Source organism: Amaranthus tricolor, chromosome 3, assembly GCF_026212465.1.
Source record: "Amaranthus tricolor cultivar Red isolate AtriRed21 chromosome 3, ASM2621246v1, whole genome shotgun sequence".
NCBI lineage: Eukaryota > Viridiplantae > Streptophyta > Magnoliopsida > Caryophyllales > Amaranthaceae > Amaranthus > Amaranthus tricolor.
Window position 1 is genome coordinate 24,234,708 of NC_080049.1, and position 134,022 is coordinate 24,368,729.

At 30.3% G+C, this 134,022-nt stretch overlaps 9 protein-coding genes across 18 annotated transcripts in view; 8 read left to right on the plus strand and 1 right to left on the minus strand.

The window, feature by feature from the left end:
• Window positions 1–7,655: 7,655 nt before the first annotated feature.
• On the plus strand, window positions 7,656–15,538 carry LOC130807897 (auxilin-like protein 1). 3 transcript variants are annotated; one of them, XM_057673291.1, is made up of 8 exons: window positions 7,656–8,205; window positions 9,990–13,707; window positions 13,923–14,012; window positions 14,090–14,155; window positions 14,246–14,335; window positions 14,873–15,049; window positions 15,325–15,397; window positions 15,498–15,538. In XM_057673291.1, the coding sequence occupies exons 1-7, from the start codon at window positions 7,778–7,780 to the stop codon at window positions 15,358–15,360; spliced, it is 4,605 nt and encodes a 1,534-aa protein (XP_057529274.1). In that variant the 5' UTR covers window positions 7,656–7,777; the 3' UTR covers window positions 15,361–15,397; window positions 15,498–15,538. The 3 variants fall into 3 exon arrangements, 2 of the variants coding, with proteins under 2 accessions (XP_057529274.1, XP_057529273.1); XR_009040678.1 differs by having other exon boundaries at window positions 7,659–8,205; window positions 15,325–15,423; XM_057673290.1 differs by having other exon boundaries at window positions 15,325–15,538.
• Window positions 15,539–19,379: 3,841 nt separating this feature from the next.
• On the plus strand, window positions 19,380–20,361 carry LOC130808926 (uncharacterized). The gene has a single exon (XM_057674488.1). It carries the CDS (start codon window positions 19,534–19,536, stop codon window positions 19,939–19,941), a length of 408 nt encoding a protein of 135 aa, XP_057530471.1. The 5' UTR covers window positions 19,380–19,533; the 3' UTR covers window positions 19,942–20,361.
• Window positions 20,362–30,126: 9,765 nt separating this feature from the next.
• Window positions 30,127–37,141, plus strand: LOC130808650 (uncharacterized). The gene is made up of 4 exons (XM_057674104.1): window positions 30,127–30,431; window positions 30,556–31,272; window positions 35,475–35,915; window positions 36,587–37,141. Exons 2-4 carry the CDS (start codon window positions 30,579–30,581, stop codon window positions 36,763–36,765), a joined length of 1,314 nt encoding a protein of 437 aa, XP_057530087.1. The 5' UTR covers window positions 30,127–30,431; window positions 30,556–30,578; the 3' UTR covers window positions 36,766–37,141.
• A 4,918-nt stretch (window positions 37,142–42,059) lies between these two features.
• LOC130808787 (mannan endo-1,4-beta-mannosidase 7) lies at window positions 42,060–46,664 on the plus strand. Its single transcript, XM_057674277.1, has 5 exons — window positions 42,060–42,739; window positions 42,835–43,029; window positions 43,133–43,255; window positions 45,648–45,850; window positions 45,945–46,664. Exons 1-5 carry the CDS (start codon window positions 42,401–42,403, stop codon window positions 46,378–46,380), a joined length of 1,296 nt encoding a protein of 431 aa, XP_057530260.1. The 5' UTR covers window positions 42,060–42,400; the 3' UTR covers window positions 46,381–46,664.
• A 1,049-nt stretch (window positions 46,665–47,713) lies between these two features.
• LOC130808179 (lipid phosphate phosphatase epsilon 2, chloroplastic) lies at window positions 47,714–54,663 on the plus strand. Of its 3 annotated transcripts, XR_009040704.1 has the most exons (6): window positions 47,743–48,276; window positions 49,076–49,301; window positions 53,831–53,886; window positions 53,987–54,058; window positions 54,191–54,264; window positions 54,362–54,426. XR_009040704.1 is itself a non-coding variant. In XM_057673647.1 (5 exons), exons 1-5 carry the CDS (start codon window positions 47,932–47,934, stop codon window positions 54,587–54,589), a joined length of 945 nt encoding a protein of 314 aa, XP_057529630.1. In that variant the 5' UTR covers window positions 47,714–47,931; the 3' UTR covers window positions 54,590–54,663. The 3 variants fall into 3 exon arrangements, 2 of the variants coding, with proteins under 2 accessions (XP_057529630.1, XP_057529631.1); XM_057673647.1 differs by lacking the exon at window positions 53,831–53,886 and having other exon boundaries at window positions 47,714–48,276; window positions 54,362–54,663; XM_057673648.1 differs by lacking the exons at window positions 53,831–53,886; window positions 53,987–54,058 and having other exon boundaries at window positions 47,714–48,276; window positions 54,362–54,663.
• A 24,100-nt stretch (window positions 54,664–78,763) lies between these two features.
• Window positions 78,764–79,951, plus strand: LOC130808164 (uncharacterized). Its single transcript, XM_057673623.1, has one exon. The coding sequence runs from the start codon at window positions 79,185–79,187 to the stop codon at window positions 79,887–79,889; it is 705 nt and encodes a 234-aa protein (XP_057529606.1). The 5' UTR covers window positions 78,764–79,184; the 3' UTR covers window positions 79,890–79,951.
• A 2,717-nt stretch (window positions 79,952–82,668) lies between these two features.
• LOC130808915 (polygalacturonase At1g48100-like) lies at window positions 82,669–86,317 on the plus strand. Of its 6 annotated transcripts, XM_057674476.1 has the most exons (6): window positions 82,683–82,860; window positions 83,804–83,916; window positions 84,176–84,261; window positions 84,361–84,768; window positions 85,565–85,648; window positions 86,083–86,317. In XM_057674476.1, exons 4-6 carry the CDS (start codon window positions 84,556–84,558, stop codon window positions 86,104–86,106), a joined length of 321 nt encoding a protein of 106 aa, XP_057530459.1. In that variant the 5' UTR covers window positions 82,683–82,860; window positions 83,804–83,916; window positions 84,176–84,261; window positions 84,361–84,555; the 3' UTR covers window positions 86,107–86,317. The 6 variants fall into 6 exon arrangements, with proteins under 6 accessions (XP_057530460.1, XP_057530461.1, XP_057530459.1 ...); XM_057674477.1 differs by lacking the exon at window positions 84,176–84,261 and having other exon boundaries at window positions 82,669–82,860; window positions 84,426–84,768; XM_057674474.1 differs by having other exon boundaries at window positions 84,082–84,768.
• Window positions 86,318–96,467: 10,150 nt separating this feature from the next.
• Window positions 96,468–103,720, minus strand: LOC130808854 (probable methyltransferase TCM_000336). The gene is made up of 4 exons (XM_057674371.1): window positions 103,470–103,720; window positions 102,449–102,883; window positions 98,384–98,656; window positions 96,468–97,048 (listed from the first exon to the last, which is right to left on the minus strand). The coding sequence occupies exons 1-4, from the start codon at window positions 103,542–103,544 to the stop codon at window positions 96,713–96,715; spliced, it is 1,119 nt and encodes a 372-aa protein (XP_057530354.1). The 5' UTR covers window positions 103,545–103,720; the 3' UTR covers window positions 96,468–96,712.
• Window positions 103,721–130,477: 26,757 nt separating this feature from the next.
• The window catches only part of LOC130809248 (toMV susceptible protein tm-1(GCR26)), a 27,817-nt gene continuing 24,272 nt past the window's right edge, over window positions 130,478–134,022 (plus strand). The window contains 3 exon segments of the mRNA XM_057674936.1: window positions 130,478–130,624; window positions 133,065–133,341; window positions 133,400–133,403. Coding sequence (XP_057530919.1) covers window positions 130,540–130,624; window positions 133,065–133,341; window positions 133,400–133,403 — 366 coding nt within the window. The 5' untranslated portion in view covers window positions 130,478–130,539.

Genomic DNA, 134,022 nt, shown 5'->3' on the forward strand with positions numbered 1-134,022 from the left:
TGGAGCTTGATCTTATCACTTCTTAAGCCAATAATCATCAACTTTTAAAAAGTCAAGTATTATCTTTTGGAGCTTGGATATCATTTTCTTTTGGGTAATTGAAGATCTACTTCTTTGAAGCTTGGAACCTTGAAGACTTTCTCTTTTGGAGCTTATTTCCTTAAGTTCTTATTTTCCTATTATTATTCTCTTACTTGGTTTAGCACCACCTTTGGAGGAAAATGGTACATATTTTCTTAACTCTCTCGTTATGTGATATTTATTTATGGTTACTCGATAATATAAAAGCATGATCAACATAACTTTATTTTAGACATTTAAACTTTACATGGTAATATTAAAGTCATATCCAGTTTAGTGATATTTTCGTCAAAACAATAATACTTTTGGGACACTCGAAAAAAAAGTCATACATATGGAAATTTTTGATTAATATGATAATATAAATATATATGAATTTTACTAGTTAAATAAACTTATGTGTTTAAAATGATTCCATATCATCTTGGTGTTTTGATAAATTTTTAATTGGTTTATTGGTAAAATAGTCAAACAAATTTGTTAAAATGCTTAGCGTTGTTTTTCTCGAAAACTCATTTCATTTAGATTTTGGACCCTTAATAACTTGTCGGATTATGTTTTTTTATAGTTATGATAGATTCGTTTTACTATTTTATTGATTATTTGATAAAATACGTTATTAATATTACTCTTGACTTTTGTGATTATTTATGACATAATAATGACTTAGTTTAGCATCAGGAATCTTAGTATAGCAACGAAAATTTTTTATTTAATTAATATTAATTTATTAGATACTAGTAATTTGTTTCTATTAAAAGGGTAGAATTGTCATAATTTTGACTAGTGCAAGTTTGACTTATAAGAATATAAACTATTTCGGTTTAGAGTCTTGTTTGATATTGCATGATATTGATTGTATGACTCCGATAGTAAGGTAACGTCGAACCATGGACCGGCATGTAAAATCCCGGCGTCCGTGTTAGCCGGCACGTAAAATGCGGTGTCAGACAGGGGGTCCGAGAAAAACCCATCCTGTGAAGTCTCGAGCATAACAGTATTGAGAGGAGTGACGACTCCCACCACAGTTAGGGTTTAGGACTACGGTCCTCACCTAACCAGACCCTTACATATATCAGTTGTCATTATTGTTGTGATCTTGTGATGTGCTATGATGGTAAAGCTATGAGGCTTAATTGAACTTGATTAAATAAGCATTAAGGTTACCAAGTATTTAGTAGCAGTAATGAACTTCTGCAAGTATTGAGAATGTAACTTAATGGCTTAGTAAAGGTCAATAATGAGTAATAACCTTCTATATTGTGCTTGATGATTATTTTGTAAGCATGATTTAACTATCGCATCATAAGCTTATTGAGAAAATTGTACTCGGCTTTATCGCTGACCGATTTAATCGGCTGTCATCCGTATTATGGATGACAGTATTTTGCAGGAAAAAAAATTAGCTCAGGTTTCGATCCAGGCCGCAACTTTAATTATTCTATCGAGGACTTAGCTTCAATGATTTTACTTGATGACTATATTGTACTTATGTTTTTTTTTATCGTATTTAAGTAAACCTTATTTTATATTTTCTCAGTTGTAAGATTTTTTTTATTTATGTTTTGACCGATTTTTAGTTCAAATGGTTTTTAGCAGTTCGGCGTTTTACACTTCCGCATTATTTATGTTAAGTATAATTATTAATGTTAATTATTTATCGAGAGTGTCGCTTCTGCTACAGGATGTATGACGATAAGTGCACTTCGATGCGGGAGGCTTTACCTCAACCGAACTCGATGACATCTAGTTTTTACGATACAAAGAAGCAAATAGCGAGGATTGGGTTGCCATTAGAGAGGATTGATTGTTGCATTAATGGATGTATGATCTACTGGGGTCGTACTACTAACGCAAGACGTTGTCGTACGTGTTCGACAACAAGGTGGGTTAGAGACGATTTTGGAAATAGACGAATTCCAAGGAAACAATTTATATATCTTCCGATAGGTCCACGCTTACAACAATTGTATGCATCTCGAGTTACGGCCTGTGAAATGAGATGGCACGTTGAGCAACACATCGAAGAGGAGAAAATGTGTCACCTGTCAAACTCAGAGGCCTGGCAACATTTTAACGCAACACATCCAGAATTTGCTGAGATTAGAAATGTTAGTCTTGGTTTGTGTACAGACAGATTCAACCCTTTTGGAAGCTCAAGAAGGTAGTATTCATCGTGACCAGTGATTCTGACACCTTACAATCTCCCTTTGTGGATGTGCATGAAGACACTATACATGTTCTTGATAGTCATTGCGCCAGGGCCTAATAATCCTTAGCAGAACATCGATATTTACCTGCAGCCTTTGATTAACGAGCTTAAGATGTTGTAGAAAGACGACATCTTGATCTATGATGTGTACACTGGTCAAAACTTTTGTCTTAGAGCGGCATTGATGGAAAGTCGGTGACTTTCCAACATATTCAATGTTATCTGGATGAAGTACTCACGGTAAAAATGCATGTCCTCATTGCATGTCTGATTCAAAGGCTTTTTATCTGAGACATAGTAGGAAGATGTGTTGGTTTGACTGTCATCGTATGTTTTTGCCTGACCGTCATCCATTCAGAAGGGACAGGGTTAATTTCATGGCAAGGGTTCAAGAGGAGGGTCACGCCCCACATATACGCACCGGTGTTGAGTTACTTGCGGAGCTTAACATGTATGGGATGAAGAAAGTATATGAGGATGGTACACGCGAATATAACAACAATTATGGTTCGTGGACTTGGGGTGGAAAAAAAAAGTGTGTTTTGGGACTTACCGTACTCGGAAACTAATATGATCAGACACTGTCTTGATGTGATGCACATTAAAAAGAACATTTTTTGATAATATATTTAATACAGTGATGCGTGTTGAAAAGGAAACCAAGGATCATATTGGTGCACGTAGAGACTTGCAAGACCTCAGCATTAGAAGTGTGTTGCATCCAGTGGGGAACGAAATCCCAATGACATCGTATACTTTGGATGATAGACGTATTTATGCTTTGCTTGAGTGGCTGAAGACGTTAAGGTTTTTCAGATGGTGATAGAGCTTTACTTTTATATTATTTTATTATCTTTATTTCCTTTTATTATAGTTATTAGTAGCTAAATATTACTAACTTCTACCTTTATTATTATATACGTAAATATTATTATTAGTATAATTAATTATTATTATTATTCCTAATATTATTATTATTATTATTATTATTATTGTTGTTGTTGTTGTTGTTGTTGTTGTTGTTGTTGTTGTTGTTGTAAATTATTAGCTTTATTATTATTATTAGTATTAGAAACAAGAAAGAGGGAAAGAATTGAAGCATAAAGCAAATTAGCAGCAACTCACGGCTTGCGACCTGAGCGCCTCAGCTTTTTAAAACTTGTCGCTTTCACATTTTACTTTTGAAGCTGATTGGATGCAAATGGCAGCAAGGTTGACGAAGAAGATGGCTCGCATCAGAGTAATGATGTCTTCTCTTCTCCTCTGAATTAAGTAAATTTTTGCAAACTAGTATTTAAGGGATGGATTGTAATAGTTTTAGGAGAGAGTTTAAAAAAAAAACTTTTGATGAAATTGTATTAGGGTTGTAATTTGGAAAAATCTTTAAACTCATTCTTCCTCATGCTTTTGATAGAGATGGCCATTGTTGGCTAAGGTTTTCATCTTGAGGAAAATTAGTATCCTCTTTTGCCACAAAATTGTAAGTCTTCCCTTTTTATTATTACAATCACCTTTGATAATCTCTTTGCTTTTGAATATGAATTGAATTGGTTTAATTGGAATGCTTAGTTGGAAATAGGTTTTCTAATTGCTTATTCACATGCTATTGAATTGAATTGCTTTATCTAATTTAAGTATGGTAGCAACTTGAATAATTTATAAAACTTACTTTAATTAATAAGTTGTTTGAGAAGGATTATCATTTTGGTTAATTGTAATCTTGCTTTAGTTTACAATTCCATAAGTTTGTTGACTTGTTATGATGTATACTTGATGCTTTTCACTTATACATTTATAAATCAAGATTAAGGATGTCTTTCCTTTCATTAGATTGGTTGATTGTGTTGATTTGGGAAGATTGAAAATTAATGTGTGAAGTTGGAATACTAACAAGTATTCAAGAATTGCTTTTATCTGTTTATAACCTCATAATCTTTATTAGTTGTTTTTAGTCAATTAAAACAAGTTTTCTCATCACTACATTTAACCCCCCTTATATTAGTGTTCATATCTAAGAAAATACACCTAAATCAATTGAAGGTCCTATTTTTTTTATTTTTTCCTGTGGATCAAACCTCTGCTTACTATTATATTACTTAGTTGTATTATATTTTGAAGTAGTTGTAAATTACTTTGGCAAGCATAAACGCCTGTAAAAAGAGCTCTGTCAGATGGTTATGTGTCCAACTTGGCTAGGAACAATGACATGACCAAACATTTTATATTTGGGATGAAAAGCCACGATTATCACGTTTTCATGCGACGCTTAATTTCAATTGCTTTTCGTGAGTTGCTGTGCAAATTGGAGAAGATCTCCTCCCATCATTCTGAGTTAAGCTTGTTTTTCAAAATGATAACTTCTCCAAAACTCAAAACGTCAGACATGATAAAATTAGAGTTTGAAATATCAGTTACACTGTGCAAATTGGAGAAGATTTTTCCCCATCTTTCTTTGATTGTATGGAGTATTTACTCCTCTACTTACCATACAAGGCAAGAACAGCTGAACCCGTTCAATATAGGTGGATGTACCCATGCAAAAGGTATATGCACGTCATCCAATTAATATTAATGTTTTTTCATTTATTTGATATGTCTTGTCTAATTAATATTTACATGTAGGTACTTATACGGCATCTGAAACTCAATGTTGGAAACAAAACCCATATTGAAGCGTCAATGTGCAATCAATATCTTACTGAAGAAGCTTCACATTTTGTATATCATTACTTCGAGCCAGAGGTACGATGTAGATATAGAAGAATTAGCTCACTCAATATTTATTGCAAGTCCAAAACCCACCGTTTTATAAATATGTAATCTTATCTCACATGTGAAGTATTTCCAACAACTCGTATATAGAGTGTCTTTGAATAATTCTGCCCTAGCAACATTGGTTAAAATATCTGTAGGTTGATAATATACTTGTACTTTTCAAATAACCTCATTTAGAAACTCATTTTGTTTGAATCATATCTTTTGAACTTGTTCAATCCACTAATATTTCGATTCTATTTATTATTGTGAGTCTAAAATAATAAGATATCCTCATAGTTAATTGATCTAACTAATGAAAAATGCATAAACTGTCATTATCCAAGTACTTTGTCCAGGTAACTGTATGATGGCCTCAATCCACCTAATTCCATCCCAGTTCCCACCACCAAATTCCTACTACTTTATTATAAGGGAAATAAAGCCTTTCATCAATAAAAAATAAGCTAAAACCTTATATCATTATTATTAATTAAGCAATGATAATCATTTCTTAACTGTTTAATTTCAGATGTTGACTCATTATCTACGTATTTTGGACCTAATCTTTGTTATGGGATGGTTATTTGTCATTTATCATCTCTCTCTTTTGACATTCATCTCATAATGATATTTTTTTTCATAAACTTAGTAAGTAAAATGAAACGGAAAAGATATTTTATTTTTTAGGGCTTATAATTTATAATTAGTTACGGATTTTTAAAATTTTAGGGCCGACCCTAGAAGGAACAAGGTCCATCCAAATATTTTAGAAAAATGTTTTAATGGTTAATAACTAGGGACCCAAAAAATATATTTAATAGTTTAGGGCTCATAATCAATATTTTACCACAAGCCTCTTAAATCTCAGAGTCGACTTTGAGAGGAACCAAAAAAGTAATATTGAGGAAGTACTACAAGATTTCATTAATAGTAAATAGTATATATAGACATACGAGATATAGATTCATAACTCATAATAACATTCATTTAAAGTTTTTATTTTTAACAATACTTTTAAGATTAAAATAACCACATTAATTAAATTCACTTTTTATACTTCCAAAATTTAAAAAGTTTTAAAAGCGTATGTGATATTAATGCTATACATTTTTAATAATAATAATAATAATAATAATAATAATGTCATAATTTTAATCTAAAAAGAATAGATCAGCTATATGAGCCAATAATATCAATAGTCATTCACATTTAATTTTGTGTTACTTGGCCCTTTTTTAATTTTTCAAAATTAAATAAAAATTAAATAAATTAATATTAATCGATTGATTTTAGATTTGTCAATAATGTGCTTACTTTGACTTAAGCAAAATTATATACTTTTTTATTTTTTATAATTGAATCGAAATTAAATCGATCAACATTTCATATTTTTGTCTAAATTGCGCTGAATTTTAATTAATATTTTATTAATTTAAGTAATTTAAAAGAAATAAATCGATCAACAATTTAGATTTTTGTCTTCATTACGTTTTCATTAATTAAAATTAATCAAAACTGAAATTCATATGTTGCATTATACTCCTATTAGATAAGTGTTTATTTGTGAAATTTAAGATAGTTTTTTAAGAGATAGAGGTGAAATTAAAAACTCAGTGAAAAAAAGTAAATGTCGACAAATACTAATCCTTATTAGCATTAAAAAAGGAAAAATTGTTGTGAATAATCCAACCTATTTTTAATTACCTGCTAATAATTTCACATTTTGAAATTTTTTTAATAATTCAACATTTTCTTTCAGTTTGTTGCCGATGAACTCTTCAAAAAAATGACCTGCTATATCAGGTTACCTCTCATCTTCTTTCATCTTTATAATAATTCGATCTATTTTCCATTACCTGTCAATAATCCCACCTTTAAAATTTTGTTCAATAATCCAACCTTTACTTTTTGTTTGTTGCCAATAGACCAATCAAGAAACTAAATGAAATTGCTATTATTTCCCTAGCTTGTGAAGTTAATCATTGCATAAATAGTAAGTGTCTTTATATACATATCCCATCAATTAGGGGTGTTCAAAAATCTGACCTGCTTGACTCGACCTTCTGACTCATATCCTAAATGGCGGGTTATTTTTTTAAAAAAATAATATAATTCGGGTCAGGTACCCGACCCGCCTTAATCAAGTTGGTTTATAGGCCACAAAATACATTGAGTCGGGTACCCGCCAACCTGTTATATATTATTTACAACAAGTTGAAATTTACACTTTAAAATTTTATAATCAATATAATTATAAAAAATTAATAATAGTAGTACGTTTTTCACTTCCCTTCAAAGTAAAATACCCTTTTAATCAGTGACAAAAAGAAATTGAGTATTTTAAAAAGTTCATTAACAACAAACTGAAAGCAAACATTACATAAAATTATTATAAATTAAATTATTCACAAAAATTTTTTTAAAAAAAACCTCATCATAAAATGGTGAAACAAAATTACAATCATCGAAAACAGAAAAGATACAAATTCAAAAAAGAAGAGCATTTGGATGGTGGTATTTCCCATGATACCCCTCACCTCACCATTCACCAGTCTCCTTCCAGTCCCCACCATATCCACACTCCCTGACCCTGTAGTTTGCCCAGAACCAAAAAGAAACAAGAAAGAGAAAACAATAAATGAACCACTTTAATTATAACGACTACTCATTTTCACATATTACAGCCAAAACCCTAACCCCCTCTCTCTCTCATTCTCACTTTCTGCCATGGAAAGACCTTACTCTCACTCTAAATCTCCTGCATTCTCCAACAAAAAACCTCCACCATTTTCATCTTCTTCCTCTTCTTTCAACAACAATGCCGGATTCTTCAACTCCACTTCTTACGATGATGTTTTTGGCGGTCCTCCTAAATTCGCTTCTTCTTCCTCTTTAGCTCCTCGACCTGAAGATTACTCTGAAATTTTTGGAGGTTTCAGGTTATCATCTTTTCCATCACGTTCTTCTTCCTCCATTCCTGTCCTTGATCTTCCTGCTGTTCCTGATGACATTCACTCTGCCGCTGCATTCTTCGATTATTCTGAAGTTTTTGGTGGTTTTAATGCTATCAATTTTGCTGTTCCTTTTGATGAACTCTTTCGTCCTTGTAATGGTTCTTTTTGTGACGATGATGGTGGCTCCTCTGATGAAGCCTGGTATATTTTCTTCTTTCTTTTGTTCCAATTGCCTTTTTTTTTTCTTGTTTTGGCACCTAATTGACTTTTATCCATCTTTGGTGACTTTTGAATTTATTTATTTATTTTTTATTTTAAATTTCAAATTTAAAATGCTTCTTTTTCCCTTTTTCATTTCATTTTTAGTGATTAATTAAATTTTCTTTTGTTTAATTGTTACGCATATTTTGATTTGATATAATTTTACACTTTTGCTTTTGGTTGAGCTGAAATTCAATTTTAAAATTTGAACTTTCTCTGTTTTAATCTTTATTTTGGAAAAATAAAAACTACTTTAGGCTGTTCCTTACACTTTAGTTGTTTTTGTTTTTATTATCTTTTATTTTATGTTCTTATTTGGTTAGATTGTTGTTTCTATTATGTTCATTTATTTCCTGTAATCTTCATACATTGATAATTTGGGATAACCCCATTTGGTGGGGGATAGAAGAAATGGTTGAGAGGTGTTGAGGCCAATTAGAGACATTCTGTTGCTTTGTTACATGATTTGATTTGTAAACAGGTCGATTTTGGTGTCTTTTCAATGTCATGCCTAATTGCGAATTGGTGACTGTGATATAAAGAATCAATAGCGTAAGATTGTGTCAAAAGGAATGGTGGAGGAATTTTGATGATGTATGCGTTTGGAAGTTTGTTTTGTAATTTGTTGATTTTGCTTTTGGTTCTTTGTGTTTTGGCTGTCTCTAATGTATGAAGTATATTAGTATGGACTAGACATGTTTGGTGATGGATAATGAGTTATACAGCCTGTCTAAATGCTGGTTTGTGCTTGTTTATAATCATTCTGTCCCTAAATAATAGGCTACATTTCTACATTTGATGCCCCAAAATCGTAGGATACTTGGGTCTTATCTTCCCAAATCATTTTCTTTTGACTTACCCGTCACTTTCATTTTCAAAATTTCAATACTCAATGATGCTCAATTTAACTCCAAGCAGATGTCCACAGTTTGCTTAAAATTGGTTCTCCATATCCTTGAAGAATAAGGATACACTAGGCCATGTTTTAGAATCACATATAGATGATATGATAAAGATGTAAAAATTGAAATAAGGAAGGAAAATATCTGTGAAATTTAACTAAAATCTCATAAATGATCTTTGATTGAAGGCGCCAATCATCCAGGAAGAAAGGGAGTACTTGTTTCTTTGGTTTATATATAAAGGATCTACCTTGCTACTGCTTAGTTTTGATACTTCAAAAAAGAAAATATTTAAAAACAAATCAAGTTTTAACTACTGTTCATGATCATGGCTTAGTAGCTAAGGAGGATCAAGAAAAGGGACTTGTAGAAAATGCAAAGTCGCCTAGATCAGTTGATTGTGAAAGGGTCTTTGATGTCCGATGCTAGCTTTTCATGGTTTGAACCGTGAGTACTGAGTAAGGGTTAAATGAGTTGAATTCCATATTTGGACGTGTTCATGATGTCTGAAATCTGAATGACATATGAATGGATTTCACTCAGTGTTTGTTTTATGCCCTACTTGCAAGTTAGAAAGGAAAACTTCGATATCTAGATTGTGTAGAAGTTATAAATTGAAGAATGAACCGCCTTATCTAGTTTCGTAGCTTTCGTATATTTTGGTAATGCTATTCCATATAGCAGTCTATAGATTGGTAGTATCTCTTTGCTTGCTCTTTAATTCCATTTTCATTTTCTTTTTTGTCCAATCTCATGTTTTGTTACTTGTCATATAAATACTGATATCACAATGAGTCATCTGGTTTTCCTTTTCATGGACAGGACCCCAGCTGGTTCAGATTCTCACTCTGATGATTCAGATATGTTTGCTTTTTCCGAAAAGAATGAAAGCTTGTCAAATGAAAATACTCATCAACCATCAGAAAACAAACAGTTTAATGTTTCTTACCACAAAATCAATCCAGAAACCAGCGCACATATGACAAACACTACACATGCAACTCAACTTAATGATGTGCCTGGATATACTTGTGTAGTTGATGAAGCCATAAATAGAAAAAGTTCCTCACCAGTACTTGATGACAGTTTTTTTAGCACGGGTTCTACTTCTCAGCTCACACAGAAACAAACAAAAAAAACCCGATCTAATGCTTCATATAATGATACTGGTTCGAAAACATATGATAGTGACCAGAGATCTGGAGAAGCATGTGGTGCTAGTACATCTCATATAAATATTACATGTGCATCAATGTCTGACATCAACCTTCAAACAGAACCATCTCATTTGCCACCATCATCAAGACCTCCATCTATAATGGAAGACAGGAGCAGAGATTTTGGTGAAAACAGCTCTAGTCCTGTAGCTTCTGAAAGAAATGGATTGGAGGCAAGTAATGATGGTAGTTCACCACTGTTCTTTGATATGGAGGTGGATGCAAGTTCTTCTGCTGCAGTTTCTGCTGCTGCTATGAAGGATGCAATGGTGAAAGCTCAAGCAAAACTTGAAGCTGCAAAAGAGCGGAGGGACAGAAAGGATAGAATTCAGAATTGCGGTAAGCTACACTTGGAAACTGGTGTAAATGGTCGGGAGAACACTCAAGGGATACACGATGAAGCTTTTTATGGAGAGGTTGTAGTGCACACAACCAGCGATAGTGGTCCCACTAAGATTAAAATTTTTTCTAAATCTAGACATTCTAAAAATGTCTCTCAGAATTTCACTGATATTCTAGCTGCTGAACAGTCCATTGGTGTATCTGGGGTACGTGCTGAAACAAAGCAAGGGAAGAAATGTAGCTTGTCCATGGATACTGAGTTTATTGATGCAGCTGGTGAATGGAAGGAGGCAACACAATATTTTGAATTTGTAAATAGTGATTACGTTCGGTTAGATCCTCATCGACATAGTAGTAGTGGTGTTGAAAATATAACAATCAAGCAACAGGGTGATGATGATCACAATTCAGATTCTGCTGGAGAGGCTTGTGCTACAGTGGAAAATAGGCGAAGGCTAAAAGCAACAAAAGTAGTATCCAGACAGGAATACTATGAGAAAATGGTCAAGGTTGCTCAAGAAGTTCATGACACTGTGACCTGTGGGCATGTGGAACCCGACAAGAAAGTGAATCATATGTCTCGTGGAAATACAAAACAGCTGAAACCTGAGTTAGCCTATGAACCGGAGAAGCTTGAAATTCCACTTTGCAAAGCTCAAAAAATGGAAGAAAACCCGGTGGCGGCTTTCAGATCGAATATTGTGCTTGAGGAAGACGAGTGTAAGCAGGAAAGTGAATCTTGTCACAGCGGACAGTTGAACAGAAATGCGGAAGGGCTTCTTGAGAGCATGGTTGATGAGGCGTCTATTGTCAGGCAAGGAGAATTGAGAATATCATGCGAAAGTAAATGGAACGAGGGTGGCTATGATGTGCAAGAAACTACGAGAAATTTACACGAGCAGAGAGCAGAAGAGTCTTTCGAAAGACAAAGAACCGAGAGTCAAGTGACAGAGTCTCTTACGCAGAAAATAAACAAACAGACAAGGGAGTTGATGGACAAGAGTTCAAAGGAATCTTGTAAAGGTGTGTTAATGGGAGACAAGATGCAAACCGCTTGTGAAAGTGAAGAAAAAGATCACACAAAAGATTTACAGAGAACGAACGCTGCTGATAAGAGAGTAAAGGAAACTTTTGAGAATGTATCGGGCAGGAATAGACTACAAGAAAACATAGATAAGAACAATCTGGGAAACTTGCAGCATGGAGAGGAATTTGTCAATCATCTTGAGGAAGCTGCTAATGGGAAAGGATTTAAGAAAAAGTTCGAAAAGTTTGTTGAGCTTGAGGAGTCCCAGAAAAGTAAAGAAGTTCCCAAGCAAGCAATAGAAATTCAGCGGATCTCCGAGGATCACAATCTGAAAATTGAAAACAAAAACTCACAAACGGGTAGAAAAGAAGATAAAAAAGAGAAGCTTGTGAAGACTGCTGAACTGGAGCATGTGGAGCAAAAGTCTCTGCAGGCATGTGAGCTAGAAAAAGTGTATTGCGGTCTTGAGGAAGCAGTTGATGAGCTAGGATCTAAGACTAACCTTGAAAAGTGTTTTAAGTTGAAGAAAAGCGAGAAAAGCCAAGAAGTTCCAAAGCAACCTATAAGGTTGCAGAGGCTTGATGATTCTAGTAATTTGATAGTTGAGGATGAGAAATCAGAAGATGTCAATAAACAAGATGAAAGGAAGAAGTATGAGAAGGCTATTGAGCCAGAGCAAAACTCTTTGCGTACATATGAGCTGGAAAAAACCAGGAAAACAAATAATAATACTGATGACCAGGAAGATTGGAAGGGTGTAGATGGACATGACATGAACATCAAGTGGGACGAGGACGTGGGGCTAAATAGCTCCTCTGATATTGAGCTGCCTATACAGGGAAATACACTGAAGTCATCTAATGGGACTGATCCTCATAGGGATGCTGCACTGGATATGTCCTGTAAACTCAGTAAGCCGTTAAAGGATGATGACTCCGAGGAAGGGACCTCTCAAAATGAAAATGGTGAGATTCACGTTACATCATCAGATGGAAGAAGCAAGTTGGACGCGGCTGTTATGTCAAATGTGGTGATTGATGAAAAGAAAATAGAACCAGAAGCTGCTCTGGTGGGTCCTGAAGACAATGAGCTTGAGGGAGGAACCTTTCATGCCTCAAACAAAGTTGACTTGGATGAAAATAACATCAAGACGTGTAATTCTACTGGGGATGAACAAAATCTGAAAGAGAAAAAGAAAGTTCAATCAACCCCAGATCCTTGTTTGGCAAAGGATCTCAATGATGAAGTTGGAGGAAAAAGAAATCTATCAGGGGAAAATTACATTCTTTTGGACAAGGAAGAGAAGGTTAGATCTACTCGTGCAGAAGGAATCAATGGGTTCCATGAGAATACAAGTAGGGAAAAAGTAACTCATACAGTACTTCCTGTGGGTAAAGCAAGATTCCAGAAACCATCTCACCCGCCTAAATGTGGCCAAAGTATTGATAGAAAAGACAAGATTATTCATAATTGCTCAACAGAAGAGAAAGATGTAGACAAAGAGATAAACTTGGAGAAGGAACGTCTTAGGAAGTTCGAGGAAGAAAAGGAGAGATTGAGAGAAAGGGAAAAAGATAGAATGGCAGTTGAGTATGCTGTACGTGAAGCCCGTGATAGGGCATATGCTGATGCTCGTGACAGGGCAGAAAGGGTTGCTCTTGAAAGAGCAACAGATGAAGCTCGACTAAGAGCAATGGCAGAGGCCCGGGAGAGATTAGAGAAGGCCTGTGCAGAGGCTAGGGAGAGGTCATTAGCTGACAAGGCATCAGAGTCCAGGTTAAAGGCAGAGCGTGCTGCAGTAGAGCGCGCAACTGCTGAGGCTCGTCCGCGTGCCATGGAGAAAGCAAAGGCTGAGAGATCTACTTTTGATACAAGAGACCGAATGCAAAGATCTGTTTCTGAAAAGCATTTTTCAGAAAGAGAGGTGATGATGAGGCAGAGCTCTATCCCCACGGTGAGTATGTTGGTTTGACAGTTTGAATCAAAAACTTATATGTGACAGGATAGAGTACAGACGCCCCGACTAGTGATAAAGGTTTAGGCGTCTGCCGCATACAGTTTGAGTCAGAAATTTATCTTGGAACACATTTTGGTTTTGGAATATGATCTATGATTTTTGATTTCTTTTTTTAAATTCCTTTTTAACTCACTATTTAACTGGATTTGCAGATTAGTGAGAGGTTGGAAGAATCTAATGGTGAACCAGTCCAGAGGTGTAAGGCCAGACTTGAGAGACATCGCCGAACTGTCGAAAGAGTGGTGTGTGTTTCTGCATCTTTTATGATCTATATTCTGGTTTAATAGTTAGCCACATATTTATTGGAACACTGTTTCAGGCTAAAGCGCTTGCAGATAAAAATATGCGTGATCTTCTTGCACAAAGGGAGCAAGCAGAAAGAACTGTAAGCATTTATAGCTCTTAACGGAAATACTCTATTTTGGATTTATGTATTTCAGTATTTTTGAATATCCTTTCTTGTGTTTTTTACCAGAGATTAGCTGAAAATCTTGATGCTGATATCAGAAGATGGTCAAATGGCAAGGAAGGCAACTTGCGAGCTTTGTTATCAACATTGCAATATGTATGTATTATTATTTACAGTCTACCTAAGGTGGGAAGGGGTCTATGCTTTACATTTTCCGATTGATTCTTGATAACGTATATTATCTGCGATGTTACTCTACTACAATATTCTTTTTTTATCTTAAATCTTTCTTTAAGTTCTATGTAGATGACTCTCGCTTGCTGTATCTTGTGGAATGCAATATCTTTATTACAATCTTGTTTCTACTAGACGAGTCATGCTTGCTGTATCTTGTTGATTTCAATATCTTTTTTTTTGTCAATAAACAAATCTTCTACCTGTTTAAATTACTTGACTTGTACTCCCTCCGTTCCCACGAATTTGGTCTATACAGCTCAAAAAGCTCACATGTTTTGGGTGTATGGAGCAATCTCATGAAGACAAAGGAGTATTAGAAAACGTCTAGAGAATTTGTTGTTTTATCCACTTGTTCTTTCCAACTGATCATCCTCTTGCATGTTGTAGTCTGAGAAATATGTGAGACTGATCAAGTTGCTCAAAACAGCTTACTTTAAGTATATTTTGTTCTGGCAGATCCTTGGGCCTGACAGTGGTTGGCAGGCAATTCCACTGACAGAAGTTATAACTGCTGCTGCTGTAAAAAAAGCTTACAGAAAAGCCACTCTCTGCGTGCATCCTGACAAATTGCAACAACGTGGTGCAAGTATCCAACAAAAGTATATTTGTGAAAAGGTTTTTGATCTCTTAAAGGTATGTTTCTACTTTCTAAATGCGTTTTATCTTATCACTAAATCATTCTTATGCTGACATTCTTTTATGTTTACACATCTAGCTATCCAAATGTTACTCTGTCCCTTTTAATGGTTTCTGTTCTCTTGGAGAATAATAAGTAATTAACCGTGTTAGTCATTTTAGGCGACAATTTCAAATTTATTGCTTCTATAACTTATTTAAATGGCTTTGAAAGTAGTGTTCCTAAAATGGTGCATAATTTTCTTTATATCCCTTTTTTCCCTACTGCACAGGATGCTTGGAACAGATTTAACTCAGAGGAGAAATAGTGTAGGCTATTAAAACACGAGGCATGCAATGGATATGGTATTTCATACTTGGAAAAAAACAATGTATATATGTATAGCCATCATTCTTCTGATGTGCTTGGAATGTAGATATATGTTGATCTTGTGCAATTTTACAGAAAGGAAAAAGGCCCAGATTTAAGGGTGCTTCTGCTGCTAATTCTTGTCTGGTTTTGGATCACACAAGTATCAGGTGATTGATATCAATATTTGCGTCTTTATATATTTAACTAATAGAAGTTGTGCCTGTCTCGTGTTTCCGCTCTCCAAATCACCTTACAAAATAGTTCTCTTGATATGTAAAAAGCCAAAAGGTAATGTGAAAATATGTAAGTAATTGTAGTTTTGGCTATATGCTAATGCTGATCTAGCTTAAAACTTGGGAGTATATGATACATGTTCCATTCATCCATTCCCCCACACCCCTAAATTGCCAATGGGTGCTATTGGTGATAGTGCTGAGGGAGTCGATTTCATTGCGAGTTGCAACGATGCCCCTCAACTATCAACATATATTGGTTCTGAATTACATTTCTCTAACATGTATTAATTGCAGGTGCACCCTAAACTCGCACTGTAAGAACAGTAAACATCAACATATAACGGATAATAGATGCTAATGAATTTCCCCTTCTATTATCTAAATGATTGAAGTGAGTCATTTTATATTTTTCTCTAATGTTAACCTGTTTGTGTCTTTAAAATTTCATTAGACCTATTGTGTCGTCTTTTGGCAATGGTTTTAATTTCTTTTGATCTATCTAAAATTTTTCTTGCTGGTCATTTTCTCAACTTATTTTTTCTCCTACTTGTTTTTTGTTTTACTCTCTAATCTGAAAGTTATATTACCAATAATTCAAATTGTGTGATATTCCAACTCAAATTTTCTAAAATTCTAATGAAACGTTATATATTTTTTTCTCTTAAAATCAAAATTCTGATATAATATCGTATTGAATATGTGCTACTTGGTTACCAAAACAAGAAAAATGTGCTACTTGAGATTTGACCTTTGTAGAAGGTTCCTTAACAATGAAATGTCTTGGACCGGGTTAATAATTAATACTTCTATGAAAGGCTTTTTCAGTCTTTGACTCGAGCGTGCTAGTGCCTAGTAGTACTCCTATTTTTTGTTGTTGACAAATCAATAATTATTGTCGTAAACGGAAAAATTATTAGTAAATTGGAAGAAGTTCACATCAGGTGTTAATTTAGTGATGATGACTTTCGAAACGTGTCCATTTAGAATACACCTATTGCTATTACTATTCTATTTTACATTTTTTTTCGTTTGATCATTGAAAGTTTGAACTATTGGCTACTAACGTCACGATCTTTGAATAAATAACTCAAACTGTTTATAAGTGACATCAAATCCATAAATTTTTTTTTGAATTAAATTTATCAAATTTTATTGAGTTAATAAGTTGATGATTAATTATGTTATAAATAATTATAAATTTGTATTATAAGTTTGAACTTTTTAAGGTCATTATTTTAGTTGTATTTAAACAAATATTTTATCAAAAGAAAATTAAATGATTAAGAACTTTAGCCAACAACAATAAAATTCAGGCATATAGTATTTTGTAAAGAACAAATTTATCAAAGGATTATCAAAAAGAAGTAAATTTATTTGAGAAAAAATTGACAATGTACAGATAGAAAATACGACTACAATTAATTCAGAATTCATTATTAATAATGATTAATTACTTGACTTTGGGGGTAATTAGCAAAAAAAAATTTTATTGAGTAATTTTAGTTTATTTTGACACAAATTATTTAATGTCAGTGTTTGTTAGAATAGATGGTGGAGTGATTAAGCCATTTAATGTCAGTGTTTGGTAAATTAGTTAGTTGAAATAGCTAATTGTTATGAATAAGCTATTTTTAAACTTACGTTTCTTTATCGTCTCTAGCCGGGGGATTCTTTTGGTCGCGCTCTCCTTTATAGGTATGAGTTGTCGCCGTTTTTTCCTCCCGAACCCTGTTTATTGTTTTTCTATGAGCGGGATACACTGGGTAGGATGATGATGATGAAGCTATTTTTAAACTAATTGCTCCTAGCTATTTGTTCATAATCAATTAATCAAATTGGTTGATAAAACTAGTTGATTAAATCAATTACTTTAAATAGCTACTAATTATTAGTTATTAGCTATTTGTCAAATATCTCTTTTACGACTCTAATAAGAAAGAAATTCATAGGTTCTTATTAAAACGTTGAAAAATTGCTTTAGATATGCTTAATCTTTTGGCTTTTGAAGTATATTAGCTTCCCTTTATTGGTTTAAACTGTAAACACTAGTTTCATGAAACATGCTATAACCTGCTAGTGTTCAAAACATCAAATTACTTGCTAATGTTTATAAAGCCGAAGGTTTTAACATGGCAGCACACGTGTGTATACGTGACTGTATATTTTTGGAATTTTTATTTTTGAATTTATTTTTCTTAGTGAAGTTTAGGTTTTTTTTTTTTTTTTTTTTTACAATTTATTCTTATTTATTTTTATCTTGAAATATTTTATTTATTTTTATCTTGAAATATTTTATTTATTTTTATATCAAATTTACTTTTGCTATTTACTTTAATACCCACTTCCCTATTTGCTCTTTCCGTTTTCGTCACGTCTCCTGATTCTAACACTAATCTCAACAAAGAAAATGCACTTCTATTACTTTTTCATGATCTAATCAAATATGGATTATTGATTCTAAAGGATGAATCTCTCGCTGTTAATAACTATAACGAAGAAAATCTTGAAAAATCAATTATAATTGTTAATTTCAAAGGATTAAATTTGTGAATTACATTCACTTTGTTTTTATGAATTGAATGAAAAAGTTCTCAATAATTACTTTTAAACTATCGATAAAAAAAAAAAAACTTTATTTTTTTAAAAGTATAAATATAATTATGAAACTAAATTTTCCTATGTTAAAAAGATTAGTGAAAGATTGTGAATAAGAAATTTTAATAATATAGCAAGTCTTGTATGAGACCGTTTCACCATGAGACCGTTTCACCATGAGACGAGTTCATACAAGCAGCCCATTAGCAAAAAAATATTAAAAACAATGAATTTTGAATTCTACAAGGAGCATTTTTGTAAAAGACTTTGGGTGACCTAATTGAGGTCATATATGGTGAGACGATCTCAATAAAAAATTAGTGTTAATAATAATATAAACTAATTTTGTGAATTGAATTATTGAATTGTAGAATTATAAAATCACAATTTTAATATAAATTAGTTATATTTTTCATAAAAAGCTTTCACATGAAATAGATCGAAGAAATATAACTAGTTTTAATATTTTTTGGGTATGAAACATGCTTTGGATGATTGAAAAAATCAGCACACCTCTCAAGTCCCCTTTCACTAATCTTTCAAGAAAAGGCCACTAATTTAGTAAGAATGCCTCTTTTGCCCAACAACTCCACTCCCCACAAGGCAATTTTGTTATTAAGCATCATCTTTCTTCTTTGTCTTATTCTTCTCTCTTTGAAAATTGTTTTTGACATTCTACTAATACTTAAATGCTTACATACTGATGATACCTCTGGTGGGTCATCAAATTTATCATGATTTTTTCATGCTGTCGTACTCACATAAAATAATGTGTTAAATAGTAATCCCTCCTATTCAATTTAATTGTTTCATTTATCTTTTTCACATTTGTTAAGATAATAATTTATCTTTTAATTTCTTTAATTGTGCATGATTAAAAAAATAAAAAATTAATATTAATAATCTTTGCATTGAGACGAATGAAATAAGATCTCACTTGAATATATTTTAACTTATAGTTTAAACATAAAATACAAATTAAGAGTGAAAAGTAAATAGATTAGACAGAAAGAATAGTACGAGTAGTTAGCTTAAGTCAAATATATACAATCCATGGGCCCAACTAACTAAATTAATTTAAAGCCTAGCATACCACAAATGACTAAAACTTTTGCAAATATTTGAATCCTTTTGTTTTTTATAAGTAAACCCCATATATATGTATATGTATCATCCCTTAGTGATCACAAATTTCTTCTTATCTACTTCCTTTTCTTCACTTCTATACCTAACATTTTCATTTTTCGATCATTTTCTCATAAAAATTTGTAACATTATCAAATCAATCATAAACTTTAATGGCTTTGTTTAGAGCTTTAAGTACAAGAAGAAGCCAAAGAGGTGGTGGATATGATAGGTTGTTGGATGAAACTCATGGTATGAGTAATGATTCAGCCTTTTCAGCAGATCATGCAGTACTAAAAAGGGTTACTAGTGTTCCTGCTAGCATTTTATTTGGATCATCTTCCAAAAAGATCGGATTCGGATCAGATTATGTAGGGAAAAACTCTAAGACTAAACAACATCAACAAGAAACAAAGGGTAAAAAGGGTGGAAAGAGTCACCCTGTGTTTAGTTTGTTTGAAGGGAAGTGGAAGAAGAAGAAGCTCACTGCAAATCCAGATTTTTCTAGATATGTTGAGTATTTGAAAGAAGGTGGGATGTGGAATAAGAATACTAATTCACCTATTATCTATTACAAATGAATATGGACCCCTATCGAGAAAATACCCACATGTGATCCCACATCTGTGATTTAACGACGTATATATTGATTAGCGTATAAGCTTGTAGGCGTCTTTTCTTACAATCATATGATTTTGGGAAACAACATTGTTAAGTTTAGGTGCAGTCAACTCTTCATCGATTATAGTCATAGGCTTGTCATTTGTCAACTAATTTATTTCATTGCTTTGTTGTTTTTTCTGTTTGATGGGGAAATTTACTTGGTGGGTATTGTTTTTATTGTTGGTTGATTAAAAGAGCAATCAGCATGGAGCATATATTCAGCTTGTTAAGAGAACCCAGATTTTGTACTGGATTAACTAAGGTTACTAAAGTATAGTATGTATGTATGTATATAAAAAAATATATCTATCGAATTATCGATCCAAACTTTTGTATAATCGTAATCTGGATTTAGCTTTGTTCTATACTTCTATATATTTTTATTGATGAGGTTGAAGTTTTGGAATAATATGCAATAATTGACCAACTTATTAGCAACAATATACTATGCTGTCTTGGCTCTTGGGGTATAATGTTGATTTGGATGTAGGTTGAAGAATCTTTATAGGTAAGGAGACGAGGAATTAATTTTTTTATGTAGGTGGTGAGAATTGAACTTGTGTTACAAAGGTGAGAGAAACAGCTATCATCCACTACATTAACCCATAATTCTCAAATCTATTTTTGAGAGGGGACTCAAATTCGGACCCATAAATCGCAGGTCTAAGTATCCATGGATCCCACAAATCTAAGATTTGGTTCAGTTCAAAAGGAGTTGAGTTTATTTTTTCACATTTCATTTTTTATGATGCATCTCCGGGCGGGCTTCTTATACGTTTCCCTTCCTAGGCCCAATTTCATGAATTAGACTTCAAGAAAGCCAATTTTCGAGGACAGCAGGCAGATTCGAAGGGGCAGTAGCATTAGTTTTTCTTTCCTTTTTCGCCTTTTTACTCTTTATAAACCTTAATTTATTCTCTTAATTTTTCTTGTCTTAATTTTAATTTCTTCAACCAAATTTTATTTTATAGTTTATGTTAGTTTATTACATTTATTTATTAGCTTTTGTTGGTAATTATTTTAAGCTTTCTAGCCATAACCATGGAGATTGAAAATTTATATTTTGCGGGTTTTTATATCTTAATTCTCCGATCAATTATGTCTTTTGTAGGTATCTTCTAATACTTCTCTTTAGTGATTATTGATAGTTTAATCTTGTTTTTAATGTTTATTTGTGGTTTTTACCATTATTGTTTAGTAGCTTTATTATTTGCGTTCTTGTGTTTGTTTAATGTCTGATATGTTAATATATCATCCATAGTGATATCTTTATTTATTAGAATGAGTAGTGAGCAATATTCTAGGATTAGGGTTAACTCAACCCTTGTGATGGCTTGATGCGGTGAAACTCTAGTTGATTTTGGGTTGATTAAAGCCTTAGATAGGAGGTTATTGTACCCATTGGATAAGGATTGTATGATTGCTTCCAATATACCAAAGAGGGTTGAAATATTGAGTAATCTAATCTTTAATCAATAAATGGAATTGGATGTAAGGGATCAATGAGGATTGAACCTTGTATCCATCCTCCCACCTAAGGGCTTTATCCTCCACCCATGAGAGTAGAGAAGGATGAACTAGTAGAGAACGATTTATAGCCCAAGCCCTTCATCTTCACTCACAAGAGTGAGGATGGTGAAGAGCTTAAAGGCAATCCCAAGCCTGATCAAGGATCGAATTGCTCCAGTGCGATTTGCTACCCTTTAATAACCCTTAAGAAGTTAGTGTATAGTCATTGAATAGTCATCATGAATGAGATGACCCTACCACTTTATTTATCACTGTTTCCTTTTGCATACCTTTTTGTTATTGTTTACAACAAAAGTGTCTTTTATGTCCGGCTAATATGCAAAGAAAGTTGCATACCCTTGCTCCTTGTGTTTGACCCGTATGTGCTATAACACCGTGCACTTGTGGTAACTCACATGTTGAGATAAATTTGTGTGAACATCCTGCTTTAGATCTGCCCCTCTTTTTAGGGTGCGAGTCTAATTCTTTGAAATCCAGCGGATTCGAGTTTGATTTCGGGTGTAAAAATAAATTGGTCTAAGGTCTTCAGACTACTCAAACTTGACCGAGACCCTCTTTTTAGGCCCATTTAAGACCCAAGCCCGCTAGACCATTTCTAAACTCCCTAGACACTTTCTGGACCCGCTAGACTTGTATTAATTTCATTCTAAACCTATTTCTATATTTTTTTTTTGGACTTAATTTAGACTTGTATACAACTCAGACTCATTTTAATACTAATAAAATCTTTAAAATGCAAAAATATTAATGAATGATAATTAAAATTAAGACTCATTTAAGACTTGTTTAGTCCTTAAACCCTTAAGACTTGACGGGTTTAAGTCTGGGTCTGAATATTGGTCCACCAAAAATTAATGGGTTTGGTTTCGGGTCCAGACAGACCGTCCAGTTGATTACTTGAGCAGTTGAGCACAACATTGTATATGTAATAATTGGCCACCTAGCCCCTAAGATCAAACTAAGAGTAGGTTCATCATATAAAAGTTTCATGCATTTAATGATTTTCAACTTTCTATCTATGAAAAAAGTGAAAATCTTATCTAACAAGTTTCATTCTCTATATATCTTTAATATTCTTTATTTTAGGTTATGATCATATAAAAATACCATATTACATGAACAATTTGTTATATAAAATAGACTATAACTTAACATTTGAACTAACCTATATTTTAGAATTTGATATATTTTGCGCTATATTATTTTTGTTATTGTTAAGATCTAACTACCCCAATTAGGATTGATGGTTCCTCTTCCTCCTCCTCCTCATCATCATCATCATTTCAATTTAATCTTCCAATTTATTTTCAAAATCCTCTTAACTTTTGATCTTATTATTCGGCATAATTTGGCTCAGCCTCATAGTTACTAATAGATGGTATTGTTGATTCCGTCGGAGTAAAAGTAGTCTTTCTTTTGAAGTTTTATCTATTAATAAATTTGTTACCTTATTAACTTTTTTGCTGCTATTTCAAAAAGGAAGACACATTGGTTTTTGATTATCAAAGAACTAAAAGATTAATTGGAGATATTAAAAGACTAATTGAGTAATTAAGAGAATAATTGCTTAACTAAAGAGAGTAATTAGAAAGAATATGAGAAAGAATATGAGTAGAGAAAGAAGGTAAAGTTGTGAAATGGATCAAAAAATTCATCCACATTTATATAGGAAGCTCCAATTGGTAGTAATTGATTGCACCAACTACTCTGTTTAACTGCTAGTTTGGGTGGTTTCTAAAAATTGTCTAGTTTAAGTCATCTAGTTCGACGGTTCATGCTCCGATTAAGTTAGCGGTCATATTTGATTTTAGAACCACCCATAACCCGCAGTTTGAACCAGCACAGAACCGATTACTTGCCACTTTAATTTTACGTAATCCGCCCATGATCATCTTTAGTTCTATGTATATGGGCTTTATTAAATTTCGTCACCCTTTTCATTTTATCGCCACCCGTTATATATTGAACTTTTAAGATTGCCCCTGATTACTTTTCAAACCTTCAATCTCTAACATCTCTCTAAAAACTCTCTCCGAACACTCATTGAACTAAAACAAGCTAAAACTAAAAAATCGAATTACCATGGCCAGCTAAATTGAGCATCAATATGATTGTGTTAAAATTTAATATATGTTCACTCTTTTGACTATAACTTTAAATAAAAAAAATCATATAATTGCAATGTTTACGGCATTAGAACCTAGACTTCAAGATCTTTCCAATGATATATTATATGCCCAATTCCGATAACTGAGCGAGAAATGACAATCATTTAAAGTTTGTTTGTACTGAAATTTGATACATGTTCAATCTTTTGAGCATAACTTTTCATACAAAAATTGTATTAATGCAAAGTTTGCAGCATTAGAAACTAGACTTCAAGATCTTTCCAACGACATAGTATATGCCCAATTCTGACAATCGAGCGAAAAATGACGACCGTTTAAAATTTGCAGTGATTTTTAACGTTCAGTCGCGTGCGATTGGACCACGGTATGGTCGCGTAAAACGCGCGATCAGACCACGGTATGGTCGCGTAAAACGCGCGACTCCACCGCGATCCAGTCGCGCGTTTTACACGACCATACCGTGGTCCGGTCGCACGTGACTGAATGTTAGAAATCACTGCAAACTTTAAACGGTCGTTATTTCTCGCTCGATTGTCAGAATTTGACATATAATATGTTGTTGGAAAGCTCTTGAAGTCTAGTTTCTAAACTGCAAGCCTTGCGTCAATACGATTTTTCTATAAAACGTTATTGAAAAAAGATTGAACATGTATCAAATTTTAGCACAAACAAACTTTAAACGATCGTCATTTCTCGCTCGGTTATCGGAGTTGGACATATAATATATCATTGGAAAGATCTTGAAGTCTAGGTTCTAATGCCGTAAATATTGCAATAATGTGATTTTCCTATCAAAAGTTTCGGCCAAAAGAGTGATTATGTATCAAATTTCAACACAAAACGTGTGATTAGGTTTATTTTCCGATTTCAAAAAATTATTTTCTTTTTTAAAAATAGTATTTTTTATTTTAATTTAATTATTATTAATAAATTTAGTTTAGTAATAATAATAATTAATTTTATAATTAAAAATATTAAAGATATTTTAGTAATTTTATTAAAAAAGGGATAGTGATATAACAAAAAGGATGGCGAAGTTTAAGGATTGGTATTAAGGTGAATGTTGCCCACTACAACATAGATAAGTGGAGAAAGGTCCAAAGACTCAAAGTTAGGAAATTGTTGTATGATAAGATGTTAGATGTGTGTTTGTGGTGATCTTGCTAGTGGATTTTAATTTTTATGGTTACTTTTTTGCCTTTTACCAAAGATATACTTTTCCCACTGTTTTCTACCATCTTTTAGAATTTGGAGAACAATATATGGAAAACTTGATTATATTATTTGTTGGTTTGTGAGTACAACATATTATAGTACAAGCATCTATCTATAAATGATAATAATCTACTCATTTCTATTCTCTTTAAATATTTTATTTGAGTTTGACACGTATATTAAAAAAGAGAGCGAACCACAACAATTATAAATACTCATGTAGTAGTTGTAGTGTTTTAAGACAAGAGTAGGGACCATAATAATTGTAAAGTTAATAAAGGTACTTGTAATGAAATAAATTATAAGGAAAAATTGGTAAAAAAAAATTACTTCAAATAGATAACAGATAAGGTAAATTTACCGAATAAGAAAATAGAACATTTATAAGAAATAGGAGGGAGTTTAATGAAGAAGCAATTTAATGACTTGTCACATTGTTATTATATTTTTCCAATCCATTTTTACTCTCACGTGGCTAATTAAACAAAAAAATCATATTGGTTGCAAAGATTTTTGAATGATTATGAGGTGCTAAATATATATATATATAATCTAATACGAAGGGTTTAAAAATAAGAAGGATAGGAAGGAATTTCATCCGTCAGATCTTAGATCAATAGTCCATCTTGCACACGGTTTAGAACAAAAAATAAATTGTGATGTAATCTTAATTAATATGTGATAGTTTTTGTATAAACATGTGTTACTTGAAATCGTGATGTTTTCTAAATTAATATGTAATGCTTTTTTCATAAACATGTGTTACTAGATCTTTTGCTAAGACAACTTTTTTAAACCGTTAGATTTTAATTAATCAACGGTAGCTATTCCTTCCGATCCTTCCTATTTTCACACGCCTTCTTATTGGATTTCTACTCTATATATATATATATATATATATATATATATATATATATATATATATATATATATATATTAAAATTAAATTTATAATTTAGTTAATATTGATTGACTACTTAAAATAAGGCAATATATGTACAAATTACCCTCTCTTTTTTCCCTATTTACTTTATTTATAATTTTCAAAACAACTTTCAAGCATCGCTATCTCCAAACACGCATTATGAAAGATTAGAAAACTTGTATGATACTAAATTATACATCACAAATCTAACAAATCTCATATAAATATTATTTTATCTTCTATACTTTTCTCAAAAATGTTATTTTAAATTCTCTTTTCTTAAAATGAAATACTTTAGATTAGAACAACATTAGAGAATGGAGGATATATATATATAGAAAAATTGTAATAATGTTAAGATCTTTTTATATTCATCATCATCATCTTACCCAATGTATTCCGCTCATAAAACCATGATCAACAAGGTCTAGGGAGAGAAGGACGACAACAACTCATACCCATAAAGGAGAGCGCGGCCAATGAGTCCCTTAATTCGAGAAAGATCATGAGTAGTTCCGGCAAAGAATAAGACTGAGTGAAGCTGAAAGTAATAATTTCTCCCTTCCACTATACTTGCAACATTTGACTTTTTACACAATACAATGTGTTATTTTGATTATTAATATCTTAAACTATGTACATCTAAAAATTATAAAAAAGTTAATATTATGAAATTATGCGATTAGCCAGTTCAAACAAGATCTTACTTGACTATATTTTTTCTTAAATATTAGTCGTATATATAAAATAAGCTTAAATGATGAATTGTGTCAATAACCCTAATCTAGCTACTAATTCAGAACAAAGGAAGTATAAAGCTAATATATCATGATAAGAACGAAGTTTATGTCATATCTAATGATGTTACAAGTAATTTGAATGATATCTCGAAGTATTTTTGATTGTAAATTAAGATAATATAAGATTACTTAAACATTTAGGTGAAGATTATGAGATAATAATTAATTATGATTGAATTTTGATATTATTTTAAATAAAAGCATTCAAATTGACCATTGTGAGTGTGATTTTCAAACTAAAATGATTGTATTTATAGTACACTACGATAAATATAGATTATGTTGGGATTTAGAAAACTTACAAAAGATAATATTACTAATATGAATTTAAAAGTTAATAATAAATACAATTGAAGTAACACTGATAAACATTTGGGTTTAGGAATTAATTAGATCTAATCGATTACTAAATTTAATCTTCTAAAAACAATGCTTCATCCATGTTTTATATTGTTATTGACTTTGGAACAATGTTCAAAAACTAAATAAAATTTTGATTAGTATTTCTTGTTTTGAGAGAGTTTTCTTATGAGAAAATTTTAGCCTCATCCGAGAAAGAGACATAGTCTTATACTAGATTTCTAGACCGTCCAAAGATTTAAGTCTTATGTTGTTTTTAGCTCTTAGTTTTCTTCTTACGTTATCTTTTGTTTAAAAATGCTTTTCCTTATTCAGTTAAATCAGACACTTATTTTTTTCTATCTTTTAGATTGCTCACATATAGCTATCAGACAGAAATAAAGGGGTTGTTGAGCTGATTAGATTTCTAGTTAGAGAAGTATTGGTTTTGGTTAGATAATTGTTGTAGAGACCATGTGGTGTATAATATAATTTAGACTTATAATTTTCTATTTATGAATTGGACCTTGATTCTAAATGTTATTATTTCGACTTGATTCTAAATATTATTATTATATTTTGGATTTGTGATTTGCTTTTATGGGACTATTGTTTGGAGATTGGACTCTTTTACTAATAACCTAATTTACTTAGTTAATAGTAAATTGGGTTATTATTGGGTCTAACCCATCATTTTCCCAAAAAAAAGCCCATGATTATTTCTGATAAGTGACAACCCAGTATCCCTATCATCCAATTATGCATTGCTACATCATATCAACTACTTTCCAAAACAAGTACGCATAAAATTATCCCTTGATGTGACAATTTGACCTCTTCTAATGGCTAATAATATTCCCTCCGTCTCCGTCTCTACAAAGAATGCACTTGGTGAAATTTGATTGGTGAATAAGACAAAAAAAATAAGTTGATGATAGGAATGAGTGGTTATAACAAGAAAATAAGTTTATGGATGAGATTTGAAAAAACAAAATGTGGTCATTGCCATAAAAAAAGAAAGGGTGCAAAATAAGTGGACAACCTAAAATGAAAAGAGATGTAAATTGAGAGGGACAGAGGGAGTATATTGTTATAGCTCAACTCTCCCTCTAAAAGCCTTACGTAAAAGTACTATCTAAATCTTAAAATCTTGCCCTTTATCGGAATCATCTTATTTATACATACTTATCATATTTGCTTTTTTGATTGACTATCAGAGGGTTTTTCGAGAAAACAACCATGGACAAGTCTAAACTTTGTGGTTGTAGGTTATTGGTATCATTTCAAATCCTCCAAATCTCATAAGTTTTATATTCTGGTAAGGTATAATTTTATTTTCTCACTTCTTACTTTATTCCTAGTTTCATACCAAAACGGAAGTAATACATCAAACATCCTATATGTATCTTTTTTTTATAGTTATTCTATTTAGTATAATAAACAAAATAGAGGAAATTTTTAGTATACACGACACTTACTTATAAGGATTTAAACTTAGACCAATTTAAAATAAGAATATATACAAAAAAGCAAAAGCGAAAAACTAATAAAATTGTAGCAGTGACGTAGTCTTCACAATGCGTGCTCTTCATCTGGAAAAAAAGAGACAAGTGAATCACAACTATTGAGTTGAGAGAAATAAATTAGGGTCATATTGACATTTACACTTTATGAACAATTCAAATATCATCAAACACCGTTATTCTCAATGTATTCTAAAATTTTGCTTGTTCACCTTAATAAGCTATTTCAATCATATTTTCACTAAATATTTTTAGAGACTATTTAACACATCTAACTAACTAATTTATTTAATAGCTAAATATTCTTCAATCAACTATCATATCATATTTTTACCAAATATTTTTAGAGATTATTTAACCTATCCAACCAACTAATTTATTTAATCAACAAAAAGATTTTCAATTTCCTGAGGAAGAGTCCTGTTGGAAATACTTCACATGTGAGACAAGATCCCACATCGATAAAATAGTGGGTTGTTGACTTGCATATATAGTGGGTGAGCTAATCTTACTACTACCATATGGTTTTGGGAAACAATGAATCTCACCGAGTGTATGTGCAAGTCAACGCTCTTGACTTGTGGATTTGTAGGCTTGAGTCCACGGGTCTCCCGTGTCCACACGAGTGGGCCGCAGTGAAAATCATGTGATGAATTGTCACAACCTAATTTAATAAGTCCAAAGGTCAAAAATAGCATGAGAAGAAATGTTAATGTTAATACTATTCTATCAATAATGGTCAAAGCATGAAAAATATGCCTCCTTTCTTTACAATTTAGGGTACAAAATGCAAATACAAATGTTGGCAACTAATTACATGGACTTGACTTTCTAATTGTTTGTTGAGCATTATTGGGCCCCTCTTACTTTGATTCTCACCTTCCGAACCAATTCTCTCCATATTTCCTTCCATCCCTTTTTTGCTTTTTCTCCAAGATTCTCCTCACCAACTCACCATCTTCTTTACTCACACATATCTTTTAAAAAAAAGATTTTAAGAATTTAGCCTTGAAATAATATACATAGAGTTCTTAAAAATACATTTTCCAAATATTATATCAAGCTCATAGTCGATAGATTAACAAGCACCAGACTATGTGCCCTGGACACATAATATTTCAAAAAAAAACTCATCATGGTCGGTTTTTAAGGCATACGAGGTAGCTGATTGTCTAGGGCCTCCAGAAATAAGATGTCTCATATATTAAATAGTACTACTTAGATCGGTTTCTGAGCAATACTCTTTAAGTGATTTGTTTGTAAATCTTTTTTATATTCGAAGTAATATAATATTGTCTTGAATTATTTTATTAAAGTGGAAAAATTTTTATCTTTTAATATAATAAATTTAAAAGACATCATAAAAATAAATAGGACATTTAATATTTTTACTCCAACCAAAAATTCACATTTATAAATATAAATATACTTTAAAATTAAAATTAACCCAATTCAAATTTCAAAATAGTCCTATGATATTTGATACTCGCCCAAACACCAGAATCAACGCCTTCATTAGATTCCCGCACCGTAACGAAATATCAAACCCAAATACAAAACGACACCGTTTGATTTCCCATCACAATATTCTTGCTGTCTTTTCCGTCAAGTCTCCTTCCTTAATTAATTGCCTCAACACTCTTTACATTTTCCTTCAACAACAACTCTACATTTTTACCCTTCTATCTGAAAAGCCACACTATATAAACATGCCATGTCCGCCTTTTTTTCTCTCTCTCTCCCCTCTCAAATCTTAAAAAGACATCCATTTTAATTTTTTTAAATTTTAAAAATATTTTATCTTTCTCTTCCAGAGGTTAAGGAGAATACCCCTAAATACTCGTCGTTTTCCCCTTCTTCATCTTTACACCGCCTTTCACGCACTTCCTTCCTCTAGGGTTCTCTCCATTGAATTCCTCCATTTCCCTCTCTCTCCTCATTGAGAAGGTACTAATTTCTCTTTAATTTCTGAATTTATCATCAACAAAATTAAATTCAAGCTTCAAATTTTGAATTTTCAATTTTCAAATTTTGATTTGAGATTTTGAATCAATTTTTTTGAAATTTGCAGAGATTGATTAGAGATTTCAGACGATGCCAACGTTATCAGCTATACAATTAGATCGATATCTGGAGTCCAATACGACGTCGTCAAATCTTAACAACAACAATAAGAAGATTCCAGATGTAGTTTCTTCATCTCCGAATCTCGATAGGCGTAATACGGCGTCGTATGATCTTAAATCTTCTTATTCTAGAGGGAAAGACATACCTCCACCACACCCTCAGCTACGTCGAGGGAATTCTACGTCATCATCTTCAGCGAGGGTGCATATTCATCCGGCGCTCTACACCACACCGGAACCTACTCCTATCCCTGATTCACCAACATCTTCGTTTCCTCCTTCTTCTCCTTACCTTATTAACCACAAGCGTAGAGGCCCACGTCTTCTTAAGAGTCTTTCAGACCAGAATGTGGCGGCGGCTGTGGCGGAGAGTGATGGACATAAGAGGAGTTTGTCGGAGGAGAACGTGGCAGGCGAGAGAGGTGAGGAGGTGGTTGATATGAAGTCAAACGACGAGGTTTTGAGGAATGAGATTGAGATTGAGGAAGCTGGTGTTGTTAATGGTGAGGGTATGAGAGAGAATGGTGAGAGTGAGGATTTCTATGATCCACAGGAATCTTTGAGTTTTTCAAGTGCTGTTGACAGCGAGGAATTTGGCGGAGATAAGTCGGCATCTGGGAAAGCAAATACTCCAATGGGAGAGTTTTTTGATGCTTGGGAAGGTATTTTTATTCTATTTTTGATTCAGAGTGAGCTTTTTAATTGTACAAATAGGGCCGAGCTACAAGTGGACGAAGGTCCACCATAGCTCACCCTCAAAACTTGATAAATTTATTATCTATGGGCATTTGGTACATAATAGTTGGTCTTGCAATGGTCAACATATACAAATGCTCTAATACCCTAAACCCTGAGTCTCATACTTAAAAATGCTTTTGAGATGTTAATATGAAAATATTCGCCCCTCATTTTAAGTTTTGGATTTTATAATCATTTATATGTTATAAGATATAAGATATATATGATAGGAAGTGGTGTTAAGATTGTTACATTGGTTAATTTTTTTGGGTATTATGAACATTATTTAAAAGTATCGACTTGATTCAAGAATGAGCTATGTTGTACCGTAGTACAATGTAAATTCAGCTTTATGTATTAGTTGGGCAGTGTCGCAGTGATAACATAATCTGGTCTGAAGTAATGACTTATTGTGAGCAAATCATCAAAATAAGCTCTGTAGCTCTATTTTTCGGGTATTGTGAACATTATTTAAAGCATTGACATAATTTAAGAATGCGCTATATCGTACTGTAGGACATTGTGAATCCAGGAGTACATATTTGTTGGGCAGTGTCACTGTGATAACATAATCTGGTCTGAAGTAATGACTTAGTGTGAGCAAGTCATTAAAAATAAGCTCTGTAATATACTTTTGTACATGGTGAAATGGGGAGTTTACATAGGTAGAGCGTAGAGATTGTAATCTTGTGTTAAGTAGTTATTTTTTATGTGTGTCATCAAACTAAGCTCTAACTCTATTATTTTATGGGTCATAGTATGAAAGGTATCTTTTCGAGCTCTTAGGTATAGTTTTATTTGACTATATTAATGGCCCACATTAAGCTTTATTATCTCAAAATTGGCCATATGTAATGTTACTGTATTTCTCAAGCCTAATATATGGGAGATTCATTATTTGTACGTGACCAGCAAAATATACAAGAAAGGATGAAAAGGGATGATGATGCAATTTGGGTTTTGTGTTTGAAGTGGATTATGGTGTTTGGATTGTTGGAAGGACAAGAAGAGGTTGTTGTGTGAGATTGACTAGAGAGGAAATGAGTTTTTATAAGGGAATGTAACTGCAATCTAATTGATACAGAAATTCACCATAATTAGCTAAGAGTAGCATAGGATGGATGATAGGATAAGACAGATAAATTGGCTACAACAAGAAAATAGAGACTCCTAGATACATACGTCAAGAATGAAGTATAAAGCATTGGGTCTTTCTTTCACTCCATAGTAATCCGAGTATAAGGATTGAGACAAGGGTAAGCAAAAATGCTTGAAGTTTCTTTATTATTTAATCTAAATTTTACAAGTGTAAGTACATGGGTATTTGTGAGAATAAACAATAAACAATAAATCTAAACTGTTGGATTGTAATCGATGTTGGCCATTGGATGGGAAGTACTCTCTTTGATGCTCATGCTGCACATGTCCAATTAGTTGCTTTTCTAAATTTATGTGGCTCCTCTTTTCCCGCCAATTGAGAAATAAAAACTACCATCATGAAATAACTTCCTATGTTTTGTTACAATTCAAGTAACTACTTTTCAAGGAGGGAATTTATATTCGTGAATTCTGATCTTTTTGGGGGTAAATTTAGGAAGTAGAAATTCCCTTGGATGTGCAAAATCCTATAAAATGTAGGAATTGAATGATCAAATGGGAGGGTTGGTGAATCTAAATTTTTGTATCAATTGTAATTTCCTTGTGTTTAATCAAACAAGATAAAATAATTCCTTGGTATTTTGGAATAGGAATTAACTTTGAAGGAAATAAAATACTGTAGAGAATTTAATTCATGTCTCAAGCAAACAAGCTCATAGCTTAATATTAAAAGGCGTGCCTCGCTCTACGCCCTGTGCGTCTCGAGTTCAGGTAGAAGCACACTTTGGAGGTGTGCACCTTGATGTGCTTTGCGCCTGGTGCCCTCGATGCGGGTAATTACTTAAAAGCTTGTTTTTGAAAGATAAATAGGACTTAAAACCCAAATTCACTTGCATTTGAAGTTCGAGAAACTATTGCTTAAAAAAGCAAAGAAGAGAAGCAAGTTAAGAGAAAATAACTGAATATTCTTCATATTCTCATTATATAGTCTTGTGCTAAATTAGTGTTTTACCACTATGATAATGAATGTTTTCAAGCTTGTTAATATTGTAATATGATTGTCATGGTGTTTTATGTATAATATACTCCTTTCATTTCTTAAAATTGTTCTCATTTGTCATTTTTGGTTGTTTTGTTTGATGTTCTCAAAAAGAATCTTTCTATTTGTATTACAAATTTTAGATGAAATTAACCTTGTCCATCCTCATTTTAATATTTTAACAATGTTTATGGTCTCCACATATCTTCCACTAATTTCATTTTAACATTTTTATATTACTTATGGACCCCACATATTTTCCACTAACTTTATAGTAATACTTCCTCCGTTAATGTTTCCCCCTAACTTTATGGTCACCACATATCTTCCACAATATTTTTATAATTGTTGTAGTCCTCATAATTTTTCCACTAACTTTCTTTTAATAGTTCCTCCGTTTTTTTTAGTTGCACCTAAATCATTTTTTACACTATCCATCATTCGGTAGTATTTTACATATTACGGCTGTTATTCGAGAAAAAAAATAGTGAAGTGGGATCTTGTTTTATTTGTCTCCTCGTATATTTTCATAATATCAAATTTTTATAATTTTTATTTTCGTACTATCAAATTTTTATAATTTTTAGTTAAATATTATTCTAGATATAAGCAACCCAAAAACGGAGGAAGTATTTTTTACTGTTTATGGTTCGTAGTTCCTCCATCTAAAGGATTATATTTTTCTTAATTTATGTGAACATTGCTTGTGAAAACTTCTGTAAGAAACGGAGAGAGTACTTAAAAAAAGTATTTTAAATTATTTAGAAAAAAGTGTGCCTCGCCTACAAAAAGTCATGCCGTCGCGATGCGCTTTGCGCCTAGGCTTTAAGGACCTTTTAGTCTAGGTGTGCCTCACGCTTTTTGAATCTTAGGCTCATATTATATAGGACTACTTTTCAACTTCTTGCAACTCCTTTCAAACCCCACTGTTATGCAACTCCTTTTCTTCCTTTCATGTGTGGTGTAGCTTTGTGGACTGCTTCACTTGCTCAATAAACTAAATAACTTTAAGGAAAATTACAACAACTTTTAATCTAGCTAAATCTGTAAAATTTAACACACTAGCTATTAAAATTAAAATCTAAAACAACTAGAACATTACTTAGTTTTGGATTAGCTACGTGACATGAACTTAAGATAGAGCTTAAAAGATATTGGGTTAACCAAGTTGATCACTTGGAGATCTGTGATTGGTGTGCGGAATTTACCAACAATAAATAAACAGACTGAAAAACATTTGAAAGCTTAAGAAGAACCAAATCCAAATGTTGAATAGATTAGCTTTTGCTTGAGACATGGATGTGTTGGATGGACCTACATCAATTTGATCTATTAAATACAATTGTAATTGACGGATCAGTGAGTAATATGGGCTGTAAATTATGGGATAAATGTTTAATTCAATTTTCTAATGCTTGTGAGTTGTGACTGTGGGCTGTGTCCATCTCTCAAATAACAAGTTACAATTTGCAGGAGCATTTTAGATTAGGTTTAGCACGTAGAGAATGCAATGATACATTTAGCACTCATCAGGATGGGAGGATGTATTTGTTTTAAGGAGAGTCAATTTTATTAAAAATTATTGCTCTTTGGACATGTGAGTTCTAATATTTGTCTTTTTGGATTATACAAGACCTAGTGTTCAAAAATGCAAATTTTTTATTTTTTTTTGTTTCTAATAAATTATAGCTAGTATCAGATACTGCCTCCTGTTTTCGATGCAGCTAATTGGTGATAGCATGAATGCTACTGATAATGAGACAATACTAGGTTATGTAAATAATGTTACATGTAATTAATTTTTTATTTATATGATGGCTTCTTTGCCCTTTGTATGATTCCAGCTTGTTACTGTAGCTATTAAATCTGCAGAATTCTTGAGTTTTCTTTTAAGATGGTGTTTTTTATTTTATTGAATGCTTGATCTTTAGATTTTCTTTATTAGCAGTCATGGTATTGAGATTTACCCCTTTTGTTTTTCTGCTTTAGAACTCTCCTCTGATAGTGGCATACAAGCACAGCGCTCTCTCAACGATGCTGAGACTGAGTTACGAGAGATGAGACTGAGCTTGTTAATGGAGATTGAAAAGCGAAAGCAAGCAGAAGAAACTCTACAAAGCATGCAACAACAGTGGCAGATGCTTCGAGAGAAGCTGGGGGCTGTAGGGTTGAGACTTCCTGCTGATTTTACTGCTTTAATTGAGGATAGCCAATCTGATTTTGATCCCGCGGATGACATTTGCCGACAAATCGAACTGACACGTTTTGTGTCAGAATCTATTGGAAGAGGGATAGCCAAAGCTGAAGCTGAGGCGGAGATGGAAGCTCAGCTGGAAGTGAAAAGCTTTGAGATTACGCGTTTGTGTGATCGATTGCATTATTATGAGACTATGAATCAGGAAATGTCTCAGAGGAACCAAGAAACCATTGGTGAGTCTGCTTTCCAATTTTCTCTTATGGTTATTTATTTCAGCTTGACACAGTTGCAACTGACTTATTAATCTTTGTTTCTTGTTTTTCCCTTTTGCTTGCGGCACAATGCTATTATTTATTTCAATGGGTGCTCTTGTTGTATTTTCTTGCCAGCTGCGATCTTAGATAGTAGTATATATGTGGCTCCTCAAAAGCTCTGTTTTTTAATTGTTATTTAACTTTAAATATGATCTTTTTTACTGATATCTCACGCGTGCTGATTTTATGTTGAGTAGTCTCTCCCCAAGGATAATGGCTTTTGTTAATATGACCTTGAGAAAATAGTGGTGGACATGTGTACTCTATTCTGGATGTAATTACAGTGTCTTATCTTTTTTCCTGCCCGGATTCCATATTTTTTACTAATAAAATGATAGTTGGATGCATTTTGTCCATTGTGCTCTCTTAAAAAATTTAAATTCATCTTCTACATGATCATTTGTTTTATTGAATTACATTACGTCATAATTTCATTCCCCTGCTATGATAGTATTGTGGATTTGAGTTTTTGTGTTATGTTGCTTTGGTTAGGAATTTAGGATTTTTGTTTTAATCTTTATATATATGCAGCTTCCTATTCAGCCATGAATTATTGTCTTGATGGAAATTCTCTAATGTTTTATGTGCAGAGATTGCTCGGCGTGAAAGACAGAAGAAGAGGAGAAGACAGAAATGGGTTTGGGGCGCACTTGGCTCTGCAGCCATAGTGCTTGGCACAGCTTTGGCATGGTCTTATCTCCCAAGTGAAAAAGGATCATCTTTGAACAATAATTCCGATGCCTCTAAAACTGTTGGTCATAAAAAATGATCAAGTTTGCAGACAAAACTAGAGTTATACTTTAGGAAAAATAATTTGGTGAAGTCTGATGTTATTGTGCATTGTGCATAACAGCCTTTTATGCTTTCCCGGGATGCATAAGTTTGTGCTATGCAGGATGTACAGTTCTATGAAATAATGTACTGTTGTAGCTCAGCCTCTCTTTTAGGGAAATGCTGCCTCAAATGATAAGTTCGGTTATGATCGGATCACCCTGTTCCAGGAACTGGTATTCTCGTTTGCTTGGTGTTTGGATATTTGTAGAGAACTCCAGGAAGTGATCATATTTTTTGCGCCGCATTGTTAAAAGATGTAAAAGGGGCATAAATTTTGATAACATGAAAGTGTATATTTTAACGTGGATCTATTTTCCAGTCTGCTTTATGCATCATGAAAAAATTTCGGCATTCCAAAAACAACTCTATCAGAAAATACCTGAAAAAATTTGCTAAAAAAAAATTCCTGAAAAAATTAGTTCAAATCTAATTGAAACACAGACCCAGGTGTTTTACTCGTTTTCAGTTTCATATATCATTTTTAGTTATAGGTTATTATTTTTAGTCTCATGTCATTATTTTTAGTTGGAATTTAGTATATTTTAGTCAATTTTTATATTTTGAGTTTATTTTTACTATAGCCTTGAAAAAGCTATATTTGTCTTTTTATAAGAAAACATTTTCTTTAAAAATAAAAATTATATATATATATATATATATATATATATATATATATATATATATATATATATATAAACAAAATTAATAATAAAATTTATATTTCATATGACTTGTTAATTGAGTTGATCTAAATGTGCCACAAATCTAGCAAGATCCAACCTGAAATTAATTCAACCCAAAACTTACCCAAGTCAACCTGACTTGAAACAATATTAATAATAATAATAATAATAATAATAATAATAATAATGGTATGGTGTGATCTGATTAATCTGGTTTTGTATGGTTTGATTTGATATGATATCTTTTGATCTAATTTAATCTAAAACTTTTCGATTTGATTTGATCGGTTTTGGTTTGGATCGACATGATTCCAATAAAAATAAGTAATAAGTTCAAAAATAAGTTAAATATAACATGCTCTTAGTATTTAGCGAAGAACCGAACAATTAATGTTTGGAGTACTTGAATGACAAAAGTGAGCCAAAAAAAAAGTTGGCTCATGGAAGATGGATTGATGAGCAGCATGCATTGCCTAGATCACTAGAAAGCGGATGGTTTAAAGAAATGGCAAGAACCCACAATGAAGGGATGCTTGAACACACGGCGATGCAATGATTTTGGAGGTTTTATTTATTTTTGCAATATCTTTTAAAAAGGGATCATCATCGTATTAAATTTTCACTTTAAGAAAAATAATTAAAGGCAAAATTTAGTGTAACATTTTATTACTTCAAATATAAAAAGCTTTACAAACAACTCATTTAAAGACGGAACCGAACTTGAATAATACTATTTAATATTTGAGATCTCTCATTTCAAGGGCCCTAGGCAATCGACTACTTGGAATACCTCTAGAGCCGGCCATGCTTGAACAAGTAACCAACCTGTTAGCATGAACGTCGCAGATGGCAAAATAAATTTTGCTGCTCGAACAAGCATAAGTCATATTTCATTTTGGCAAATTGCTCGGTTATAACTTTGGGAGCTCTAAGATTTGATAGTTTTACTCCTTGGAACTATAGCAAGGGGCATTGCACAAGCAATCTCATTTTGGTTGTTGGACCAGAGAGAGTAATCTTGTATGTATTGTGAGTAAACTATTTAAATACCGTCAAACATTAGAGAGTGTATAAGCAAAGTAGGCTCTACCGCATGAGCGACAGCTTAGGGTCTCGTTATTATAAGGGCTCAAAAATTAATTAATAATTTTGCTTTTCGAATTAAAAAATAAAAACTAATATTTTTAACAGCACATGTAAATTTTTATATAATCTATGCAAATATTTTTTCATAATTAATGACGACTTATTAGCTTAATAATGACTATTTTTGATAATTATTGATTTTGAGTTTGGGGTGATACTGTTTATTTTATTTTTTTCTTTCACGATCATAGTAGACACTAGACATACTTTTCTACATTCAATTTGTCTTGAAACCTACGATGAAGGCATTTCTTTTTTCTTGCTAATGAATATATATCGCTTTTGATAGCCTATGATGGTATATTGAGGTATACATGAACCTTGCAAATGAGTACATAGAAGATTGGATCTTAGGTAACCTTATTTTTGTTCGTTTTAATAAATGAATGAGCTTGAATAAAGTTTAGCACTCATTTGAATATTTGATTAGGGAGTTCAAACGTAAAGTCGCAAATTATAAATATTTATTAATGTGTGTTAAATTGTACAATAATACTATGTGTAAGTTTCATGTATCTATGATTTCGAATGAGCTTAAACTATTAATAAATTGTTTTTTGTTTGAAAAGCCATATAAGTTGAATAAATAGCTTGATTATTAATCTTAATTAAACATTTGAAGTACTAATTTGAAATTGAGTATATCTAAGTCTTTTTTATCAAAATCCTCTCTGATCTTGTCTTTTTTAGGACGGGATACGAATATAATTGTATGTTTTTTACCTTTGATCCTCTCTAATTTTGCCTTTTTTAGGATGGAGTACGAGTATAATTTATATGTCTACTACTTTTAAACTCAGATTTTATAAGCTGAAGATATGTTATGGTACATAAGTTACAAGTTTTGTGAAGTATGAACTTGAAGGTGATTTCCATTTAGGTCCATTTCACGTAGCTAATGTACACGTTATGGCATGATCGGTAGGTAAGGAAAATCTAGGACCGGGCTTTAATTCAGAGACAAACAAATAAGGAAAATCAGAGTGGGTTCTTAACTACTTATAAATGAAACGTCTTAATTTATAGACCCCAAAGAGATGGGACTCTTAACTCTTACATGCACAAAATCTAAGGGTTTCACATGGAGGTGTAATAAAAACAACAGTAGGGAGAGACCCCACAAATTCATGTTAAAACCTCACTATATGACCCACCCTGTATTAAAGCAAGTGACCCAATACTTTATTAGTTCAATTCTACGCTAATGTAATTGCAAATAAGTGGTAATTATTCTCTAATTGTCCTCCAAATTCACCTATACGTACACATCTTACGTTTAAATTTGCAAGAAACTAATCCAATAATTTAGGAAAACCAGAAAATATTAGTTGTTCATAATCCTGATTTTTAAAAAATAAAAAATAAAAAAATAAACTAATCTTCTAATTGTAATTCAAACTAGATAATTATATAAAATTAATCGTTTTGATTCAAAATTTAAAACCCTTGTCCTTTTGAGCAGACTCAAATTCAATTAAACCGAAAATAAATCTAGTCATAATCCGATCTAAAGCTGACCCGATTTGAAATTAACACAACCTAAAGTTAGACTCAATTCGAACGTAATCTAATTTTTACTTGACCTGAAGTTGATATAACTGTCCCAATCAAAAATAATTTGACTTAAAAAGCAACCAATAGTATTAAAATATATCATATTTGGTGTAGATTTATTATTTATATAATTTTAGACTTACCACGAGCTTGTTTAATGTAAGGTAATTGTGTAGGTAGTTGTTACTTGTTAGCAATTTAATAGTTGTAGTTGTGGTTACTAAGAAGCAATCTAAAATTTGGATCTAGCTGTAGCTATAGTTGTATCTGTATCTGTATAAATGTACTTGTTAGATATTAAGATGTCTAATTAGTTTTGTATATTTATAACATCCGATAAAAAGTAATGGTTTTAACAAGTATTGGAGTATTTGTTGAGAAAAATATAAAAAAATTTAAACTACTTTAATTTTGAAACATTATAAGAAGTAAAAATATGAAAATAACTACATATACAACTATTCGATAGTTAAATTGTAAACTGTTACCTGAGCAGTTCAAAAGTAATATTTAGTCTCATAAAATTATCAATAACTTAAATTAGTACACTGAATAGGCGCTCGGTGGATCGTGGATTAGAAGTTGTAGTTGATATGGAACATCCATTATGACACACAATGTGGGATAGATAGCGTCACGAGAGATGTCCGTATGGAAAGAATGGGGTATAGACCCGCAGATTACGCCATTAACTGCTTCCCATTTTCACTTTAACCTAAAAGAAGGTTGGGAGTTGGGACAATCTTCACTCCTTAGAAAAGAACATGTTCCCTTTTCCTCACTCTCTAATGTGAAGAGTCAGCACCGCATCTACCGCATTGAATGACTCCTTTTTCTTTTATTACCACCACAATTCAACTATTGGATGTTTTTTTTGGAGTAAACTAAATAATTCAAAATAAATTTTGCCATTTTATATTTATTCTACTTAATAATTAAAAAAATACAATTATGTAAATATCAACATCAATATAAGACTAAATTCAAACTGATTTGAAATATTTAATTCGATGTCGACTTGATGATCCAAATCTTAAGTAGGTTGTTAATAATGACAACATCATACGATCCTACCAAGACCAATAATATGGATGATATGATCATAATATAATTCTACAATCCTACAATCTAATGATTTGATCCTACAAGGATAGTCTTAATCATAAAAAAAATTCTTATATATATTCTAGCTTATACTTACATACTTTTATATATATATATATATATATATATATATATATATATATATATATATATATATATATATATATATATATATATATATATATATATATATATATATAAAAGTTAAAAATACATCATTATTACGATAATAAAAATTTACTTACTGACTTAAGTTCATAAATAATTATTAAAAGTATTCATTTAATCAATTAAAAGATAAAGTCAAATAAATATTTATATACAACTCAACACTTTAAAAATGAACTAATATGACTGGTAATCAATTACCCTATAGCATATCAAATCATATATGTATGGTCTTACGAATACGATCCAATTCTACTGATTTTGATCATACCCCTTATTGATTCTATATAGGATCTCTTTACTAACAACCTTGATATTGTTAAGATATTTACCTACTAAAATTACACTAAATTTTCATCACCATTGGCACCATTATATATTGACTATCGAATGGGCCGTTAAGGTAATGACGCATGAGCTCTCTATTGAATTTGAGGTCAAAAACTTCGAATGATAAGAACTATTTCCCGTACAAAGCAGTAAAAATTGTTCATTCAGGTCATAAGGTCGATTTTGGATTAAGTATTTTAAATTGGTTTAAAATCGTATTCACAATAAATTTTATATAATTTTAAATTTATTTTAAAATCGTGCCCTAATTTCGGCTACAAGGTGAGATATTAGATGGTGGGATATATTTTCAACCCCTCCCATTAAAACAAGTAAAGCTTTGGAGTTGGGGATATTAGATCGGCTACCACTTCCTTAACCCAAGGAAACGGAAAATAAAGGTTCAAAACTTGACAACCACAAAAGTTTGGGATCCTACTACACTCTTTATTGTACTAAAAAAGAAAAACCCATCAGACATCAGGTGATTTCCGTTCATAAAAAGGCCTAATTCCCACCTCTCCTTTCCCAAATTTCACACTTCTCATTTCCCTCTCTTACAATTTCTACACCCAAAATTCAAAGATGAAATACCTGAAACTATTTCTTACAATTTTACTAGCAATTCAACAATGCAATTCCTTCCTCAAATGTGAAGCATTCGGAAGAAGATCAGGAGATGGATTCGTAAAAGTAAGAGGAACCCGTTTTGTTTTAAATGGATCACCTTACTATGCAAATGGGTTTAATGCTTATTGGCTCATGTACATGGCTTCTGACCCTTCTCAACGCTACTTAGTCTCTAATGTCTTCCGTCAAGCTTCTTCTCATTCCTTATCTGTTGCCCGAACATGGGCTTTTAACGATGGCGGCGACCGCGCTCTCCAAATCTCCCCTGGATCTTACAACGAGCATGTTTTCCAGGTTTTCACCCAATTTCCTTTTACATGTTTTTTATTATCCCTATTTAAGATGAATTTCTGTTCGATCTTCATGGATTATTGTCTAATTCTTGTTAGGGGCTAGATTTTGTGATAGCCGAAGCGAGGAAGTATGGAATAAAGCTAATCTTAAGCTTTGTAAATAACTATGAAAGCATGGGAGGGAAGAAACAATATGTAAATTGGGGTAGAAGTCATGGACAGTATCTTTCTTCAGATGATGATTTCTTCAAAAACCCAGTTGTTAAGGGTTTTTACAAGAACCATATTACGGTAAACATTGATTAAATTCAAATGAAAATTTTAATTTTACGGAAAATAATTTATATTTTATAAAAGGATATTGAGTATTTGATTTGAAAATGCTCTGTTGCAGACTGTTCTTAACAGACGTAATACTATAAATGGAGTGGTATACAAGAATGACCCAACAATAATGGCGTGGGAACTTATGAATGAACCAAGATGCACTTCAGATCCTTCTGGAAGAACTATTCAGGTTTTGCAATCTTTCTCGTGTTGGCTTTAATTTATTATTGGGAAATATTATGCTGTGAATGGGGTAATGCAATAGGGAAGAAACAATAAACAAACTAATATAAAGAACAACTACAAAACAGAGCACAATAATGGAAGAAGCAAGACACAAGAAATATGAGGTATCTATGGATACCTCCCCTCAAAATAAGTATCTTATCATAAATCTAATCAACATACTCACCTTTCCAAGCTTGAAGAACGGCCTTTCAAAGCAAAGATTGAACCTTTAACTCAATCTCAAACAAACATACATAAATAAGGACGAAGAACTCTTATGGTGTGAACCCTATCTCTCAATCTTGTATATGTCTCTCTCAATCCCCTAATAATGTTCTAAGGCTCCTTATATAGCCTTAAAACATATTAGACAAACCTAGGACAAAAGGCTTAAAAGCCCACAAAAACCCGCGTCTGATTTTGCCTGCTGGTCGCTCGGGTCGAGCTCCACCGCTCGCCTGGTTGAGTGTGAGTCCAGTAGTCACTGGAATGCTGCTGCTTGTTGGCTGATCGAGCCCCATACGCTCGGCTGGTCGAGCGGCCCTCAATGCTTCCCAAACTTCGTGCCTTCCATTATTAAGCACCCCAAATCATTTACCTTGATCACTTTATCAAGTGATCCAAAGCATATACTTCCATCCCCCTTTGCACACACTATCACTCTCCAATGTGCATACTAATGAGTATGCTACGAGGTGATCGAACTCACCTCCATCAAGGTGAGATTTGCAACTTGACTCAACATATTAAATTTGATTGTTAACTTTGAGCTTACAACTTTGTCATGTGGTAGATAAAATGTCAAATTTTTTGTTGAATTAAGTATGTATTTCGACTGGATATCTGGTCCATTAGGGTGATTACGACATTTGCTTTTTTAAATATCATTACGTTGGATAAAAATAGCTTATAAGTTAACAAAAAACCTTCCCTTTTATGTTACACGTGGAAAAGTTGGAAGATCAAAATCACTACGTAAATAAAAAATTTTTGTAAAGCCGATTATAAAGTTGAAGATTCAGAGTCATTAACATAAAATTTTCAATTATTAGTTTTAGAAGAAATATTTGGAAATTATCATTTAAATTCAATTTTTACTTTTACCTGCCGACACAGTATATGAGACTACTTTTATTGGTGGTCCATTTTTTTGGTATATGATCCACAATATCTAGAAAGTTCTTTGACATTGTACTCATTTATAGGAGTAATTAACTGCAGAATTTATGCATATTTTGAATTGGGAACTGAATTTTCATAAATCATACTCCCTCCTATTCACCTTAGGCGTCCTATTTGATTTTTCACGGATTTTAAGGAGAGTTAAAAGTGAGACTTTAAGGATAGGAAATATGGATAATGGAGGGTATAATTGAAAATAGAATAAAACTACTAAGGGCATAAAAGTCAAAAACTCATACCAAAAATAAAAATAGAATAATTAAGGTGACTTAACCATAAAAGGAAATGAGACACGTAAGCTGAATAGGAGAGAGTATGTGTCATAAGTAGAACTTCTATTAATCAATTTTTTAATATTACATTAGCTATACTCTTGTACTTTTATAAATACTTGTCAGAAAATGACGTAGTGCAAAATTTTCCATTTTATGTTGTTTCCATGGTGAAGAATGTTTCATGACAAAAAGAATAGTGAAAATTACGTCTTCATACGACAAGAATTGCATTGTTAATCGTCGCAATTAATTTAAAAAATATAAGCTCATCCCGCTTTTAAGTCCTCATTTATCACACATTTTAAGTCAAAACTTACCCAAGATTGGATATTTGGATTAGAAAATTAAGTATTATCGTTGGAGTTTTGATCATTGTTCGGATCTGGACACTCAAAGGACAGTTTTGACATGATTTCAAAACATTCAGAATGGTAATGAATAATTTGTGTAATTTTGATTTATCTCTTGATGATTATACTTGTTCTCATTCAGTATTTCATTTTATTCGCAAAATTTATTCCAATGCTTTACTATTTAAAGAGATGATCAAGTAGCAATAAAAATTAGTGAAAAAAAGTTTTGTATTATCAAAGTTTATTCACCATGGGAATCATAGAGGTGTTCAAAATAACCCGATGAAACCAAACCCGACTTCAAAATGAATTTAAAATTATGTAAAAATCAATATGGACAGAAGACCCGATTTTGAACCGAACCGAAATTCACCCGATACCTAAATGAACTCCTTTAGGTACATTTTATGAAAATTTACCCTACAAGTCATTCCCATTACCACTTTTTAGTACCAACAACTAAGCGGACAATTTGATCCATGGTAGAGAGACTAGTAATTGGTTAGAGACTTATTAACTGAGCTGTGTTACCTGTTATTTATAGGGCTGGATCAGCGAGATGGCTGCTCATGTCAAATCTATAGACAGAAACCACTTACTTGAAGCTGGTTTGGAAGGGTTCTATGGATCATCCCACCCTGAGAAGTTGCACCTCAATCCAAACTTCAACATCGGCACAGATTTCATTGCCAACAACCAAGTTTCCGGGATTGATTTTGCAACGATCCATGCATATCCCGATCAATGGTAAATCACCGTGAAATCAAAATATGATCATTTACATATTTGTTGTATTACATTCAAAATCGTGCTTTAATTTGGTGTTGTGTATATCAAAAAGGTTGTCCAACAAGAATGCTGAATCTGAACTCAACTTCGTGAACAACTGGCTAACATCCCACATCGAGGATGCTCAAAACATTCTCCGAAAGCCATTACTCTTAGCCGAGTTTGGGAAATCAGACAAAGATTCCGGGTTCAGTACTTACCAGAGAGATCAGCTATTCACAACTGTATACAACAAGATATATGCATCGGCTAAGAGAGGAGGTGCAGCCGGAGGTGCACTGTTTTGGCAACTCATAACTGAAGGTGTAGAAGCTTATGGTGATAGTTATGCCATTGTTCTTAGCAGGAACCCTTCAACTGCCAACGTCATTGCCCAACAATCCCGAAAACTATACTTAATCAGGAAGATTTTTGCGAGGATGAGGAATGTTAGACTATGGAAAAAGGCAAGAGAAATACGAAACAGAATAAATGCTAAGAGAGTGTAATTCCATACTCTTCGAGATGAATTTGGTTCGTCCGAGGGGTTGAAGTTATATTATATAATCATACTACTGAGTGATAAGTAACAGAAAAACTACATATATTACGCGTAGTTTGGATGTTCGTCCTGTGTGTAGTCGCTAGCTCGATGCTAAGGATAAAAAATGAGCTTATATGTTATTAGGCAGTGTTTTCTTTAGATTGCTATAACTTTCCTATGGATGGTATCATTAATCAAGCATGTTGTTTGAATCCAGTTTACATAGAGAGTGATTTCTGAAATAGTCCATATTTTGTGCTTTCCTTTTCTTATTGTTGATTTCATAATGATCATGAGCTAAAGTGTAATGTGTATTTCATCCTCTATATGAATTATCATTCCTCTCTTTTAGAGCTTGGAATGGCTGAACTTTAAAGATATTTATTCCTTGATGTCCTATCAATTTTAATTAATCTATGTCCAAATAAGGTAATTAAGGTGATAACTTATAATGAAGTTTGTAACCTACATCCCTTATTTTGATGGTATGATTTCAGAAACGACTCTCGTAGTTCAACTCAAAGAATGCAATTTACAAGTTTAGCCTATTAGTGTAGGAAGGAGCAAAGTTGAGCCCCAATAAAATAATTTTTCTTTATCTGTACTAACGCGAAGGTGATGGGATCTTTTGTGACTTAATTTATGTCAAACCTACGACATTTTTGTAGTGGAGACTGTAGAGGCATTGATGTCCTATGATCTATTTATATGGAACCTCTTGAAACCCTTAAATAATCTCTTTTATATAGAGGAGTCATTAGTTAGGAAATAAGAAATGATAAAACTATATCCTGTAATTGTGATAAGGGACACCACTAATAACAAATTTTGTTTCTGTCTACATACCCATTTACTATAAACGAAAAAGTTCACTTAAATAGCCTATAAAACTATACTCATTTTTGGACTTTTCCAATTAAATGTGATAAAGATCAAAATGTATTGAATATGACTATAATTGATACTATGTAAACATCAAGTCACCGGCTAACATGATTGTACACATGACTCTCTATAGTGATGTGGACATGTAGTAGGCTAGCAGCATACTTGACAACACATGTGACTTATGAGCGTGTGGCAGACACATCAACAAGTGACTTGATGTTCATGTCACCAATAGATAAAAGCCTATTCGATGAAAACTAATCAATAAACACAACACTTAAAGTTCGACCTGATAAACTATTTTTGGCTAAAGTTCAAAATATTATATCTATTTTCCCAAAATTTTAAAGAAATAACTAACCTAATGGGCCCACATAACTATTCTTTTGGTAGAGAAACACAAGGTCTCCCAACAAGTTTGAGCAAAACACCACCACAGCCACATATGACATACATACATGATTAGGCCTATACATGATACATCATGTCGTGTTTCAACTTTCAAGCTTGCAAGAAATCAACACCGTTTTCAAATGGGTTTCACATCTACCAAGTACCAAGTTCCTTCCTCCATTTCAAACAACAAATTTCATATACAGTTTCTTATTTCTGAAAGAGCTTAAACTCCATGTCAATAACAAACTCGTTAACCCTATTTCCTATTTTAATATTTCCTAACAAGATTAAAGCTTCCACCAATTTCCAATCTGGGTATCTTTTCTTCCACAATACCTGCTTTTCTTACCATCCAAAGTTTGTTCTTTCTTGTGAATTTCTTTCTGGAAAAAACCCAATTTTTAAAAGAAGAAGAAGAAGGTTAATGGGTGAAAGAATCATTAAAATCCCTGCTTTAGAGTCAGAAGCTGGTGAAGAAAATATCAGTGTTCTTGAGCAGGAAACTTTAGTTGATGGGTCTACCAAGATTCATTCCAATTTTGTTTCTTCTGAAATTGAAGCCATTCTTAATCGTTCTGTGAGTCTTATTTATTCATTCTTTTTATAAATCATGATTGTTTCCATACCATATTATTCTGCGTTTGTTTGGATTTAGGTAAATCAAACTTTAGAACGATGCCTTAATTTGTAGCAATTATAACTGTTTACTAAAATGAATTTATTAATCGATTATGATTTTGTGCGGAGAGAAACAAGTAGTGATAGTGCGGAAAACCCCATCCTTCATGGCCAATAGTGGAGTTTAGCGTCAAATTATATTGTTTTGGGTTAAGTCTTGGTTTGTCTTAAACTAATATCAATTGTTAGATAATCATGGGTTGCATGGTGGTTGACGGCTTTCCTTTTCACCCCGTGAATGTGGTTGAGGCATCTCAGCACTAACTGGAAGATCAATTTCCCAATAACACTATGTTTGGAAGCAAATTAGGAGATGAAAGAAAGGAAGGGAAGGGGAAGAGAAGGAAGGGAAAAGAAGGGGAGGATAAGGAGGGCGAATGCAAATTGTTTGCTTAAAAGAGAAGGGAAGTGAAAATGGAGGAAAATTAGGGTTTTCCTTCCAAATCTTTTTACTTTAGGAGAGATTGCATTCTTAATAAAGTTTGCCCATGTTTTTTCTCCAAATCCCTCCCTTCCCTTTTTGTTATCCAAACAATGAATCTGTCATCTTTCCAAATCCTCCTCTATCCAAACACAGTGTTACGAATTCTCCTTATTTTGGAAATTGGAATGCAAAACATAAATCTTCATAGCTAAGTTATAGATTTTTGATTTCTAGGTAGCCTAAGTAATGTCATTATTGTATCACTTGTATGCAGAGCAAGTGGTTCGTGGCGATTTTATTTGGTGCTGTTCTTCTTGGGAGACATGATGCTGAGGCATTGTGGGCTGCCATGGGTTCTGTTCTGAATACTGTGCTTTCTGTTGCTTTGAAAAGAGTATTGAATCAAGAGCGTCCAGTGGCAAATGTGAGATCTGACCCTGGCATGCCATCATCCCATGCACAGTCCATCTTCTTTACTTTCTCGTTTGTCGTCTTGTCAAGTAATTCTCTTTGAACTACCTTATGTCTTAAGTTAACACCGAAGCTTAGTCATTGCTTTTTTTCTGATTGCTGTCCATGTATGTTTCTGGCACATACATATATGCCTATTTTTTTACTTACAATTTACTATCTTATGTTTTTTAGGAAAAATTGTCGGGAATAATCCCATCTATTGACGATCCGCCGTGAATAATCCGTACTATCGATTATTTATGAATAATCCCACATTTCCACTATTTTTGCTCGTGGCACCCCTGAAAAAAAGTGACCACTAATTCAGGTTTCCATGTAGTTGTTGCAGGTATTATCCTCATTCCCTTTTATGTCTTTATCTTGTTCGCCCATCTTCGTCCTTAACCCTAACTTTCTTCATTCTTATTCTTCTTCTCACCTACTTTCTTCATTTTGGTTCTTCTTCTTCACCTACTTCTTCACCTACCTTGTTCACCCATCTTCTTCATTTTTTTTTTATTTCTGAAAATATGAACTCCAATACCAAATACATTGGTTTACTTCGTGGTTTGAAGATGATGGTTTGGAATTTGAAGATGGAAGAGGAATTTGAAGATGATGGTTTGAAAATAGATTTCTATGGAGATAGATGAAATAAAGAGAATAGAAGAAATAAAATCCACATGAAAACCCGCATTAGCCGGTCACTTTTTTCCAGGGGTGCCACGAGCAAAAATAGTGAAAAGGTGGGATTATTCTTAAATAATCGATAATACGGATTATTCACAGCGGATCGTCAATAGATGAGATTATTCCCGACAATTTTTCCTATTTTTTACTGACTAACATATTCGGAGTTTGAGTTTATAAATAGGAAATATGGTCGTATTTAGGTTAAATTGTAGAAATTTCTCAAAAACTTGCTAGAGAACGATCGTTTCTGATTATGGATTGGAAGTTTATAGGGTGTTGCACTGGTGGATAACATTCTCCACTTTGAAAGTTTGAATTGTCTCATGATGTTCCAAAATCTTTGTTTTCATGCATAGTAAGGACTCGTTAAGAGTTAGCATCTTTGTTGTTAACCATGTCATTACTCATTATTCCATGTCAAGGACATGAATGGACTTAGTAGTTGAATGGAACACATTTATAAATCACATGTAAAGAAGAGAAAGTGAAAAAAGGCTTTGGAAAGGGTTATTTGCTTTCTTGGAGCTGAATATTTGGCAGTAATGGTGTGAAGCCCATACTTGTGAATTGGGGTATGCTGGAATCTAGAGCCTTAAAAGGAATAGGCTGACAATTGGACCCAAGGGTTTTGACTTTTCTGGAATTCAATTAGTTGGCCCTTGGCTTGGGATTGGTAAAATAAGCTTAACAACTTGCAAAACAAGAGCTTTAGAGTTGAAACTTTGTGCCAAACAATATTAATAATTGTATATTATTAATAAAGTTGTAAGCTAGGATGTCTAGCCCCTTCAATAAATTGAAGTATTATCATTATCAATAAAGTCACCTAAGGATGGTGAGCTTAATAATCTATTTGATGCATATTCAAGTCCAAATTGCATAGACTATGAGTTGAACTCATCTGTTCTCTATTCGATTCCTCTCCCTTTTTTACGCCAACAATTAGATTCTAAAACTCTATCTTATATTTTTTCTCCTGGCGTTCATTTAAAATACGGATCTTGATTGAAAAAAAAAAATAGTTTGGCTCCCAATCACCTATTAGCTTCTAACATGATTGATCTTGTTCATTAATATATTCATGTCTTGAAGATGGATGCATTTAGTGTATTTTTGATGTGTGCAAAGTTGTGATTTTTTAGGTAAGAATGTTAGACTTGTGTAAGGGATTCGAGCGTTGGACTCGTTGTGTTCTAATTTTGAGGATTCGAGGACTCGTATGAGAAGGATCCAAAATTCATATTTAAGCTCGTCAACAAGCTACAAATCAATTATGTAAAGTTTGACAATGAAGGTAGTTAAAATTTGTTTTAAAATAGTTTTATGGCTATAAATGAAAAGATACTGACATAAGAAATAAGATTTTTTTAGATAAAATAATGATAAATGGTGTAAGGATTTTTTTGAAAAAATTATTAATGAGCTTTTCTCTAACAAGCAACAACTGTGTGATATAAAACATAAATCAGAATTTGAAATTTCATCTTCCTACTCTTCATATAATTCCCTCGCTTATCCCCTTTTCTTTCTTTCTTTCCCTTTCTTTCTTTGTGTAGTTATATTTTCTCTCTCTTTCTCGTTGATGCCACATCATGCTCTTTAAGTCTTCACTTAAGGATCATGTGTTGGATACCTTTGGGTGTTATTTGTGCATATGTGAGTATAAGAATTTTTTAAGGATTTTTAACCTTCCCATACTTTGGTTACATGTTAGTATGTATCTATACAAGTTCAACTTGTATCTCTTGTCCATATCTCATTTGTGTTGTTTGGACATCGATAGGGTAGGGTGGAAGGCGAATCTGAGCATCACACTAAGAATCTCCTTCGGTGAAAATGTTACAAAAGATTATTGGAAGGTTAGGATTTTACACAACTGTCGTTTATTGTAGCTTAGAGAGTTTGGACATCGATAGATGATACAATCAATTATTTAAGTTCATATCTTTGGGGTTGGTTTTATGCAATAATTTTGGTAGTTTTGTTCTTGATTATGTGAGGTCTTTAGTGTGATTTCTATCTTTAATCATTCTCTATCATTTATTGTTTATGAAAACCTCAAAAGTTCCTCTATACTTGAAGTTTTTAACACAAATTTAGCTTATAACTCTACAAAAGTCGTAGGAATCTCATTAGGCGCATATAATAAGTGCTATAAATGGCGACAATATGGACGTCACCAACAAAATTATTCTCTTCAGAACAACCTAACTAAAAATGGCCATATCATACCCATGACTAAAACATTTTGGGCATGTTTATCGTTGAAAACACCTTAGAATGTAGTTTCCTTTCTTATTGGCATCACCTTCATATGATATATGAGTAAATTATGACCTCTTTAAGAAGAGCTATCCAAGTAGAAGTGATTTCAAACAACAATCCATTACCTCGATGCTATTAAATGAATCCCACCTAGGCTTTCACCTTGAAGGGGTTTGGGGTTGGATGTATACATAACTCTTGTTAGAACATACATAATTAAAAGTGCACATAATTTAACGAGTCATTTTCTATTGCCCCTTATAATTTGAAATCAAAAACAATAATTCTCTAGCTCCTTCAAGGAATCAAGATAAAGAGTTAAAGAATCTTGAATTCAACACCAGCCATTACACAAAAAAAGGGGGTTTGATTTGACATGAATAGATTGCAAGGATCATGATTCATGAGTGTTGGCTTGGCACTTTATTAATTTAGTGAAACAAGTGTTTTGTTGGATGTTCATTTAGTGGTTTGTTTATTTTCTTGGAAGTTTATCAACCATTTAGATTTTTTTGTTTTGGTATAAGATGGTAGGAGTATATGTATTAGTTTCACATATGCAAATGGGAGAGACGTGTGTTATTCCCTCTTGGTCTGCCTTCTCTTCTATGTACTTTTCCATATTGGGAATATAGTGTGTATTAATATAGGGTACTATCTTTAGATACTAAAGACAGAGAAGTACGAGCCTATGGAACATATCCTGTTCAAGTAAGGTCGTATAGGGTACTATCTTTGAAGAAGTTGTTCCATTCACATTATTTTTGGGGATTGCATAGGATTTTTTAAGTTTCTTGCTTTTCAACCTTGGATATGTTGCTGCTATTGCTTGTTGGGATTAAGGCTTTGACATTACTAGCATTATTGACACTGTTTTAATGCATGTGGAGTTTGTAGGAACCAAAGTGTGCAATGCTTTCATATCAAGTCAATGAGGTGTGTTTTATGTGAACAGTTAAGGCCTAGGGTATCTTAATAAGCATCGTTGTGATCATAGGCACATTGGGCCTTTAAGAACAACTCAATTTGAAACATAGTGCAAATTAATGCCCGCATAATATCGGGGCCATATTTAAAAGGTTTTTGAGCGTACCGTGACAATAGGCTGAGTCAACGGCAAAACTATCACTGTGACCGCAAAAGCCATTTTATGGCTGTTACATGACTGACCAAAATCATGTCTTTTTCACTATGATTTGGAACTTTAAAGGAATTGGATGAAAGCGCAAGGTATTTGTCATATTTGCTTTTTCAGAAAATGTTGTCTAGATGGAGCTGATGTTGAACTATTATTCTATGTCAGTAGTCTATCTGATGCTTCTGTAAACTTCTGAGTGATTAATTAAGCTCCCTATATGTCCTTTTGTTCCTTTTGGTTGCGTATGATCAAACTTTATCTTTCATGGAGCTATTCAGTGATCAATGCTTCTGCTTAAAAGGTGTATCATTGGAGCATTAACAGACACTACAGCACAATGTCTGGAAAAAGTTTTCATATGCGTATTTAGGACATTTTCGAACAATGTAACTACTATTTCTAATGGGAGGATGATTCTTTATAGTTTGCAACGAGCATCATCATCCGATTATCTGGTTACTTGTTTGTTGATTGTTTAAGGCGATAATTCTGTCAAACTTGAGGCGAAACGCAAAATGAGCATTAAATGCAAACTGGTAATGGCTGCAAGTATAACTACATAATTCAATACATTCAGCTGTTCTGTTTATTGTTTCTGCCTTTTAAATTTTGTTCTTTAATTTCTTCAATTTGCAGAAATCAAAAAGGGCGTTTGCGTAGTGATTTATGAACATTATAATGCTCAAATTATGTATATATCTCAACAACGTAATATGGGTCTTTACTCTGTTTTTGTATCTTATCTCCATTTTTAACCACTCTAGTTTCTTTTATTTTTGAAAAGCTTTCTGTATGAAAAAACGTTCTGTTCTTGATGTACCATTTCCATGCCTGCTGCAGTGGTAGAGTGGTTGGGGTGGAACGAATTCACTGCAATCTTTGCAGCTGTTTCACTGGTATTTGGTTCATATCTTGTAAGTTATCTATCTATCTATCTATCGTGTATTAGTACTTTCGGTCTGGAAAGTGTTGCTTTAATTTTAAGCCTTTTCTTTTCTGGTTTGATTGCAGTCATGGCTACGAGTCACACAGAAGCTGCATACAATCGATCAGATTGTTGTAGGCGCTGTCTTGGGCTCCTGTTTTTCGCTTGCATGGTTTTGGTCGTGGGATGCAGTTGTCTCTCGAGCATTCAATTCCCAGTTGTGGGTTCAAGCTTCTATAGTCTTGGGAGCGGCTATTTGCTCCCTGGGATTTTCTTTATATGTTTTACTTAATTGGTTTAGATATGAACGATGATATATATATATTTTTGGAATTCAAATTTGATGAAATGTGAAAAAAAAAAAAGATAAGATTCATTTTCGTTAAAATCATTAGTAGTTAGTAGAAAGAATACAATTCTATTTTAAACCTTATAAACAGAAAAATACGATCTTAAATTACATATATTCTGGGACGGAAGGATTCGAACCTCCGAATAGCGGGACCAAAACCCGATGCCTTACCACTTGGCTAGGCCCCTAATCGATTTCTATTCAACATTAATAAACCCTAATATTGTTATATATATATATATGTGTGTGTGTGGGGGGGGGGGGGGATGTTACAGGTAGAGGCGTTTATTCGGGTTATTAAGTCGATTTTGAGTTAAGTGATTCAAATCGGTTTAAAATTGAGTTTTGTGTCCACATTAGTTTTTATATAACTATAAATTCATTTTTAAGTTGGGTCAATTGGGTTTCATTATAAAATTAGGTAAAATATTGGGTCGATTTGTTTTAAACACCTCTACGTGAGATTATGGGTTAAACTTATCAAAACAAACTAATATAGAAGATGGGGCTTAATCATAGTTAATGAAGGAGTACATAATTGGGAAGAATTTGCTCCTTTTTCTTATTCCGTTGATGGTTTGCAAAATTGTGATCATTTTTCTATAAAAGCTCCGGATAAAAGGGTATTTTAAGGGATATGAGACAATATAAGAGTCAAGGGATACTAAGAAACTCCTGGCTGTCTTAAGGCCCATTTGTCAGACCATTTATAAGTGTTGAAACATTGTCTTTTTAGGGCCCATTTGGAAGTTACCGTGTTTTGGAACTTGCAGGAACAAAAGTACGGAGAATCAGTCTGAACATATGATTCCAACTTTTCCTTTACTTTAAAGACACGTATTCTATTATGAGTTTTTTTAACCTTATTGGATTGGAGCATTTGGCTACTACCTTTTGGATAAAATAATACCAAAGTTTTGAGCCGATCATTACTCTTATATGAGACAATCTCACCGTAAGATGCTTTTTATACAAGAGCTGATTAATTCAACTAATTCCACTATTAACATCTAAGCTCTTTATTTTGATGTCGTCTTATCGAAAGATAGTTTCTCACTAGAATAGCTCAAATAATTTAGACATTTTCAACTTTATTTGTTTTATTATAGGATAGAATGAAGAAAGAACGCGTTACACAAGAATAGAATTTAGGATGACATGACATATCTAAAAGTATTATACGTAAACCCAATTTTCATGTCAACATTATTTATAAGTTTTATTAAATTCAATCTTAAATTAGGCTGGACTTATTGTGAATGTCAGCACGTTAACGAGAAAAATATTAAATTAGGCTGGATTTATTGTGAATGTCAGCACGTTAACGGGGAAAAACACACTTCATAAATCAAGGAGATATATACCATCCCAAAACCATATGGCTATGAGAAGAAGGACTCCAATAACTTATTGAGTGTGCACATCAATTTCAATTTATCGATGTGAGATAACTCATCCCAACACCCCTCACATGCGAACCCTCGTCAAGTTCGCATGTGGGAGTAATCAATTAGGGAGGAATGCTAAGCTTTTGGTTGAGTTGGTCCTTGGCATGATACCAGAGCCAATGTGACAAGAGGTCACGAGTTCGATTTTCAATTACCCCTCAATTAAAGTGGAATATTCAGCGCCATATATGAGGAGGAGCTGTGTCGCATCCACACTTCTAGCCCAAATGGCTCTTGTGGGAGGGGGCGTGTTAGAGTATATAACATATAAAATTTTAACTATCAGCTTAAACTTTTGATTGAGTTGGTTCCTTGACAATTAATGTAAATCAACTGTTAACTTCTAACGTGATTATGTTCTCTAGGATTTTCATGGGGTTAAGCTTCTTCTATCAATTTCTTTTGACATGGATATGAGTTTACTATAATATGTCTCTATGAATTTATGTCACTTTTTAATGGTGTATGTTTTTACGGTTTGATAAAAAATTTGTAGTCCATCTCCTCTGGCATTATACATCACTTTGATTTATTTTTCATAATTCCTTTGCTGTAAGGAAGTCAATGTATTAATTGACCAACTCTAATTCAATATTTTCGATTATCTAAAATATAACAACTCCATCTTTGTTGGCCCAATGAATGTAATCTTTGGCCGTTTCGAGGAGGAAGATTGACATTAATATGATTATGTCGTTTCCTTCCACTAATTGCTGAATTCATTAATCGGATTCATTCAATGTAATTTTGGTTGTTTAAATTTTCAAAAATATTAATGGAGTAATGTTATCATGAGTTAGTTTGTGGGTGAGTAATTGTTGTAATACTTGCAATCTTTAGTTCTTAGTAATTAAAGTTTCTATTGTAGTGATTTTTTTTGAAAGGATATTATAGTCTTTGAGTTTTTTTAGATGTTATTATTTTAGATCTGATTCAGATCGAATTGGTTTTTAATACCAAGTTAGACTGTGAAAAAAGTTTCTTTGTCATTTTTTTGGGGTTTTCAGTCTTTCATCTACCTTTGAAGAATTTTATTTTATAATAACAAGTTTTAACTAATTTAAAGGATACAATCATAAACTAACCAAAAGAAATCATACAAAATTTTTGAAAATAACTAATTTTAATAAATTTATTTTTATTTTATCTTATTTTCCAACACAACACCATAGATAATATATTGATTTGCTATTACATATGTGTGATCGAATTCTTAGTGTGACCTCGTAATGAGAAAAAATCTAATCTTGATGGCATGTATCAATGGTCTTCTTGACATTATGAAAAGGGAGAATGTCTCGCGGTGAAGTAGCCACGCAAGGATCGAAGACATTTTATCCTTGGAGGAAATGACATGAGTAATATGGTTTTTGGTCTAAGTCTCACATGAAAAAAATTAAAAAAACAATTGATAAATATAAAAGCGATCCTATTTTTAAGACCTTTTGAAAAAGTTTTCAAAAACAAATGAATACAAGCTCGGTCCAAAATGAATAATTTATACTTATGTAGAACATTCACGTCTAACGGCCTTAAAAATAGAAAATAGAACCTCACAATAAATTAAGTTTAAATTAAAAAGTATTACATAAAAGTTAGTTAATGAGCAGTAATTAGTGAATATGTACTCTACAAAACTTAGAACCAATTATTAATGCAAGTGCAAGTGCAAGTGCAAGTAGATTCTTCATCAAATCATCAATTGGGATTTCTGAAGGTGGATGAGACATAATATTCTGAGCATATATTGTTATAAATGATACATGTTATGAATAATGTGACTTGAGTGCATAATTAACGTGTGCATTCATATATGTAAGTGATGGAATGGAATCCTTTGGATTGGAATTTAGTTAGTAACTTAATGGTTGTGGTGTTTAAGTGTGATTTATTTGTTGAAGTAATCATGGGAGTTATTAGTTTTAATGGTGTTTAATGAAGAAGTGCAAAGGATTTTAGAAAATGCTTTGCTCGAGCAGAAACTGATAGAAAGGATACTGAAGGTCACTCGACCAAGCGAGTTCTTGGGTGGGTCGAGCGAACAAATAAAATGTATCCAGAAGCTGCCTGTAGCTCGCTCGACCAAGCCGCCCGACCGAGCGAGCCTCTGTTTTGGTCGAGCGGACTTTCTAACGATTCATAAGTTGCTGTTTTTCGTCCCTTTAACTTCTTGGAGCTGTTTCAAAGTAGTTAATACTCAGAATTAAGGTTGTATTCTCATTGAATGTACTTAGTACTATAAATAGAGAGCTCTCATGCTCAACGTCAAACACATCAATACAACCCCTAAGCCAAACACATAGACTTTTTTTATCTCTTACTCAATTGTAAAACTTCATTAGTAAGAGTATTTTTACTCCATTGAAATAATCAAATAATATAAACAAGCAACTACACACCACGGAGGACGTAGCCATCATTGGGTGAACCTCCTTAAATCATTGTGTTTAACAATTTTATTTTATCAAATGTTTGTTAGTTCATTGAAATTATTATCGTTCATCAAAGTTTTTAACATCGTATCGATCTTGACAAATTTATTTCAAGACATAAATATTTTTATTAGCTTTTTACTTTATTCCATTCGGTTTGGCCTTAAAAGGAGGTTCTTATCAAGTTTGCTTATGGATGTTTATGTTTCGGTCATGGGTGATGTCTGAAGTTGTATAACTTGTATGGTGATGATAATAATATAATAATTTAAGATGTTAAAAGAACCAACTCAATAAAAGCTTAAGCTGATGGTTGAGGTCCCAAGATATGTTATATATTTTAACACATTCTTTCATACGAGAGACCTTTGAACTAGAAGTGTGGATGCAACATAGTTCCTCTTCATACCCGGCGTTACACTTTAAATAAGTGGTGCTTGAGATTCGAACCTATAACCTCTTATCACACTGGCTTCTGATACCATATCAAGACACCAACTCAACCAAAAGCCCCAACTAATGGTTGAAGTCTATAATATATTATATACACTAATATAACAAAATCTTAATTAATAATCTATCTAAAGTGATACTTGGTTTTCAATTAAGATAAGGCTCGACATCTAATTGCTTATTTGTTGATGCGCTTATCTCTAATAGTCTAATTGTATCTCCACATAGGAAATTTGATCACAGCATAAGGTTGTATCTTGTAACTTGTAATAAATTAATAGTAGTAATTAGGAAACTTCACTATTAGAATACTTGATTATCCAAATTAAATGTACAACCACTTATTTTAGAGTGACGTAGATATGAGTTCTGGTATTGCATTTATTTATATTATTTTTATGTTCTTTATGTGATGTTTTAGTGGGTTTTAGGTAGTATTGATAGTATTATTTGATATTTTTATCTCATATGTTAAAGATTGTATTTTATGTAATTTTAAGCAAAAATTGGAGTTTTATTAGGTTCTGGAGGTGATAAGAGGGTGAAGGCTTGGAGAAATGGCCTAAGACCCCTAACAGAAGTGAAGAGATCGAGCCAAACAAGCCCCAAGGGAAAGAAACGAGTCGTAGCTAAGGTGCATCAAAAAGTCACGACCCGTCGCAGAGCTAATGGAGTCCAGAGGCAAAGCGACGAGTCGTCCCCTAGAAGCCACGACTCATTGCATATCTATTGATCTGAACATACTAGTCTAGAGACAAAGCGACGAGTCATCCCAATTTGCCACGACTCGTCGCATACTTACTGATCTATGCATATCCATCCAGAGGCAAAGCGACGACTCGTCCCCAACTTGCCACGACTCATCGCATATTCACTGAAGTCGCAAAATCCAGGCAGAACAAAAGCGACGACTCGTCGCTTCTGATGTCAGGACTCAGGAGTCGTCGCCTTTGCATCAGGTGCTCTTCACGTGTTTTTGACGGTTATTTTTTTGGAGCCACTATAATAGTGGTAGTTATTTTTTTTATCATAAGTCAGTTTTTTCTTAGTTTTAATTACAGTTTTCTCTCTCTTTTTGTTATTTCTTCTTCTTTGAGAGCTTTCATTGTTACATTTAATTTTATTGCAATTTATATTTATGTTTCTCTCCAATAATAAGTGTTCTTGCTTTATTACTTTATTACTTGTCTTTTTGCATTAAATTATTCATCATTTTCATGTGTAGTATTTCAATTAAGGTTTTAGTCATCATTAATTGCATATTTATCATTATGTCTAGTGAGTAGTTTTCCTCTCTAGGGTTAAGGGATAAACCCTAATGATTAAACCCATGCTTTATGTAGCGAGATCTTTTTCAAGTAAATGATTCGAGAGCTTTTTTAAGTAAATAATGTAAAATAAGTGAGACTTTGAGTATTTTACGGTACGAGAGTCTAAGAGTCTATTCCATGCTTTTATCATCATTAATGCATCATCATCAACCCAATATTCCGCTTGAAAATAGGGTTTGGATGAGAAAATATGACGGACAATTCATAATCGTACTCTTTGTAAAGGGAGGACTAGAGGCATGTGGTAAATTTTATCTCGAAAATTAAGAGCCTAAGGGCTAAGAGTCTAACAGCTACACCATGCTTTTATCTTTACATAAAAGTCAAACTTTTTTTTTGCTGTTGATGAAAAAAGTCATATATAGTAAAAAGATAACATTGTATGCCTGATGTGTTTATTAGTTTGTAGAATAACTTCATATAAGAGAAGTTGTTTGCATGTGACTGGCAAAACAAAATGGTGTAGCCTACTTTTGTGATTTAATCCTGAAGTCTTCAGGGTTATGAAAGCTAGTAAGAAATCACCCTTTTCTCTGCAATAATATTTGAAACAAAACAAAAAGGTATCAAGCCCTCATATATCAACCTTTACATTAATGATCCAACCATCACACACCATTAAAGGTGAAAACTTTGTGCTTGAGAGATTGTTCTTACGGTATGTAAGGATTGGATCATTAATAATTTTTGTGTTCTTAGATGTGTGTTTTGTGCTCCCACCCATGGGCGGATATAGTGGGGGTTCAATGATGTCAACTGACATCAGTTAAATTTTGTGAAAAAAATTAGTATTATAAGTTCTGTCGGCTAAGTTGGTAAAAAAAAAAGAAGAAAATTTAACCAAAAGGTTACTAAGTTCAAAACCCTTTTAACACTTAGTTTTTGCTTTTCTGATTTGATAACATGACACCCCACCCGCATTCCCATTCTAATATCCACTGTTTGTGAAAAGCTTAGTTTGAATAAAGGGATTGGATTAAGAACATCTTGTACTCCATGATTTGAGTTCTTTGTATGAACAACAAATACTAATGGAAAGTTTCCTGTAAAACAAAATGGCATTATCTTTCTGACTTTAGGTCTGCATACTAATCAAATGATATGCACATGTTTTGTGAAGTTACTAAAGAGATAATAAATTATTTAAGAAAAAGCAAGATCAATCTTGACCTTGAATTAAGCTGTTATGTTCATCAACATCAATTGCAAAGTATAACAAACATCATCCATGTATATACACAACAAATGCAGGCACATTCGTAAAAGCCCATGCAAGGGACTCTATACTTGCTGTTAGAGTATATAACATATCCTGGGGCCTCAACCATTAGCTTAAGCTTTTGGTTGAGTTGGTTCCTTGACATGGTATCAGAAGCCAACGTGAGAGGTCACGGGTTCGAATCTCAACCACCCCTCATTTAAAGTGGAATATTCAGCACCTATGCGCATCCACACTTCTACCCCAATAGGGTCTCGTGTGAGGGGGCGTGTTAGAGTATATAACATATCCTGGGGCCTCAACCATTAGCATAAACTTTTGGTTGAGTTGGTTCCTTGACACTTGCAACAACATAGACCAACCTACGTTCATGCACAAACAGAACTTGCTGTAATTGGTAAGCCAAGGCTTGGTTACATAACGTTGTTATTAATTGTTAGCATAATTAATACATTTAGTTTGATTGTGATGGATAATGTGATCGATAAATAAAATAAAAGGTCTAATTATCCTCCAAATTTGAAGCACAACAATAGAACATGCATTATCATCGAATACAACTTCTTCAAATAGTAGTGCACAACTTTCTGAAGAAAATGAAATGAATGAAATAGACTAAGTATGACTATTAAACTTGTCAAGTGATTTATCTATCAATATTTCATTGAATTTTCATTACAATTTCAACATTTAATACCAATTATCAAACGGGCTACAATGACTTTTATTTAGTTACTTAGAGTTAGAAACTACGAAAATTATAAAAAAATTCGCTCTGCTACAATTTGTTTTGCCGAGTTCCTATTAGATTTGGTTTGATTGTGCTGTGGTCGAAATAAAAAAATTAAAGGTCGAATAATTATTTACATTAACACTCCTAGTACAAAAGTGCAGGAGTATCATATATATGAATTTGTTTTGGCCTTTTTTGGGAAGGAAATAAGCCAAATTTTATGAGGGATACATGAATGATAAATTGATAATGTATGTATGAGAATTGAATTTTTATCGCATTATTTTACAATCAAAAATTATTTCAGCTAAATGCTTAAACGATACATAATAAGTGGGACATAAGCAAAGATGGAGCAAAAATTGACAAATTTTTTGAAGGCCCTATGCAATTTCATAAATTATGATATTTTTTGTAACAATTTTACATCTTTGAACGGTTAATATATAGTCGAACACGTTGAATGTGCTTAAAACCTCCTCTAAACGTAAGAATAGAACAATGTGCATGAGATGGTTGTGTAGTAGAGAGATGCGATTATACTTCATCCGTTCCAAATTAGTTGCAATATTAGAAAAATAGCACTATTTATTCATCACTTTTAATTTGTGATTAGTTTTTAATCTATATGTTAAATCATAGTTAAGTGAGATCTTATTTGATTCGTCTCATTATAAAGATTATTAATATCAAATTTTTATAATTTTTTATTATATATAATTAAAAATATTAAAAATTAAATTATATTACATTAAATTATGTGAAAAAGCAAACATTGTAAGTAAATTGGATATATTTGCCGGAGGGCCACTAAGTGTTCTCTTTCATCAGTTTGATTTGAATCAGAATGAACCTCTCATCTGGCTCTGCTGCACTACCTCCATGAACTTTACTTGTGTTAGAGACAATACATTATCAAAATCCTTTCGGTTATTAAATGATGGAAATTGTGTCCCCCCACCTCCCACCCACGTCATTATTTATCAACAAATATTCATCATTTTATTTTTAATTTTAAATGCAATTTTTCGGTGTATTCTATTTGATAGACAAAAGGTAAAGTTTTCTTTAAATTTAAGTAGTTATCATCCATCATAACAATTTTTTTCATAGGAATAAACATCTTAATCACCCTTGTGTGACACTTTTTTGAAAATTTGATCAAAATAAGTAATTAATTTAACAAAAAACGTATCTTTTTGTCAATCATATGAAAAAGTTGAAACTTCAAGATCAACAAACGGATTGAAATTTGTTTGTCTACCATACGAAAAATCAAAAATTCAAATTTACCATGTGTAATTAATTTAAAAATTTCAGTTTTTTTCTTTCTTATATATGTATCTCACCTTTTAATCGATAAATAAACTATTTTTATATCAATTATATATCTAAAATGCTTTTTGATCGCTTTTTATTGTATTTCTAAGTTTGTATAGCTTCATTCAAACTACATCTTTTTACTGCATAACGTATCTGTATTAATGGAAATTTACAAGAACTTATATCAATTGCTAAACCAACCAAAAAATAATTGAGATGAATAAATAAAGTAAGCATTTTGAATTATAATCTTCCATAAATTTATGGTACATGTGTCCTTGCAATTAAACAAAACCAAACATTTTCAAGGGTATAAACTAAATTATTTATATTACTTGTGTCTTATCTCAAGGATATAATATGTATTTGTTATACCTTTCTAGACTTTAATTATAACTTTTATAAACCACATAAATAGGATATGATATTGATAATGATTACAATAACTAATTATCTAAAAAATAAAATTTCTTTTATATGTTCATTTTATTTATATATAGTAGTTAATTTGATCTCATATTATTAGGTTTAAGTCTTTTGCTTTAGTGTTATTGTTACCGCATTGTCAAATTTGTTCTCTAAATTTGGAGAAATTAAAGGGAAAGAACAAAAAAGTGACAAAACAAATTTTTTTGGAAATTGTCAATGATGCCCCTGAGTTTTTGCATTTTATTAATGGTACTCTTAAGTTTTTTTATTATTAATGGTATCCTTGTATTATTGAGCGTTTTACAACCGTAATCTTTTTAAACTTTTTTCCGTCCAAATCATTCAAAACTGTTAACTTTCTTTTATGTTTTGAATTGAAAAATAAAAGAAAAAGAAAAAAGTTAACAGTTTTGGACGATTTTGGACAGAAAAAGTTTTAAAAGGTTATGGTTGTAAAACGCTCAATAGTACGAGGGCACCATTGATATTAAAAAAAACTTAGGGGTACCATTGATAAAGTGCCAAAACTCAAGGGTACCATTAATAATTTCCTTTTTTTATACCCAGTTTCTACATATTAAAGCATCTTTTAAATTGTAATAATAGATAAATGGATTATTGAATTAATATAACTCTAACGGTCCGTTTGCTTATTGGTACTAAACGTTTGTTTAAATTTCCATAGATGTACATGTACCATGTCATTCCCATGGTAATAAAACATAAATCATGAAAATATTTTTTTATTCATAATTTTCCATTACCACCTAATACTACATTTTCAAATGGTAAATGTATTGGAACGAATTTTGTAAACACTACAACATAACCTACTTTTAGTGGAATATATTTAGTAAAATTTAATTTAAATGTCAATACTTTAAATTTTTAATGGTATATATAGTGAATTTAACGATATTTATTAGACCTTTTAGCAGCATAATAAAAAATCATACTAAAGCTTTTCACGACATAGAATCTAGTGACATTTCTCATAAATATCAGTATAACATATAGTAACAATTACATATGTCATTAAAGGTCAAATAAAATGTCTCTAAATCACTTTATAGTAGAACCTAAAATAAAAACTAATAATTATCATACTAAAAATATAAATCAGCGATACTATTTTTAATGTCACTTAATCCTATGTTGCAAAAAGTTAATTTTGTTGTAGTGAAAGAAAATAAAATTGTTGGAAAGAACAAGTATAATTATTAAACTTGTCAAAAAATATTCCTATCAAAATTAAACTAACTTCACATTATCATTTCTATCATTTAATATCGACTACCAAACGAACTCTAAAATTCTTATATATTTATATAATTTGAGGTAAGATGAAACACCCTTTCTTAAGAGTTAAGAAAGTAACAATTACTATATTGAATTCGGAATTTAAGCAACTCTTCATATTTATTGTGACATGCATAAAAATGACAAAGCAAACACTTCTATAATTGAAAAGCTAGCCTTCTAAGTAGGCCTCAATAATTGTCGCCCAAAATCCATATATAACAGGCTAGTTACAAATTTTGTTTTGGAATTTTCGACTTTCAATTTTGGGCTTTTTTTTTTGACGTGGTTGTCATATTTTTTTATTTATATAGTGATTGTAAACTTTTAATTTTTCTATTTGATAGGCAAAAATATTAGATTTTTGTAAAATTTATGTCAATCAAGATTGTCAGGGTGGAGATTTGATTTAGGATCGAAATCAACCGGTGAAATCGGATCGTAGGATCGGATGATCCTACAAATTTGCAGGAATAATAAGTTGTATTATGTCTATGTTTATTGTTTGATCATTTGCAATATAAAAATGCACTAAGAACCTATAAATTTTTTAAGATTTTGCTTTAATTTTAGATACATACATATTTTACTTTTCTAATATTCTAATGCCATTTTTTCTCTATGCTTAATGAAATGACAAAATACTATATTTAGAGCGTGTATACACCAAGATATAATAATAAACTATAATAAGCAAAAAAGAACAAAAATACTAGCAAAAAAATTTAAATTAGTACTTTTGAACGATCCAACCAACGATCCTAACGATCCTACCAATAATCCTAGTCGATTCTAAGGATTATTGGTAGGATCGTTAGGATCGTTGGTAGGATCGTTCAGAAGTACTAATTTAAATTTTTTTTGCTAGTATTTTTGTTCTTTTTTGCTTATTATGGTTTATTATTATATCTTTGTGTATACACGCTCTAAATATAGTATGTATAGTGCATATCTTACAATCCGTGAAGGAGGTTGGAATCGAAAATATTGACGCCGTAAGTATTTGTTACGTTCTTAAATTATAATATTATATATTTACTATTGGTAAAATCTAATGTTTATGTATCATTTAATTTAATATTATATTATACGTTTCATACGACATTCCAAGGGAAACACGCCCTTTGAGAGATGGAGAAATGCGCCAATTGAAAGACAAGATTGCTGCGTATCTTGCTAATTTTTGTTCTTGGTAAATAATGTAATTATTTACTTTTAGGACTTTAATTTGTATATGTACATACATATTATTATATATACGATCGAGAGTTTACAAAGAGATTATTGGTGATAATTGGTGATTATCATTGGATTATTGGATTAATCATTGTTTACATTGTACATAATTGAATTATTTATTAGTATTAAATGAAAAAAGCAAATATATATATATATATATATATATATATATATATATATATATATGATGCGGGCCTCCATAAAACAGTAGCATATAGGGCAAAACTATATGCTGCGGTTTTGTGGAGGCCTGCAGCATATAGTCTTGCACTATATGCTGCGGTTTTAGGGGGACCAGCAGCATATGGTTGACTTTTCTGCTGCGGTTTTAAACCGCAGCATTTACAATAGGTCATCTGTTGCTATCACTAATGCTTGGGGCCAAAATCGCAATATATTATGGCCAAAAAACCGCAGCAAATGAGGTTTTTTCCACTAGTGTAACGATCCCACCAATGATCGTACTTGATTTCGATTCCACTAACGATCCTAGTAGTTGGGTCCGATTTCGGTCATAGACTCATATCCTGGAGCCTCAACCATCAGCTTAAGCTTTTGGTTGAGTTGGTTCCTTGACAAGTTAGAATATGTAGAAGAGATTACGATGTGTAGAAGAAATTATGACTAAGAAAAAAGTGAGAAATCTCAACTTGCTCCATCTATATAATTGAAGTTGTCTTTGTAAAAATACTTGAATAAATTAACCTTATTAAAGAAACCAAAATTGAACATAAGAGATAAATTGAAATAAAAGTCAATCCAACTGATGATTGAGTTCGTCTATTTAATCTTCCTCTTAATGAAGAATGAGATTCACGTCCTTGCACTCTCAACTTTCGTGGTCTTTTTCTAGATTAACGAAAATATCCAATAATTATAAAAGGATAACCACATGCCATAGTTTTTGATCCTGGATGTGCTGCTTTATCTAAGTCATGTCATGGACCCTTAAACCTACTGTATCGATGATAGTGTAGATATATACTTATTGTAGAATGATCCTCTGATCCTTTTGCGTATAAGATAGACGAGTAAAAAGAAGATAATTAATAACAGTTATTTCATTCGCTCAAGCATGCAATTTATCTCTCGATTCAAATTGCTTATCCATAATAAATATTTTAGAATAATTTTCTTCGTCACCACAAAATCCTCCAAGATATCATGCACAGATTAAAAAAAAATAAAACTTTAAGAAATTATTAAATAAAAGATTGCAAGTTGACCTAGGTCAAGTTGCACAAGCGTGTGACTAGACTTAAGTCGAGTTTATGTTTTAGTCGCATGTTTTGTGCGACCTGCAATTCATTTTTTTTTTGAAAATATTAAGAAATTTAGCAAAAATCATAAAATCTTTACTTATTACCTCGAGATTTTAGGTGTAATTTGTCATTCATATTGTTTCAATATTAAAATTAAGTTGAAAGACTTTATTTTATAGAAAAGTAAAAGAGAAGACAACGAAAAAAGAAATAGAGACAAATTTGAAAATATAATAAAAAAAAATAGCAATAAAATAAACAAGGTAACGATTATACAATGTTTTTTAATTATATTACCAGAAGTTAAGATGAGAGAAAGAGAACTAAATGAAAATTGAGCTGAGTACTTTACTTAAAAAAATAAGGAAAAATTTCATGGGGTAATCGTGAATTTTCTACTAATTTATGTGGTAGACAAATTTTATATTTTTAATTCACGTGGTGACCTTTATCTTTTAATTTTTCCACTTGGTAGACAAATGAAAAGTTTTTTGTTAACTTTACGCTATTTTTTAACCAACATAATGATATTTGTTTCAAAAAACAAATGTCGTCAAAACCTAACTGACCACATATTTCAAAATCCACTCAAAATAAATACTTAATTTAACCAAAAACTTTAATATTTTATCTATCACATGGTAAAATTTTAAAGTTCAAGGCCACTATATGAATATAAAAAATAATTTTAAAAAAGTCAAAAACTCAAAAATACTACATCGAATTTCCCAAAAATAAAATCTACTCGTGCAAATGAAACAAGAACTAATCTCAATTATCACTTATGTACATATATGGCGAATTATGAGACTGAGACAAGACTACATAGACTTAGGCACCTTCATATATATGGACACACGGTTTGTATACGTTGTTAACTAGGGGGACCCTCTTCGATTTGATGTAGGTGAAACCGTGACTCCTATAAGAAAATATACGGTGTTGTTGCTGTATCATAGTCCATTTCACCATCTCATCATCTGAATAGGTAAATTCATACTCCAAGGTATTCAACGGGCCAGGTCGGGCCAAATTTAAATAGACTAGATCAGGACAGGTCAAAAGTCATTTAAATTTGACTCACTTTGACCTATTTTTAAAAAGTTCATAAAATAGTTTTTTATTATACTTTATAGCCCGTTGGGTAAATCCACTTATGTATATAATAATATCCTTTAAAAATATAAGAAAAAGTGGTAATTTTTTCGCAAGTAATACTTATAATTATCCGACCAGATCTGACCCTTTACACAAAGGCCCGTTAATGACCTGCCCCATTATTGACTAGACCCGCTAATGACTCCTTAAAATGTAACCCAACCCATGACTTGTTGGGTCGACCTGTCCCATTGAACGCCTCTAATCCATAGTCCATAGTCCATATCAATCGAAATTAAAATTATAAATTTATAATTAATGTTTGGAAATAATCAACTTGATAAAAAGTCGCATGTTAAAATCTATGTCTTCTATTTACAAGTGGAATATCTAACATAAAATAAAATATGGTTATGAACTCATGGTTGACCTTTAAGAAGGTCTATCTTGGTTTGTGACAGGGTTTATAGACAGATTTGGGCGCTCGGATAGTGTGTGTGTTGTGTGTTGTGTGTTGTGTGTGTTCTTATTAGATAAAAACTTACGATAAAAAATTGATATTGTCAATTTAGAATTGTGATTTAGTTACGTATTTTCAATAATTAGCCATAGCACAAAGTCTATATAGGGAAAATAAAAATAAAAGTAAGAAAACAAGGTTATTAAAGTAGCAAACTAAGAGAATATTATTGTCGTTAAAGTTATAAAATAATTGTAAGGTGATAAAAAATGAGATAGAAGAATTAATCCTTTTATTATGGGCGTAAATATCTATCCTTGGGGGGGGAACGTTTCGCTCATTCTCCCTCAAAATAAGATTGATCATCTTCCTTTTCCTTTATATTTCTCGTATCAAGGTTAAATATCTTTCGTTTCTTTTATTTTTCTCGTACTATAATATTTTTTAATTTATTTTCTCTTTTAAATTCACATCTATATACCTACTTTTATTTTCAAGATTTAACTTTAATTTCTTCCTTAAATATTTACCTTTAATACAAACATACATTAAATCTAAATGATTATTAATTACTAACATTAGTATAACTTACTATACCCAAGTTGTTAATTTATGTGTCATTTGCAAACGAGACAGAATAAGGGGAGCAACAATAAACAAAGAAGAAATATGTATACGGCTAGGCATTAGGCAAACAATGGGAGTAGTAGGAAGTAGAATGACATTGGCGTAGTATGTAGAGTAGTACACTAACACTAGTAATCCAACTGTAGAATGATTTTAATAGAATGTCAAATCGTGAAGACAGTCACAGTATTAGTGTGCTCCATTCCAAGGTCACACGAGTTCAAATCCAACTTCACTTATTTTTATGTACCTACTGACTCATTGTAGTAGTAGTATCCACTGGCTATTACTACTTCTACACTTCAAAGACTACCTTTTCATATTCATTTGACCATGTTTCATGCCCTCCTACTGTTTTCTATTACTTACTTCATTCCATTATATTTGCTATATTTGATTTTTTAACGAAATTTAATATGTTATTTTGTTCATTTATATGTCGAGCTATACACATTAAAAATTATAAAAATTTAATATTGTAAAAGTATGTGATTAGACAATTCAAACAAGATCCCACTTAACTATGTTTTACATACACATTAGTCGCAACATATAAAATAAGCTTGAACGATACGTATCTATAATCAAAATGTAGTAAATATTTCAGAACAAAGAAAGTAGTACAAAATAACAAGAAAATAAGTGATATTTTATTAAAAAAAAAAAAGCAAAAATGTGTATATAGCTAAAAATATAAATTAAATGTATGATTACATAGTAAAATTCTGTTCTAATAATAATTAATTGAGAGAACAACCCTACAAATTGATAGGGATATCTTGGTGTTGTAATTTTTAGTTGTCTTAAACATGGTAGTTTTAATTTTTCTGATAAAAGATTAAAAAAAGAATAATTACCGGGAGTAATATAATCTTTTGCTTATTTCGCTACAATAATATCAACTTTTGATTAATCATGAATAATACCAAGTTAAAGGGGTGTTTTTATAGAAAATCCCTAACATGTTAAAAATCAAACTATAAGTAAATACAAGATAAAAAAATTAGTAAATTATTTACGGTAATTTTTCCAAAAAAAATTCAAAGTGGATTATGTTTGTTAGCGAGAGAAACGTTCCGGTCATTTTTTAATCTACTAACTAGTGGTGGAAATCAACTTTTGTTTCTATGAAAAACTCTTAAAGAAATTTTCTTTTATATATGTCAAAAAACTTGATTTATTTCATTAATATATATATATATATATATATATATATATATATATATATATATATATATATATATATATATATCTAAAATCTTAATCGAAATTCTTTCTCCATTTAAAGTGTAATATTTAAATGAGAAAAACATTAGAGAACAAAACGCTTCGGTGTTTTAACTTAGATTATTGCCAATATAAAAGTCTAAGGCTTAGGTGTATACTTCATTAGGTGTAGAATGTGTGTGATTTTTGAGTTTAAAAGGCTTTTATAGGTCCCAAGTCTCAATTAGGGGTGCAAGTTCAATGTTTAGTTTGGATTCAATACAAATCTAAATCAAAATAAGTTAAATTCAATTTTGATTATTTTTTATTTCAGATTCAAATTCAAATTGAACTAAACCGATTTATAAAATGCCAATTAAAATTGAACCAATTAACTGAATTTACATTTCAAAAAAAACATTTCATTTAAAAATTTAACCAAACTTGACTAAATTGCACAAAATTGACCGTGTTATACCAAATTGACTACTTTGCACCGAATTTTTGGAAGTTTATAATATAATTGTGCTTGCAATAACTGCAATAAAAATTCCAACTAAACTCCTAATTGTTTTCTAATTCTCAAACACAACACCAAAGATTATGGATCAAGTCAAATAAAACTCTTATATAAACATTTTTCAATTTCATTAACCTAGTTATATAAAAGGATGAAAATTTGTTAAATTCCTGATTCAACACTTTCATGTTTATCGATAATTGTTGTTTCACAAAGAAAGAAACTACCACTAGATTATAATTTGGTTTAAGGTTTTTTGGATTTTAACTTCTCAGAAGTGTATTTTATAAGTTTTAAAGTTAGACGTTCGATTTTTTCAGTTTACAAAATCTCAAAACCTCAAAACCAAATCCAAGCCGAACATCGAGATGAAATTAAATTGCAAGTTCAAACCCAAAAAAAAAAAAATAATAAATAAAATAAAACCAAATTGCTTTTTGAATTTGTTTTAATTTGGTGTTTTGTTTTTCAGCAACTTACTTACACCGCTAATCCCAGCAGCTAAAAAGTCCCAATTCAACCACCCATGAATTCCCATTGAACATGAGACTAAAACCAAACATCAACGAAAAGCCATCACAATGTAACCCCACTTATGGCTCACTTAAGTTAGAAGAACCAAAGGGATTAAACCATATTCAAACAATCTAATTATGAAATAATTAGAAAATTAGATAAATGATCATAAAATGCAATAATTCCAACAGAAGCTTGTAAATTGCAACTTGCGATGGAGGTCGCAAATTACAAGCTGTCCTCTTCCCTTTATTCTCGTTTCGCCGGCTAATTTTTATTGCAAATCCTTTTTAATAAATACTCCCTCCTATTCTATTACGCCTATAAGTCTCATTTTTTTTTCACTATTTACTATTCACTTATCACTCTTAATTTATATTTTATTATTAATTTATAAATTAAAGCATAGTTATATGTAATTTTATTTAATTCAACTTAATATAACGATTATTAATGTCAAATTTTTATAATTTTTAATTAAAAATAATTAGAGATATTAAAAGTTAAAATTTTACGTGTATAAAATAGTAAATGGGGCTAATGGACTAAATAAGAGTAGTATCAATCACTCTTTTTATATTATAAATGCACGCTCAACAATGAAATAAGGATTTTAGAGAACCAAAGGCTTTCTCTATTCCTTAAAAATATTCTCATTTGTTATTTTAGTGTTTTATTTATTATTCCAAATCAGAATATTTTATTTATATCACGAATTTTATAAAAAATAATCTTATTTATTCTTATTTTAATATTTTAATAATGTTTATGGTCCCTACATATATATTATTAACTTTATTTTAACATTTTTACATTTCTTATAATCCACACATGTATGCTAACTTTATAAAAATATTTTTTATAAGTTGTAATTCTCATATTTTTTCCCCTTTCTTTTAATATATTTTAATATTTATGATCTTTTTTTTCTACATCAAATGTATTATTCAATGACATAAATACATAATATATCCTCTATCTATTTATTTAATTTTTTTTATGTCGCGTGAATATCCCCTTAATTGAGGAAGGAAGAGAGTACTACTTTCCTTGATTTAATTGTTACTTCATACTAACCTTTTTTTATCGAGTAGGAGTTGACTAGTGAGCCACATGGGATCAAAATTGAAATAGAATTGATAAGAGTATTTTACATATTATTACCAAATTCTAATAATTATTAACAAATTCAAATAATTAGTTTAAACTTTAGTTAAGTGGGTTTCTTTAACATTGATATTAAAAGTGAACATAATATAAGGTCATAAGTTTGAATTTCTTTCACCCTATCTAGTGGAACATTTAACGACATACTTCATATTAGCGACGTTCATGCTGCACTCACTTTAACACCCAGAACCTGTTGAACCGACGTTGACTACCCATGGGGACTGTAGACTTGTCCTAGAGACCTACATAAGTCTTTTTTATGGGCACTTTAGCCTCACTCGTGCATACCAAGAAAACTTCAAGAAAGTCACCTATCATAAGATTATCCCTACCAAACATGCTTAACTGCAGAGTTTTTAGTCATGGATTCCCTTGAAAAGAAAATCACCTTTTTGATATGAATAGCCTAAGTTTTAGGATCTTTCCCCGCAGCTGTACTAAAAACACTATTAGCCACGGTCGCAGGGTTAATCAGATATCACTTATAACACTCTGAACCCATCAAACCAATAACAACTACTCATGATCAACACAAGTCTTTTCAGTGCACTTTGACGTCATTCCTACGCACCAAGAAAACTTCTCAGAAGGTTACCCATCTTAAGATTGCATTCCCCACCAAACACGCTTAACTGCAGAGTTCTTAGCAGCAAATGAGCTCCTTGAAAAAAAGACACATATTGTTGATATCTATCAATTATTCTTAAAGTTCAATTGGTGGTATTACACTTACACTAACAACACAAACAACCTCTCTCGTGTAAGGAAAAATGAAAAACATATAAAATATTTTTAAACCCTAACAGTTATTTAGATATTTAGTTAAGAGTTAAATTTCAAAATAGCAGGGCAGGGAAAAAAGAAAGAAAAGGTATTCCAAACTATGATACAAATCAAGTAGCTCCTCTTCAAGTATGATTTGACATAAAAGGAATGGAGGGGAAGTCTTTTTATCAGCTGGACAGCATTTCACATTCATTTAAGTTTATTGATTCTCCACTTTGCTTATCATCGTCGGTCTCAACCGACCCAATTGCCAACTTTCTACAATCATACACCATTTATTCATCTATTGTACTTCTTATTATTTACAGGAGTTAAAACTTAAAAAGGGGCTCACTCTTATGATATTTAATTTTATTTCCAAGAGTTCAATGTATGAATATACTTGATGGATTAAGAGGATCAAATAGTACCTAGAGGCAATCTAAATATAAGTTTTAGAGAAGCTATTTGAGGCCTTTTGCATGTTTCTAACATACAGATCCACACATAACAAACCCGAATCGACTGATTTTTTTTTAGCTAATTTGAAGTTTTAAGAGAAAAGTTACATAATTTTTTTAGCTATTTTATGGTAATTAAAACTAAAAAAATCTATGACGAGTTGAGTCAAAACCTGACCAACCAACTTTACGGATGTTTTTTTATAACATTATAATTCAATATGCCTAAAGCAAGATTCATTCTACTATGTTGTATATACAAACTAAGTGTACTGTGGTAACATACTAACAATATAACTAACTAAATATCGATGCACGCTATTAATATAATCAACAAGTTGGGTATCAATATGAATTAATCATTTAATCTTAAATCTGAATTGTAAAATAAAGATCAATAATTATTGGATAATTTTTGTATTATGGATGAAAACAATTTGAGATTTAATTCCGTTGAAACTATGACTTAAATGTGCCAAGGATCAATTATTAGTGGTCCTAATTGAATTGGAAAAAAATACAGATAAATACATATCAGAACATAAATTATGTATCTTGAAATATATTTCAAAATAATCAATAATCAAACAACACGAGACAATTTAAAATGGTTTACACAATGTGGGCTATGTTTACTTTCTATTTTAGATGTTTTATTGATGAATCAGAAGTTCCTTAAAGCTGCAATGAATTTATAATGGTGGTTTGGGAAAATTGGAAAGATAAGAGATTAGTGGTTTAAATATGTTAAGAGAGATTAAGAAACGTAAAATATTCACTTACTAACACATCACAACAAAAATTCATATGTACCCACTATTATCACAAATAGTTCCTAGTGTTATTCCAAATCATAACAAGTCCATAAAGGACATACAAGGCACAGTAAAACCCAACAAATCCAATTCAAAGGAGAGAACAAAATGAAGAGTTAAGTTAGGAATACATATTATTTTGTCTTTAATTAAGGCATCTGGGGTACAACCGCAGCTAGCCATTGGTCTTGTCTTGTGTCCAGATTTTCGCATAAGATTCCAAGCTAAAAATCAGCATAGAGTAATTCCAAAACCCACCATAACTAGAAAAAGCAATAACCTTGATGAAAAAGACTAACTGATGGATTACATACAGCTGGGGCTATAATGCTTCCCTTTTGCAAATTGCAATAGCCAATAGACCTCTCCTTTGAATTGTGTTTCAATAGGTTAACTTATGGCTTGTAAATTGTAATTGAGCACAAATTTTAAACACATGAGCGTGGTTGTAATACATTCTTGGCCACAAATCTAATTAAGTGAGATCCATGAGTACCCATTGTGACTGGCAATATTGGCAGTCCTAAGTAAAGTCTCGGCTTGACCACTCGCTTTGACCGTGATGTATTACAATAATGATGTATCATAATATGTTATAAGATGGAAATCTACACTATTCTTATATAATCTCTTTGTTTATGGCCTTGAACCCTTTTTGAATCACCAAAGTACCAATGAAGATATGGTTGTGACAATGGAAGTAGTCACTCGAAAACTTGATATTCGTAAAAGGCGTTCACACACTTTTCTATTGTGATATTTCTCTCACAAAGGTGCTTGGAATGATGATGAAATTCACAATGATATACAATCTACACAACAATTTCCTAGCTCAAAGGAGATTGTAGTAAAGACAAGTATTGCGATGGATTAATGATTTTGATGATATTGAGAGTTGATTACTCTCTCAATATAATCTTATGTAAAGAAGAACAAGAATAAGAGATATTTTTAATGAGAGAAATTCAGAGAATGATAAGAGAATGGGGATGGAATGTCCCTTAGCATACTCCCTCTATTTATAGAGAGGAGTATCAAGCAATGTCTCCCTACGAAACAGGTATGTTTCATCAAACAAAGCATATGAACCAAAGAGATGATTCACCAATGCTTATCAATGAAACATAGTGAATGTTTCATCAGAAATAACTTCTAATCAGAAGTTAATAGCTATTAATGATGATTGAACTCAAGCAACACTAACAAAATACACGAATAAAACCGCGAAGATAACAGACAGTAGCAGGCGACGAGTCGCCACACTAGAAAAGCCAACTCAGCTTTCATCCCAAAGCCAACTCAACTTTGGGTTATGTCCCAAATTTGCACAGGCAGATACTAAGCGACGACTCGTCGTTTTGTTCCGTCTCCTTTTTGCAATTTTATTTTTAAGGCATATTTTGGACTTGTAATATATTGTCTATATATTAGTCCAACTACTATACTTAGTATGTAATACATATAAATCTAGGTCTATATACTCTAAATGTTCAACATGATTTGGGGAGTCAACCCACAACTTTAAGTCTTGGAACTGAACGTTGTGGCTTGCCAACTTCTCATACATACTTGATATTAGTGGCATGTGCATTCATGTCTTTTTATGATCTAGTTTGTTCATTTTACGTTGTTGTGGATTTTCACCTTGTTATCAAATGCTTCACCCAATATTCTTGCTTGAGGCCAAGCAAGGGCTTTGCTTGGGGGAGTTTGTTAGATGTCTTTAATTCATATTGTTCTCCCTCAATTAAGCTTGATTAGAAAGAATTTATATGCCTTTATGCATAGTTTGTTGGCGTTTTAAGGTGATTTAGTGCTTTAATTGATAATTTTGGTGCATTTCAAGTATTATTGTTGCAACCGAGCACAAAACTGAGCTACTTTGGCACGTAAATTCTCATTTAACCTCGAAGACTCGACGTAACAAAACTTTAAAGAGTCGAAACATGAAGCCTAGCCAAATTGAGCACCCTCTAGGCCTACACAGAAGTCTACTTGACCAACAATAGATCGATTAAGGCCTTCTTGATCATGTAATGCAAGACATTGAAAATGGAGACAAAGGTCGGTAAAGAATAAGGTTTTGATGTTTTACCGCCCGGTCGAGCAAGTATGTTCGATCGAACATATGTGGTCATAATGTTTTAAAATGTCAGTAACATTTTTTCCAAGGTCACGGGACATACGCTCGATCCGATCGAGTAACCTTTGCTCGATCGAGTAAAGCCTAATTTCTTCTTATTGTTCCATTTTTAAAGTATCTACATGTCCGTCATATGCTCGCTTGACTTGGTCGAGCTATCCTTGCTCGGTCAAGTGGCTTTAGTGATCATGTGGGTCCCTAAATACTACTCTATAATATTATTATGGTATGTTGCAGCTTGCAGGAATAATGGTTTGCCACCGCTACTAGGGGTGTTCAAAATCGAATACCAAACAGATTCGATTCTAGCTAGAAATTAGATTTCCATTTTTGGGATAGTACTGAAATTCTTTATTCAATTCAAGTTCGAAAAAACTAAATATTTAGAAACTGGATATCCGGTCTAATTCGGATTGAATATCAGATATCTAATTTTTAAGTTCATCATTTTGGGAATATGGTTGGATTTTTAAAAAATTATTTGTTGATTATTGGTAATTTATTAGAAAAAAAAAGTAAGATAAAAACTAAAAAGTAAAAACCAAAGAAAAAAGTCTTATATGAATATAGGTGACTTTAAAGCAATCACAATTTTATTTTACTAACTAAAAAAGCCAAAATGTTGGCCAAGAAACAAAGCTACTTTCTCCATATCTTAAAATTATTTCCATTTGAATTTTGGGTTGTATCATTTGTTGTTCTCATTTCGTACAAAATTAACCTTGTTCATTCTAATTTTAATATTTTAAGAATGTTTATAGTTTCACATATATTTTCCACTAACTTCAGTTTAACATTTTTATACTTTCTCCGTCTTGAAATACTCACTAAATATTTTTCGATATTTATTTTAATTTATCTTTTTATAAAAAAAAACCTGCTATAGCAAGTTATCAGATTGCCGGATTTACTCTAGGAAAATACCCTTTAAAGTTGGAATTATTCATAATTAATCAATAAATGTGATTATTTTAGAAAATTCATGAAAAAATTGGATTACTTTAGGTAATTTTTCTTTAATTTTATTATTTAATAAAATAATATATGAAATGAAAACAAAATGAATAATCTTTAAAACACATCGTAAGGCATGCGGCCAGGGTTAGTTTTACTAATGATGAAAGGAAAATGAGTCAATTACTGAATCCCTAAGTTCCATCTAGTCTACATAGAAACACAAAATGCACAACTTCACAAAACCATTTCAAAAAGTAAACAAGAATATGCTGATAGTATTCCCCTTCCTAATTAACCCCACCTTCCCCCAGACCCCTAACAATAATAAAATTTGAAAAGGAGTCCTCTATAAAAGGTGAGAATGGCTGTCTAATTTAAGGGTTCAAGTTTTGTCTCAAAGCGTGAGAGAAGTAATTGCTTACTCTCACTCTCACTCCTTTCCTTCCTCCATTTTTTCCATTTCAATTCTCTGTTCAATTGCCCAAATTTGTAAACACGCCACTTTTTTCACCATTTTACTCTCCAATTTCCCTCGTTTTTCCACATTTTTTCAATCGCATCTTTCATATTTTCAATTTTTGAGTTCCCTCCCAAACTTCTGCTAAATTTTCTCCATATTTTTTGTTTTGTGTGTTTTGATTATAATCGTCCATGGAGTTTTTATCTGTGAATTTATGGCGACGACTTCAGAGTTTAGCGAAGTACCTGCGATTTGTTGAGCTTTGTATTTTAGTTTGTTTTCTTTCATGGCTATTAACTCATCTTCCTTTTGCAGTCAAAATTTCCGGTGAATATTTTCGAAAACTTTTATCACTTATTTTATGTCCAATCTCAATTTTTCTCCTCGGAAACGCTATTATTGTTACTCTTTTAGCAAAATCGGGTTCATTTTCTTCTGAATCGTCGTCGGCGATAGATAATGTTGTCGCAGAACTGATTGACGATTTTCGATCTGAAAATCTTGAAGAATTTACTGCTTTACTCAAGGAAGAGATTGTGTTTCAGGATAAAGAGATTATTAGCGAAGAAAACCTGACGGTTCCTAATAAGATAGAAGTTGTTGATGAAATTTTTTTTCCAGAAGATTCAACAATGGAGGTAAAAACGAGTTACAGACGCACTCAATCAGAGAAAATAAGGAGAAAATGTACAATGGAAGATGACAAAAAGGGGAAGCTCCGGCGATCGGATACAGAAACTTTTCGTAAAACCATGGTTGAAGACAAAGATTCATCAATGGCGGAAGATGGAATGAACGATGAAGAGTTTAACAGAGCGATTGAAGCGTTTATAGCGAAGCAGGTGAAATTTCATCGTAAAGAGCGGCTTTCTGTCGTTCTCCATGGACAAGCCTAGAATAGAGAGTAAACAAAGCATAAAGTGATTTTCCCCAAATTAAAAAATGAAAAAAAAAAAAAGAATCACGATGATTTTATACTTTGAATTCTTTGCTGATTATCCATATTTAGGGGGAAGATTTTCAGTTAAAATGTGCTGGTATTTGTTTGTCATTATATGATGATGGCAGTACTAATGTACTATTAAGGATATGTACAGTGCTCCTACTTTGATCCAAGAGATTGTCCTCTTCTGTTACTTTTGATAATCTTTTTGGTAGTCTTATAATTTCAGTATTTTTATTAATCTGCTTATTATGGTTAATTGGTGGATTTTATGAGCTAATTGCTCATTTATAGTGAACTACCCCATCGGAATTGGATTTGATAATTAGTATTGTTAAGAGATTTTTATTAACTATGAAAATTATTATTTTGGTTAATGGAAACAAAAATTGTAGGATGTCATATAGAGGATGTTTGATTTTGCAACAATATTTTATTTTATTACGGGTAGATGAAGAGAAAAGAATAGGTGATAACTTAGAACCAATGTTTGGAAAAGTGTTACTATCAACTATGAGCAGCTTTTTTGAGAGTATTGTTTATTCATTTTTATTCTTATTTGTTTGATTATAAATTTTAAAATTAATTTTAGAATTTAAAGGATTTTTATATTTCTTTATAGATATTTTTCTTTAAAATTGAAACAAAATGACTTTTCTTCCATTATTTCAATTTATTATCCCAATATTTCTATTTTCACCCTCTTTTATATTTATAGTTTTTCAACAAACGAAATAAATTAAAGTAAAATATTATTCTGTGTTTTTCATCAATAATTAATTTATGGCAAATGTTACTTAATACTCAATATATTTTCACCAAATGAAACATCCTATCATCAATAATTTCAAATTGATATGGTTTTTTTATTATAGGATAGGACGGAAAAGTTGAAAATTAGATGAAAGTCAAAGGCATAAACTTTATATAGCTCCAACCGAAATAAGACTTGATTTTCAAATGGATATGTTATTTAATTACTTTATAATATACTTCGATAAATTAAAGTATTCATTTAATGTTTGAAATTTGAACTCTTGCAACTTCAAGACTTATTTGTTGTCCCTTTGAGTATGTTCATAGTTTATAAAAATCTTTAACAATTAACAATTAAAGTGAGTGATTAAGAATATGAAAGCATGATTTCCAGGTTTCTTTATGTATGACTGTGAGTGAGATCAAATGTTTATTTAAAAATAAAAAACCAGTTGTCAAGCAGTATTGCAAAAGAATTAGATCCTTTGTCTTTTGGAGTCAAAAATGAAAGCAAATTGTATGGTGAATTTAGTCATAATAAAGCCTATTTTATAGACATCTATACTTCCCAGTTCCCTGCTTTCCCCTCTATTAGTTAACAAGATGCAGTTGTCATCCATACCAAAATCATCCATTATAACATCTAGGAGTACTTTCTAATTTTTGATCACATAGGTTAATATTTATATGAATGTTCAAAATAACCCGACTTGCTTGACCCAACCCGCTAACCTGTAGCTTAAATAGCGGGTCAATTATCAATAATAATATGTTACAGATTCGGTACCCCACCCGCCTCAATTGGATCGGGTCATGAGCCATAATATAAATTAAAACGGATACCCGCCGACTCGCTATATTAGAGGTTTTTTTTTTTGAAAAACTGTTAGACTGTCTGACTAATTAAGTAAACTAAACTAATATCAAGTATCAAGAAAGAATTACTCCCTCCGTTCCTTTTTGATCTTCCACATTACTATAACGGGTAGTTTCAAAAGTTCTTCCACTTTAGAATACTTTCTATTTTTAGAAAGTTTTTATCTCACTTTTACCCCTTAAAATCCCCCTTTTCTTTTAATGTACCCATTTTTTTTATTTATAATTATTTTCTCTCTCATACTTCCAATACAATTATTACTTCACACTACTATTTAATTAAAATAATACCCACTACAACCTCATACTTCCAATACAATCATTACTTCCCACTATTATATAATTAAAATAATACCCACTACCACCAAAGATTCTCTTTTTCTTAATCTTTGTAAAATACCCAAATAGGAAGAACAAATAGGAACGGAGGGAGTATCATAACTCACAAGTACTACCAACAACTAAAACTTCGTTAAAAATAAAATCGGGTACTCGGTGTTCCGTTATCCGGGTACCCGGATAAATTGGGCCAGGACACGAGCCGTTTAAATAAATACCCGACTAATCAGGTACCCGAAATTCCGGGTACGCAGTTATGAACACTCCCAAATATTTCTACTCAACTTTACTTTGCTTGCGTTTAGGCATTCTTCCTCCTTCTGAAGTACTTGCTATATTATAATTATTGATACTATTTATTGTTCAAGCTTAATTTATATATTGCAAAAGATGTCTAAGAAAAAATATAGTCAAGTTAGATCTTGTTTTAATCGTCTAATCGCATACTTTCTTAATATTAACTTTTGTAATATATATATATATATATACACACACACACACACACAACAAAAAAATAAGTTGAGGTAAGATTTTTGCATTTAGCCACGCTTATTAAGTGCAAGAATATTAACCTCATTTAGTGTGGGGAAATGAATGCGAAGACAAGTGTACGAAATTTAGGTTATAATTTACCCACACTTCTAAGCGTGTCTATAAGTATAATTACCCATGCTTATAAGCGTAGGCATTAGCATAATTAAAATAAAAAAATTAAATGTTTATTGATTTAGGCCGAACAGAACTTATTAATCAAGAAACACAAATTGAAAATCAGATCAGAAATCACAAAAAATCACTTCATCTTCCTCGCCTCTCTTTTCCTGCGAAACCTCATACCATTTTTGCCCTAACTTTCGCCATTTCTACCCTAATTTCCGCCATTTTAAACCCTCTCTACCAGAATTCTTCATCAGTTTTTTTCACATATCTACCCAAAATCTTTCCAATTCCAGGTAATTTTTATTGTTTTCATTTTTTTTATTTCCATTTTTTTTAACAATACTGTTTTTTAATCTGTAATTCGAAATGTGTCATTTGATTTTGATGTTTCTTTGTAATTTGAATTGTTTATTTGATTTTGACTTTGATTTTTTACGTTTCTTTGTAATTCAAAATTTTGATTTCTATTTCTTTCTTTTGCATTTTGGTTTGGTTTGTTGGGCTGTTGTTGTGGTGTGTGCAGGGTTGAGATTTGGTCTGTTGGTTGATGTGTGTGGTGCTGGTCTGTAGCTGCTGTTGGCTTGGCTTTTTGTTGCGCATTTGCCTTTTCTCCTGTATCTGTGTTTTGGTTGTTCAGTTTGGGTGTGTTGCTGCTGGTGTGGTGCGTTTTTGGTGCTGTCTAGTTCAGTTTGGGAGTGGAGCTACTTTTTCTAGGGTAGTTTGAGTTTGCAGTTGTAGGTCTGGTTTTAGTTTGGGTGTTTGCTGGTTTTCTTTTTGTATGAGTAGTATGCAGTTATCTGTGTTTTTTTTTTTTTTTTTGTATGGGTTTCTGTTTAGTTCTATTGATTGCCTTTATTGGATGAGATATGGGTTTCATGTCCTAGTTTAAACTGCAAGAGTGGGAGATTGAGAAGCAACTATATAATCAATAATGTCTGTTGATCAATAATTCTGATTTTCAATACTTCAAGTATCCTTTTGTTGCAATAAAATCATCAATATCCTAGTATGTTTGTAATACCTCGATAAAGTTGTTTTTTCTTTAGTGTCAACTGTCAAGTATTGTGGTTTTCTTATGTTCATAAATGTTAAAACATGTAGTCTCAACTTAGAAAAGGAAAAACACACATCAATAATTGCTTATATTCTAGGAAGGCATTACTAAATTGTATGGTTTCTTGGGGAAAAGTTCAAGATTTCACATGGTTAATATAATAATTATTCTTCCTTGTTTAGATGATTGATTGTAGAATGTGAGCATAGATGTAAATATAGATTCTTAACGAGGGGCTGCTGATGTTGCTGTTGAATGTTGAAGTCCCATGCTGCTGCTAGTTGCTACTGTTTAGGTAATGTTTGAATTTCTTGAAATAAGTGTTCAGATAATTGATTTGGGGTTTTTGGCAAGAAAACATATTGCTGATTTAAGTAATTTTTTAGTTTGTAGCATCTTTTCTTTCTACCTTTGAAAACTTAACAGTGTGTCATTGTTTTCTTCTTAAAATTATTGTTAGTCAAGTAAGCAATGTCATTGGGAGGTTGTTCAAACTCTGGTTCTTTTTAAAGGTGCCAATGTATGTTATTTTTTCTGGCTGCTGTTGTAAATAGCTCTCAGAAGCTACCAATTTGTTGTGCTGTGTTTTGCTGGGGACATCTGATATGCTAATTTTAACTTGACATGGAAAAGAAACAAGGTAGTTTCTGGTTAAATATGTACTGTTAAATTTCTTTCATGTGCTGCTGTTGAATTTGTGAGGAGTTTAGAAGCTAATATTCCTACATTTATGCTTCAGTCACTACTCATTACTCTACTCCTTTGGTCCACAAATTTTGATATGTGCAATGCTAAACGAGGCAGCCATTGGAGACAAAGCAGACCTCTTTCAGCATCATTATTAAAGAAGAAAGGAAAAAGCCATGGATACCATGACCACAATCACCATCACAGCAGTAAACCAAAAGCATAGCAAAAAACCGCGTTTCCAACAATGCCAACACCGAGTCCAAGAGTTGACACACCGCCATTACCTCCGCCAATGCAGAAAGCTCCATACTTAAAAGGGTCACCTCCTAAAGCTACGTCACCACCAAATCCAACACCAATAGTGGAAATCCCATCACCACGAACACAAAAAGGTTCCAGCATTTTCAGTGTGCTGGATTATGGAGCAAAGGTTGATGGTAGTAGTGATGACACTGAGGTAACATTTCGAACTTGATAATAGTCAGTCACTAGTTTAGAATCTAGCTACTAAATACAACAATATGCAAAACATTCGAGGAAAAGCTAGCATAACTGCACAGAAAACTAAGATAACATGAACCTATAAGTAAAATAGAAGTATTATTTCTAAACTCTAATCTAAGGATGCATGCGAGAGTTTTGGAGCAATGCTTATAGATTAGAAAAGATATGTTACATTATGTGAAAATAATTTGATTGATTGTAAGAAGTATCAAGTTACATTATGTGAAAAATATTAACTCATTGTGTTATGCAATTTTTTGTTCTTTGTTGTACATTAGAGCATTATTCAATCTAGAAGATATAACTAGAGATGGTCGTTGTATGTTTCGAGCTCTGGTGTGATCGTTTTGTGATCACTAGAGATGATTGAGGGTTGCTGTTATAATGCTGTTTAGTTGCTAGTTTAGTATACCCTCCATACTTTAGTATGAACAAGCAAATTAGTTAATACTAGTTGCTAGTTTAGTTGCTGCAAAGAACATTCATACAACAAATACCATCTATACTTTGGTTGCTGCAGTACAATACAAATGAACACAAATCAGTTAATACTAGTTGCTAGTTGCTAGTTGCTCCGTTAGTGTGTTTTCTTGTGACCCGGTTAGAAAATACATTCGTGAAGAGACCAAAAAGGAAATAACACTTTGTTTTGTAGCTCGCAAGGTATATTATGTGACATTTTTCTCATTTCGTTGTTATTATTAATTTATATGCATTAATAATTCTTTAATCGTTATTTTATAATTTAGGCAATGAATGAGAGCAAAAAAAGAGCTACTGTACAATTGTTAGATAAGTTGTTGTGCGTCAAAATACAAAGGATGGAAAAACAAGTAAGTTTCATTTATATTTATTGTTGCAGGTATATATATATATATATATATATATATATATATATATATATGTATATATATATATATGTATATATATATATATGTATATATATATATGTATATATATATATATATATGTATATATATATATATATATGTATATATATATATATATGTATATGTATATATATGTATATGTATGTATATATATATATGTATGTATATATGTATATATATATACATATATATATATATATATATATATATATATATATATATATGTATATATGTATATATATGTATATATATATATATATATGTATATATATATGTATATATATATATGTATATATATATGTATATATATATCTATATATATATATATATATACTTTGTAATGAAACTAAAAAATTAAATTATTACTCTGTGTTTAGGTCGTCACCAAGGAACGACTATGACAATTACAAATGCCAAATACAAGCATCCAAAAGCAATTTTGAGACGTTTTACATTGGTTTTTAGTTTTGTATTGTAATATCATGACAATGATATTTTTTTGAATATCTTTAGATATTTTGTTTCTTACGATTGGCAAAATTTTTAAACTTAATGTTATAATTGAAGACATTATATATTGTTTTGAGATGAAAACTTATGCATCATTTTATATTTACCATGTTTTTTTTAACTTTGTTAATGTAATAATTAATTATTATTATTTTTTTTATTAATATAATAGAAAAAAATAATATAAAAAAGGAGTATAAAATTTCCCGCCATAATTAGTTTAAAAATAGTTACCATTTACATTACCCTCGCTTACAAGTGTGAAAAAATAGTTTTTTACCCACGCTTATAAGTGAGGATAATGTACCACGCTTATAACTGTGGCTGGAAGTTTATTTCCCACGCTTATAAATTAAGCTGAATGTGCATTTTCCCACGCTTATTTAAGCGTGAAGAATTACTTTAGCCTCACACATAAACGTGGAAAATAGCATTTTTAAGCGTAGGAGGATGCAACTTTTTATAGTGATATATATATATATATATATATATATATATATATATATATATATATGTATATATATATGTGTATATATATATATATATATATATATATATATATATATATATATATATATATTTCTATACATAAATAAAAAAACACATTGGATCACCTAGTAATAGAACTAATTATAGACAATATAAAAACTAATAAACAAAAATAATAGAAAAGGGTTTTTGTGAGTTATTTTATCAAAACTATGTTTAATGAGCTTTAAGTTGAAGTCTTTGTTATTTTAATCAACAACATGAATGTATGAGATTGAAAATATATAGTTTAATTCAGTTTATGACCCATATTTCATCAATAACTATATCATCTTGATATTCATGTGCAATAGTGGAGACTCCTAATATTTTACTCTCTTTTATCTTTGATTTTTCTTTTAGACATTACTCATTATATTTGAAGACAATTTCTTACATATTTCTATCCTAAGTATGAATTTGTGATATCCCTATTTCAGCTTTAAAGATCGTTAGACCGGTTATATCAACAAGGTGCATCTTAGATTTTTTTCAGATGCATACGGGTGAGGTTAAATTGAGCTGAAAAAACTTGGGTTGATATGTTGGGCCAGTCTACAACCTTCATGGGTAGTTAACAGCGGTTCGATAGGGTCGGGATGTTAAAAGACCTCCTAGGAAGTTTTTCGGGTGCGCATGAGTAAAGGTAAAGTAAGCTGAAAAGACTTATGCTGATCTATGGGGCCAACTTACAACATTCATGGGTAGTCACTGACGGTCTGATAGGAGTATAGGACTAGAGTGTTACCACATTCATTATAAATTAGTAAATCATGTTATGCTAAGCTTTCTTGTGTTTGACTCGCTTGGTTCATGTAGATCGTACGCTAAAAGTACATGATTCAATCTAATAGAGATAGCTTTACCATGAGATCGTCTCATTAAAAATTTGTCTAATTAGTAATAATTTATTTTTCATGAAAAATCTTTTTTAAATATTGAAATAGACTAGAGGATTTCTGTATGGATGAAGAAAAGAGAATAAATTTTTACGTAAAAAATATTACTCAATAACAATTATTTATAAATAACTATAAAAAGACAAAATAATAATAATCAAATAATTAAAGTAAAAAAAACAAAATCATAAAAATAATAAACCTATAACATAAAGGTACATACCAATATTTTACAATTAATTTAAATCACAGTTATAAACCTATTAAAGCTCAATTTTCATATAAACTAAGACACTAACTAATAAGTTGTCAAAACCATGAGTTCATGACACCAAATTCCCACGGGAAAGCAGCCGGCCCCATCCCATGTAAAGAAGTATCAACAATATATTTATCCAATAAAGTGTCCAATTGTTGATAATGTGAGAGTTTGGTATCCCTTGTATTAGGATTTTGTCGTTACAACATCATAATAAAAACTTTTTGACTATTTTTAATTAAATTGGTCCATAAAAAAAATATGGAGTAAAAGTAGACATTAAGCATTAATGAATTCAGTCTGAGAGACATTTCTCAGGAAACTTGCTATTTTCCATAAAAATCTCAATATTGTGGACATTAAGGTTGTTAATAGTATGGAGGTTTTGGTTTAATTTAATGGTTGACGCCTTAATGGTTTATTTTTATTATTATTATTATAAGAATTTAATTATTATTTTATTTTATATAACTCTGAATTTTTTTTATGAATTTATTTTTAAAAAAAATAAGTTTCCTATTATTTAAAAAATCAGTGTGTAAGTACCCAATTTGACAGATAAAACATTACTATTACTTAGTTTTCAAATTAGACATCCTATATGGGTGATCCTAATGTCCTTTTTAAAAATATTATTAGTAGCGATAAAAACGATATTAAATATATTCTTGATTTGAGTGTCAGAAAAATCATCGTGTGAATATTCATTTCAATTGAACTTTCAAACTAAGCGCTCATGAGCCATTCATTTGCACAATGCAAATCAAGAAATCAATTAACACTGTTTTTACCCATTATAACAATTTTTCAATAAGTAATATATAAGTTTAAAAATAAATTAGAAATTGTCCTAAAAATATATGAAATTTTTAAAAATTCAAATATAACTTATATAAAGTCAAAAGTAAAATATAAGTTAAACATGCAATCCCTCCAAACTAGCAAAATTCAATAATCTTCCTATAATATTTACATTTTTTATTTTAATTATTTTTAATGGTTACAGCTACAATTTTTATAAGCCTCAAAATTTAAATGGTTTTTACAAATTATTTTTTTATAACGATTGACACTTATAGCCCGTTTGGTAGGTAGTAATAAATGGTGTTAATGGGAATGAAAAACTAGTGTAATTTTCGTTGAAAATTCTCTTGGCTACTTTAATGGCCATACTTGTCCAACTTCAATCATCTCATTTTCTTCATAAAATTCATTCCAATGCATTACCATCTAACCATCGAGAGAGGTGATATTAGATGGTAATGGACATTTATAAACAAAAAAACTTTTTTGTGATCAAAGTTTCATTACCATGGGAATGATATGGAATTTTTAATGAAAGTTTATCCTATAAATCATTCATATTACCACCATTTAATTTCACTAACCAAACGGAACGTTAAGGTACTATACTAAATATGAAATTATTATCTTTAATGTGGACTTTTAGCTAAGTGCTCAAGAGTACACTTACCACATTATATCAAAATCGAGGTCCCACTTACCAGGAAAAGCCAAATAAGTTCAACATTCTTCGTCCCCACATCTTTAATTAAACTATAATCAATGGTATATTAGTGGTGAGTGCAATTACTTCACAAAGGGCAGTCTAAAACAAAATAAAGCTTTTATTATAATATAAACTTTATTATCCAAAAGTGTGACAAAAAAGACTAGTGGATAATATTTTGACTTTATGTTTACTATATTTTTTCAAACAAGTAACAGAAATTCATATTTATAATACAATAGTGCTTTAAAAAGAGCTTGTTGCGTATTAATTGTTGAATATTAATCCAAAACTAAAAAAAAAGTAGTTCACCTTAATTCAAAAAATAGTGATAATAGAAACCTAAAGACTATACCAAAATTCTCTCAACGTCGGCCGAATTACATCTAACTAGTATAAAAACTTGTGTAATACACGAATTTTTAAATACATTAATATTTAATAAAATTTTAGACTAATAAAATATTAAATGAAGGTGGATAATAAATATTTACAAACATATATTATAATTAATAAAGAAACCTAAAATAGGTTATTAATAAAGAGTTTATAGGTTTTGTAATACCTCTTTATATACTAAATTCTCAGTACGATGACATATTTTACCATCCTTGATGCATATGATAATTCTTAGTCCTTTCTTGTTAGTCACTCTAGAAATGGCGATGTTAATTTTCTATGACTAAAAACAGGCTTAGGTAGGAACAAACCAACATGGTATGCTATTTGTCCTTGACACTTTTATTAATAGTCATTAATTTTCTATGTTCCCCTATCACTCTGAATTTCTTGAATGTAATTTAAACTCATGATTATCATAGAAATACTAAAAGTTCAGAGAAGAGAAATGGTATGATCATATAATTGGAATGACCATATGAGACTATTTATATTGTAATTTCTGCCATGAAAGTGTTTATGCATTTTTATTTTTATAAAGGAATAATTACATTACAGAAAATCAGAAAAATGTTTTTAGTTGATTGATTTTATTGCACTATATTTGGTTGCTAAAATAGTCTGATTGATTGTCATCTGATTCAATATTTTTGACATTTTTCCTAAAATCAAAATTTTAATTATGGTAGTCTAACAATGTAATACTAATTTTAATGATCAATTAAATGAATATTATGTCATTTCAGTTTTTAACTATTGCTGGAAAAAAGAGTAATTATGTACTTCTAGTAATTTAATAAATTGCATTATAATTGGAATGAATGTAATTTATTTTGCAGTATAATTTTATACCAGTGTAATTTTAGTATTTTATCTTTTTCTCAGTATAATTTTCTAAATTGTACATTTATATGTAACAATGTAATTGGAATAATTGTGATTTATTACATGCATTAATGTACAAAATTTTCCAAAAATGCAAATGTGTAAATATGGTAATTCAAAAAATGAAAATTAGTTAAATTCCATTAATATTATTATCCAATGAAAAAAAGACAAATGACATACTCACAATCAAATTGTTTTTTGCTATAAAATATATGATTTTAGTCAAAATGCAATAGAAATTTTTTGATATTGAATTAAAAATTTAACAGTTAAAAAAATCGTGTTATTTCTCAGTTAAAATAAATATTATATTTTCTAATTAAGATTTTTACTTCAACTCTCATTTATTCCTCAGTCCCTTATATCTCTTAATCAGCATACTATATAATAAAAAAAAAAAAACAAGTTTAAAAATACTAGTATGTGGTGTTCCATGTTTTATTGTGTTTTACACAAAAATATGAAGTATGTGATATGGTACTTGATTTCACTTGATTTGAGCTATGCTTGCCAGTTTATTTTTATTAGTGGGTTACAAAAGAGAAATAAAGCTAGCTATTTAAGCACCATCGCTAAGTATGGTTATTAATTTATTATACTACTAATTAATGTCCATTTTCATAAAAAGCTACAAATAGTCTTTCTCCTCCTTGGGTCCCAAAAGTGACATTGCTTCACATGATCACCATTACTAATTAGAAAATGCAAATCATCATTCTAATCTTTTTAGGAAGCAATCAATGTCACTAATTACCTCAACTATATGTAATACTTCACTATTAGTCAATAGAACCAATTTATAATTTATTCATTTATTGTATGATTAAATGGGTTGTTTCAAAAATTATTTTTTGTTTGGGGAACTGCTCGACTCAAGGTAGGGCTGGCAAAAGTTGATCCGACCTGCTAATCCCATTTGAATCTAACCCGAAATAAGTGGAATTGAGTTGAGACTTTTGACCCAATTAATTAAATGGGTCGATCCGACTTGATCTGTTTATTAAATGGGTTAGATTCAGGTCAAAATTCTAAACCTGAAAAAAAACCTGTATAACCCACTTAGTTAAATCAATAAGTATAAGCTAAACTTAGTTCATTTAATATTTTCTTATTTTTCATAGTAAATATAAAATAAACAAAAAAAAATATAAAGTTAAAATTAAAGCCTAACAAATTAGATTTAATCAACGATAAAAACCTTAAAACGAAAACAAAAAAATTATAAACGGGGTAATTGGGTTAAAATCAGGTCAACCTGATCTGTTGTATCCTTACAGGTCGGGTCAAGGTTGTGATTTTTACCCAATTAACTAAATGGGTTGGGTTTGGGTCAAGGGTTTTCTAACCTGTTTATATATGAACCGAATCCGAACCCGACTCAACTTGATTTGTTTGACAGGCCTAACTCTAGGGTAGCTGAATTTGGGAACCTGCGTCAACGTATCAAATTTTTGGAACTTGATCTGGATTCTCAGATTCAATCTGTGAAGTGTTATAAATGGTGTGATTTGAGTGTACATTTATGTGTGCATTCATGTGGTGACTTATGGGATGGAATCCTAGGAATGTCATGAATGAGTGTATCAAGTTTAGTCTTAATGTTTATGGTTTATGATGACGATTACAGTATGGATTAATGAGGTAATGAAATATGAGTTAATCATGAGAGTTATGGGACTTAATGAAGAAGTGCTAAGGTTTAATTCAAGATGTTCTACTATGCAAAGTCGAGCAAAACTATTAGAAGCTCTCTGAAGTTCCGCTCGACCAGCTCGCTCGAACGAGCGAACCCCTATTTTGGTCGAGCGATGTCTCTGATGCTCCTAGGATGCTGTTTTTTGACTCTTCAAGTACTTGGGGCTGTTTCATTATCATTTATTCATAGCTTTAATGTACTTAATGTTATTTAGTGTAATCTCTCTTATAAATAGAGAGCTCTCATACTCACATAAAAAGACATCAAACACAACCCCTAAGCCAAACACATAGCCTATTGTTTTATCTCTTACTCAATTGTAATACTTCATTTGTAAGAGTGTTTTACTCCATTGAAATAATATAAACAAGAAACTACACACCATATAGAACGTAGCCATCATTGGGTGAACCTCTTTAAATCATTGTGTCATTTTCGCAAATTTTATTTTATCAAAAAATTGTTAGTTCATTGAAATTATTATCGTTCATTAAATTTTTTAAAATCGTATCGATTTTAACCTGGCATATGATTTGATTAGGAAAAGGTATCCCTTGTTTTATGAATTTTTTTTGGTATAGGATGGCTTATGGAAGTTAGTTTTAACCCTTAAAAACAGTAATTGGAGACTAAATTAATGGTGCAATCCAATAAACAATAATGAAGGAAGACCAGCATGATTGGCTCATATTTGTAATTCTATAAAAACAGAACGGAGGGAGTATTTTATGGCGTTGAATGGAAATGGCGGTCAATCATAATAATTTTCTTGATTGACAAGTAAACAACCTCCTACGTCTCATCATAATAAGTATACTACCAAATTTGCAATGCAAAAAGTACTTCATCATTTTCATTTGTTGCATTACTTGCATTAAGGTACATTAGATAAGCGATTGACTTTTATTTTTTTTTCAAAAAAAAATCAATATGAAAATAAATAATGAAAGGACTTAAATTGAATTGAATAAAATAAAATTAAATGAAATTAAATACTACGTCGAATTCTTTTAAGTTGTCTTATTTTATTTCAACACACTATTTAATGCACTAATTCAATTCAAAATATTTCTAACTACCATTGGTTTCATTTTTGATAAGTTGAGAGTAAAGATTCTTTGTGATGATTTGCTCCATTCTTATAGGAAGATCGAGAGTTTAAAGGTTTTTTTATTTATAACAAAAGTTCTTTAAACTACCATAAATACTGCTTGTTATTTTATCTCAAAAATGAGAAATATGGCTCTTTAGAACCATCACATTTTACTTCTAAATAATGTTGCCTCTCTCATTGGTTTGTGTCATATTAGTAAGAGTATATCAAGTTTTGATTCTTACTAACATGACACCAATGAATTGTTTTTCTAGAAGATTCTTACTAACACCTTAGTAAGAATATACCAGGTTTTATGAAAAGAGGTCCATTCTAAATAGTCGAACGAATAACATATTGTTACTCTTTTGATTAAATTTTTTTCAAAAGGAATATGTTGAATTAAACTAAACCAAATAAAGCTAAAAATTAATCAAATAAACTTGAATCAAACTCAATAAATAATATTCCATGAACATCAGAATATAATGTGCTTGATCATAACACTTATCTCTATTTAAGTTATTATTTTGTTGATTGTATCACAACTCATATCATGTTATACTTAAAGTTCATATGAACATTATGATGGTCTAATATTTTTTTTTTTTGCTATTATAATTTTCAAATAAATAAATATCAACTCGTGATCTATGTAAATTATATAATAGTTGAACGGATGATAGTATCATTAGTACACATTAAACATTATAACGTGTTTTTAAAATTATTTTAGGGTATAGGATGAGGAAAACGAACTAAGTGAGAATCAAATTTAAGACTTTACCTAGGAAAATTTATATTTGGTCTAACTAAGACAAGATCCAATTTTCTTATAAAATGTTAAATAACCTTTGTTAGTATTTTTAGGATTATTCAATTAATTAAAACACCAAAACACAATGTTTAACTTACATTAAACTTCTATAGAGTATGAAATTATGGTAAATATATTATAAAAGTTATTATTAATGATTTAAAATAATAAAAATATTCAAAGTTAAGAAAAGAAAAACAAAAAGAAAGAAAACGGACCAAACAAACGTAAATTAGAAAAGAAAAGTATAAAAAGACCAGTAGCTCGCCAACAGCCCGCTACCATGAGCCCACTTTCCCAAAGCCCACTTACATGGCCAATCATACAAACCATATTCCCAAAGCCCAAAGAATGCTCATCTTGTATGAGACTGTCTCATTATGAAATGAACTCATATAATTAGTCTATTTATTATTTAATTGGTCACTTTAAAATTATAAGTGATTATTTTAATATACTAAATATATATAGGTCAGTCCAATAAAAAAAGTCTCATTATAAGATCATCACATTTAAAAATTTGAATTGAAAAAATTTAAAAAGTAAACATAAGACAAAACTAATTAATAAAATAAGCGTTTTCGTCCCAATGGAGCCTAAGGTCTAGGTTCTAATGGATTGCTTTGATCACTTTTCTCTAATAAGTGCTCATAGTGGTCGAACAAGTTAACTGACTATCAATTTATAACTATTAAGTTTATTTGAATATTTAATGAACAATTACTCTTTTATGAGACGGCTTAATCTGTGTAACTGGTCCAAACTCAATAATTTTTACAATTTCAATACTTAAAAAACCAATATCAAGACTTAAAGGTCAATTTCAAAATTTTTAATATCAATTCAATATTTGAGTCATCTTACTTTAAAGTTGAAAAAAATATTTGAGTCATCTTATTTTAAAGTTGAAAGAAGAATTTTTAAGTATTACAATTGGTTTTTTAAGTCTTTAAATAACTCTTTTAAGTATAGGAATTGACCTTTGAGTCTTGAAATTGTCAAATTTCATGACGTCAAAATGTCAATTTCAAATCCTAGAAATTTTAAATTGGTCTTTTAACTCTTGAAATTGACATTTTAATTTGAATTATATATATATATATATATATATATATATATATATATATATATATATATATATATATATATATATATATATATATATATATTATAGATTTTGTGTTTAATGTATTATCATTTAATTTGGTTTACAAAACCAACATGGATTACTGAATATTGTGTTAGTGTGTATTGTTTTGGACTTTCAATATAAGAATCATTAAATATTGTTTACTACATAATGAATATTGTTATATATATAGAGACTAATTATCCCACAATAAACAACAACAACATAGTTTGCTCGAAAATTTTTATAACAAAATGAAATTTGAACTTAGCTTTAATTTATTAATGATTAATACCTTAAATTTCGCCGTTATAGTAAAAAGTAAGAACTTGTTATTAGTGGGAATCACTTTATGTACAAGAAGTTTGTGTAATACTTAGTTTAATTTGGGATCAAATCACTAAATGCTTTAAAAAAAAAAACTCAAAATATGAGTCGTAGTAATATTACATCTAATCAAATCAATTCAATATTAAAAATCACTAGATATACAAAAAAAAAAAAAAAAAAAAAAAAACTAGTTTTTGTTACATACAAGTGTACAACTATATAATTTAATTAACACTTGATAGTGGCTCAAAGCAATCTTTTTCCTTTTATTTCGAGTCAAATGTGAGTTTGTAAATATTTGTGTAAATTGAAGAAGATGATTTAATTAGAGTAGTTCAAGTAAAAATTATGTAGGTTGAAGAATTGATTGTAATTTCACTTTTTTTCTTTTTTTCTATGTAACTTTAACATAATATTCAATTTTCATTTAGTCGATTGTAATTGTGTTAGGGGATACAAATATTAGTAAAACTAAAGGTTATAGTTGATTTGACTTGTGTTCGATTAGGTTAATTTTAGATAAAATTCAGATTCGACTAAAATGTAACAATATAAATTACTATTACTTTTGATTTTTCAAACATTAATATCTTTCGACTTGGATATCCACACTTTTAGGTTCACCATTTGGGCCGATAATCATGTCGGTTCAAATAACTCAACTTGAATATTCTTTTTGTTAAATCTAATTACAAACAATCGGATTTTATTTATTAAAATTCAAATCAGATCATTTTGTATAATATTGAAAAAGATAAACAAGCTAATTAATGCCAATAATGTTGTTTTATACTCTAGTACACTCCTCTTAATAGGAATATTAATTATTGTAACATTTGTTTCTTACTTTGAAAATAAGCAAGAACTCTAAGTTAGAAAGAACACAACTATATAACCATCATATATAGAAATAATAATACACTAATAAATTGTTGTTATTTAAGTAAAATTAAATTTTATTAAGAACAAGAAGACAAGTAATGGGCCTAATCTCTTGCTTAGACATTTCTTCATCCACCAAATGAGCATAAGTATCAAATAAGGAATTGAGAATATGTTGACCAAAATGATGGCTGATCATTGACTCTTGAATAGCCCTTACTGTGCTTGCCACTGCTACTCCATAACTAATTCCATTGTTTCCTTTCTCTCTTTCTATTTGGAACTTTTCCAAATGAACTAATTTAAAAGATCCCTCTTTTCCAACTTCCTCTTCTATTTCTTCTTGGGAGGGTGCATAAAAATGTACATCATATGAATTTAGTTTCTCCTCTTCGATTTCTCCCTATAAAGTATAATCATAATAGTGAATTTAAATTAATGGGAAAAGCATGAAATCAGATTCACGTTATTCCAAGGCTTATGCTGTTTGAATTTAAAAAATGAGTCTGGACAATTCAAGCAAAGAGCAAAAGAGCTGGGTTATTATCCACTTAGTTCAAATGCAGTTTACTATTAAAATCAATTATTTAATGTAAGAGTTATTTTTTAAGTTTATATAAATTAATATGATCTTTTTTCTTTTTTTGATGTGTGGTGCGTGAGTGATAACTTACTTATGGACAATAATGGACGATAATGAACACTTCAACACTCATCCTCACATATGGATGTTCTTGGAATATTTGGACCACCATCAAGGTTATGGAAAAATGAATATCCTTAATTTTAAAGGTATGTTTAATCATTGGTTTGATTACATGCACAGTTATAAAGACTCAATAATAAATCGACCTTTGATATCATATTAGAATTTAATAAATGGGTCAAAACAATCTAAAGAAAGAGGAAATTAAAAGAGGGTACCCAAATTTGAACTTATAGGAAGTTTACTACAAAACCAATTAGTAATCATAGCAGTTTCTCAAGATTTTAAAGTGATATATCCTATTTTTCCTTTTTTGATGTGAGGTAACTCACATATGAACAATAATACACACTTCAATGTGTTCTTGTATTTATGTTTGAATTAGAATATATTACGAAAAGATAATTTTAAATAAGAATATTTTCAATGCATATTTTATTTACTGTTCTCTTCGTTTTTATTTGTTTTACTTATTTTTTTATAAATGAAATATTCATAATGTTTTTCTTAGTAAAATGATTCTATTTTGGTATATTTGTTTGGATAAAAATAATCTAATTTGTTTAACCCATTTTTCCAAGAAAACATCACATAATTCCCTATTTAACTTCCAAAATTTAATTATTTGATTCTGGTACATCTTCCTTCATCAACTATCCCTCTTTTTACTAAATTCATTTACCCATTTTTACAATTTCAAGCAATAATAATTACTTGCTTATTTCATTTAATAATAATTCTTAATGAAATCTTACCGTCCACTTATTATAACTATCCTTAGTTTCTTCCTATTTCCAAATAGAAAGAACAAAAAAATTAGAAAGTATATGATACTACAAATTATTCAAAACTTTGATATTTTTTACATATATGGAATACTTGAACATATTTCATTTCACTTTAGGAAAAACTACTTTAAAAACTTTTAATAAGGGGAATATTTTTAGTTCAAATATAAAAATTAGCACTTTATACAAATATAAATTATTTTATATTTTTCATTAGATATATGTATGTATTTAAAGTTAATACCTTAGAAATTAAGATGGTGAAAGATCGAGCTAGAAGCTCCCAAAGAAAAGAGTTGCCCCTATCAATGTGGTCAAGACCTTCTCTCCCAAGAAAGACAAGAACCATGCTCCCTCCGGGGGTTAGTTCTTGAGATCGGAGCCTTAGAAATCTCGAAAAATCCTCTCTAAATTGTTGTGCATATGCTCTTATTATTGTTTGAGGACTCCTTTCACATATGTAGATGCATCCTTTATTCATGGACTTCCCATTCTCGTCATAAATCCCCGCTGGAATCTGACTCAACAACAATAACAATGTTAAAGTCTTAATCTCAAAATATTAAAAAGTTAATTTTTTTTAAAAATGATATTCTCTCTGATTCATTTTGAAGGTTGCGTTTGGATTATTCATTTTTTTAATTTAAAAATATATTCATGAAATCTTATTATATTCATTTTGATATAATTTTAAATTACTTTTTATATAATTTATTTATATATAATGATAATTGAATTATACTTAAAATCTATGAAAAAGTCAAATATAACGAACAAATAAAAACCAACGGAGCACTACTTATAATTTGCAATATTAGAAAGAATTTGAGAATCACAAAATATAAGAAGTCATTTTCAAATTTTCAAATTCACCTACTTTTAAAACATGGGTTGAATTGACTCAAATTCAAAATCGAATTTCATTTATTTGTCAAACATTAAATCTGAAACAATTCTAGATTTTCAAATGAAATTATTGTTCCCAAACACAGTATGTTTTACATTTTTTTTTGTAAAGATAAGTCATCGAGGGTGTTTGAAAATTATTTTTTTTGGCTTTTTGGTTGACTTTTAAATTTTTTTTACTTTTTCTCTAATAAACAACAATTAAATATTATAAATTGCAACCAGGTTAAAAGGCTAGATCATCGGTCAATCTAGATAATTCGGTCAACAAATCTATCTAACAACTATTTGCCAAACATGCGCTTTTTCGCTCTACCAAAAAAATACTATCAATAATAAGATTAAATAAGAAAATAATATAATTTGCAACGGATCGGATGATTAAACAAAAAAGAATAATATGAACAGCTAGCAAAGAAAAACATTTTAGCTCAAGTTAAGGTAAGCCACTGATATGGGCCATTAGTTAGAAGGAAAAGAAACTATGTTGATGTTGTAGAATGGAATGGACCCTACTACATTGATAGGAGAAACAACTAAACTTGTTCCAAATGGTCACAATCACAGGGTCAAAAGGCAACTTTTTTGTATTGTGTGATTTGATAGAGTATCGGCCTATCTTCATTCAATTATAATTGTTCTTATCGTAAAATATGTATTTATCAATCTTACTTATCTACCATTGTCACATTTTTAGTTTCTTGCGTCTAATCTTAAAATTTCTCTAAATTGCACTAACCTACTTTACTATTTATTTCAATAATATTCTTTTATGTCTTCCAATTTAAATTACTTTTTATTTTAGTTTATCTTATTATTTTTTCATCATTTTCTTAACAGTAATCCCACTTTCTTCTTTTAATTTTATATACAAAGTTATACTCTTTCTTCATTCTAACTACTCATTTCTATCATAATTATTTTTTTGTCCCATTTACCAACCTAATTCCCCTTCTACTGAATTTTATTATTCTGCAACTTATGCAAAATGAAAGGGAGATAGTAAAAAAAAAAAATTCTTATACAAATTTTTTAGATAATTAATCGGACAATTTGATATATGATAAGTTGAGAAAAGTGGTTCTTATTCCGACAAAAACAAGATTCTAATCTCCAATCCTCTTAGTCTTGAATTTCTTCTTTATAAGAGAAAAAACACTCGCATGCAAATATTAATATTAAAATTTAAAAGAATAAAGGAAATTATTTATGAATTATATGATAAACCATTAATTCAAGTATATAAAGGCATAAGTTTTAAAGTGAGAATAGAAGAAAATATGGCTAAAAATGGTTTAATTTGTAGTTGGTAATAAATCTTATAGTGTAAATAATTTTGGACTTCTAAACAATTGTTTTTTACAAAACTCTTATACATAATATGTAATAAAAAAAAAATATGTAAGCAAAATTATGCATTTATTTTACTAGTCTTAACAATTAAGCGAAACTAGATCTTTGAACGTTCTCTTTACCTAGTGGCAGATTATATATAATTCCTTCATTCTATTATACTTATTACATTATATGTCTTACACAATTCTATTTAATTTTTATTATATGTATTTTAAAATATACATAACGAGAATTCAAAAAATTTCTAATAAAAATATTCAATTAGACGATTTATGCAAGCTATTACTTAATTATTTTATAAATATCCATTTATATTCGTAATCCTTCATTTATTATTATTTTTTTTCATGACAACTTTGCCACGGCTTTCAAAGAAAAACAAAAGGAGGTGTTTTTATAAATAAATTACTAAAAAGGTGGCACTAAATAAATTTCTCTTATTTGTTTGTCTTGATCATTGTCCTATGCCCCCCCTCCACTCAAAGAAAAACATTTTTCCCTTGTCCAATTATTCCCTTTGGTCCCAATTTTATTGTCCCATATATACCATTCCATTCTAACATTTCTTTTAAAAAAGAAGTTCAAAGAAATGAGAAATATGTGAGTGGGTTAGCAATAATTAGTACTAATTGTGATTATTGTAACTCAACAACTTTCTAAGAACTAAAATAATATATTTGTAATCAAAAAAATAGTTAAAATACTTACGGTAAGGTTAAAGTTTCATTAGGGGACAAGTACAAAATATATTAATATTAATAAGAGAATTAAGAACAAATATATATTGAAAGTTGGGGACAAAAAGGATTTATATAATTGTTATGTGGACCTTTATTTAGTTCTTACAAATAATCATTTAGTTCCATGTTAATGGTTTGTCTCCCATTTCATAATATAGAGAGCATTTAAGATTGTAGAAAATGGGGTTAGTGTTTTATAACAAGTTTTGCTAATAGTATATAATTTTCTTACATGTAATATTTTAATTCTTGTCTACTCACTCGTTAAATATATTTTATTTGCTTATTAGTATATTTTATTTGCTTATTAGTAGAAATTGTCAGTGTTTTTTCTAATCTTAAGTAGTAGTGAATTTAGTATTTGTAAATGTTTACTTTAAAAAGGTTAAAATTAGAGTTGTTTAAACCGATTTAAAAATCAGATAATCAAACTTTACTTTGATGAGGCTTCAAAATTAAATTAAAATTATGTAAAAATTAATATAGACATAAGATCTGATTTTAAATCACAATCGAAAATAAGTAATCTGAAATAGAAATATTTTTATTAATATTACACTAATATTTCATTATATTTCCTCCAACTAACACTTGACAATCAAACCAAGTGTCAAAAGTTAACTTCAGACTTGTTTGTATTGTACTCTTAACTAGTAAGTACGGATAAATTAAACTTTATCTTATATGTTTTTTATTGTAGGAGAATATAATTGGGTTTCAATGGAGTATTATTGTTTGTACTTTGAGAAATCATGTACTCTTATGCTAATATACCCCCCCATATCATAAAACTTTCAACTACTAAGAATAAACCATAATTCTAGGAGTATAAGACAATCTAGTTTAAAACTTCTAGATTAAAATTTTAGATTAGGGGTTGAAATTTTTTTTTTTTATATTACAAATTTTTAAATAAAACGCTTTTATGATGACACCATTTTTAATAGATTGATCTATGTATATTTAGCGTATTTAAATAATCATTTATAATTTTAAAGTGATTAAGAAAAATAGACTAATTATATAGATTCATCTTTTCATACGGATGAGTTGTTTCCTTTTATTTTTTAAGTGCTTTGAAAAAAAAAAACATTTTTCAATTTATAACTTGACGAATAACTCATACCATTTTCAATTAGTTTAAATTAGTTGTCTTCTCATCGGAGTTGTTCAGACCTAATTTCTAAAATCTAAAACTTTATAACATAAATTCAATTCTTACTAAATATATGAAGAATTAAGTTCAATTTCCTTGTATATAGGAATTATCTAGCCTAATCCAAATAAAAAATGAAAAAATGAAGTACCTTAGAAAGCCAGTGTAAACTGTAGGAAGAGTAAATGAAGTGCAAGAAATTTGGAGGAAAAATAGGATCATAAAAAGAGCCAGGAGAAGCCGCAACAAATAAAGAAGGACGTAAATGCCCTCTTTTTTCCTCATCAAAAAACTCTGGTAATGCTCTGAATATTGAGTTGAAGTCATTTGTTGGGAGATCATTCAGGTACACTGAAACTGATGACAGTTTTGCCTGGGTTTTCATCGTCGATGATTTTGGACCGTTGATTAGAGTTGTACGATAAGCATCCTCCACCGCTTGATACAAATCTTTAATCATAGATAATGAATTTAATCCAGAGGAACAACCCAAATCTGCCATTGCTAGGATTTCTGGAGTTGTGCGCATGTATACTTCTTGAATTGCCTCTAATGTTATGTGTTTCACCATATCTGAGGCTTTTTTCTGTATCATTTAATGATAATTATTTTAATTTGTATTGTTAATTAATTATAATTAGAAAAAATTGGCATTAATAATCTAACTTTTCACCAATTTGGTGTAAATAATCAAATCTTTGTAACACATATATTTGTCCACAATGTATTATACTCCCTCCCAACCAATTTAGATGTCCCATTTGTTTGGGCACGGTTATTAAGGATGGTGTGGAGTCCATTAAAAAGGATAACTAGTATATGGGGGTATATTCGTAATTACTTGTGTGAACTAAGGATATTTAGGTAAAAAAATTAACAAAAATAGAAATGGGACAACTAAAAAGACTTTGCCAAATAAGGAAATGGGATAACTAAATTGATTCTGAGGAAGTATTATTTATAATTGTAGGTAATAATAGGGTATGTTGCCAACAAACTAAGATAAAAGTTAGATTTTTCACACTAAATTAAAGAAAAAATATTGGATTTTTAAAAAATAATTTAAAGAGATTATTCACAGTGAACAAAATATCAATTTTTTTTTTGTTGTAATAATTTGTTATAAGATTATGTTTATTTATGAAAAAATGAGTGATTAGAGAGAATATTACCTGAAGAGAGGAATTTCTGGAGTAGCTAGTCTCATCATGTCCTCCTTTCATGTGAAAGATGTTTTCAACATCCATTTGTTTTAGTAGTTGTTGATTAGTTGGGACTTGGCAGGTTTTTTGTGTCTAGCTCTCTACTCAAGTCTTAAGAGTTGCCTGTTTACCACTTTATTTGATCACATTATATAGGGGGGTTGTATGCTTGGGACTTGGGAGATTCTAGATAACTTCTTGTACTTCATATTTCATCTTTCACCCGTAATTTGTCGGAAGGGCAAAGCAATGAGTAGTCGGTGATGTTAATTAATATTACTTAAATTTTTTGAAAATAAAATAGTACTCGCTCCTATTCACTTTAAGAATCTCATTTGACTTTTTATGAATTTTAATGAAAGTTAAAAGTAAGATCTTAAGGGTAGGAAAGAGAGTGGTATTATTGATTTTTAATGTAAGGGAGAAAAATTAGTATGGATAATAGAGGGTATAATTGAAAATAGGATAAAGCTACTAAGGGCATAAAAGTCAAAAACCCATATCAAAAATAAAAATGAGACAATTAAGAGATTTAACCATAAAAGAAAATGGAACACATAAGCTGAATAGGAGGGAGTAGTATTTACTCCCTCCGTTCCTATTTGTTCTTCCTATTTGGGTATTTCACAAAGATTAAGAAAAAGAGAATCTTTGATGGTAGTGGGTATTATTTTAATTATATAATAGTGGGAAGTAATGATTGTATTGGAAGTATGAGGTTGTAGTGGGTATTATTTTAATTAAATAGTAGTGTGAAGTAATGATTGTATTGGAAATATGAGGTTGTAGTGGGTATCATTTTAATTAAATAGTAGTGTGAAGTAATGATTGTATTGGAAGTATGAGAGAGAAAATAATTATAAATAAAAGAAAATGGGTACATTAAAAGAAAAGGGGGATTTTAAGGGGTAAAAGTGAGATAAAAACTTTCTAAAAATAGAAAGTATTCTAAAGTGGAAGAACTTTTGAAACTACTCGTTATAGTAATGTGGAAGATCAAAAAGGAACGGAAGGAGTAGTAAGTTTACTATGTTAAATAGAGTAGTTGTCTTATAACTCTTGTAATTCAAACCGCCTACCATATTACCCTTTTTATTTTTTAAAATTATATAAAAATTTACCTGATTTAAAGTTGAAATATCCGATCAATTCGACATTGCAATTTGCAGTAATATTCATTTCTTATTTTCTTTTTTCCTTTGTTTATCTTCCTCACCGGCTCTAGCTCCATCGTTCGGCAACCAACATTCATTTCATGTACGTTTCGTTCTTTGGTTACTCAAATATTTTGCTAAATTTCCTTTTTTTTTTTTTAATTTAACATTGTTTCTTCACTTAATTCAATTATTCAAACAAGATTTTGTAAACGATTTTAGATTTCATCTTTCACTCTAGAAAATCATCAACTCCTCTCCCAACAATAATACTCCAATCTTCTTTAAAATTTAATGATAAATTCCATTGTTAAGAGCCTAAATTAAAGCCCTTTAATTTTCTCTCACAAATCAAATGTTCATTATGCACAAAAGGGTTAGAATGGGTACAACTTTAGGATTAAGAGGACAAAGTATAAGAAATGAACAAATGTTTTCAGTATTGCTTTTATTTTTACCACTTTGCTTTATCACTTTGGTATTATTAATACTCGCTCCTATTCACCTTATGAGTCCCTCGTCACGGATTTTAAGGAGAGTCAAAAGTGGGACCCTAAGGGTAGAAAAGAGAGTGGTATTATGAATTTTTAATGTAAGGGAGAAAAATTAGTATGAGTAATGAAGGATATAATTGAAAATATAATATAGTAAAATAGAAATGAGACAATTAAGGTGACTTGACCATAAAAGGAAATGAGATATAATTTTGTATATATTTAGTTTTTATTTTATATGCTTAATTTAGGTTGTTTCCTTATTATTAGCTAATTTGGTGGCTAAATTGTAGCCTACTAAAACATCACATATTGTATATATTTGTCTCTATGATTCAATACAAACAAAGAAATTAACTTACTTCATATTAGAGCTTATGATCCTATTCTCTCCATTCTTCTAACCTTAGCCGCCATTATCTTCCTCTCAATTGATCATATTCTCATTTACCTCTTTTCCCAAGGCAGATTCAACCAAATCCCATCTCGCACTCACCGATACTAATGTCAAATCTCTTATTCCCGTAATATTAGACAACGAGCAAATTACGAGCAAACAACCACGTCAACATAATCCACACCAGCCACGCCACTACATCCCACCGCCACCACTGACAGTGTACGTGGCAGCCTACTTGGGGAGGATGTACCGTTTCTGATTTTACTAACAATTAAACTCGACAGGCGTATTTATGATCCGAAAATTATACTACCTTCGTTCTTTAAATCTTACACCATTTAACTTTATTCGTTTTCAATTATTAATATCTCTATTTATGTTTTATCAAAAAATTATGAAAACTACAAATTAATATATTTTAGATCGAGACGATTCAAACAAAATCCCATATAACTACGTTTTAATTTATAAATTAACCACAATAAAAGTGTCAAATTTTCCTGATGAATAGTGCATGACTTGCTTGATGCTCTGACCACACCATCATTCAACCCAACTACAGCCCTATAATACAGATGCAATTCCCTTAATCGTAGCCTATCAACAACACTCTGCAGACCTAACTCCCTTACCCGAACCCCTATAGCCTCCCTATCTAGTTGCTGCCTGAAGCACAACAATTTACTTTCATACCATATAGCCCAACTCCATCCATTCAAGATCAATCTTAACATTGTTTACTTTCTCCCCCACAAAAGGTTCAACCATAATTAAGAAGCCGATATGGTGTCTTTAAACCAAATGCAAAATACCATGAGAGCTTACAAAATGACCCTTACCTATATATTCACTAGTAGCTCACCAAGACCGTAATTGAAAGATGACCATACTGTGGAATACTGTGCTCTTATATTGAAAATAGAACGTAAGATTTAGTCCCTTGGCCACTCTATGTTAATTTGCTTAGATTAATATGGATATTTTGACATATAAAGTATTATGATTCTTGGCCTATAAAGTATTATGATTCTTGGCCTATACATCAGCTTGATGTTATATTAAGAATATATATTTTTTTTTTTAATGAGGATCTTAATGGAACATTTTTGTGATCCTCAATATCCAATTTATATAAACTCAACAAATTATTTTATAGTCTCAAGCAAACTCCCCATGTATGGTATAATCGTTTTGTTTCTGACATATTTAAAATTGACTTCACTCATATCACTTATGATAATAATTTGTTCATTAACAAGCATGGTTGTCAAACGACATATCTTTCTTTTATGTGTAGATGACATAATAATCATGACTTCTAGTACTTCTCTACGACAATATATTATTCAGATGTTGAGTTTCGAATTAACTATAAAGGATCTAGGTCCTTAAATTTACATGGGTATTGCAGTTATAAGATATTCGAGTGGCTTATTCTTATAACAATCTAGTATGCCTTTGAGATTCTTCCCCGGGCTGGTATGTCATCATGTAAATCTTATCCAACTCCGGTTGACACCAAATCCAAACGTAGTGCTCACTCTAATCATTATATGATGATTAATCACTTTATCGTAGTCTTGCCGATTCTCTATAACAACTTACTTTTACTAGGCCTAATATTTCATATGTTATTCAACAAGTTTGTCTTTTTATGCATTATCCTATACTTTCTCTCGCATGCAAGTTCTCCAACGTTGCGATACTTCAAAGGTACTATTCTTATGCTATTCATCTTGTTTAGTCTCATGTCACCTATCTACTTGCATATACTGATGTAAATTGGGGTACACTAGTGGAAAAAAGTTAATTTGCTGCAAAACATGAGCTGTGATTTCTAGAAGAAGCAACATAAAATTAATAGAAAAAATAAGGAAAAAAAGCATATAACACATTATAAAAAAAAGGGTTAGGTATATGCTGCAGTTCAAGAAAAACCGCAGCATATAACACTTTACATGCTGCGGTTTTTCAGGAATCGTAGCATATACCTATTACTAGTGGAAAAAACCTCGTTTGCTGCGTTTTTTGGCCATAATATGCTGCGGTTTTGGCCCCAAGCATTAGTGATAGCAGCAGATGGCCTATTATAAATGTTGCGGTTTTAAACCGCAGCAGAAAAGTGCAGAATATGCTGCGGGCATCCCAAAAACCGCAGCATATAATCATACACTATATGCTGCGGTTTTAAGGAGGCCCACAACATTTATATATATATTTTTTTCGTTTTCGTTTAATACTATTAAATAATCCAATAATGTACAATGTAATAAACAATGATTAATCCAATGATAATCACCAATTAAGACCAATAATCACCAATAATCTCTTTGTAAACTCTCGATCGTATATATAATATAATAATATGTACATATACAAATTAAAGTCCTAAATCCAAACTAATTACATTATTTACCAAGAACAAAAATTAGCAAGATACGTGGCAATTTTGTTTTTCAATTCGCGTATTTTCCCATCTCTCAAAGGGCGTGTTTTCCTTGGAATGTCGTATAAAATCTATAATATAATATAAAATTAAAAGATACATAAACATTAGATATTATAATTTAAGAACGTAATAAATACTTATAGCATTTATGTTTTCGACTCCAACCTCCTTCACGCATTGTAAGATATCGTCCATGTATTTGAGAGTGTAGTAACCGCAATCAATGGAATTATAAGCTTGTTTAAAGCACTAAGAGAAAATAGATGTTAGTTGCAAAAACGCTTAAAAACCCTTAAAATTGCAACTTAGCACGTAATTTCCAGCATATGACTATGATTTACAATTCTAACCACTTCAACACAATAACATATACCAAATAATGTTGTGTGCCAAGTTTCGTGCAAAACAAACCAAGTTTGAGCTACTTTATGCGCGAAAGTGCCAAAGCAATTAAAAACCCTTAAAATCGCAACTTAGCACGTAATTTTTAGCATATGACTATGATTTACAATTCTAACCACTTCAATACAACAATTTATAGCAAACATATTTAACCCTAAAAATATATACTTTGAATAATTAACATTATTGTATACTTCATACTTCATATTCTAATTCTATATAATCAAACATATTCTAATTATATACTTCATACTTCAATATTAAGCACTACATTGTAAATAACATCATATTCAAAATATAAATAATAAAATTAAATCATTTAACCTTAGAAATATAAGTATTCTAATTCTAATAATTAAAGACAAGTATAACAACAGACCACATTTTTAACAAAATATGCAAATAATTAACAAACCACACAAACCACATTCACAAATAATTACTAAATATGCAAATAATTAACAAACCACATTTTTAACTAAATTACTAAATTACAAGTGAAACAATAAAAATATAAACTTGCAATTTTACAAAACAAATAGAAATTACCTTGATTTCGTGAGTTATGTAATAATCTACAAAGAAAAACAAAAAAAATTAGCCCTAATTTTCGTATGTATTGAACTTGCAAAAAACTTAAAATTTTGAAAATTAGCCCTAATTTGTATATATTTTGATATATTGTAATCTCTTAATTTGGTAATTAGAATATCTTGCATTACTTCATTTCTAATGAATGTAACGCTTTTCAATCAAGATAAGGTAACGCAAGAAAACAAGGTAAAATAAGACAAGACAAAGCAAGACAAATATTCTTTCAACACTGGGGCGAGTCTACATTGATTCGATGCTGTCAACTGACAGCATTTGAATCATGTAGAATCCAGATTCATAAAATTGTGAATAGTCTAGATGGCTTAGTTGGTAAATGTGTTGGTGTTTGACAGCATGATGTCACGCATGGCTCGTAGCCCCCACACAAGACAGAGGCACGAAACTTGGTATCTGGGTGTCTTACATCAGAAGGAGGTTATAGAGACTTCCGGAATCATCAAGAAGGTTCTGGAGAACACTAGAAGGTTCCGGAGAACTCTAGAAGGTTCCGGAGAACTCTTGAAGGAGCCTTGTAAATATCTAGTGTCTAGAATTCTCTAGGCAACTCTTGTACATACTTTAGAGTATCTTAACACTTGTGATTGTGTAGAATTCTCTAGAAAGATGTAATCTATATCCCTCCATTTGAGGAGGTTAGAATGTTCTAGAATTAGGACAAGTAGTAAGGGGTGTTGCCTATAAATACCCCAAGGCATTCATTTGTACACAACAACTTGAGAGTTCACTTGTAAAGCTTTCCTTGTGCAATACATAAATCTAACTTACATTTTCCAACTCTTGTGTTCCTACTTACTTCACATCTTCTCAAAGTCTTAGCCAAATCCACACAAACACACCAACTACATCATTTAGCAATACACCTTTGGGGTTTGCCTGACTTGTCTTACGACGGGAGTGTAAGCAAGTGGCACACGTAAGACTAGGGAAAGAGTCGACACGTGACAATGAGCTGTAGTTCAAGCGTCTAACATACACATCTTGCTAAATTGTTTTTTTTTTCTTAATTGAGATTGAATTTTTTAGGATTTTTTCGAAAACTACTAGTGATTTTATGTTAACCGATGATGTTAGTATTTTATTTAAATTAAATGATGGAAATTAGAATGATTAAATAATAGTGAAATAATGTTATTTTTATAGTGCATTTTTTATTTTTATTTATAAATTGTAGAATAATGATTAACATTGGTTCGTTATTTAGTATATTAATTAGTTGGTCATTTGGAACGATAATGTTATAACTTATTTTGAATAATATTTTATTTTAAAAATTTTCAAATGAATATATTATTACAGTTTTCAAAAATATCAAAATTCGCCGTAGATAATTATCTTTATCAAATTCAAAACGTTGAATATAAGTTTTTCTCATTATTGAATGTACTTTATATATTTAATTACCCTTTTTCAACAAATACGTACATGACGAAAACATAGTTTTCAGGGTATGTATTTTATCTGGCAATGATTAGACTACGTATTATGCTTTGAGATTGTCTAGTCGATTCATTTGGTGACTTTATACAATGCGTTGATCAATTATTAGTTTGTTTCAAAGGATTTGTAATTGGAATTGGTGTTGAATTCTAACACACCATTGCGATGAAGCATTGAAGCCTCCACAAACTTAGTGATGTATCTATCATACAATCCTTTTTCGCTACAACAAGTTAAGTCGCAATTATTTCTTGAAAAAAATATATAGATTAATTTAAATTACTCATGATTTTTCTATAATAATTCCACCTATATTAATCATGAATAATTTCAACTTTAGGGGTTATTTTGCTAGAGTAAACCCACAAACTACATGACTTGCTATACCAAGTTTTATTTTTAAAAAAAGATAATTTAAAATAAAATGTCGAAAAAATTGTTCAAAAAAAATTATGATTTTTTTATTAGTTAGAATTTTTTATGTAAATTTTAAAATTTTCTCTAATTTTAAATTAATTTTCAGTTTATTTTTATGGTGAATTAGCTACTTTAACAGATCATCGGATCATCTAAGTTTACTTAGGAAAATACACCTTAGGGATTATTTATAGTTAAGTAATAATTGAGATTATTATATGAAAATCATAAAAATGTTGGATTATTTTAGGTAGTTTTTCCTTATTTCTTTTGTCCATAACTTTGCTACAAATGCAATTTGGAGCTATTTATAGTAAGAGAAAAAACGGCTATGTTATAGATAAGTGGGAGAAATGCATGTATAAGATGAAAAAAAAAAGTTAAATATATGGATCAGAGAAAAATTGTTAGCCATGATCAGTTAAAGAAAATGCAGCAAAATTCGTCAAACGAACTAAAAAAATGTCGCATAACTTGTGGAAAATAAGGAGTAGTGTTGGGATTCCCGGCTTCTCCATGTGCTATCGTTAATACTCTTGAGGAATTTAGCTTCTTAAAATTAAATTTCTCTTAACAACACTAAACCTTCTTAATTTCAATAGTTAAAGAATGCGAAACTAAGAAATTAAAGTTAAGTCTTTGGTATTTTCAATTTGAAACCCTTTTTAGCTGCCCTAATACAAATAAGGTAAGTGTCATTTGATTTTTATGAAAGAAAATGTCATTTGATTAGAACATAGTTTTCATAATTATTCCCTTTAACTCTATTTTAGAAATTAATTTCAATTTTGACATTATTTGTGAGGGTATCAAATCAAATTCTTCGATAATCAATGAGTTTTACGATATTGAGATTACAATATTATTTTTTTTTACATAACTTTTAAACTTATATCAAATCAACAAAACTAGAATTCATTAACCGTATAATAAGTCAAAGAATTTTATTTGTCATTTGTCTATTAAATTTCAGGAACGACTATGGAGCTCGTTTGAGCATGCATGTTCACGAATAATGTGTTGATTCATTGAATGGACTTTACTATGTGTGTTTGGTACAAGCTAAGTAAAAAATAAATAATACCATTTACTCTATAAATAGAGAGCATGGGAGTCAAATTGATGATTTGGAATGGTCATGGGTCGATTCTGAGATATCAACCCAGACCCAAACCCAAATTCAAACACATTAATTGTTGATGGACTATATCTAGACCTAATCCTTGATCTTTAGGGTCTGAAAATTCTAGATCTAGACTTGAACATGTCGAGTCTAATGGATTTAGTGTCCTAAACATGTCTTAAATGAGTCTACGTTTAATTATTTATATTTAAACTTTTTTATATTTTAGATGTCTTATTAGTATTAAATGAGTATCTGGATTGTATTTAAGTCTAAAATTGAGACCAAATAAACATTGAAATAGATTTAAAATGAATTTAAAGTTTCTTTTGAGTTGTGTAATAGGTCGGATCTAAAGCCGGTCAGGGAAGCTAAGGGTCTAGCAGTTTTGAGACATAAAATGGATCTAGAGAAGGGTTTGAACATATTGTTATAATTATTAAAATATTATTATAATTATATATGTTAAATAAAATGTACTAATTGGAAACGAATTGTAAGACTCAATATATTTCAAGGTAAGGTCACTAATACAAACAACTTTATGGTATTATCTATTATGAAATATTTTTACTAGTAGCAATGCTTAAATTCATTAGAACGCTTAATGCTTGTTACTCTCTATGGCTATGAGATAGGGTAGATAAATGTCAAAATTGCTTACTTTTATGAGTTCTTGAAAGAGGATGTGTGCATGACACAACATGAAGATTTTAAGGAACTAGAAAATAAATCCAAAGAAGGTAAGTAAGCTTCAAAAGTCCAATCATGAGTTAACGAAAACAACTCAAACTTTAGAATCTTCATTTTGATTAGGCAATCAAAACGATATCATTTTCTCAAACTAAGATGAAGCTTGTGTTTATAGCAAGTTGAGTGGGAGTAGGCGAATCTACTCGGTTTCATATGTTGATGACATACTACTCATAGGAAATAATATTCTATTTTTAGCCTGGTTAAATAGTTGCTTAACAATTGTTTCATTATAAAAGTTCTTAAAAAAGATGACTATATTTTGGGATCAATATTTATAGAGATAGGTCTAAATAATTGATTGAAGTTATTCAAAATACTTATATTAATAAGGTTCGTACTGGGTTTTTATGAAAGGCAAAGATAAGATTTTTCCCCGTACAACATGGTTTGCCACTTACGCCTTGGCAATAAAGTCCATCATGTATTCTATGATTTTGTATTCAAATTAGTCATGTTAATTTGTAATGACACTTGAATATAATTTTTTTTATATTTATTAATAAAGTTATCATTCTAATTTAATCATGGTTTGTTGTTAAATAAAATGTACTTAAAGAATGTTATAAAGTTTAATACTTTTGTCAAATAGCTGTGTCAATGAATAAAACCCTATTAAATATATAACAGTTAAATAAAATAATTTTTATCGAATATCACTAGTCTAAATTATTAATTGGATGTACTAAGTTAAGCATAAACTAGTTTGTAAATTAACAAATAGCATAGTCGTTTCATGGATTTAGGAGCATGTAGATTGTCTAGTTATTTACATTGATATGTATGGTGACATATATTGGATATACTTTCTTAATATTCTTCAAAAAGTTTAAAGAAATTTAGAGTTTTATATAGTGGGATCATGTGTACGATATTATTCTCATTTAGTGATTCGTATATTTTCATAGTTTTAAACATCGCATCGTAAAAGGTGACATTAAAATAAAATGCTTAGGGTTGCTAAAAGTTAAGTGAGAATTTTTGTTATACAAGATTGTATAAGTCCTCCTGTCTATTAACAATGGATTAAGGTGTTGATCATTTGTTTCGACACTTCAAGTTTCGATTTTAAGAAATAAATTTTAATTCGGTATGGGAGACAGGATATGTTATTTTGTTTTCAAATTTGACAGCAAGTGACTTAAGAAATTTGTGGTTACACACTAGTTCTTAGAGAAGGGAGAGTTAGAAGAATAATGTCATTCAGTCAAGTGTAATAACTAAATATAAATAGGAAAAATTACAAAGATAAAATAACTTTAATTATTTTAGGTGATCATAGTGTTTTGATAAACCAAATTTGATATGTATACTAATTAAATTTGTTTATTGATGATTAATGGGATCCCTATGAGGTCACCTATATACATATCGACTGGATAATAATGCCAAACATAAGAGGATCATTGGTTATGTGAGAGGAGTTGCAAGAGTTTATCATGTGTTATAATTGTGAATTAAACACATAACGAAATTATACATGGTTATTTTTGGACCGAGTGATGATTAATTTATATAAATATGTGTATATATTTTATAAGTTTATTCACTGTTTAAGATTATAAATATGTGTACAAATTTTCTTAAGTAAAAAGTCCACCTTATTAGTATTAAGAAAATGAGTTTTCTTATTCTTTACTACCATATATGGTGGTTCGTTCGGTGTTTATAAACTAATATTAAAGAAATGATATTTGACGTTCAGAAATCTCCATTTATTAATATTCATATCTGATTTTTATTTACAATTCATGCATCAAAAATATGAAAATTTTCATTCAATAATTCAAAATATAATATCCATTGAAGTCTATTTAAATGTTAAAAAATTATTTTTAAAAATTCCATAAAACACATCTTAATTTCTTTGGATACATCATTTATAAAAGACAAACAACTAGTGCCAAAACTATTGACCCTAAAATCTATGATACCAAACTTCATGATTAGAGTAATATTTTAGAGTTTTGTTGCATTTATGGTGTGTTGGGGGAGAAATATCCATTGACTACTTTGGTAACTTAAGTAGGTACAAATAGCACTACAGGTTAGCACTACAACTATCATATATAGTAATAATGATAATATTATAATATAAAATAAGGAATCTATCGAATCAAGATTTCGTTAAGATTTGTGGAAGACACGTCTCTTACGCCACAAGTATACGTGCTAGGTGAAGTGGGCACACCAGGCCCGAGACGGGGCCGCATATGGGCCTCTCAGTCGCATATAACATCTTATACATTCAATAATTATCCAACTCGTTTGGCCCCTACCCAATAATGTTTATTGTGCCTTCTGACTATGTCTCCATCATTTTTTTTTAACTTAGCTTCTTTTTTGTATCATTTTTAGAATTTATTCCAAGATAATTAAATAAATGAAAAAAATAAAATTAGCACCATTTGTTGTGCCTTCTAACTATGTTGAGAGAAGGTTAATAAGAATCAACTTAGATCTTATATGAAAATAAGATATTTATCGATTGTTGCTACTACTACGACAAAACCAAATTCTCTCTTTATTACATTTTAAATATACAAATTTTGATATCTAATTAACTTCACCTTTAAAGATTTCTAAAGAAGATAATGGTCATAAATATTGAATTTTATGAGATAGTACTCAGACTTAATAATTGGTATCTTGAAGTATGAACCGATAGTTGTAGTAGAATACCTACAATTATCATTATTATTGTCACTTTTAAAGAAATAATTTTTGAATTCCAATAACCCAAAAAGAATCCTTAATTTACATAGAAAAAATAATTGTTATTATAAATACTTTTAAAAAAATAATTTAAACCAGTGATGACCCAAAAAAAAAGCATTAAAATGGTAAAATTGTGATATTTGATTTTTTTGGATATAAAATTTTATGTAACGCACTACGCATAATTTTTAAGTATTAATGCATTTATGTATTCATTAAAAAATTTCATTGATATATGTGTCCTTAAACACTTAAGATGTATGTCTATATAAAAATGCCACTAAAAAATATACTAAAAAGTTGAATAATAACTTTAAAATTTTAGTTTTCACAGTTATTAAGTAATTTTTTTTTACCAATTATCATTACAAGTGTTTCAAAATTTTGATTTTCAATAACACAATACTCCTAAGTACGTAAAAACAAGTCTAAACTTATGAAGAATAAAATGGGGGAGGGTAAAAAACTAGCTTTGACCAATGAATTGATGTGTGAAGTACTCATTACATAAATTATAGTTATGGCATTTAGTGGCAGGCATAGGAATTTATCCAGATTGAGACCATGGTTGACCTTATGTATTTTTGTCTACTGGTTTTATGATGTAGAGTTGTAGACGGACAGGTCATAATACCGATCTCCCCTACTAGCTTACGTTGGATCACCAATGCTAGTCCTCCCTTACTTTAATTTAGCATTAAAAAAAAAGTGTTTTAAGAAAAGTGGATATTTGATAATAAATGAAAGAAAAGCTAATAGTGTAGATAAAATTAAAAAAGAGTTAGAGGATATGAATGATATTCAAAGTGAGTTAGAGTATATGAATGAAATTCAAAGAAAATGATGAGTCAATTTGCTAAAAATAAAAATAATGCAAAATAAGGTGGACAAATCACAATGGAAGGTTATGCTGAACGAGAGGGAAGAAGGGAGAATATAGGATAGGATCACTACTACTCATAGACGCGATGCCCCATTGTTATACGATACGAAGATTAAGAAATTGAGTATAATGAGTTATAATGGTGATATATTAAAATAAGAGATAGAATATAGAAAGTAAAAGCAACGAGTTTAAGTTCAAAAATAGAAGTGGAACAAGTTCAATAAGTGAACTTTCTGACACTCTCTTAATTGTCATCCCTCCATATCCAATTCTGGCAAATTCCAAATCTACAACACGTTGCTAAAACTGTAACACAACGTATACACATTTTCTTACATGTCATCATCATCATCATCATCCAATCCAGTAAATCCCGCTCATAGAAAAAAAACTATGGACGGGGTTTGGAGAGGGAAAGACGGCGGCAACTCATACCAATAGAAGAGAGCGCGGCCAAATGAGTCCCTCGGCTCGAGAAAGATACGGAGACGTAGCTATACAGAAAAAATAAAAAGGCCTAAAGTAGACGTAGCTATACACATGGATATGACGCCTCCAACTACCCCTATCCTTAGTCAGGCCCTCGGAGAGGTTTAGCTCACGCAAGTCAATTTTTATCTGCTCATCCCAAGTTCTCCTGAGTCTTCCTCGACTTCTCTTACCCTCTATTATAATGTTTTTTACTCTCCTCACAGGGTCAGCGAGAGTCTTTCTCTGCACATGTCCAAACCATCTCAATCTATATTTATCACCAAAAATTATATTTATCAAAAATCATGAATAATTAATTATAATGAAAACCTAAAAATAAATAATTCATGACTCCATATATGAGAACCATTCTTATATAAGAACTGTGAGAATCAATTTGACTAACAAAATAGAGTTGCTTTTTCACTAAAAAGGTGTTATTTTTAGACAAAAAGAATATTACTTTTTTTGAGAAAAGGTTGTACTTTTCGACAATAATGTATTGCTTTAAGAAAAAAATATTTTTTTCAAAAGAAAACTAAAAAAACTATTGCTTTTTACATAAAATTATTTTACTCTTCGGACAAAACTTGTTCAGAGATTAATAAACAAGAAAATTGATAAAGTACACTTTTTTTACATGAAAAGGTGTTACTTTAAGATAACAAATTATTACTTATAGACAAAAACATGTTACTTTAGCATTTTCTTAATTTTACTTATAGACAAATTATTACTTATATACAAAATTTTACTCTTTTACATAAAAAGGTGTTACACATAAAAGATATTATGTCATAAATCTGAAAAATGTTCTTAATTTATAACATAGTATCCTTCACTATATATATAATAATTAATAACTAAGAAAAATCCTTCTTATTTTAAGTACACTTCTTATTTCATCCTACATTTATATACATATGACAAATGAAACACCTTAAAATGGCAACTTGAAATTTCTTTAAAGAACAGAGGAAGCATATATACAAGGAGAAGTTCAGGTGCAAACAATACTTATCTCTGAACAGTGCGAACCTATTACTCTCTGGCAAAAGGTGTTACCATTGGATTATTTGTGGAATTGTTATGGTTGAAAATTAACACTTTTTAATGTAAAGGTAACACTTTTAAACACTTTTTGAAAAGTGTTACTGTTTGGTAAAAAAAATGTTACTTTTCAACCATAAAAATAACATGAAAAAAATTATAACACTTTTTTGCTTGAAAGTAACAGGTACGTACAATTCAAACATAAGAATTGTTCGCACCTGAACTTCTCCTTATCTATATAATATACTAATGAAGAAATGATTAGGACAAATTCGACTTTACAATGAAAATTTTCCCGCTTTTTTCATGTTCTTATTAGGCAAATATTTTTTAGCATATCATGTAATATCTTTTTGATTAGATATGTTTAATTGATTAGTTACAAAAAATTTTAAAATACACCTTATTTACTAATTTTTTTTACCATATACAATCAATTAAGTTATGTAGTATCTTTTAATTACAATGGATGATTATCAAATAAGATATTAATAATTTATGTAAAAAATTAACTTTCATTAAAATAGTTTTGTAATAAATTAAGAAAAGAAAATAATTTTGAAATAGTTTTCATAGATAATCCTACATATTACTTACATGGCTATTATAAAAAAAATGTACAAATCAAATAGATTACACATTGATTATTTAAGTAAAGAATTAGGATAAGATATCGGTAAAATAAATTTCAAATAATGATTTATCACCTATGTTTGACAAGTTTATAATACATAAATAAATAAATTAAGCTATACGTTAATTATTATAAAAAAATGTGTTCTTTAGGTTGAAAACTTATTTTAAGGTTTTACAAAGACATTGAACATAAATTATTTGTTCTATTATTTTAATGTGTTGATATTTTCTATTATTTTATGTAATTATTTATAATCTATATTGTTTAGTGCATAATTTTATAATTATGTTTTATATAGTAGTATATTAGTAATATGTATCTCAACCTGATAGTAATACTTTTACAATTTTTTTTTAACAAAATCAATTTATAATTTTAATATGCTTAGGAGTCATAACTTAACTTAGTTACACATATAAAAGTAGTAATTTTTTAAATAATTTATAAATCGTGCTTGGCACGGAAATATATATATATATATATATATATATATATATATATATATATATATATATATATATATATATATATATATATATATATATATATATATATATATATATATATATATATATATATATATATATATATATATATATATATATATATATATATATATATATATATATATATATATATATATATATATAGAGTGTACGTGTATATAGAGTCGAGTTCTAGTGCGAAGAATACTTAATTGTGAACTGTAAGAACCTGAACTTTCTGGCAAAAGGTGTTACTATTGGGTTTTTTTTTTTGAAATTGTTATGATCGAAAATTAACACTTTTTGAATGTAACAGTAATACTTTTTGAAAAGTGTTACTATTTATCAAACAAACATTACTTTTCAACCTTAAAAATCACATGAAAAAAAAATATAAGTCTATTCTGCTAGAAAAAACAGGTTTTCATTATATATACTCCTTCCGTTTCTTTAAAGAAGTATCTATTTGTCATTTTATGGTGTTCCATTCGTTGTTCCCAAAAAGATTCTTTCTATTATATCATAATTTTTGGATAAAAATAACCTCATTCATCCTTATTTAAATATCTTCCCCTAACTTTATTTTAACATTTTTATATTTGTTATGGTCTCCACATATTTACCACTAACTTTATAAAAATATTTTTTTATTAGTTGCGTCCCACTAATTTTGTTATTAATATTTTTTAATACTTATGGTCCCCTGTTTTTCTCCATTAATTAAATTTATTATTCAATAAAAAAATACATTCACTATCTTAAAGAATCTTTTTATTGAAAGTTGTCTTTGCCGATTGATTTACGTTTGATTTGGTAATGATTGAGGAAATTTTTGAAGGATTATTGGTGTAAATTATTATGTATATATCTAGTATTTATTATTGGTGAATAATATAATAAAAGTTTAAAAAAGGGACTATATGTTGCGGTTTTAGGAAAATCACAACATGTAGTCCCTTTTTTTTATAAAGAAAAAGTGGCTATATGCTGTGATTTTAGGAGAAATACAAGATATAGTCATACATTTTATGCTACGTTTCTTATGAATCATATCAAATAGTTTCGTTTATGCTCCAGTTTTAAACCAAATTAAAGCAGTAATTTAACTAATTTGTTATTATTACCAATGCTTAGAGCCTAAAGTGCACTATATAAGGCTTCAAAAACCGTAAAAAAAATAAATTACTAGTGCCTAATAGTTACTAATGTTAACCATATTAATAGCTAGCAATTAGCATATTTGTTTAATATCAAGTTAAGGCAATTGTAAGTCATGTTGATATATTATGAACTCACGTCATTTGAATATGTCAATGCTAAATCGGATAGATTGTGGGTCAGATTGACAAGTAAAATTCATAACTTTTACTTTTGCGCCAAAATGTAAAATGAATAAAAATATTAATATTAGAATTGAGTGAGGACTGGTGGAGTTAGTTGGGTTGAATTAAATGTTAATTGAGAGGGCCACTTGCAATTTTTTTTTTCTAAAAAACGAACGTGGTAAATTGGTAATCAACCATAAGGGATCCCTAGCTTTAAAATCTGGTCCAACGAGTACTCGGACCGTAAATTGAAAAGGTATCTAACGTTGTATTTACCAAAGAAATCAATTTCTTTGAAAAACAGACCGTCGTAATAATTATAATGGCTAAATATATTGCTAAATGTATCCCTCTAAAAAGATTATATTGTGGTGGTAATTTTTATAAAACTAAATGAAGTGAAAACTTTAGAAGGTGTTTGGCAAATGGCTCATAGTTGATTATAATGGCTGATTTGACCAGCTGATTTTATTAATTGGTTTGACCAGCTGATTTTAAATCTGCTGCTATAAACAACTTGTTTAAAAACAACTTATTCGTATTAATAAGTTGTTTCAATCGGCTAATTTATCAAACACTAGCATTAGCGGGTTTGACTTCTCAACCCTTTATTTATATCAAAATAAGCTAGAATTAATTAATAAGCTAATTTGTCAAAGACCCTTTAATAAACTTACAATAATTACTTAAATAAAGAGTAAAATACTGAATGTCTAACACTTGGCTGGCGGAATATCGCCGTCAAGTCACTCTCCTAAGATGAGTATGCCGTTCTTCGAAGCTTAGCCACTAAAAGAGTTTCAAAGTAAACTTCGATGATACACGGCAGTCACATAGATCACTTTCAGACTATTATCATTATTACTGAAATTGGAAGCTCCCAACTCCCAATTATAAGCTTTAATTAATTGCTCCATTTTTATATATTCGTCTATCCTCTTTGATTTTTTGCACTAAAGACAAAAATGATAATTTTTAAAAAAGTTGATAATAAATAAATAAAAAATAAATAAATTGTGTGGATGAAATTAAAAAAGAGTTAAAATATATAAGTTAAATTAAAAGAAAATAGTGACTATTCTTAAAAATAGAAATAATGCAAATTAAAAGTTATATGGGGAGAAAGGAGTGATAAATACGTTCACTTCAATTAGATATTTATATCTAATCTACTTTATTATTATATTAGATAGATACTCGTGCAATGTATTGAGATTGAAAAAAAAATTATTAAATTAATTATATACATATATAATATTTGTTTTAAAGATTATAAAAAAAGTTATTTCTTAATATTTTAAGATTATATATATATATATATATATATATATATATATATATATATATATATGTGGAAAATCTATTAAAAAATAAATAATTAAGATTATAAAGTACTTTGTATTACACTCATTCCCCAAAAGATTTGAACACCAACATCTTAACAAGTATAAAAATTTGATAGCGACCATTGTGTGGGTAAAGATTATTAGTGAGAGAAAATAAATGGAGATATATGCATAAAAAAGTGGTGTGCACACTACTTAAAATAAAAATATTGAAAAGTTAAAGTGACAAATCAAAGTAAAAAAATGCAAATTCTATAAAAAGTTAAAAACAAAAGAGTAATATAATAATTCAATTTAAAAATATTATTATTGAAAAGAATTAAGTGTAAACCATAATTACTCCTATTTGTTTCTACTCATATTTCATTATACTCCCTCTAATAATTCTTTTTACTTGTTTCATTTTTTAATTGGGTACGTTCACTTTACTTGTTCTATTTTTATTTTAAGACCTATATTTATAGGTGGTTCTCTCATTTTCTTAATATTAAAAACACTCAATATTACATATATATATATATATATATATATATATATATATATATATATATATATATATATATATATGCAGGAGTGAAAACAGAAAATCAGACATAGGTATGCATATTGTAGGAAAATGGGTACATATTATTTTATAGGATGTACATATTTTTATGAGGGAAAAAGTTTACATTATTTACAACAATTTGTATTACATATATACCCGCTGCTTGGCCAACTAGTTTGTAGTGACTAAATGAGTAATGACTGAGTGGTCTCATTAGTCACTAGTACTACTTGCATTGCTTTGTAGACCACTGCTCTTGCTGGTCTGCTAAAGAATACTTCATATGCATGCCTTACCTTTAATTTATTCACTTTACTTACGATGATTAAAGTGCCATATCAAGCATTTCTGCTATGTGGTTCGCTGACAGACCTACAATGTCGCGGAAAACCATTTAATAATGGAGTAAAACATAAAAATATACTTTCAAGCTGTTTGCAATTTTTTTTCATTTTAATTTGTCTTTTTAATTTTGCATTTTTTCTTTTTTATCCTTTTTCTTACTTAATTTTTCTGTTTCATTAAATTTCATCCAAACTGTAATTGAAATCGATGCATTTTGAGAGGGAGATAAAAAAATTACTTACTTGATTAAGAAATTAATTACGAGATGATCATCATTTTAAGTTTGATCAATTCTTAATTCCCAATTATTTTTCTATCTTGACATTTGTGGTTATAGTGTACTTAACAGATGTGACCACTAATACACATGGAGTATTAGTAAATGGCAAATGATTCACCTTGAAATCTTTACACGCTTTTGTCTTTTCAGAAATAAATCGGTTTACTTAATTACTATGAACAATATCATATAGTCCCTTCTATCCCTACTCTTTTGGATCCCATGTTAATGCACTAATTTAATCTCATTTGAAGTTACGCTGGGGCGGAGAGGCCCAACCCCTTTGTCTAATCTTTAGTATTTTTAGTTTTGCCCTTCTTACTAATTTATCATATATACCTTAAAGAGTACAAAAATATAATAAGTACAATATCTCAATGGATTGAATAACACATTCTAGATATCAAATCCTAATTTAAACTATTATTTTTTAAATAACTACTCCCTCTTTTTTCATTTGTTCTTCTCATTTAATTTTTATGTGGATCCCAATGCAAACTTAAAAGTCAAATTATTTAATTGTAAGTTTTTAAAATTCTATAAAGTTGATATTTAGAAAATATATATTGAGACGAATTTATCAAGATCCAAAATGAGTATGTTTTTTCATATAGATTGACGAGAAATCATAATCAAAGTTTGCACTAAAATTCATATAAATTATATTTGAGAAGAATATATGAAAACGGAAAGGGTAAAATTTATATTACAATGTTATAACTTTTTGTCTTTTATTATGTTACATTTATCCTTTTTAGTATGTGTATTTATAATTTTTACTATCTTATTTTTACTAGTATTTTTTTGGAGACTTACTTGCGGAATAATAGAGTCAAAAAAACATTTGGGTTTTTTACAAGTGATAATTATAGTAAGCTTCAACTCTATTTGTTTAATACAATTTTTTCTATGATTCAAGTTCATTTCAATCTCTATGATATTAATATTTTTACTTAACTAATTTTTATATAGTAAAAAATCTACTCGTATATCGACTATTTGGCCCATCTAATGTCAAATCCTGGCTTCACCCCTGAATTTAATATTGTGATATTAATTTAAATATATGTTAAAATATCTAATTATGCATGAAAAATACAAAAGCTTGATATTTATAAAATTGACGTGAATAAAATAAAATTTCACTTGATTATATTTTAGCTTATAAATTAAGGAAAAAATTTAAATTAACAGTAATTGTTGAATATCAAACCTCAAATGTCACGAATAGTAGAAATAGAAGGTAGTATTATTAAATTTGTATAATTATAACCAAGGTTGTTAAGATTATGCCTAAAATCGTTGTGAGAGTAGAATTAAAATTGGTAGAATTGGATTGTGGGTTCGCTTGAGCTTACAAATATGCATTAACATACTATAGATAAGTGATTATTAATTATGTTTTTTTTAAGATTTAAGGTTTACATAAAAACATATTTGACTCCAACTTTTAAGTATTAAAAAATATTACTTTTGATAATTATTTTAAACTAGAAATGAAGAAAAACTTGAATTTTATAGTCCTATTGATATAGTTATTTTTAGATATAAAAATTTATACATAAGTCAAATCAAGATTATATGAAAAAATTTACGATTAAAACCACCCTTGTAGGATCGGATCGTTGGATCGTAGAATCGTGTTATGATTCTACCACCTGGATTCTTGAACTAAGTAGGAACGCACGATTTTACCAACAATAAAAATCCTATCTACGATTCAAATAGATCTCCTATTTTTAGATCATAAAAATGTAGATCTAGATCTAGATTTTGATAACCATCATTATAACATACTTAAATTGAAATAAGAATAATTAACAAAATTAAGTGGATAGCAATTAATTACTCAAAAGTACTTATTCAAGATGTCAATTAACAAAATTAAGTGAAATATTTTATTAAATTTTGATATTACCTTTGAGAATATAGGTGGCTACTATAATAATTAATTTATGTCTTAATAACAAATATTTTAGGTCATTACTAAATTTAAATATTTTATTAGCATCGTATTTATTGTTATAGACAAAAAAATTACTTGATCCTAGTCAAAAAGGAAAATAATATTTTTAAATAACATGAAAAGTCAATCCCCAATTTAAGAATTGGGCCTGTTGGCCTCCATAGTATGGACAACGCATACAACGCGAAGGCCTAGATAGTATACAATAACTAAGGACTGATAATATTCTCATTCCCAATCACAAACGTTGACAATGGGTTAAAACTTAAAAACAATAGCATTGACTAAAAAAGTTCCTTTCATACGGGTTGAGTTATTTTCTAGATACAAGTTAAAAATTTTCAGATTATAACCAACTTATTTTCAATTATTTTTTCACAAATTGTATGAGATGATTTTACCGTAGTTATGTCTCATACTTGATTTAAATAGTCCAATAATAAAAACTTTTAGTATAATGGAGCTTTTATATGAACTCGTCTCACTTTTTAAGATACGGATTATATCTAATAAAATTTATCGATAAGAAAATTTAGACTCATATCCTTAACAAAATAAACACATAACGTAAGTTGTATATATCTTAAATAGGTTTCGCAATGTGTTGCCTAATTTGCGGTCTCATTTCAAGCTTACGAGAACAAATGAGACGCTTTTGGATTCGTTCTTCTTTTTCGGCACACTTTGCCCTTGATTGTACACATTTTGAGAACTTTTCCATTAGTCATTCTGATTCCTAAGATTACTCCCTACCAAACACGCATAATTGTTGCATTCTTAATTGAAATAGATACTAGGATCGATACGTTACGAAGTACTACTTTGATGAACGATTACGTTTACAATGAACTAAAAAATGTTTGACGAAAAATAAAATTGCAAAATGACACAATGATTTAAGGAGTTTCACCCAACGATGGCTACTTCCTCCGTGGTGTGTAGTTGCTTGTTTGTATTATTCCAAAGGAGTAAAACACTCTTACAAATAAAATATTACAATTGAGTAAGAAAATAACAAAGGCTATGTGTTTAGGCTTAGGGGATGAACAAATGAGCTTACTATTTATATTACTAATTAGATTCAATGAGATTACAGCCTTAATATTGAGAATTAACCACTTTCAAACTGCTCCAAGAAGTTAAAGGGATGAAAACAACATCTTATGAATCGACAGAAGATCCGCTCGACCGGAACAGGGGCTTGCTCGATCGAGCGACCTGGTCGAGCAAGCTACAGGCAGCTTTTGGATACATTTTGTTTGTTCACTCAACCCACCTAGGAGCTCACTCGATCGAGCGACCTTCAGTGTGCTTTCTGACAGTTTTTCTCGACTGAGTATAGAAGAGCATCTTCAATCAAATATTTAAACTTCTTTATTAAGTTCCATAACTCCCATAGTTAAGTCATATAACTTCATGAAATAATCAAGCTCTTAAACTCCATCATAAATCACAATATTAAGTCACCCATTCAAGTCATCCATAGGATTTCATCCCATGAGTCACATATGAATACACACATCAATTGTGCACTCAAGTCACACCATTGATCTCAACAATCTCCACCTTGACTTGAGTTCACCCAAGTCAAAGCATTCATCAATCCACTTCATCTTACAAGAATATAAACAAGCTTAAATAACATACACACCTCATATGCCCCAACGGGCATCACTTCAAGCAAGGAGCTAGACCAACCAAGTCAACACACAAATCAAACTTGGTTGTGGGCAATGACTTTGTCATCATGTCGGCTGGGTTATCTTTACTATCAATTTTCTTCAAAATCACCGTTTGTGCTCAACTTCATCCCGGATGAAATTATACTTGATATCAATGTGTTTGGACCTTTTATGAAATGTATTTTGATTTATAGCCAAATGAATTGCACTTTGACTATCACAATGTACACTTACCGAACACACCTTATTGCACATCTCACCAACAAGACCTTTGAGCCACGTCGCTTCTTTGAATGACTCGGCAACGGCTATGTACTCCGCTTCGATTGTTGATAGAGCAACCACATCTTGTAACGATGATTGCCAACTTACCTCCAAACCACCCAATGTGAACACAAATCCACTTGTGGATTTTCTATTATTAAGATCACCTCCATAGTCCGAGTCACAAAACCCGGTTAGCTCGCTTGAATCCTTCCCATACATGAGACAAACATTAGAAGTACATTTCAAATACCTTAATAACCACTTAAGTGCCTCCCAATGTCCCTTCCCAGGATTAGACATATATCTACTTACCAAACTCATCGTATGAGCTATATCGGATCTAGAACGTACCATGACATACATCACACTACCAACGACACTAGTGTACGGGATTCTTACCATTTGCTCTTCTTCCGCCTTTGTCTGCGGACACAACCTCTTGGACAATTTGAAATGAGAGGCAAGATGAGTAGACACATCTTTAGCATCATCCATGAAGAAGCGTTGCAAAACTTTCTCAATATACTTCCTTTGGCTAAGGTATAAGACACCCTTAGCCCGGTCTCTCAAAATCTCTATTCTAAGAATCTTCTTGGCTTCACCAAGATCCTTTATATCAAATTCATTTGAAAGCAACTCTTTCGATTCACTTATCAAAAAGATAATAATACATACATATTATTCCTTCTAGTAATTTTTAGTAATAATATTAGTGAATAGCTATACTATGAGTATTCTTCGAACATATCCTTATCAGTAGTAGTATATTTGTAACTATAGTAGTATTTATTAGTTTTAGTAGTTAAGTATATTAGTATTAGTATTCGTGATATTAATATTAGTACTAGTTGTATTAGTATTACCATTAATCATATATTAGTATAGTATTAATTGTATTATACTATTAGTCATATTAGTATTAGTATTAGTATTAGTATTAAAGTATGGTATACTATTAGTCTGATCTTTATATTACTATTAGTTTAGTATTAGTCATATTAGTATATACTAGTCGTATTAGTATAGTCGTATTTGTATTAGTAATGTTAGTATTAGTATAGTATTTAGTCATATTAGTTTACTTAGTATTAGTCCTATTGCAATTATTTGTATTTATATATTTATATTAGTCGTACTATTATTAGTATTATTGTATTAGTATAGGTATTACAATATATGTTAATCATATTAGTAGTAGTAGTATGGTACGTTAGTAATAGAATTAGTATAATTATTAGTATAATTTGTATTAAAATTATTACAATCGACAGATAGAATTTACCTTAACAATTATACTGATAGATACAACTAGAAGTCTAGAATGCTCAACTAGTGTGTTTTAAACAATAGAAAATAATTACAAGAGGAAAATTTAAGTAAGATTTCTCATAAAATGTTAACATAAGTTAATAGTAGTTAATATCCATATGATTAGAGGGGGTAGAGGAAAAAAAAGTAAGCCTCTTGGGTAGTTTTTGGTGAAGCTAGGTGGAAGGTAGATGTCCTAATTATGCCTTCTTAATTAATAATTAATCTAATTTTTGAACTTTTAAATACTCCCTCCTATAGAGAATGGGACATTTAGGTTTTGCACCAAAATTAAAGAGGGGTAGGGGACCACTTAAAAGTGGGTAGGAAACTCTCTTTTTCCATAAAGGGTATTGATATTTATGTGTTATTGTGTTGTAATAAGGGTAAAAGGGTAAAAAAAATGACAAAAATAAAAATGGGACATTTTCAGTGAATTGGCCAATTAAAAATATATATCATTCTCTATAAATAGGTGGGAGTATAATTAAGCATCCTAATCCTTTGGCTAAACCCAATGAATAATAAGTCGAAGACAACAGCGTACATACTAAGTCTACATCATGTATGCATGTAAACTTCCTACTAGATTCATACATTTCAACTGCAAATTGATTAACAATTTAATTATAGTCATTAGAAAACACCGACTTATACTTACTATATTCCTAGTTGATAAATACAACCATAACTAATTAGGAACTTGATCTAATAATTATTGCAAAGACTTCTTCAAATCATAATCTTTGTTTGATTTTGTTGCACAATATAATTTTTTCTCAACAAACTCGTAAATCTTTTTTATATTAATCGCTTTTATATTAGCCATTGGGATGACAATCTGTTTGGTAAGCTCATCAAATTGACCATATATGTAGCTTAGTACACAAGCTCGTACGCCAGCGTACTAATTTAGTTCGTCATATGTGATGCATATGAAGTTTAAAAAATAGAGCAAGATAGGTGTTCATTTGAGCATCAGGTTAATTTGGGGTTAATCGAGTTTGTGTCCATTTTGATTTTTATATAATTATAAATCTAGTTTTGAAGTCCAGTCAACTAGGATTCGATTATAAAGTTGGGGTACTTATCGAATCATCAAATCTGTTTTGAACATGATCTCTACTAGTATGCTACTCCTTCGGTCTCTAGTTATGAGTTTCTCAATATTTATTTTGTTATTTTATAGTCTGTTTTAGTTTGTAATTTCTTTAATTTTTATCTACACATTTTGAGTTTTAATCATATTCACATAATTTAATTAACTCTATTATTTTCATAATTCTTGTGTAATTGATTTTGGTAATTCTTGTGTAAACGTGGGCTATTGCTATTTGATAGGGATAGAGTGTGTACAAATCATTAGTTGTCCTACTTTTCAAAGATAGTTTATCTAAGTTGATTTTTTTAAGAAAAATCCGTTTACCACACTCTCTTCATACAAATTAAGTAAAATTTATAATTAAGTAAAAAGTAAAATTTATGAATACATAGAGGAGCTCTAGAGTTTATCAATATTTCTATTTTAATTCATCATCCATTTTACTTTGCAGTATTTAATTTTTAGGTCGTATTGACATTACCTTTTTTGATATTTATCCACACATTTTCAATTTTAATCATATTCACACAATTTAATTATTTCTATTATTTTCTCAATTCTTGTTTAATTGTGAGCAATTGCTATTTCATAGAGATAGAGTGAGTACAAATCAATAATTACCCTATTTTTCAAAGATTGTTTGTTCAAGTTTTTTTTTTTAAAAAAAATCCATTTACTTTTGTACACTCAACAGTATGAAGTACAAATTATGTAAAATTTATAACTAAGTAAAATTTATAAATAATAAATAGAGTAGCAGTAAGCTAATTTCTATATCTCTATCAGTTCGTCAATATTTCTATTATAATTCATCGTTTGTCTTACTTCATAGCATTATTGTTTTCGATAATATTGACACTACTTTCTTTGATTCATATCCACTTATCTTCACATAATTTACTTTATTGTTTTATAAATTATTATGTAATTATGGGCTATGGTTATTTCACATGGATAGAGCGAGTACAAATCCATAATTACCTTATTTTCAAAGAAATTTTTTAGGTTATTTTTTTAAGAAAAATCCGTTTACTTAGACACTCAAAATTACAGAAATTAAGTAGAATTAATAATTAAGTGTTATATTATATTTTAACATTCTGATATAAATGATTTGATCCACCACTAATAATATAAACAAGAGTGACCAAGTGACCAATTGACCAAAAAAAATAAATGGATTCCGAAAACCTCTATACGAAGAACCTATGGGAAGAAGTAGCCTAAGAAAAAGTCATAAGCAACTTACATATAAAAAAATAAAAGGTTGGAAACTGGTTGTTGGGGTTTAGTTATTGTCTATAAATATCATGACAACTTAAAAGATTATCATTGTACCAAGTGAGATTGTGTTTTTTGAAGTGTCATTTTTTCCAAAATGGTGCATAAAACGGTGTTGAAGGTAGATCTCTCTTGTGACAAGTGCAAGAAAAAGCTCTTTGGAATAGTGTCCAAGATAGAAGGTACACTATTTTTTTTTTATTTTTTTAATTATAGTGTAGGCTGGTTGAATCAAACGGTTATGTAAGAATTAAATTTTATAGTATTAAATAATTAACACTAAATATTCAGTAATATTATAAATTTTCAATTAATTGATCTTATAATATGATTTTAATTTTAATTTTGAATATGATGCTTTTACATTCAAAATGCTCAAGAGTATTAGTGAAGGAAATTGAATTTATAGGAGTTCTACTTAAATATTCCTTTCTCTATTCTTTATTAGAGTAAAGAAAGAAAATCATGAAATACTTGATTTCTCCTTTTCTCTTCATTTTTATATCCATATGGGTGGTTATCATTAAGCTAAAAAGACTATCAAATCACAAATTGTGTTCGACATAATGCAAAATGAGCGAAAAATTTTATCAGATTAAATTTTTTTGATTACTAATTTTGATATTGATAATATGTAAAATATTCATATGTAAAATATTCTTACAGTTTTTTGATTTGAAAATGTACTTTTTCTGATTTGCTTGTTCCTTGTTTCTTGGAGGTTAGTTGATAATTGAGATGTTTGAACTTTGAAGCATGCTGGTTTGAACCTTCGTTATGTTTGGTCATCACTGTACTCTCTATTACCTTTTTTAATTAGTGGTAAAAGTTTATTTTAATTAAACATTTAGTAATATTTAGTGCAATTTATCATGAATAAGGTTAATTTGGTAAAAATAAGTTCTATTTTTTATTTGAACGAATGGTGAACAAAAAAAAAGTAAAAGAAACGAATAATAATAAGCCATGCATGCAAAAATAAGTTTAATTTAGTAAAAAAAACTGCTATTACAACAAATCTAAAGTGCAGGGACCAACATTGAATTTTGAATTAGGGGGACAAATAGTCAATATACTAGTAAATTATTTACTATATAAAAGCTAGTAAAATTATAAAAATTTTACAATCATATAGACTGAAATGAACTTAAATCTTAACATTAATTATATTATACAAATAGAGTAAAAAAAATCAAGTGTTTTTTACTCTATTATTCACTTAGCAAGTCTTAAAAAAATACTATTAAAATTAAGATGGCATAAATATAAATACACAATAAAAATGATGAATGAAAATTATGAAAGATAAAGACTAAAAAGCAGTGGCATTATAATGTAAATTTATTAATTTATGAAAAATATAATTGTTTACATTAGGATTTGTACCCTTAACCTTAAGTAATAAATATGTTATTCCAACCATTAAGCTACATTAATTTTGTTATATTTTTGTACTCTTTAAACTATATATCATATATTAGTAAGAAGAACTAAAGCTAAAAATATAAAGAATCACATTTTCGGCAAGGAGATCGGGCCTCTCCAGCGCGCCATGTAGCTTTACACCTGCTAAGGTGTAATGAATGAGGGCTAATAAATTTTTTTATTATGAAAAAATGATATAAAAGCTTGTCAAGAGTATATAAATTATTTCTATATCTATATAATCTAATATATGCATCAAAAATAATATTATTTAGAATTTTAACAAGTTCACCACTAGATAAGTAACACCTTACATCATGTTAGAACTCAAATGTAGCTTCCAAAGATTATGTAAAGTATTACAAACTAATAAGGAGAACATATGGCATAAAAGGTAATAAAGAGTACAAATCTCAATCAATAGAAGGACATTATAAAAATATTACTAAGGGTGATATTTAATTAATTGGATTGGTAAGGGTTGTAGAGATCTTTTTAATATAAATAAATATAATAATAGTTGATAAGGACATTAAAAAATATTTATTGGATTTTATTTATTGAAAACACACATGGCATTGAATAGTTGGTCAAGATTTCACATGATTCCATGTTAGGTATTAAAGAAACTATCAAAAGTTTATAAATTTGGACAATAGGGGATATAAACTCTTATAATAACTAACTCTTGACATAGTTGAATTTACAAGTCAACCAATAAGAGATATTGACTGTATAACTAATTCCACCTAGTTGAACTATGAAAGCCGCCTAAAGAAGGCTACCCTTTAATATCTCAATGTAGGTTTTAGTTGGTTTCGCGGATGATTTTTAGTTGGAGTTGTTGAGTGAAGTTGTTGGTCAGTTTGGTCAAGCAAATTGTTTAAGTCAGTTGTTATGGAGATGTGTTTGGTAAAAAATATTTGGTGGGTGTTCATTGTTTATTAGATAAAAAGTATGCAACAAATCAAAGACCTAATAAAAAAGCTACCATGAATAGCTTTTTGTTGGTTTAAAAGTCAACTTTTCAACTGATCTTAAAATTATTTATCAAACTTTTTTTTAACTGTCTGACCAGCTAAAACGTTAAAATACAAAAATCAATAAAACATCTAAAAAACTAATTGCCAAACAATCCATTATTTTTCCATGTATTTTAAAATTTTTAGTTTTCTAATATAAGATTTTATATGATAGGTGTGAATAAAATAGAAGCAGATCCAGAGAAAGGAACATTAGACGTAATTGGGGATGCAGATCCATATAAGATAGTTATGTGCATAAGGAAAGCAGGAAAGAAAGCCCAGATTGTTACAATTGGGCCTCCAAAGCCACCCGAAAAAAAGCCCGACGATTTGTGTAAAGAGCTTGCAAAGTTATGCCCATGCTCGTATCCAGGTAGTTGTTGGGCTTGCAGGCCCGTACCTATAATGACTATGGAATATCAAGATCAAGCTCCACCTTGTTCTATAATGTGAATTTGTGTTATTATAAATAGATTATTCTTTGTTTCTCAAAATTTGTTTCATTAGATTTGTGTTAAATTTTTTAATATATCAATTTTATAGCCAAGGCAATTTTCAATTATGCTAAGATAGATATGGTGAAAGAATATGTACATGATTGCCTTGAAAACATATTACCAATTTTATATGTATGACTTATTTAAATTTATATGGTGAATCATCAATGTGTTTTTAAGTAATACTTGACAAAAAAATAATTAGAATTATTAGTATTATTTTGAGTCATTTAAGGTTGAAATTCTTACATTTCTTAACCTTAAAATTTCGTTTTGAGTTTTGACCAATAGTCCGATATAATAAATAAGTTTTGAAATTTTATTTTATCCGTTATCATAAGATACTCTTCAAACATATTAAGAGTTCTTCTTGTGCACTTGGTGCATATTTTTCCTTTTACAACAAAATTAAGAAATCATAGAAGATTAATTATAATATTAGGCGTAAAATGGTAGAAATTATAAAAGATTTAGAATAAATAAGTATATAAATAATTTATAAAGATATTTTACAAAATATATTTCTAGCAAATTTATTGTGAAATGAAGAAATAACTAATTTGTTGGCATAGGTTTGAAAAACTAAACATATAATCATTAGAATAATATATCTCAGCTCTCGAGTATATTATT

Excerpts from the sequence above, each read along its gene's own strand:
- LOC130808650 (XM_057674104.1), top strand. The coding sequence starts at position 30,579 with ATGCCAACGTTATCAGCTATACAATTAGATCGATATCTGGAGTCCAAT. Across the intron at positions 31,273-35,474 it reads GTTTTTTGATGCTTGGGAAG|AACTCTCCTCTGATAGTGGC; the intron begins GTATTTTTATTC and ends TTTCTGCTTTAG. Across the intron at positions 35,916-36,586 it reads GAGGAACCAAGAAACCATTG|AGATTGCTCGGCGTGAAAGA; the intron begins GTGAGTCTGCTT and ends TTTTATGTGCAG.
- LOC130808926 (XM_057674488.1), top strand. The coding sequence starts at position 19,534 with ATGGCTTTGTTTAGAGCTTTAAGTACAAGAAGAAGCCAAAGAGGTGGT.
- LOC130808915 (XM_057674477.1), top strand. The coding sequence starts at position 84,556 with ATGCCAACACCGAGTCCAAGAGTTGACACACCGCCATTACCTCCGCCA. Across the intron at positions 84,769-85,564 it reads GTAGTAGTGATGACACTGAG|GCAATGAATGAGAGCAAAAA; the intron begins GTAACATTTCGA and ends TTTATAATTTAG. Across the intron at positions 85,649-86,082 it reads TACAAAGGATGGAAAAACAA|GTCGTCACCAAGGAACGACT; the intron begins GTAAGTTTCATT and ends CTCTGTGTTTAG.
- LOC130807897 (XM_057673290.1), top strand. The coding sequence starts at position 7,778 with ATGGAAAGACCTTACTCTCACTCTAAATCTCCTGCATTCTCCAACAAA. Across the intron at positions 14,336-14,872 it reads TGTTATCAACATTGCAATAT|ATCCTTGGGCCTGACAGTGG; the intron begins GTATGTATTATT and ends TTGTTCTGGCAG. Across the intron at positions 15,050-15,324 it reads AGGTTTTTGATCTCTTAAAG|GATGCTTGGAACAGATTTAA; the intron begins GTATGTTTCTAC and ends CCTACTGCACAG.
- LOC130808787 (XM_057674277.1), top strand. The coding sequence starts at position 42,401 with ATGAAATACCTGAAACTATTTCTTACAATTTTACTAGCAATTCAACAA. Across the intron at positions 42,740-42,834 it reads ACAACGAGCATGTTTTCCAG|GGGCTAGATTTTGTGATAGC; the intron begins GTTTTCACCCAA and ends AATTCTTGTTAG. Across the intron at positions 43,030-43,132 it reads TTTACAAGAACCATATTACG|ACTGTTCTTAACAGACGTAA; the intron begins GTAAACATTGAT and ends GCTCTGTTGCAG.
- LOC130808179 (XM_057673647.1), top strand. The coding sequence starts at position 47,932 with ATGTCAATAACAAACTCGTTAACCCTATTTCCTATTTTAATATTTCCT. Across the intron at positions 48,277-49,075 it reads AAGCCATTCTTAATCGTTCT|AGCAAGTGGTTCGTGGCGAT; the intron begins GTGAGTCTTATT and ends ACTTGTATGCAG. Across the intron at positions 49,302-53,986 it reads CTCGTTTGTCGTCTTGTCAA|AAATCAAAAAGGGCGTTTGC; the intron begins GTAATTCTCTTT and ends TTCAATTTGCAG.
- LOC130808854 (XM_057674371.1), bottom strand. The coding sequence starts at position 103,544 with ATGGATGTTGAAAACATCTTTCACATGAAAGGAGGACATGATGAGACT. Across the intron at positions 102,884-103,469 it reads CCAGAAATTCCTCTCTTCAG|AAAAAAGCCTCAGATATGGT; the intron begins GTAATATTCTCT and ends TAAATGATACAG. Across the intron at positions 98,657-102,448 it reads GTTTACACTGGCTTTCTAAG|ATTCCAGCGGGGATTTATGA; the intron begins GTACTTCATTTT and ends TTGTTGAGTCAG.
- LOC130808164 (XM_057673623.1), top strand. The coding sequence starts at position 79,185 with ATGGAGTTTTTATCTGTGAATTTATGGCGACGACTTCAGAGTTTAGCG.